The sequence below is a fragment of the Ambystoma mexicanum genome, chromosome 6q (assembly GCF_040938575.1).
Source record: "Ambystoma mexicanum isolate Mex_15411 chromosome 6q, UKY_AmexF1_1, whole genome shotgun sequence".
NCBI lineage: Eukaryota > Metazoa > Chordata > Amphibia > Caudata > Ambystomatidae > Ambystoma > Ambystoma mexicanum.
In genome coordinates, this window is record NC_090937.1 from 696,629,735 (window position 1) to 696,773,913 (window position 144,179).

Genomic DNA, 144,179 nt, shown 5'->3' on the forward strand with positions numbered 1-144,179 from the left:
TGAATCTCAGGAATTTTGATGGGGGAAAGCTTTCACTGATTGTTATGCTTGCAGGACTGCGCTGCAGCGGGCTCCCTGCCTGAGTGTAGCTTTATCTCTGCAGAAATTACTGTAACGCTTCCAACACATTCGCAAAAAAGAATGCAGGTGAAGCAAAATAACGTGCTTTTATTTTGCTTCACCTTTCAATCTTTTTTGCCGACTTTCAATGCGAACGCGCGTTTCTTTTTTCTTCTTTTTGCCCAGGTTAGGGTAAACTCCGCCCCATTGAACCACAGCCATCAGATTTGCAGTCTGGACAATTCACCACTGCACTACATAACCTGATGAAAAACAACTAAGGTGAAATGTCCAATTTTGGTACGGCAAAATTCAGGGAAAACCTTTGTATTGGTTCTTGGAGTTTACATTTTAAGGTGTTGATTTAATGGAAGGCGAATGCCTTTTGTCCTATGCAATTTGGGTGGTTGTGTAAAGGCAATTTAATGAAATATCCATATTTCAATTGGAACTGCAAATTTCTGACATTACATCACATCACATTACAACAGAGTTGACCTTTTTTAACATGTGGGCAGAGGCATGTGAAAATGGGTGGAATTTTGTGTTGACTGTGGGCGGGACATAACAGTCTCAGGAATTTTGATTTTCAAATGTAGGCAGGTATGGGCACGCGGCTGTGATAAAAATAGGATGGACACGGGGCTTAATTTCCAACTGGGTGAGCTCATTGCTGTTTTAACAGTGAAAGCCGTGTTGCGCATATAAGGGTGACGAAAGAGGTTGTATAATCCGACTTGCTGTTGGCAGCTGAATCTGCCGTGAAATTCCCTCGGCGTGCACCATACAGGACGACCATAAATCATTATGTTTGGGGGGCGGAGGGGAGCCGAGGATGGGAATAATACCAGCCAAGAAGACACACAAAGATCCACTGTTGCTGCAATCAAAATAGGAAAAACAAACCCATCGGCACCTAAATATACGTGGCTCTATGAGGCTCTAGGAAACACTTCTGGGATATGTAAACGCCTTGTAAATACACAATAACAAATAAACAAATAACCTGCCTGTACACCACATGGAGTGCTCCTTCCTCCGTGATTCTCTTCCTAAGCACGTAGACGTCCTAAGTGGAAACGTCAGGACGACTTAACAGAAATACGTAATTAACGTCATGACGCTGTAAAGACATTTCAAAAAGTGTCGGCAAATTTTTAAACAAACCCACTATGCAATCGGGTCTCATAGGGACTTTAAATATGTGATTGACAATGAAAGCAATATAATGCCTCCGTTTACGAAACGCCCACTTCCTGATTCCAGGCAGCATCAGGTGAGTGCACGCGATCCAGTTCTTGTAGTGAATTGTTTATGCATTTCTTTAAGCGTCCGTTAACTTAGACGTTCTCACCCCTTTTTGTCTTTTCGGCAAGAGGAGCCCTTTTGCAACCTCTGGGAATGCACGTTGAAGCTTTAATTCGTTCTAGTGTAGTTATCACATGTTGAAATTAAACATTGTAAGTACGTGACTTTCTAAACATCCGGTTTTGAAATTACACCGGGCGGCCTGTTGTTGTTGGTATTGTAGACGCAGTAGCTGCTGTGCAGCTACTACACAGACCGTGGTCTGGTGTAATTAACTATATATTTAATATCTGCACCGGCTAATGATTGTAGATGTGCTACTGTCTCCAGTTCCTGTGCCTGCTCTGAAAGTAATGATTCCCAAGGGCTAATGGCTGCAGGGCCGGTACTTTCCCTGAGTCTAATGACCCGATAATAGATGCAGGCACAGTGTCTATAACTGCAGGCAGAGTGTCTATGGCTGCAGACACAGAAGAAAAAAAAAACCCGAGGAATATCGGCAGGTACTACCATGTCTGACGCTGATGGGGGCGAATGAGTGCAGACACAGTACCTGCTCTGGAGCGAATGGCTTCCGAAACAGTACGTTGTACCTACTCATCAGCTACATAAATGAATGCACTGGGGCAAGTAATTACAGACACAGTACCTGATCTGGGATACCGATGACAGACACAGTACCTCCTAATCCGTTACATATGACAGAATACATGCCTGGGGCCTTATAACTACCGACACAATACCTGCTCTGCACAGTACGTACTCTGGTGGTAACGATTCCAGTCACAGTATCTGCTCTGGAGCTAATGGTATTTAACATAATACCTGCTCATGAACAAATCTGGGCTTAATGACTGCAGAAACAGTAAAAACCCATGCACCCTTTCCTTCTAGTGTCTCCTTTCCCATTCCCAATTCACCTCTTGACACCTCGAACCAATCTGAAATGAATTTACGGGGTAAAGAAGTGATCAGAGGGGATAAACCATAGTGCCACGATTTTCAAAACGTGTTTGGTGCAACTGACGGGATGCTCATTCATTACCCTTGCGCCAAAAAGGTGGTGAACCTTGCCCAAAGGACATTTAAATGTGTGCATCATAGTTATTCTTTTCCCACCAGATGCACAACTGCGCAAGGCAGATGGTGGAAAGGGGGTTTTGGGCATTTTCAAGTAAATCCTGATTTTCAAAAGAGGTGCACTTTTCAAAGCACGTGGGGGGGACATTTCCCTATTTCCCTGTGCCTATTTGGAACCGGTTCAGGGGGCTATAAAATGTATGGGTAGGTCACTTATTATCCTCTCATGCAATGAGTGAGTGGATGCTGTGTGTGAATAAGCAAGTGAATGTTGTCAAATAATGTGGGTGTGTTCGTGCTGTGGCAAGGGAGCTGATTTTGGCTGGTGAGGGCAGCACGGTAACAATGCACTTTATTTTATTGGTATTTTCAACAGTAAGAACACATGTAACCCCCCCCCCATCCCTTCTCGCCGCCACCTTCTCCCCTCTTCCCCCCCCCTTGATCCCAACATGTGTAACAAACAATGCACCCTGTCCTGACCCCCACTGATTCCATAAACTATGTAGATGGTTCTCGGTCCCAAGTTCCTGTGAGTGGCCAGCTCTCTTGCCTGCCGTTGTATGGGCACTTGCACCATTTGAGATCCCCCCACATAGTTTTCATCTCTCCTAGAAACTTCAGCCATATCTCCTCACAGCTTCCTGTGATGTGAAGGCGTCCCACCCAACCGGAGCGAGTACTCACACCAGCCCCCTCAATCTCATTTTCCTCAGGCACCATGCAGCCCGCGAGCCCAGCTGCAGGTGCAGGACAATGTCCCAGTCTGAATCGAATAGGTCACCCACTCCACTGCCACAAAGTTCCAGATTTCCTAACCCATTTGTGTTGGGGGCAGCTTTTTGTTTCCATTTGTGTGCCACCACAAGCGTTGCCGCCACTATCGGGATGATGTATGTTTTTCTTTGAGCTTTCAGGGGTATATTTTCCAGAACCCCGCCCATTCCCAGCATGGCCATCCTTGTGTTGTCTGGCATCTGACTCCCAAAAATACTATTCATTGCTGCACAGGTCATGTCCCAATAAGGCTGTATAACTGGGCATTCCAACAAGATAGGCTTCCACAATCCCAGTTCCCCACATCCCCTCCAGTAGAGCGCTGACGCAGTTGGCTAGAATGTATGTAGTTTTTCTGGGGTGAAATGTCATTGGACCATTATCGTAACCCACATCCCCTGAATCTGGATGGCCTGCGTGAACTTGGGGATATCTGCCCATAACGTTCCCCCTCCAGCGGCTGCCCCATTGGAATTTACCACTGCTCCATATAGTGCCATGCCTGGCATCTTGCCCTTCTGCTATACTCCCATATAACGCTCCTACCAAATGCCTGTTCCTGTGTCTATCGCTACGAATCGTTACAAGGGCATGAGATCCCTGGTGGTCGCTGACACCATTGGGTTTGTAATCCAGTGCCTCATTTAAGAGAAGTGATACCTCTCCCCCTCATCTAGCCCAAAGTCCTGCTTGTACTGTGTAAAGGATTTAATGTCCTGACCCGAGAACAGTTTGCAGCACCCTGCCACCTCCACCCATTGCAGGCACCCCTTTCCATACCCAGTGAGAACTGGGGATTCCTAAACATGGACGTCTGCAGGGAGGGAAAGGTGGTCAAGTTCACCCTCTGCACCAGCTCATACTGTCACACTTCGCCTCGAATCTCACCTGTTTATCCTTTGAAGTCTTGTTCGGAGGTTTTTCCTTCTTTCTGCTCACTCGGATTTGTATAAACATGGGCGAGTGTCCTCTGTCGCCAGTGTGCAGGTAGGTGTCTGTCTCGTAGAGATGCAGGCATTCCGAACTCCCGGGAGGATCAGGTAGGGGTAGGCAGACTCCCGGAAGGGTAAGGAAACCAGGAAGGATCTGGAACTCGTACCGTACAACAGGTAGAGTACGAGTGCACAATGGGTCCGGGCAAGGACCCCAAGGAGTTAGAAGGAAAGCATGGTTCACAAGCGGTAAGCGCGGGTGGACCAATATTTACCAGGAAGGATTAATAACCGCTAACAAGTGTGATAGCACGGAGAAGAGGAAAGTTAGACATACACTTGCCAGAACTTCGGAAAGGTAATGTTGGGATGCGCAGAGCCGCGGGGGCGCGTCTGTTTTCTAGGAAATAGCAAGTCGGTTGAAACACTAGACCGGTAACCTTGCAATGGCGTCAGCCATCTCGGGAATATGCTCGAAATGATGTTGCAGTGTCTGATGGACCACATAGTCCAGAAAGGGCGAGAATTGTGAGTCATGACAGCATGCCCCCTCTTAAACTGCAATCCACCTGGTTTACCTGGATGGATTAAATGGAACCTCCGTAACAAACGGGGCATTCATGTTGGACACAGGTTCCCAAGTACGTTCGCTGGGTGGATAACCTTTTCATTCTACTAAATATTGCAGTCAACCTCTTCTATATTTGGAATTGCTTATCCTGGAAACTTCAAATTCGATTTGATCATTGTTAAGTACAGGGGTAGGTCGTAGAGTTGTCCTGGTGGTTTGGGAGTAAGGCTTAAGTAAGGATGTGTGAAAAACGGAATAAATCTTCTTCCATGAATCTGGTAATTGTAGTCAAAAGGCTACAGGGTTAATGATCTCTTTTATCGCAAAGGTCCCATGGAAACGTGAGCCAACTTGTTGGGTCTTGGGTATCGAGGCAAAAGTCTAGAGGAAAGCCAGACTTTGTCGCTGATGGCATACATCGGACCAGGTCTCCTCCTGGTATCGGCATATTGTTTGACATCCATCCTGACCTTTCTAAATGTCCTTTCACATCTCTGTGTACTGTGGCCAAATGCTCTATCCAGGAATCAACCAATGGAACTGGTGTGGAGTGAGGCAGGAGTGTTGGCAGAACAGATGGATGGAATCTTAGATTACAAAAGAAAAGACTTGTCTTAATGGCAGAATGGTCAGAGTTGTTATGTGCAAATTCTGCCACTGGAATCAAAATGGTCCAATCATCCTGGACATTGGAGGCAAAGCATTGTAGGTATTGTTCTAGGGTCTGATTTACTCGTTCGGTTATCCCGTTGGTCTGAGGATGGTATCCTGAAGACCAGGCATGTTGAATACCCACCATCTTGCACAAGTACTTCCAGAACTGAGAAATATATTGAGGTCCGCGGTCAGAAATGATTTTGGAAGGGAGGCCTTGAAGTCTAAAGATGTGACTTAAGAAAATTCCTGCTATTTCTTGTACTGATGGTAGCTTATACAAGGGAATGAAATAGGCCATATGGGAGAACAGGTCGATGTAACCATGATGGTTGTGAAGCCCTTGGACGGAGGTAATTCCACAATGAAATCTGTGGCAATTATCTCCCAAGGTCGATCCGGTAATGCAGGTTGATGAAGAAGACCAGCTGGTCTTTTATTGTCACGCTTGTTCTGACGGCAGACAGCAGAGGTTTGGATGTAGGCTTTTATATCATCGGTCATTCTAGGCCACAAAAAGTTCCTCTGGATAAATCCAAGAGTAGCCGTAAATGCCCCAATCCCCGGAATGAAAGGTATCATGACAGAGGTTTGTAATCTTGGTTCTCAAATTTGGTGTAGGTATAACCAGACACTAGTCCTTGAAAAGGTAACCGTCCTTAGCAGTGAGAATCCATCTGTTCGTCGTAGTGTATTCCTTCCAAAGATCAGAGAGTGGAGTCTCAGTTCGGATGTTATCCAATAGAGAATTGGCCTGTGCAATAAACACAGACTCTGGAAACATTTTAGGAAGGGCACAGGTTTCATCAGGTACGTAATCAGGACGTCTGGATAATGCGTCAACCATTATGTTGGTTGTTTCCGGGTACATGGAGTATGCGAAACTGGTATTGGGCGAAAAAGAAGGCCCAGCGAGCCTGGCGACTGTTTCTACGCTCACGGGACTGAAGGACCCGTAAATTCCGATGATCAGTTCGAACCTGTACAGGAAATTTGGCACCAAAGAGCAGATGACGCCATTCAGTAAAGGCCTGCCGGATGACAAGCAATTCCTTATCTAGTACTGAATAATGAGTTTCGCTAGGATTCAAAGTACGAGATAAATATGCAATTGGATGTTCTTCCTTTTCCTCAGATTCTTGTTTTAGAACTGCCCCTATGGCGTAATTCGAGGTATCAGTTTCCACCAGGAAGTGTTTATTGATGTCAGGTTGAGCCAGGATTTGTCTTTCAGTAAATCTTCGTTTAATTTCTTGAAAGGCGGACTCTTGGTTTGTCGACCAGTTGAAGGGGAATGTCTTTCTTCAGCAAAGCCACTATAGGCTGTACTATGGCAGAAAATGTAGGGATGAATTTCCTATAGAAGTTTGCAGGTCCCAGGAAGGATTGTATTTGTTTTACTGATGTAGGAGCCGGCCATGAAAGGATAGAGTCAACTTTGGCATTCCTTAAGGACCTAAGACAAAACCCAAATAATGGACAATAGGGACATGGACAATACACTTCTCAGGCTTAGCCAGCAGTTTATTCTCTCACAAACGTAAGACCAGAGACACCTGTTCTTGATGTAGTATGGGATCATTGGAATAAATCAAAATGTCATCCAGATAAACAATAACAAAAAGGAATAACATGTCTGAGAATACTCATAAAGCGCTGGAAAACTGCTGGAGCATTGGCTAGACCGAATGGCATCACTAAATACTCGAAATGTCTGAAGGGTGTCCTGAAGGCAGTCTTCCACTTATCGCCTTCCTTTTATAAGGATCAAATGGTACGCGCCCCGTAGATCAAGTTTGGTAAAGATGACGGCTCCGCGTACCGCTTCCAGGATGAACGAAATGAGCGGCAATGGATACCGGTCCTTACGAGTGCACTGATTAAGACCCCGGTAGTCCAGGCAGGGTCGGAGTTCCTTTTTATCCTTCTTAGGTACAAACAATAAGGATGCTTCTGCAGGGGACTTAGAAGGACGAATGGTTCCATTGGCGAGATTGGTGTCCAAGTATTCACGTAGAGCTCTTTTCTCAGGTTCACAAAGTATAAACATTCTTCCAAATGCTATAACTGCAGAATCCTCAGTGTGTATAGCACAGTCTTCAGGACGATGGGGAGGTAGTGATTGAACAATAGCTGATGAGAATACATCTGAGAATTGTTGGTATTTCTCAGGCACCTGGTAATGTTAGCCACACTAATGGATGATTTCTTGGAAGCCTGGGTTTCTGTGGAAATTAATTGCATATTCTGTGAAAGACAATATTCTGAGCCTAGAAACAAGGAACCTGCTGCCCAGTTGATATATGGGTTGTGTTTGTGTAGCCAAGGCATGCCTAAAACCATCAGGAAATGGGCTGCTTTTATTATGTCAACGTAGTGTCTCCTGGTGGTTGTCTATTGACAGTAGTAATTCCATAGTTTGCTGAGTTATGGGTCCCAAAGATAATGGTTTCACAGTCGATTCCTTCGACTGCCTGTATGATGTCCCTGGATTCTCGGGGAATATGGTGTTTCATAGCCCACTCATGGTCCAGAAAAATACCCATTGCTCCACAATCTACCAGGGCCAGGACGGAGTGCTTCTCCTTATTGGTGGTTGACCGGTACACCTGAATTATCACCAAGCTATATGAATGTTGATTGTTTTCGCATGGAGAAGATTCGGAGCATGTACCTTTCTTCCGAAGCTGAGCTCTGTTCAAGATCGGGAGCTGGCATTTCCCGAACGCCGAGGTAGGGCTATTGGGCAATTTCTTACAAGGTGTTTGTCAGAAGCACAATACATACAAAGTCCAGTGTTGATAGGACAAGTTCTTTCCTGTGGAGAAATGGGTCCCCGTAAAGAACCAAGCTGCATAGGTTCAGGTTCTGGAGATCGAGGAGAGGCAGTTTCCTTAGGGCTAGGATAATCCAAGGGATCCTTTGATGGTAATGACCGTGTCTTTCTCTTTTCTACCTTTCTTTCCTGGATATGGAAGTCGATTTGTAAGGACAAATCTAACAAGGCCTGGAAGGAACTTGGTCGGGCCACTCTGGCCAGTTCATCCTTGATCTCGTCATTCAATCCTCGACGAAATAACGTGAAACAAGCTTCTGGAGTCCAATTTGCCTCTTTGGCCAATTGTTTAAAGCGGGTAACATAAGACAACGTATCTTGATTGCCTTGTTGGAATTCCAATAGTTTCTCTTGAGCGCTGTATACTTGTTCAAGACGGTCAAACATGGTTTTAAAGGCGTCCACAAATCCATCATAATTGTCCAGGAGCGGGTCTCCTAAATTCACTAAAGGAGTTGCCCAGGCCAAGGTATTTCCAGAAACGTGAGAGATTATGAATCCCACTGTAGCCCTTGGTGTAGAGAAATAGTATGGTGTGAAGGTAAAATGCACTAGACATGAATCAAGGAAGGAACGTAGTGCCTTAGTGGTTCCATCTTATTTGTCCACTATGCCCCCAACCATGGCACTTTCTTGGAAAGCTGAATCCCTGGATAGCACAAGCTGTTTCAATGCTGCATTTTTGGCTTTAAGGTTCTGTACTTCAGTTGTTAACTCTTGCATTCCTCTTATGGGATCCTGAACAGCGGCCTCCATATTTGCATCAATATCGAATCCTAGGCGTCTCAAACTGTCACACTTTGCCTCAAACTCACCTGTTTATCCTTTTGAAGTCTTGTTCTGAGGTTTTTCTTTCTTTCTGATGACTCAGGATTTGTACAAACACGGGCGAGTGTCCTCTGTCACCAGTGTGCAGGTAGGTGTCTGTCTCGTAGAGATGCAGGCGTTCAGAACTCCCGGGAGGAGGTAGGCGGAGTCCTGGAAAGGTAAGGAAACCAGGAAGGATCTGGAACTCGTAGAGTACGAGTGCATAATGGGTCCGGACACGGACCACAAGGAGGAGAAGGAAAGAATGGTTCACAAGCGGTAAGCGCGGGTGGAACCAACATTTACCAGGAAGGAATATGCTCGAAATGATGTTACGGTGTCTGATGGACCACGTAGTCCAGAAAGGCCGAGAATGGCGATACATACCATGAGTCCCCCATTAGGGCCCCTTTCCTGCTATGGTACATGCTTGCATGTCTATCCCCCTTAGGTCACCACAGCACCTCGTTCAGCGGCAAGCCCACCACTGCTTTGTCCAGTTTCACACCAGACCTTCCCGCAGTCGCCACTGAACCCATCCTGACTCACTCTGATTTGAGCCGCAAGGAAATGGAGGTTGAAGTTTGGCACTCGCAGCCCTCCCTTGCTTCTGGGAGACATTAGCATCTGTATAGCTACCTTGGTTCTCTTGCGGTTCTAATTAAATGACCCCCCCATGTTATTGAATGGTCCTAAGAAATATTGGGGAACCCTCACTGGCAGGGCCGTGAAATAGTACAGGATTTTTGGCAAAATCACAATTTATTATCCTCCCTGTCCAGGATATTGATAAGGGCACATATTCTGCCAGCAGCCAGTGCAGGTTTTCTGCTAAAGGCAGGTAGTTGGCATGGTAAAGAGCACCCAGAGAACCAATAATCTGGACCCCAAATATCTAATGCCGGTTTCTGCCCATCTATAGGGTACTATACCCCGCAATTCCTGAACCTTTTCTGAGGGCTGGTCACGTTTAATAACTCTGACTTGTGGGCATTTAATTTTAACCCTGCCACCTTTCCTAATAGAAGTTCCTGTAAAATCCCTGCAAAAGAGGTTTCTTGTTCTCTGCTCAACAGGAGCATGTAATCGGCAAATGCTGTGACTCTATACTCCTCGCCCCCCCAAAGCGAATCCCCCGAATATCAGGGCAGGCCCCAATGCTGGCCAAGAACGGCTCCAGGTGGATGGCACATAAGAGCGGGGAGAGCGGTCATCCCTGCTTAGTGCCTCGTGAGACCCTGATCCTCTGGGAAAATTGCCTGTTGATTGCCAGGCGCAAGGAGGGAGTTTGTTAGTTATCTCTACCATTGAAAGGAATTTGGAACCGAATCCCATAACCTCTGTGGTATGGAAGAGGAATGGCCATTTGACCGGGTCAAATGCCTTCTCAGCATCCAACGCTAGTATAAGTGCAGGGGTTCTAGATTCATGTACTTTTTCAATCCGATGACAGACCCGCCGAATGTTATCCGAGGACTGCCTATGCCTAATAAATCCCGACTGGTCAGGATCAATCAGTTTGGGGAGGAGCTTATTCAGGTGTGACGCCAGAACATTGTGTCTAGCCAATAAGGGCAATCGGCCGGTACAACCGCATAGTGACATCCTTACCCGGCTTTGGGAGCAGCACAACCTTGGATTCTTCCATTGTCGGCGTGATGCACCCTGCCCGCCCCCCCACACCCTTCAAAAAGAGTTGAAGAGCTGGACTAAGTGCAGTATTGTTGCCTCTCTAAAGGTTTTGTAGAAGCACGCTGGAAAGCTGCCCAGTCCCGCAGCCGTTCCTGATGGCAAGGCAGTTATAGCCGCACTTAATTCTTTGGGAGTAATGTCTCCCGCAAGTTCTTGCTGTTCTTGAGGAGTGATCTTAGGAGAGGGCACCGGGACAGTTATTCCCTTTGGGCTCCCTCCTCAGGGGAATCTGGTGTGTAGAAGACTTGATTCTATGAAGACTGAAATTATGTCAGGTAGAGCAGTGCTTTCTTGGCCCCACCCTTATTTTAAGGTTTGTCCTTGACACTTCTTTTTTCCTAATCAACCTCGCTAACAGGCAATCCGCCTTATTGGCTTCAACATAATATCTCTGTTGCAGGTAGAGATATTCCCTTTGCAGCATACTCCCAGCGTTATTTGCCATTTGAGCCATTATATGTTTAAGTTTAGCTTCCAATTCCTCCTGTAAAACCTAATTGTTTGTCCCTCTGGCACTTCATCACAATGAGCTCTCCCCTGTAAGTGACTTCAATCCAGCACTCCAACTAAGTCAATGCCTAGTATGGGATGCCCAATGGAAGCCCTTATTTATATATTTTTATGTCAAAGTTCTTTAAATCTGGATGATGAACCCTTATATAACACCCCTCTCTTTGGATCTCCCCGACCTAACTGAGGCAAGAAGTAGGTTTGTTTTGCAAATTAAAAGGTTTATTTGAAGAATTGAACAATGTATATCACACTTTTATAAATAGAATAATATCTGAATAGTACACTTCAAGAAACAGCTATTTTGACATGTGGTGACATGGAGCTAAATTGCAATTCGCTGCAATTTTTTCCGCGTGTGAAACACGATTACGTAAAAACTATAAGGAGCTTAGCTTTAAAATTACAGCTAAATTTCGGTTCCAGGACTTGCGGTTGCAAAGTTACAGAGGTGTTTATGAAGGTAGATTTTTCAGAAATAAAATCAAGATTTCAAAAATGACAGATGCGCTTTAAAGATTTACCAACAAGGATAGGCCTATACTAAGGAGCTATGAAGAAGCAAGACACTCAACGGGCAGCCACCAGAACAGCGACGCCGACGCTCTGATCTCTGTCCGTCAAATCACTTGTCACTCTTCAGAAAATATCAGCGCAAAGATGATTATTGCTACAATTATCAAGAATTATGTGGAGGATAGAAGAATTAAGGATAGACAACAGAGGTTCTGTAATGCAGTTCGGGGCAGATTGAAATGGATGGACTAGTATTACCTTAAACTAAGAGATTGGTTATGTACAGTTCTAGACTAGATACTCACTCCTATGGCTTTGGAATGGAGTGGGCCCTGTCGGTCAAGGGTTTAGCTGGGATTCTCTCTCGCCACCGGACAGGTCTCGGGCACTCTGGTCTGCGCGGCCTCTTGGACTGGATCTGATGGGTTCTGGATACAGCTCTGCTTTCTGGGTCTGGATCTTGGTTCTAGCACACGGTTCTTGGCTAGAATAGCAAAACAGCGCAGCCCAGCTGTTGAATGTGAGCCCCTTGGAGGTTTAGGGGTTAGAATCAGGTTGCAAAAGATTCTGAAGGCCTGCTGAAAAGGGTTCAGCTTTTGGGATTGGGCCTTTCTGCTTCAAGTTCTGGAGTCTGGAGTCTTCCTGCAGGATGCTTCGCCAAGAAATCGGCTGAGAAGTGGAAAGTGTGTGTTATCTGTCCTCAGCAGTCTCTATTTGTGTATTTCCCAAGTGGGTGGGGAGGCTGATTCTACAATGCCCAACCTTCTAAGGATCTGATGGGTTGGAGGATTCCCTGTCCCCTGATTGGAGAAAGGATCAGCGTGTCATCCTGTGTCATCTTTATGGCTTGTGGGAAAAACACTCCCCTTGGTCTCTGTACAGCATATCTTATTTTTTTATAAAACCCATATTTACAATATACACAACTTGTTAATACTACATAAATCATATGACAAATTAACTAAGGTACATTTCTGTTCAATTCTCGTCTTCCTAAGAGCTTGGGTTCAGAAATGACCACTTTTTGCGCTTTTGGTGGGTTTCTCAATATTATTTCCGCACCAATTTTTAGATATGCATGCACACCCCATCTGAGCACAATTCTGTAGTTTTTCAGGTTCCTGGCATAAACATAGTAGCTACAATATGAATAATTCCAGGGTTTGGTCTCAGAACATCGCACACATTTTTCATTTTAACAATCTCAAAGTTTCACATTTTTGTCCGTTTGTTACTATTTGTTATAAGCATTTTTCTAAAACCTATATTTAACCCAATGTTAAATCCACATTTCAGTCTGGTCCGCCTCCAGAGCTGTGCTGAACTCAGAGGTCACATGTCTCTCGTTCCTGGCAGCAGTTTGTTGTCAGTCACACCCAAATTAGCATTTTCTTTTCAGCCCAAGGATTCCTTTGTCTGCACTGAGAGCAACAGGCCAGGGTGCCACTCCCATTTCCTTTTGACACCAGCCTGTCACTCTCTTAGCCAAGGGCAGGGGGAAGTCCCGTTTGTCCAGGGAGGAAGGTGTGGAATTCGTTTGAAAACAGTGTGGGACATTTTTAACTCTTAACCCAATGTCTAAAAATGGTCTTTCCTTATAATATAACCCACATTTTTAACACATACATTAAACAGTTTCTTGCTTCAAGTCTTTTCAGAATATAGTTTTAAATTGTATCCACCTCTTAGCAAGTCTTTCTTTGGCATAGTTTGGGTTCCATGTTCAACTTTTTACCCAAAATGGTTTTAAAACGCCGGCTTCTGGTAGAGGTGAGTAACGGTATTACATCCATTTTGACAGATTTCTTCCAGCAAGCAATCCTCAAAAGTATACTGGGCCTTATATTTATGTAGATTCTTGAAGTGGAATGATGTTGACCATCCAACAAGGAGGTTGGATCTTTTAGGTGGTTTGTGAGCCATGATTCTTGCACATTTTACCAACAAATAAAAACAGATTTTTAAAGCAGCTCTGTGTTCCTTTTGGCAATCAGCATTGCTTTTTCAAGTGATCTCAGGTTACTTTGTGGGTAGCCCAATGGTGGGTTTTGGCAGTATTCTCCTGTGTTACCACTGACATAGGCAAAAGTAGATGGTGGCCTATTTTTCAGATTTTCACTGCGCACTTTCTGGTGATTTCTGGCGAGCAGCATGCTTTCCGGCGGCCATTATGATGTTTCTGCTGCCAGCAATGTACAGTGATGTTGCAGGGCTTGGATTAGTGGGTTAAGACATCCCACACCCCTTAATGTAGCCTTAAACGTGTCCCACACCACCTGGTTTTGTACACCCTTTGTTGCGTTAAGTGCAAAGTAATCCAAGATTTTATTCTTTGTTTTTGCATAGGACTCCACCCTTAAGGATGTGGCTAGGGAACTTCCACCGCCGTAGGCCTGGTTCATTCTGCCCCATATTTAAGGTAATCGCTACAGGCGCATGGTTTGGCGGGGCAATCACTCCTAGCTCTATCCCCACGACCCTACCCAACAGTGGCCATGAAATTCTGGAGTAATCTATCCTTGAGAAGGATCTATAAACGTGGGAATAAAATGTGTTGCCCCCCCCCAGTTCCCTCCAGCCATCTACCAACACCAATTGGACCATGTGTTCCTTCAAGCAGGTAGATTGTGACACCTGGTTGTGGAACACCCTTGCGCTCCTGCCTTCTCTTGGATCCCAGGCCAGATTAAAGTCGTCTACCAATATTATCTGCCATTTGGCAAAAGTCTCCAGTTTGGTCAGTGACGCCCGCAAGAGCCCATCTTGCCACGTATTGTGGGTGTAGATTGGTGCCACTGTATATGTCTCCCCCTCCCCCATTGGAAAGAGGCCGCCCGATACCTACCCTCTGTAGCTATCACCTGGAAGCCTGGGAAGTCCCGAATAGTGATTAACACCCCCCATCTTCCCAGGGGCATTGGATTGGAACAGAGGGCGGTACCCCTTGCTCTTTATGCCTGTCTCACCTGCGAATGTGCGTCTCTTGGAGGGCTACAACTCCCACGGCTTCCCGTGCCCCAAGAACTGTTCCACCTTCCGTCTCTTAACTGGGGAATTAAGCCCCCCCCCCAACGTTTAGGGCGGTCACCCAAAGCACTTCCGTGAGGCTGCTGTTGTGACACCCCCCCCCTCCCAGAATCCCGTTAACCCTCCCACCCCCCTCTGTGTGGGCTAAACCAGCCTCTAGCTTCTCCCGACCCATCATCTCTGGAATTGAGCCCTTGTAACAACCCAGAGTAAACCTGTGCGGTTCCCCCTAGACCCATGTAGATGAACCAAGACCTCCTGTAATACCACCCCCTCCCCCGGTACCTTTCCCCCTAACTATCCAGGTGGACTTCAACATTCCTTCCTGTAACCCCCTTCTTTTCCCTCAGTGTGGCGCTCCAGTGTCGATGGGCTTGTGGGCACCTTCCACTCCTGCCCCCTCGTCCGGGGGGGGTTAAACAAGGCCCCTTGGGCCACTGTTTATTTTAGCCCCTTGTCGAAAAACTACATCCACTCTCACATTTACCTCCTTGAGCGCTTCTCTCGCCGCTCTTTGTTCTTGCCTTGGTGACCGTTCGTCCTCGATCTTCAGTACCCTTGTACCTTCCTCGCAGGTGGTGCTGTTTCCCTTCCCAGGGAAAAGTACATTTATAGCATATGTCTGCTCGCATTAGGGCGCACACCACCGGGCCCATCATCCTACACTTCACCAGGGTGGCCTGGGCTAGCTCCTGGAATAGCTGATGTTCCGAGCCATTATAGCTGATTGATCTGGCCCTCCTGGCAGCCGCCAGCACCTTCTCCCTGTACTCGTGTAAGGCCACCACTACATCTCTGGGTCTGGCCCCTGGCTGTCCCCTCTTTGGCCCCACTCTGTGTATGCGGTCCAGCTCTATCCTTGACCAATCTTCCACCTCCAGCAGGTCTGCAAACACTTGCTGCACCATCGTGTGTAGATCCTTGTCTGCCACCGCCTCAGCAAGGCACTTTATTTTGAAGTTAGATCTTCTCAAGCGGTTTTCAAGGTCTTCGCTCTGGGTCTCGAGGTTCTGCATGACCCTGGCTAATTGCTCTACCAGCTTGTCAATCTTCCTTGTGTCCCCTGTAACTTCTTGTATGGCGCTCTCTGCTGCATCAGTCTGCTCCTCTAGTTCTGTTATGTCCCCCTTCACCTCTTGCAACGATTGGGACAGATCTGCTCGCAACATGCTCAACTGAGACTGAATGGTGTTCACTATCTTGTCCCTAAAAACCTGGAAGCATGGGCGAAGGACCACCTGGGTGACCGCTTATTTTTTTTGCAGTGCCTACCAGCGCCCCAAATCTTCTCCTGCCCTGGGCCCCTGATCTCCCCCAGCGGGTACCTCGCTGTCTCTGCGCCAGAGTTTCTGCAGATTGCCCTCCTGTGGTTTCTTCAGACTTTGGGGCAGCTTGCATGTCCTTCCTCTTGTTTGACATAGTGTGTAGGCAGGTGTGATTGGGGAGGGGGGCCTGCCCCCTCCTCTTCTCCCTGATATTGTTTCTCATCCTTCGGACCTCCTCTGGACATTTTTTCAGGGCTTAGGAACCTCGGACGCTTTGTGGATCTGCTCTTGACTGTGTGGGGGTGGGGGGCTGGGATTGAAACTTCCCTCTAACTATGCACAGGTGAGCCACTGTTTGTCCTCCTCCTTGGTTTTCAAATGACCCTCCTTCTGGCCTTGGTGCCAGGATCACTCTGCCGTGAGCCCGACCAAATAGCCTCTCCCTGATTCTTCCTTGCCGACCACAGATGTAGATGGACTCTTTTTAGCCCTCTAATCGGCCTGAGGATTGCTCCAGGGAGGCCATGGCCCCACCGGTCACTGTATCCTATGCGTGGTGCACCTCTTGTTTCCCTTGCTGTGCTTCTGGATGGGGGTGTGCTGGCTGAGGCACTATATGCAGCTCCAAAATGTACCTCAAATGGGCCTCCAGCTGCCTGGCTATACCACCACACGGCCTCTCCTGGTCTTCCCTGCAAAGTGCTGGCTTCAAAGCTTGGGCAGGGGCTCTCCCGCCGTGCTCCCCCACTCCTCACTGTCAACTCTTCTCAAAGCTGGTGGTCACTGCCTATTGATCATTGCCTGCACTGGCCTGCCTCTGCCTGCTTGCACGCTTTCCTTGGGCCAGGGCGCACGCTGATCTGTGATGGCTCTCCCCCAAGGTGGGGGGGCAAGAGGGAGTCGAGCCCCTCAAGGTCACGGTCTTCCTGCCTCTTGACTTTCGCTGTGCTGCCCCTCTTGGCCGCTCTGGGTGCTCTTCCCCGCAGCTCAGCTCTCAGCAGTGGGCTACGGGTATGGCCTCTCTGGATCCTTCTGATCTCTCAGATGAGACACTGCTTCTCCGGCGCGGGTCCGGCTCGGTCCTCCCTTGATCTTCTGATGGTGTTCGCCAGCAGTGTAGCCACCGCTCCACGATTCCAGTCCCGGTGGGCTTCCAATATCGGAGGCAGCTCCTTCCAGACTGGCTTTGGCGCCGTCTAACAGCAGATGCTTTCCGTCACTTCGCCTCTGAGCCATACTGGATGCTCTGCCGCCCTGGGTCTCCCTGAGTGGTTTTTCTTGCTTGGGGTCTACGAGCGTGTCTCTCAGCTTGGTCTGCACGGGGCGCAGTGCCCCTGCACCTCAGACAGCACAGAGACGAAGTACGCACATCCTCCTCTGCCGAAGTCCCCCAGCGAACTGGGCCATTGCACTCCACCACTGCAGCCGATATTGATAAATCCCCGCCTGGGTAAGGCTCTTTTAATCTATCTTTGTGTTTGGCCTCGTGGGGTGAGAGCTACACAATCACTCTGCTCTCCCCTTGGCGGCCATTTTGCAATCCCAATCACAATGCACTTTTTAATGGGTATCCATCATAGATGCCAGTACAAAATGCAGAGTTTTAAAAAATATATTTTTTTATATAGAAAGCATGATATGTGCTTTTATGTGGCTTCACTGGCATTTTGGGGCACCAAGTCTAGCCATTCCCTGCTGTGGCATTACTTTTTTCAAAACTGGGATTCTATGAAAAAGCAAGCATGATGAGTGTTGTGTCTAGAACTGGCATTTAGGGCAGCCAGTCAAGCCGTTTCTTACTGTGGCATGACATTTCTCACTGGGTATCCAGGGTAAAGCAAACATGATGAGCATTATTATGCATCTAGACTCGTCTGCATTGTGCAGCCTGTTTGGACATGTTTTCTTGTTGTGACAAGACATTCTTAAAGGCAAAGCAGGTTTTCCTATAGTATCATTACTGGCATTATGTTATGTTGATTTGTACCGCACCACTACCAAACGGGGCAGTCTCCAGGGGCTCGCATGGCTCTGCAAAAATGTGGGGTTGGGGCTTAGTGGGGAAAAGGGTGAGAGGATAGGTTCAGAACCAGGAGGAACTTTCGTCTGTGATTGTTTTGCATGTGGACCCTTGTGAGCGGCCTGGCGCATTGTAACCGTATGGGTAAGATTCCATGCCTTGGGTGTGTAGTAGTGTTTTGTGTTAGTGTTGTGTGGTTATGATGGGTTAATCGTGTGCACTGGTTAGATAGTGTGCATAAGGGATTCAGAGTCACAGGTGGTTGTAGCTGTAAGGTAGTGCAGCATCTTGGTGGTGTTGCATTTTAGATGGCATTGGGCTATGTGGGTAGTTCACTCTGGATGTCGGCATAGTAATGGTTCTCTGTATCTTTCAGTGTGGCTAGTCCAAGATCTGGTGTCGAGGTGTCAGTTTATGTAGGAGGAGCAGGAAGAGAAGAGGGTCAATAAAGTCGGTCAGTTTGTTGTGGTCTCTCTCTGGGGCGGCTCTTTGAATGCCGTTTGACGGTATCTAGCCAGTTCTTGTTTGCGGTTCTTTGATCCTTTGGTCTTACTTGCCTCCTCTGTAGTTTGTCTACGGTGGTTGTTGCTGGAGTCCCTTCTAGGTTGTCATTGTCTGCTTGATAGCCAGTTCTGAGCAGTTTCCTGAAGGTGATGTGGTCGTCTGTGGTTCTAATTACTTTGGGCATGTTGTTCTAGGTGTTGGCAATTAGACGTAAGAATGCTGATCCGCTGAATTTCCTTTTTTCGTTATGTTTGCCTCTATTGGTAGGTCGTTGTTGGATCTTCCCTCCCTGGGCGATACCGGTTAATCTTGTCTTGGATGAATTTCGCTCCTTGTCTTTGCAAGGCTTTGTGGGAGATTCAGAGTGCTTTGAATTGGATGCTCCTTTTTTTCTTTCTTTACTGGTAACCCGTGTAGGGATTTCAGTGCTGGAGTGATGTGGTCTCTTCTGTTTTAGTCTTAGTAGGATCCTGGCTGCTGTATTTTACACCCTTTGGGCTTTCATGGTGAGTGTTTCTGGCATTCCTAGGTAGAGGCTGTTTCCTTAGGTAATTCTTGTGAGTATCAGGGATATGATTGTGAGGGTTCTGTGGGAGAAGGAGAGGTAGTGAGTAATCCTCTCAATAGTTGTGGGAGGAAGAAGCATTTTTTGGGCGATTGCGTTAACTTGCGGTGCCTGTGATAGTCAGTTGTCCATGAGTATTTCTAGGTTGTTTACTACATTGGTAGTCTCTGGTTGCGTTCCCATGCCGATTGGCCAGTCCAGTTGTGGGTTCCCTCTGTTGAATGCTGCGGGAGAGAGCATTATTTCAGTTTTTGCCGGGTTCAATTTGAGGTTGTTTGTTGTCATCCAGTTGTATATGTCTGTGAGGCAGTTATTGAGGGTTGTTATTTTGTTCCTGTGTTCTGTTTGTTTTCACAATCGGTTGTCATCTGTGTAGTTGTAGGCAGTAAGACTGTCAGATCGAATGACTTTTATTAGTGGACACATGTAGAGGTTGGAAACCTTTGGGACTTTGCATGATATATTTTTGGTGTTTGAGGTGAACTGTGGTAGGTAGGTTCTTTTGGTTTGGTTTGTTAGGAATAAGGTAAGCCACTTTAGGGCGGATTCCTGCCACATTCCATCAGTCTTTTTATTCGTGTTGCATGGCTGATTCTGTCAAAAGACGCTGAAATGTCCAATAGAAGGAAGGCCGTTTGGGTGATGTCTGCATTTATTTTCAGGTCTTCCTATATCGATAGAAGTGCTGATTCTGTTCCTCTCATTGGTCTGAAGCCAACTTGTGATTGGTAGAGTATTCCCTTTGTTTCGACTTGTTTGATGGATTTTGGAGATGTGGTTTTGCAGGATCTTCGCTGTGTAGGGCAGGTTGGATATCGGTTTGTAGTTGCTTGGGTCTTCTGCGCTTTCAGACCTTTTTTTTAATCATTGGTTTCATGTATGCTAATTTGAAGGAGGATAGTACTATTCCTCTTTTGAGTTATAGATTTATTAGGTTCCAGAAGCATGTTGCTGGGTTTCTGTGGTTGAGGATTCCTTGGAAGACGTCTGGGGGGCAGGGGTCCTTTGGAGATCCTGCAAGGTTGGTGTCCTTGATCAGTGTGGCAAAAGTTTCCTCTGTGATTGGTTCTAGGCACATGAGTTTTGCTGTAATCTGTGTTTCGTCTGGTGTCTGTGGTCCAGTGGTAATATTTGCCCCGGCTAGGTTGATGGCAAGGCATAAATTGGATTTCAAAAATTAATTAGCAGAGTTTGCTAATTAAAATGTTCTTGACTAGCAAACAAACCCATTTGATTAGGGAGAAGTTTATTTCTCCAGCATGGGGTCTGGCATGGATTCACATGCTCATGAATATTCCCCGTCGTCAGGCCGGGAATCCTCGGTATAGAAAAAATCAGTATCAGTTTTGTTTCTGATCTGTCTTTCTTAGTAGTAACCAATCCCTGGTCTCTGGGTCATACTGCCCCAAGCCAATGACTGCCCTCTTCCTAAGCCCCGCCTCTGGCAGCCATCCACAGATTTTTACCGCACGTTCAAGTGTTGGGAGTCTGCGTGCTGTAGCTCTCGAGCTTTGCTAAGTATTGCACTTTTTCAGGAGATTTTTCTCATTTTTCGGTTAAAAAGAGCCTCAAGCTCCACCGTTTCTACATCCGATCAACGGGGACCCGTTTCGGAGTTTTCTACGCCTCTCAAGGGTGAAGATTTCGTTGAGTTACGCTTTTGGAGGATTCCAGAAGTTCCGAGGCCTACCCCGGACATGACCCAGGAGAATTGAAACTGGACGCCCGGGAAGCTGTCAGGACCTGCCCTGGATGCCAGCTTCAGAATGTGTTTAAGGAGGACGAGCATTCGTTATGCCTCCACTGTCTCCATGAGGACAAGACGCACATGGAGAAGGACTGTGCGTTTTGTGGGAACATGTCGGAGCGGACCATGAAGGATCGCCACCTCCGTCTCGCCAACTGGCTGGAAGGTAGGAGCCCGTCAGGCGAGAAGAAGTCCGAGCGGTCTTCTAAGTCCTGTGAGGGCGCCCCGGCGACGGGGGCCCAACAAAAGGCCAAGCACCGCGAGTCCACGGGCACCGGGAGCGCCAAACGGTCGGGCTCCTTGGCTGCCAGGCAGGGCGCATCCTCCCCGGCGCCATCTACCATGAGCCAACGCTCTGGCTCGGGTAAGAGGAAGTCCGAGAACCCGGCAAAGCTTCTGGAGAGGCCCTGGTCGATCTCGAAGATTCCAGCAGAGGGGGAGGGGGAGCGAGGCTCAGACCCTCCCCCCAAGGTGAAGGCCCCAGGCATACAGAAGGTGACAATGGCCTTAATTCACCCTGCTAAGACCTCGATTGAGGATGTCGCAGCGGCCCTGGCTCAGCCTGTGGAGGCTACGCTAGTGGAGGCGACCTCAGGATCCAGAGTCTCCCTGCTGCCGCGGAGGGAGTCCTCTTTCAGGCCCATCGAGAAGACCCCCACGAAGTCCCCGCTGGAAAAGGAGGGGGAGGGGCAGGTGGCCATCGTGGATACGGACACGACCTCTGAAGAAGAGCTCATCGAAGTCGCGGAGGAGGCCCAACCCATCGGGAGGGATCCCGACGAGACGACGAGAGCGACAGTGTCGCCGACAAGGTTCCTCAAGAGCCCTCGCGCCCGTCGTTTCCGGTGCCGCAGGACACTTCGGCTGCCATTTTGTCAGTAATTCAATCCTTATGCTCAGAGATAAGGACAAGGTTGCCCCTCCCACCGACGGAGGTACCTGAGCCAGGCCCGACGGGGGAACCGGAGCCGGGACCTTCGGAAAGTCCACCGCATAAGAAGAGGACGACGCATCCTCCGCCACCTCTGCGGGCCACTCTGCTTTCCCCCCGGTCAACTACCCACAGGGATGATAGAGGCACGGACAGGTACAGATGATGACGGAGGCGACGACGGGACGTGTCCCCCGTCGTCGCCTGCTCGGGCGTCCCCGCCCGACGAGATTGGATCCTTCCATGCCATGATTTCCAGGGCATACGAGTTCTTCCAGCTCTGCCCCGAACAGAAGAAAAAGGAAGGGTTCCTTTACCAACGGCGCAAGGCTAAAAGGAAGACGGTCCTTGCTGTATCACTTCTGGATGACATCTGGGATGAGGGGCTCTCACTCCTCAAGAACCCTGCCACAGCACCTGCAAAGAGGGACCGGTATGAGAAGAAGTACCGGGTCCCCGACGCTGCCCCCTTTTGCCTTCGGGCACAACCTACCAGGATTTGGTCGTCTCGGCAGCGGCAAAGAAGAAAGCTGTGGGGGGCATCGGCCTCGACATCAATTTCCCCGCCGGATGGCGAGGGCAGGAAGCTGGACACGATGGGACGACGGGTCATCTCATCCGCAGCGACGACTATCAAGGCGGCCAACGCCCTGGCTGTCGTAGCCCGCTACGAAAGGGAGTTGTGGTTCAAAATCGCCCCTCTATAGGACTTCCTTCCGGACGCCAAAAGGGCTGAGGCCCTTGAAATCTTACAGGAAGGTGAGATTGCTTCGGACCACGCCATCACGGTGGCAACGGACATCGCCGACACCGGTTTCCGTCAGTTGGGCAACAACATTTGCCTGAGACAACGAGGATGGCTCAAGGCGACGGATTTCCACCAGGACGTACAAACCAAAGTTTTGGACATGCCCTTTGACGGGAACAACCTGTTTGGAAAGGCGGTTGATGAGTCCCTTCAGGCTATCAAGACAGACATGGAGACAGCCCGGGCACTGGGAATGCTCCAACAACGACGGCCGTCCTTTCGGAGCGCCGGAGGCAGACAAGGTGCCTCCAAGGGATCCGGCAGTGGCTCCTCGACGTACCGCCAAGCGGCAAGATCTTCGTCTCAGGAGGCCTACAGAGGACGCGGCAAATCAGGTGGTGCCCGTCGTCGTCAACAAGGAGGCAAGGCGGCTTCCAAACAAGATTGAACCGACCACGGGGTCGGGCACCCGCCGAAGAACCCCGGTAGGAAGCCGGCTGACGAGGTTCGTCAGAGTGTGGGAGTCCATCTCCAGTGACCGTTGGGTGCTGGACGCCCTGGCCAAAGGGCACGCCCTCGAGTTCCAGAAGAAGTGCCCTCGCGTTCCACCCGTGGCCAGGAAGGAAAATCACGTCCCTCAACTACTGTTGGAAGTAAGGGCGATGCTCAAGAAAGGTGCCATCGAGCTCGTCCCGAAGAGGCTTTGGGTCTCCGGAGTTTACTCAAGGTACTTCCTCGTAAAGAAGAAGACAGGAGGATGGAGTCCCATCCTGGATCTGCGACGACTGAACAAGTACATCAAGGCTCGGATGTTCCGGATGGTCACCCTCCAGCACGTGCTGGGACAGCTAGAAGAGGGCGATTTCCTGTCGTCGTTGGACTTGGAGGATGCGTACTTCCACATCCCCATTCTAAAAAGACACCGAAAGTTCCTCAGGTTCGTGGTCCAAGGGCGGCACTACCAGTTCAAGGCTCTCCCGTTCGGATTGAAGTCGGCACCCAGGGTGTTCACCAAGTGCCTCTCACAGTTGGTGGCGCGGCTGCGCCTGCAGGGGATCCACGTCTACCCCTACCTGGACGACTGGCTCATCCGGGCAAAGACAAGGGAGCTCGCCGTGGAGCACACTGCGAAGACCGTCCAGCTACTCACAGACCTGTGGTTCTCCATCAACTTTCCAAAATCCCACCTGGTCCCGTCGCAAGTCGCCCTGTTTCTGAGAGCCAAGCTCGACACAGTGGCGCGGCTGGCCTCGCCGTCGGAGGAAAGGACCAGGACCATCCTGGGCAAGGTGCAGCGTGTGCTGGCCTCGGACATGGCCAGGGTAAGATCTATCAAGTCCCTCCTCGGGATGATGTCCTCCTGCATTTATCTGGTGCGCCTTTTGCAGGCTTCGGATGCGCCCCTTACAAGAGTTCCTCGATGCCCGCTGGGTCCAGTCGACGGGCAGCTTCGAGGACAGGATCTCACTCAACGAGACGTTCCGTCAGGCGATCCGGTGGTGGGGTACCCACTCCCATCTGTCGGCGGGCATGGACTTTCAGACCGCAGCTCACCAGGTGACAGTGACGACGGATGCCTCCCTGGAAGGTTGGGGAGCGCACTCCGGAGATCTTCACGCGAGAGGCCTTTGGCTCCCGGAGGAGAAGTCACTCCACATCAACATCTTGGAGCTCCGCGCAGTGTTCTGGGCCCTCAGGTCCTTTCTTCCGTCCCTCAAGGGCAAGGTGATGAGGATCTTCACCGACAACACCACCATGATGTTCTACATCCAGAAGCAGGGCGGAACCAGATCCCCTTCCCTATCCAAGGAAGCCCAGGATCTGTGGCATTGGCCGTCGCCCAAGGGATGTTTCTGGTGCCTTTTCATCTGGCAGGAATAAAAAACACCATTGCCGACTCACTCAGCAGAGAGCTGCGCTCGTGCCACGAGTGGGAACTACGCCAGGATCAAGTGGATCGACTCTTCCGTCGATGGGGCAAACACCAGATCGATCTCTTCGCGACGGTGACAAACTCCAGTGCCGGAGGTTCGCCAGCAGGTTCCCCCAGCCGAGGAGCATGGGCAATGCTTTCTTGTTCCCCTGGGACGGCCTATTTCTTTATGCGTTCCCTCCGTTGCCGTTGCTGCTCCGGCTCATCAACCAGCTCAAGAGGTCCCGGTGCAGGATGATCCTCGTCGCACCAGCGTGGCCGAGACAGATCTGGTTCCCGGACCTTCTGGACTTGTCAGCGTCCACACCAGTCAAGCTGCCGACGGACGCGGATCTTCTCCCCAGAGAAGGAGGCGCCATTCTTCATCACAACCCGGAGTCGCTGAACTTGCAGGCCTGGCTCCTGCAGCACTAGAGTTTGGAGGGTACGACATGCCAGCCGACTGCAGAGAGGTTCTTGCAGAGGCCAAGGCGTCCTCAACTCTCAGGTGCTACGGACATAAATGGAAGAGGTTCTCTGTCTGGTGCCGTGCACAGAAGATTAACCCTCTGCGGATTACGGCCCCTCAAGTACTGCCGTACCTACTGTCATTGGCCAAGGCTGGACTAGCTCACGCTTCCATCAAAATACATCTGGCCGCCATCTCGCGATACACCAGGACTACGGGACGGGCGTCCTTGTGGTCTCATCGGCTGGTGAAGGAATTCATGAAAGGATTGTTCCGATCATACCTGCCGGTGAAGGCCCCTGCCCCGGCGTGGGAGCTCAATGTGGTGCTGACCAGGCTCATGGGGGTCCCATTTGAACCCATGCATTCGGCACCGTTGAAGTTTCTGTTGTGGAAGACAGCTTTTCTCGTGTCCATCCCCTCCGCACGACGAGTGGGAGAGATCCAGGCCCTATCTTGCAAGCCACCATACTTGACTTTTTACGACACGAGGGTGGTGCTGAGGATGCACCCCTCCTTCATGCCCAAGGTGCTGTCGGACTTCCACCTCAAGGAACCCTTGGTGTTGCCAGTTTTCTTCCCGTCACCTTCGTCGCCGGCTGATCGGACTCTGCACTCGCTGGACGTAGCTAGAGCGCTGAAGTTCTACATGGACCGCACGAAGAGTTTTCGGAAGACATCACAGCTGTTTGTAAACTTTGGACCTGTGAATCAATGGAAGGCTCTCTCGAAGGCTTCCATTTCCAGATGGCTCTCCGGCTGCATCATGCACTGTCACCGGTTGGCAAACCGACCGCTGCCCGGCCGTCCGAGAGCCCACTCGACCAGAGCGATCGCTGCTACCACGGCGTTCTTTTCTGGTGTGCCGCTGCTCGACATTTGCAGGGCTGCGACGTGGAGGTAGACCCACACCTTCACGAGATTCTACTGCGTCGATCGGGACTCCAGGGAGGAGTCCAGGGTCGGCCAAGCAGTGCTGCACAACCTGTCCGCTTAAGGTGAGCCTGGTGAGGAGGTAAGAGATGCTTAATGTTGAGTTTTTTTGTATTGCTTAATGTTTAGCCTGTTGCCACCTCCCGTGGTTGTGCATGTGTATACTGCTATGTATTCTTATATTCCTGAGCATGTGAATCCATGCCAGACCCCATGCTGGAGAAGGAACAAGTTACTTACCTGTAACTGTTGTTCTCCAGCATGGGTCTGGCATGGATTCACATGCGAACCCTCCCGCCTACCCCTCTGCGGCTCTTCACTTGGTCATACTGCCACTTTACGTGCTACCAAATCTGAGGATGGCTGCCAGATGCGGGGCTTAGGGAGAGGGCAGTCATTGGCTGGGGGCAGTATGACCCAGAGACCAGTGATTGGTTACTACTAAGAAAGACAGATCAGAAACGAAACTGATACTGATTTATTCTATACCGAGGATTCCCGGCCTGACGACGGGGAATATTCATGAGCATGTGAATCCATGCCAGACCCATACTGGAGAACAACAGTTACAGGTAAGTAACTTGTTCCTTGTACACATGACAATGAGAGCAACAATTCAGCGGTTTTGCGTACAGCCGAAGACATAAGTGAGATGAGGCAGGCCCTGAAAATGCTTTAAAATTCACTAGACCTGCAAATCGAGTATCATAGTTTACCGACTCGACCTAAAAAAAAAATGCACTTTATCCATGGGAACGGATGACAACAAAGTTAAATGTGCTTTCTGTAAAATGGTGCATGTCACCACGGTTCCATGTGTTAAAATCGCAGCAAAAATGGCAGTGGACACAAAATATTGCGGCAAAAAGGCAGTGGTTTTGCCGCCGCAATCCATGTAAAGGACCCCCGCAACCACCAGACCCATTATACCATTTAAGGGAGCGGGGGACACGCTCTCCTTAAATGGTGTAATGGGGTACACCTTTAACGGGTCAAACCACAGCATTTTCCCCACGATTTTTTGTACAGGCAACCTTTTTGCCGCGATTTTATCACTGCATACCATCACCACAAACCCACTTTGTTTGACAAACTGAGGCCAGCCATGCACAGTGAAACATATTTGACATTTACTGCAAAGTACATGTTAAATAAAAGTTTCAAACATCTCCTGCAAATGGCACTTGCCCTTCATAACATCTACTCTACTATTTGAGTGGGCAAAGCGACTTTGCAAGCCCTGGAAGATTGCCTATAAAATGTTAAAGGTTAGCTGCATGACAGGACAAAGATGGAAAAAAGTTCTCTGAAAACAGGTGCTAGTATATAATGCAATCCTAATCATAGAGCAAAGCAAGCACTGGAGGCTAACTACAGTGTATGCTAGTGCAGTAGATATGTAGCTGTACAGACTGGATGGGACTATTGATCACTACTCTGCGTTAATATTTAGTGAGCTTATGTAAGAGAAAAGAAAGCAAGAGACTAAGCGGAGTGTATGGTGTGGCAGGGTGAGAACTGGGCAAACTAGGTGGAATACTGTAGTTTGCGGCCATCTCACTTTCAGGGTTGTGGGTATAGAGCAACAGGGTGAAAAGCTAGAATGTCAAGGAGTTCGGAATCAGCTCATGGGCACCTGTTGCACGATGTAACCAGCAGGTCACAGAATTAGGTTTGCCATCCAATGCATTTGGCTGTGTGGAAAGTACATTTTCAAAAGTGTTCACAGTATGATGCATCTTCCCCAATAAATGGAGATATAGTTGACACTATGAGATTTAGATGCACAAACCTAAACATTTTCTATTCCTTGAGCATCACAAATGCACCTGTTACCATCTGTCCTAATCGCCCCAATGTTCCTTCTCTTCGTCTCCTCCCTCAGTCTCCATACCAATATCTTATCTGCTCGGTCCCCCCACTCATGATTTATCTATCTCGGGAACAGCAGTTTATTTTCCGTGTACTGAGTCCGTTTAGCTTTCAACTGTGTCTTATACCCCCGGAGCTCAGCCGCTTTGGTGGGTGAAAGGAAAACCCCCCGGTTGTATCTCTTCATTCTCCTGCAAAGTCTTACCTCCTTCTCCTCCCTCTCTTTTTCCCAGAGCCTATTCTCATAAGAGTACGCTGTATGGTCGCCTTAAAGCCATCCCAAATCGATTGGATCCCGGCCTCCACTGTGTAATTAAAGAGTAAGTTCTCCTTTATTTCCCTAAGCGGATCCTGTTGCAGCACTTTATCTTTTAGCAGGACGTCATTGCATTTCCAAGTTGCCCGGTGGCCTTTCGACTCCCCTCGGTCAATCTGTATTGTTACCATATCGTGATCAGACCATGGGATCAGCTCTACTCAGGACTGCAGGATCTGGTGTTTGACACGTCCACCAGGATTAAATCAATACGGGAGAAGGAGTCATGGACCGCTGAATAATAAGTGAATGGCATATCACCCTCTGGGACCTGGTTGAGGGAGTCTCATATGCCCAAGGCCTCGTTTATCCCTTTAAACCGCTCAGTCACCTGGGTTAATCCTCCTAATTTGTTCCTCCCCGATCCTCTTACGGTCTCTCATTGGGTCCAATACCATATTAAAGTCCCCGCCCACCACCAATTGACCTTCCACGAATTGAATGAACTTATCTCTGACCTCCTCCCAGAATGCACATTGCTGCACGTTCAGGGCGTATACTGATCCTATCGTTAACTGAGCCCCCTGGAAATGAAACTTCGCAAACACATACCTCCCATTAGGGACGGCTAGTACTGCTTCTATCACAAAGCTCATCGGGGTTGAGATCGGTACGGCCACCCCTCGTCTCTTTTTCACATTGGACGCCACAATCACTTCCCCACACCTGCCGGGACCGTAGTCTGCACCCCTCCCCCCGCCACCCCCTTTCTTGCAATGGGTTTCCTGTAGGCATAACCAGTAGAGTTTTGACCTCTTGAACTCAGTTAGCACCATTGATCTTTTGGAAGGCAAGTTCATTCCCTGGACTTTTTAAAGAGCCCATCTTCATCTCACCCTGGCCAGACATCATCTTGTACCCAAAGGAACACTCTTGTTTACCCCTCCTCCGAGACTATTGCATGAGCGGGACACTTCTGAGTCCCTACTTCACGCCATTGAGCAAACACTTTAACCCCCTCGGCATCCAACCCCGCCCAGAGTCATTTCCCTTGATGAGATTGAATCACCAGTGGTTCTCCCACTCCCTGCTTGGACTGGCTCAATACAATCACACTAACTTGAGCCCCCATTAGTTCCCTCTCACATCCATCCACACAAATCACCCCAATACAATTGCACCCCCCATCGTCATAAGCATAACAACTCCACACTGTAGTCTCCGATATTGCTCCCTACTCGGGAGGGGCCCGCTATGGGTGATTCCCAGCTTCCTGAATTTTCTGGAACCTGGAACTTTGCATCTGTTTGGACCCTTAATGCACCATCACCTGTCTCCTTGGCCTTTTCCTTCATTATTCGGTTGTTGCCCATCACTTCCCAGAAGCTCCTACATAACCCTTCTTCTGTCTTCCACGGTTACAAGTATGTAATTGTACCCCTCAACTTCGAAAGAGATGAAGCAGGGGATCCCCATCGGTAGCGGTAGCGCACGCCCTTCTCACTGAGCTACTTCGTAAGAGGGGCGCTCATTCGCCTCTTCACTAGTATTAGTGCCGACCGATCTTGGTAGATTGCCACATTCACATTTCCCAGGGACACCAAGCTCAGCCCCCTTGCCTCTCAAGTATTTTTTTGTCTGTCCTGGTAGGTGTGGAAGCGCACAAGCACCGAACACTGGCCCCTCGCGGTGGCCCCAGCCCTATGGACCCTCTCAAGTTTGGGTTCGTCCATGTTCTCATCACCGAATAGTGTCTTCACCACCTTGTGAATGATTCTCCGAAGGTCTGCTTCCGTTTTGTCATCTTTCTCTGGGATTCCAAAGAAACGCAGGTTGTTTCTCCTCTCCTGATCCTTGAAGTCCTCCATCTTTAGGGCTACGTCGCCCTTCCTCCTCTCCAGCTCCGTCATCCTCACGTCCATCTGTGTTTCCAGTGTTTCGAGGAAGGTCTGGTTGTGCTCCACTGCCTGAAGCCTCTGGTCCATGCTGTCAACCCGAACATTAATTCTGTCCACTTTACTACCAATGTCCACCCTCATGCCACAAATTTCTTCCAGAAGGGAGGCGATATCTCTCTTGGTGGACATGGCGTCACTCCCCTCTTACGTCATGTTGGAGTTGGACATTGCACCTCCCTGACCTGGTTCACATTCAAATCATCCAAGTTTTGACTTCCAGTCCATGGATGGGGTGCAGCACGGTTGTAAGCCGTCTGAGCCTGTCTCTAACGCAGTTCCCCCTCCGCTTGCCTCCCTAATGCAGAGTCCCCAGCCCGGGGTGGGTCCATCTAAATGCCTTGGTGGGCCCTCGCCTCAACCAGGCTCATTTCGTGGTGCTGCGACCCCTCCCCCCCCCGGCAGGTTGGGGGAGGGCGAGTTATCGTCCGGATCCTCTCTTTATGGCGCTTTCTCCTTTCCGCTCCGTAGTCTGTGTGCCCCCAGTTGAGAAGTGTAGTTGGGGCGGGGGGGGTCCTCTGCACAGCAGGCACATCGCAGGATCTCCCCTGATGGCGGTGGGCTCTCAAGGTCTCTTTGCTCCTTGTCCTGGCTCTCCCCGGGCAAATTACCTCTCTTCCTGCCCTTGCTGCCAGGCCCCCTTCTTCACCTTCGGGTTTTCACAGCCCCCAGTTACAGGGGGAGTGCGGTACCGCCAGGACTCTGGCAAGTCGTTTGTTTCGGGTGTCTCCAATGGGTTCCTTCTCACTGGGTGTGGGGGTGCAGCCTCCTCTGCGGCCACTCGGTAAGGTTCACCTCATAGGCTCTGGAGTGTGCCCTCCACCCCCAGTGTAGTGCAGCTTCAGGAGGGAGGGTCCCCCTGTCCGTCTGGGGGGCACCTCCTCTCAACATGCATATGTGTCCTTGTGATTTACCTCTTATCCTCGGTGTCCTTCCGTCCCCCCCCACAGTCTTTCACTTTGCAGGTGCACTCTACTCCAATCAGTGTAGGCGCCCACTAGACAGCAGGTTTAAGAGCGCTGTGGATGTCTCCCTGCACAGGAACCCCTTTGTGAGGTCAGGGCTCCTCAAGCAAACACTTATCACATGGGGGTGGCTCTGCTGCTCCTTCCCTAGCAGCCTCTGTCTATTTTTGTGGGTCCCCCGCGATTAGGGCCTGCAGTCCACCATATGGAGGGGAGCACTGCTCACTGCGCGGCAAACAATGGCGGCTTCCCCACCCCCAGGCGACCCGCCTTCACGCTGGTCGCCCGGCTGTCAATGGGGGCGGGGGGTACACACTCCCTCCGCTGTGCTTGTGATGCTGGAACTGCATCGGAGGGACAGGGCCTCCGTATCCTTGTCCTTTATCGCCTTAGCATGTATGTTGTGACTTGTTTTATTTTTTTTTGATGCATAGGTCTAGTTAAGCTGTCCGTCCCGTCTCTTTGCTGTATTCCTGTTTTTGTTTTGGCACTCTGATGCCCGCAAGTATTTTGCACCTTATAGTTTGAGTTGTCTTTGTTATTTCATTTTGTCTTGTCTAGTGTCTTGTTCTCCATTTTGTTTCAATTTTGCGGTTGTTTTTTCAGTTCTTCTGTGAACCATTTTGGTGTTGCTTTGAATGTTTTAGCTGGTGCTAATTGGTCAAGGGCCTTGGTTATCCAATTGTTGAGTGTGTCTTCTGTTGTATCTATGTTTTGAATCAGTGGGATCTCTTTCGCTGGGGACGGTTTCATCTAGCAGGTGTAGGGCTTCTAGGTCCCAGTTCTTACCATTTCTTTTCTTGCTTGTGTGGAGTATTTCCTTCCCGGCCGGTAGATGTAGAATGGTATCCAGTAGTGGTCACTCCACCCCATTGGTGTAGGATGGCGCTGATGTGCATAGTTCTTCCCTGCAGAAAATTGCATCCAGGGTGTGTCCGGCGTCGTGGGTGGATCCATTTACTATTTGCTTGAACTGCATGGTTTCCAGGAGTGCACAGAGTGAGTTTGCTGTGTACACATTTGCTTTTTCGAACCATATGTTGAAATCTCCCAGTATGACTAGGTTGTCGTGGTGGGTGGATAGCATGGTGGCCTCGTCTGTTAGTTTTGTTGCAAAGTTGGGGTTGTAAGAACGTGTTCTGTAGATCAGAAGGAATACTATGTTGGATTGGTTGTTGAGTAGGAGGGATTCATAGTCTTCTGTGTTGGTTATGGTGATTCGAGATGCTCGGGTGTGTTTTTTGTGCATAATTGTGATTCTGCCTCCTCTTCAGTTTTCTCTGCGTGTTATTAATTTATAATTGTTGGGTATTGCTTTGTTCATGATGGCTTTATAGATGTCTGATGGCCTGGTTTCTGTAAGGAAGAGCACGTCTTTTTCCTCCTTCGCTTAGGTCATTGATTTCTGTTCAGTGTTTTGCCATGGATCTAACGTTGAGGAGGCTGCAGTGTAGTTGGCTTTATTTCCCTTTTGAGTTGTTGGTATTGTCTGCTCTGACCGGTCTGTTGTTGATTGGGTTTCTGTTCCAGGTGGATTTTTCCCGGTTGAGTTTTTTGGGTGGAGTGGTTGTTAGTTGGCCAGTCCCTTTGTCGAGTAGGCTGACGAGGTTTATGGCGGGGTTGGTTCATTCTGGGTGGTAAATAGGGTAGCTACCCTTCTGTTATTCCAGTCTTGGTGATATGGGGTGTATGGATTACAATTTGTCCCTTGTTCTGGTTGGGGTATTGTCCATGGTGGAGACCAGATTGGGATGGTTTATTAGTTGTCGCATTCAGTTTGGTGTCCTGGATGGGTCTGTATTTGTGACGCTTGTTGGCTGTCGGTTCGTTGTTGTTGTGCCGTTTTTGTTTACCACGTTGTTGTATGTGGACAGGTAGCGAGCAATGTAGTCTCTTTGCTCTGTTATTTGTATTTCTCCTTGGGCCATCTCAGATGTTTGTGGAGGTTTTTGGGATTGTGGGATCATGTCGGTCGGTGCCTTCCCGAGTGGTTTGGGGTTTCTTATTATTTCTGTGTCCTGGCTTCTTTGTCTTTCTTGTGGCGAGGCATCATGTGTGGGTTGTGCTCTTTTGAGTGGGCGGCGTCTTTCGATTGGTGTTTTTTCTGATCCTTTGGGCTTAGTCTTTGCTGTTTGTGGTTTGTGGTGCCTCAGCTAAGGAGTCGCATTGCTGTGGCTGACCCACTTCCGCAACTACCCGTTTCTTTGAACTCTATTCGACCCCCAGTTCCGATTCCTGGCCCAGCTGGGCGTTAGTTTCCTCGGCAGAGTTTTCCCTTTTATTGAGTATTACATTCTGGTTAGCAACCGCAATTATGTACCCTTCCAAAAAATGGATCTTCCCCACCAGTTCCCTCACAAACTATCTTAGGTCTTGAATCTCAAAATTAAGGGAATCCTACCCCCTGTCCATTGAATCTAGAAGCCTGGCTAGGATAGGGAAGGACATCTCATCTACCACTGTTGCTGAATTCCCCCCCACCCCCCACCCGTCAGGGATTTCCGACCACAGGCTTGATCTTTACAGGATTCTGTAATCTCTAACACAGGCGATCTAGCCGGGACCAGAGTAAGAGGGGGAACAATTATTTGTTCCAGATTTAAACCCTCTCCTCTTTCCTGTAAACCTGTGGCACCATCGTTTCCTTGGTGCGTTATCAGGGCCTCAGGAATATTACCCACACTTCTTAACATTACCCCCATTATGTTCCACTCACGCCAAACCCTATTTACTTCAATGGGGCACTTCTTTATTAGTACAGGGTTAACTAACTGGCTGAAATGTGGACACAGGCAGCCTAATTGGCTGAAATATAGACACAGGCAGCCTGCTACTTTAGACCATACACTTGATCCCACACAAAGGCAAAATAAAAGCTACTGTGTTGGAAGATTTCTATAAAAAAGATGCTCTGACCATAAAAACGTCTTTAAAACTTCTTACCCACCAAAATATTCAATTAATAAGGTGCAATGTGCAGATGTAAACAAGAATGGTACTATATGTTATGACAAAGTGTGCTGTGCAGAATCAAATTCCTAAACCTTACTGGACAGGCGCATCCACTGAAAGCTGTTTGAAGACAAAAGTGCTAGTGCAGATGTAAACCTATCAAAACTTGATAATTTAGTTAGAAAAGTGCACTGTGCAACATATATTCTTTAGGCCAACAACTGAACGAAAAAGAAAACGTCCTCTAAAGTAGGTTTGAACCACAAAGTGCAAAATGCATATATAATAGACCAAACTATAATGCTGTCTTACTTATAGCAAAGTGCAATGTGCAAAGTAATAACTACCACCCTATATTGTTGCAATGTATAGTGCTTTCTACAGACTAAATCATTTAAAAGACAATACTAAAATCTAAACATTAAAATGTTCACTCACAACCAAATAAAGACAGACTAATGAAAAACATCCCTTGCCAAATGTCAACATGTTGCCAATTCATCCAAAGTCGCTGCGACATAAAAGGTTAACAGCACTAAAGTGCATTCAGTTCAAAGAGTCATACTTTTTCAAGACTACCCAGCAAACTGGGAGCTCAAAGGCCGTATCCTGCAGTCGCAACCCCTTCAGCCCACCCCCACGCTACTGTCCAGTGAGCACACAGTAGATAAGTTCCAGTTCCGTTCCCCTAAAGTCTTTTCTTTTTATACTTCAGCAGCACGTGTTGAAGGGAGCTCCAAGACCGTAGCCCGCAGTCACTCCCACCACCACTAACGAACTCCGCAACTGGTAAAACGAAGGCAGCCTGAGAATTGTTTGTCACCCGACCACCACGCAAATCATAAAGGCCACAATGTTGCTCAAATGCCCGGTGTTTGGGGAAGCTCAATGGCAAGCCTGCAGACACTTCCCCCAACGGACAACAAAAGTCAGTAAATACAAATTCAGCCCTTCACTTACTCTATATGTTGCAGTTGTAGCCAATATACAATTTGGCGAAGTGTAAAGGGTTTGAGGACGAGTCAGCTCGAAGGCGAGCTGTGGGCACCGGACAGCAGACACACATACTGTCCGCGCCAGTGTTGTGAATGTATGTGGTACCTCCTCCTTTTTTCCTCTGGACTGATTCACAGTTGAAATAAAGGGCAGACTGGAAAATGTGTAGCAAAAGCACGCTGTAGAAAGTCAGAGCAGCGTTTTAGCAAGTGTTAGAGAATTGTGTTTTAAGGTTTTCTCAGCAGCACGATATGCGGACACCAGATAAACAACTGTCCGCACACTGCTGGTCTATATGACCCAAACTCGTTTGCAGGTGTACCCGGCTTGAGGAGCATCATGATGGTGGCCTCTTGGAGCGACTCTGAAAGGATGGAGCAGGCTAGTACCTCTTCCCATACCCGGAGTAGGTGAGGGCCCAGTATAGCCTCAAACGCAGCATAGAATTCGGCAGTCAGCATGTCTGGGCCCGGTGCCTTGCCCCTGGGGATGCCTTTGAGAATTTCCATAATCCCCTGGCTCATCACCCTGTTCCCTAGTAGTCGCAGACAGTCTGGACAGGGGTAGATCTTCCAGTAGCGAAGTGTAGCCTGCGCCCCCCCTTAGGCGGGGCAGCCTGGTAGAGAGATTCATAGAACCACCCGAACACCCCCAGTATATCCTGGTCCATATCTTTATTCTCGCCCAGCTCATCCAGTATGGCATCTATATGCCCTGGCCCTTGCGCCGCCCGCAACAACTTAGCTAGTATCTTCCCCGGGTGCTCTCCCTCCCCAATCACCTTGCTGCTGCATATTTTGCAAAGTATTTCATTTCCCCTCTGTGCTTGTGCCCGAAATTGTTCAAGCGTAGTGTGCATCACAGCCATGGTAACCGGATCGGGCACAGCAGCATACGCATTTTCCAACCCTTTGAGTTTGGATTCACAACTCTCCACATGCCAGCCCTGTGTTGTAGCCCCAGAAGTGTTTAATTTAGTTTATTTATTTGTAGAGTGCACCTAACCCTGAGGTATCTGGATGCTTGAGCTTAAAGACAGTTGTTCTAGGTATAATGTAAAGGGGTGGTTAGACAATTAGCTGCTGACACTTGTTACATATCGGTGAGCAGGAGGGCATACAAAGGGAAAAATATGTACAGAGAGCTAGAGGACAAAAATACAGTTACAGTTGTTACATAAATAGACGGAAAGCAGGCAAAAATTCAATGGGAGCAAGGACTTCAGAATTGGAGACAGATTGAGCTGTATTAGTTGTGCTGTTCATAGAGCCATGATTTTACTTTGGATCTAAAGGCCCAGAAAGAGGGTTCGTCCCTGATGGCCGTGGGTAGGGATTTCCATAGCTTAGCAGCTAAGACCGAAGACCGGGAAGCTGGAACCATCTGCGTTTTTCAGGTTGAACTTCAGGATGTTGAGGCAGTGAGAGTAAAGGGATCTGGTGCGTCTCGAGGATTGGTTCCTGGAGAACTTGTCAGCCAGATAGCCCAGCGCTGCCCTAGAAAGGCATTTGTGTGTGATTACTAGCGTGCGTGATTCTATCTCGCACTGGGAGCAGAGTGTATCCCGTTTTATGGCAGAGATGTGGTTGGACCCGAGGGATGTTTAAGGCTGATCTGAGAGCTTTATTCAGTAAGATTTGTAATTTTATTCAGATTTTGTTTGGAAGGGCCTATGAGCAGAATGTTGCAATAGTCCAACTTCGATAGGATCAAGGCTGTGGCGAGCGGGAGACAGCAATTAGTGGATAGGTAAGGTTTACATTAATTGATAAGTTAATTGGTGTAAGCTGTGGCCGAGGCTGTTGCATTGACTTGTATTTCGAGTGAGAGAGTGGAGTCCAGATAAACGCCAAGCATTTTGACCTCACTGGCGACTTTTAATAATGTTCCTATCAATGTTGAAAGCTTTGTACTGAATGTCTTGTTTGTTTAGGCGCACTTGGGAGCCTAAGATAAGTAGCTCTGTCTTATTGTCGTTTAGACAAAGGCTGTGTGAAGCCATCCATGCTTGAATGTGACAGTATATTTTGTTTACCATTTTGGGATCTTGGTCATAGGAGCCAGTGAGAGTGATGAGGACTTGGGTGTCATCTGCATAATTAGTGTAGGTGACACCAATGCTGTCAAGGTGGTCGAAGAGGAGCTTCGTAAATATATTGTAGAGAGTGGGCGACACACATGAGCCCTGGGGGACTCCACAGGTGATCGATACTCGGTCGGCAGATGCTAAGGGTGCAAAGACCTGGGTTGTGTTTTGAAAGGAAGGATTCAATCCAGCTCGGCGGCGTTCTGTGAAAATGAAGCAGCATAGGTCAGATGTTTAGTTAGGATCTGGTGATCCACGAGATCAAAAGCTGCTGATGGGTCCTGCAGTAGTAGAAGGGAGAGGTTTCCTTCGTCTTTGACCTCATCCATTTGGATTTTTAGATCTAGGAGGGCTGTTTCAGTGCTGTGCCTTGGTCTGAAACCAGATTGCGCAGGCCTAAGAGGTTGTTGTCCTCCACGTGTTTCTATATTTGGAGATAGGCTTCTCTATCTAGAATTATTAGGAGGAATGGGACTGTGGTGATGGGCCTGTAATTAGTTTGAGTGTTTGGATCTAAATTTGTTTTTTTAAGGAGAGGCATAACCCAAGCCTCTTTAATATTGTTAGGGACTGAGTAACTTTCAAAGTAGGAATTGATTAGGGAGGTAATGAACAACGGCAGTTCTTTGGCTCCTTCCTTGACAGGGGCTAGGCAGATGTCTCCCTGACATTTAGATGGTTTAAGGCCGGCGATAATGTTTTCAACTTCTTCAGTGGGGACTGGGGAGAAGTAGAATGGGTGACATGGAGATGTCTGTCGGACAGGGTTTTTACTTGAATTGGTGGTGAAGGATAGACTTTTCCTTTTTGGTTTGTAGCAAGGCTGTTTTGGCTGATAAAGCTTTTTGGATGTTAGCGCACCAGGTGGAGTCTTTAGTGCAGGCTTAAGTGGGTCGGGTTGGTGATTCCAGTTCCCTAGGAATAGTAAAGAGCTCTTTAGTTCCTGATTTAGCTTTTTGAATTCTAGCATTATGTCTCTCTTTTTGGTATTTAGGATAGCTGCTTTATAATTGGTTGCCAGCATGGTGAACTCCTTGTTGGGCACAGAGGGCGTTTTCCTTCAGTAGGCTGCAGTAGTTCTTTTGATATTGCGAAGAGTTTTCATGTTGGAGGTAAACCATTTATTTAGGTGTGCAATTGGTTTAGCCTTTCTGATTTTTTTTAAGTGTGATTGTAGTGGTCTACAAGACTAGATGGATCCTTATCGAAGTCTTTAGCTGGGTTGGTAATAGGCTGTATCGGTGGAATTAGATTGTCTAAGATCATGTTGCGACCAGGCACATGGTACCTTATTGAGGATTGTGGTGGTGCAGTTAAGGTCTGACAGCCAGTCGAGAGTTCTGCCTTTGTTATGAGAAGGGTCATGGATATGATGATTAAAGCCAAATTGTGAGATAAGTTCTCAATGGTAGTTGCATTAATGTGTTATGCGTGAAATAGGTACTGTGAAGGCATCATGAAGCAAGACACAGACAAACAGATTCAAAGTTCAAACAGAAATGTTTTATTAACTTAAATGTCAGGATGGTTGAAGGCCTAACTTGCCCTAGACTAAGGTGGGCTTCCTTACCTAAACAAACTAAGGAAAGTCTAAGTCAGAAAGTTCAACTTAAGTCTGTGTGCAAAGTATATACTTGCCAAGCTAGACAATGTGTAGGGATGACGACGATAAACAAAATACTGATCAACGCAAAGTTCTGAGCTTCTTCCAGCTCCCTTCCTTTCTAGCTTCACTTGCCCAAGTTCAAGAAAGTAAAAAAAAGTCTATTACCTTTCTCAAGTTCACAGTTTCATAAATCCTTGGGACTCCCTTCCCCAATTTCAAGGCAACACAGTTCCACACAAAAGGGTCTTGATGGTTCTGTCCTCAAGACAGTATTTCAGTTCACCAAATCTCAGGGTTCCCTTCCCCAAGATTCAAACAAATCAACTTATAATTGTTTTTGTCTTCAAGGTTCACCACAATCGGAGGGCAACTTTACACTCTTTCGGGAATGTGCCAATAGTTCACTTAAAGGGCTCCTTATTGCTTTGATTCACAATGTCTTTGGCTTTCACAGTTAAGGGTTCCCTGGTCTAGGCGCAGTTGTCAGACCACACGGTCAACCCATCACAGGCCGTGCAACCAGGTACCGTAGATTATTTTGCATTTACGCCTAGGCACAGGTTCACATTCACTTCTCCTTTAATACCTCCCCCTTAATAGTACATAGAACGTTTCCATAATAGATTTATATTTGTCCCCCCTCGGCTCTCCTCAAATTACCCAGCTCATCTTTCAAATCCAGCATAGAATTCATCCCCTTTTGCTTATGCAATTTTGCAGCCAGTAATGTATTTATTAAAGACACATTTTATTGGCATTTGAGCAAAACATAGCAAACAAAAGAAATGCAACACATTGGTGACACATTATGTAGTGAAAAGAAATCCACCAAGGGCAAAACTGGGTAAGGTGTGCCTGAAGCCCACACCCCCTTGTACAAAATGCAAATAATTCTCACATCACACTGCAGAATCCCATCAGCCAGTCTCCTCCCATTTGTGCCATATTTTCAGAAATGGCCAGAATGTTTTTGCCTTATTACCATTTTATGTTATAGGATTGCAGTCCGCTAAATGAGCCTCTAGTTGTGTACGCACTTTTGTTAATTCACGCAAAGATTTCAATGTCCCTTTTAACTACCTGTTTGTTTTCTACCACTGCTTGTTCATAGCCTTTTGCATAGCTTCTCCTGCCCTCAGAAATGCTGCCGTCTTACCTATAAATTCCCCTCCGAGCTACTGCCTTCCCGGCATCCCAAATAACTCGCCAATCCATATCCCCTACCTAATTTTCTCGGATGTACTTCCTAAGAACATCCTCCTTATCTGCTCTTAATTGCTGTATCTTCTAAAACCAACTCCTTTAATCGCCACTGCACCCCCTCTTTCCCCGGAGGCCTGTCAGCCTGAATTTGTAGCAAGACTGGTGCATGGTCCGACAATCGTATACCAGTTTCCACCAAAAGCACCATCCGTACCAATGTCGTTGCGACCATGATCCGGTGAATCCTGTAGAAGCCCCTATGAATTGCAGAGAAATGTGTATAGGCCCTCTTCTCCTGCCTAAAAAGAAAAAGAAAAGCCAAGTTTCAATTAAGCCCAATTCCTTGAGAAGTCTTGCCAATTTCTGTCTTTTATCTTTTGCCGTAGGACAAGGAGTTTTTTTTTAAATCCAAGCCTGAGTCCAGCACACAATTGAAGTCTGCTCCAAGTACCACCTGACTCTTGCAGGTTCAGCTTCCCCTGGAACACCTTTAATATAGTGATCTTGAAGATCATTAGGAGCATGGGATGAAACCCCAGTGAACACTTGCCCCTCAATAAGACCCCTGAAATTAAGAATCTCCTTTCTGGATGCCAAAAAATAAATTGTCGAGACCAATCCTTTACATATTCAGATCACTACACCTCTTTTCTTACAGCCACTAGTTGCAAAATACTGTTTGAGGAATGAGTTGCATTTCATTCTTCTTTCAACCACTGCCAACAGGTGTGTTTCCTGAACAAACTCAATCAAAGCCTTCAATTTCCTTTACCCGTCCAAATGGAACGCCTCTTTGAAGGGTAATTCAAACCCTGTACATTCAGGGTTATAATGCCTATGCCACCCATCACTGTTAATTGGTTTTTGTACCCTGAAATGTTGCTTCATCAAACCCCTTGTGAGCACATACACCATCCATGTCGCCATAAACCTCAAGTAACTGTATATGATGATATCTCAATAACAACTGTTATAGTGTCCCATTTATCTCTTTCCCAGTGGGATCGAACATTCATCCCCATAGTCTAGGGGTCAGCTTCCAGGACACCACCCATCCCCCACCCCTTGCAACTCAAACTAACCTCTAACTCTTACCCTTGCGTAGAACCATACCGCCGGACCTTTGTGAGGTCTGTTCCTCCCAGAACTGTGCAAAAACCAGAATCAAACCCTGACCCCCCCCTGTCCGCCACCCCCACGAAACCAGAGAGACCTTACTCCCCCACCCTTCCTAATCCACATCTCCCAATGCATGGACCCAATAACCGTCCCCAAACCCTTCAGGTGACATTTGGTAGACGGTCAGCCTTTCCTCTTCTTTTGGGATATGGACAACCTCACTTCATCCATCCCTCTCTAGCAATCCTTTAGCACGCTTCTCTCGATTTTCTTTCCGGGGACGACTCCAACTAAGGACCTCTATCGTACTTTTCCATTAAATCTGCTACCACCTCTTTGACAGTAGGATTTCCATTGATATTCAAACCTCAGCCTGCATGGAAAAGTCAATCCATCTTGCACATCCTTTTCTCCTAGCCAGTTTGTAACCATCTGCAGGTTCTTTCTTTTTTCTGCAACATCACTTGAGCTAAATCTTGAAACAGTAGAATGGCAGAGTCCCTGAATTGGATCGTCTTGCGTTTCCTTGACTCCACCATCATCTGCTCTTTAAGCTGAAACAGGTGAACCAGCAGGAAAGCATCCGGGAGTACATTTTTGCTCTGCTGATGGGTTGAGTATACACAGTACGTTCTGTCCAACACTATGGCCTCCTTCTCTGATAAGTTCAAGATGTGCCGAAACACATTCAGACAAATCCCCAACAGCTGTTTGCTTGGGAATACTTCTCAGCCTTCGAAACCCAGATCTCTGTGACCCAGGACTTCAGGCAGGACCTGGAGTGGTGGTGGTTCGACATGAATCTCAGAAAGGGAGTTGGGGTTGAAAACCCTATGAAGACCATCCTTGCAACAGATACCAACAGTCTGGGGTGGGAGGCCATTTTGGTGTCCTTGATGGTACAAGAGAAATGGAACCAGAAGGAATCTTCTCAGGTCTTCCCATTGGAGGGAGCTGTCTGCTTCTACAAAGCTCTGGAGAAATTCTCTGGTTTGATCAATGGCATGGCCGTTTGGTCAGGATGAAAAACATCTCGGCCATGGCATATCTGAACCGTCCGAGGGTTTCATGGTCGAGGTCCTTGAGCGCCTTGGCCGGAAAGATAGGGTCCTGGGCAGAGAATCGGCTTCTCTCTGGAAGCAGTCCATATCCGAGGTGTAGAGAATACGGTCGCAAACCACCTCATCAGTGGGTTCCCCTCCTCTCGGGAGTTGGTCCTATCGGACAGGTTTTACTCTGAGATCTGTTGCAGATTTGGGTCCCCAATACTGGATTTCTTTGCTTCCCCTTACTCAACCAAGGTCCATAACTTCTGCTCCAGGTTCCCTGCGGGGGAGATGCACTGAATATGGAATGGCCTTGGGCCTGCTGTATGCCTTTCCATCCATTCCTCTGATCCCCAGGGTGGTACGAAAGATCAGGCGGAGCAGGGCAACGGTCATCCTGGTAGCCCACCTTTGGCGAGGAGGGGATGTTTTCCTTCACTTCTGGATCTTGGTGTGTTCAAAATAAAAAAAAAATATAAATCCGAAAGCTTGGAAGATCCCGGGGTGGCCTTTCCCTTTATAAGCAAGCCAGGGGTCTGGCGGCTTCCTAGATTCAATGGTCTGTTTGGAAAGGAAAATATTAGGCTGACCGCGAAGGGGGTGGTTTTTTGATCAAGTGGTGAACACTATCCTTCATGCCAGGAGCCTGTCCACTTTGAAAGCGTATGAGATGCACTAGGGTGGGGGGAGAATTTTCTTAATTGGTATAGGGCACCCTTTAATGCTGGGCCCGCTTTTGTGTAAACATATTGTTGCAAAGCAGAAGAATATTGTTGCCCACCCCAGCCCCCTGATGCCACATGCCACATTTGCTTATAATTTCTATTAAAATCAGTCACTGGTACCCCTTTATTATTTAATTTTTTAAATTTGAAGAGCCTGGCGCACCTCCTGGATCTTATGATCAGTCATGCGGATTCCTCACAAAAACCGTGCCTAAAGTCTTCTCCCAGGTGGCCGCGACCTGATCTTAACCATGGGGGTGGTATTAGCTGGGAGGATCACCTGGGGAGGAGAAGGGCCCCAGGCGAATGGGATGGCTCTGTTGGCAGAGACGCTGCATATCTTCTTCAATAGGGGAGAGTTCTATTCTACCAGAATATTTCATGCCTTGCTGTAGGAGTAAGGCTTCTCTTCCTAAACCTACCCACTTTGTTGGTTGTGAAAACCGTTGTTATCAGCATGGGAAGAAAATATATGGAAAACGGAGCATTGAGACCCTCTCAATGAATATAATTCTCCGGTGAATCCAGCCAAAACATTAATTAATCTCTCCCAAATCCTTCCCTAAAAATAGTGAATTAATTAAAATGGTAGTCTGTACTCGCAAAACATTGGGGACTTCAAGTCCCACAGTGCCCGAAGTACAGGGACGAGAAGGAGAGACTCAGAGCCACTAAACTGCAATGTGCAGTTTAGTGGTTCTAATGACCCACACCTGAGCGTGACGTTTGAATAAATAGGGCCCCCTCAGGTGCTGGCCATTAGAGCTAGGAGGTGGAACAGCAGTAGGAGTTGTAAGCAGCAGTTGCAGCAACAGAAAATTGAAGATGCCAGAGCTGCCTCTTTTGTGGAAGCGGAGTTCTGTGGAAACTCTGAACTGCAGAGGCCGCGCAGCGTGAAGCGGTAGACTGAAAAGATGTCGAGAGTGACTACATTGTATGCCTGGTTCTGGCGAGCACCGAGTGCAGGAGGAGCAAGGCAGGCTCCTTTCCCAAGTGGCGCAGGCCGCAGCAATATGACTGAAGCGGTCATGAGTTTCTGAAGTCCACAAAAGAAGCAGTGGTTCGAGCAGACGTGTGTTGACAGGTGGGTTTGCCTTTGTTGGGAAACCCAGGAACGCTCCGTAGTGGAACGCTGACCATTAGTTTGGTATTCCAAATTGTTACTAATGTAAGGTTATATGGGCGATATACTCACTATAAAGGAAAGCAAGGTTACTGCCAAAACGAAAAGGGGGCAATATTGCAGCAAGATAAAATCCTGCATTGTCAAAGCAAAGAGTGGGCACTACTTTGGCGCACATATAGCCTGCATTGGCAATATAATAATAGAACGATATTGCAGAGGAATTGTTGCCTTTGTTCCCAGAGTGAGCAAGCGACCATAGTTAAGCCACCAACAAGCATTGCCTCAGCCAAAGAAAGGCAGGTGATGGAGAGACATTGTCAGCGGTTGTTTGATGTGTAAGTGAGAGATGAAGAATTGCAGGAGAGAAACCTTCTTTGTTAGAGGTATTAAGGAGGAACATAACCTGCATTGCCTGGGGCAAATAAACGAGTGAAATGAACAGCACCAATGTGTATTGTGTCTTCACAGAAAGAATTCTGTATCTTAAATGTTATATTGTGTTGTCCTGGCATGGGAGTACACCAGGATAGGGATTGTTGGTGGTAACCCTGGCAGGGGAGTGGACCAGGACGAAGACATTGAAGTAATGCATTGTGGTTGAAGGCTTTGAAGGGAAGAAAGTGGCAAGGCCACAATTGTGGTTGATGACTTAGGGTAATAACCATCCTGACAAAGGCATTGCTGTGAATAAAGGAGACCTTTTGAATTGCTTATGTTCCAATAAGTGTTATTGTGGTGTTGGTTATCAGTTTGACGATAAAGACTTTTCTTTTCATATCGTGGAAACGTGTCAAGTGCCTGAGTGAAAAACTTTGTGGAACAAGAAGAACTTATAACAAAAAAAATACTCAAAAGGGGAACTTTCTTGTTTGAAAATCCTGCTTTTGAGTCTGGGCAAGGGGATCTGACCCAGGCTACAAGGATACAAAGTTATCCGGCTCATGTTGAATATAACTGTTATTTCTGTTCAATCTGAATTGCAATATTGTACCTTTTTTATGAGTTTGTATGTGTAAGTGTGAGGGACAGATTCCTTTTATTACAGTCTTTTCATTTAGTCTTGTTTTGATAGGTAGGGAAATCCTCTTTTGGTTGGGGATAGTGAGGCGTTTGTTACACCCCTTTGAGTTAATAAAATGGCTACTTGTGAACAACCTTTACCAAGTTGCAGTCTCCTTTTGGGTCCCTCTATGGGAGCCAGCTCCACAGTTTGAAGACCACTGGTGTAGGGGACCTGATCTATCCCCTTTTCTTTGTGGTCTACCTTCTGTGCTCCAGTTCCTCCAGGAAGGATTTGACATAAACCAGTGGGCAGCCATTAAGGCTCTCAAAGGGAATTGAGGGGCCAAAATGGAAGAGGAATCTCTTGTGAAGAATTCCTAAAAAGTCTGTCCCCTCGTATAAGGAATTATCACCTTGGGGATCTACCTTTTTGTTAAGATATCTCCAGGTCCTCCCTTTGAGCCTATTGGTATTGCACCTCGCTCTCAAAACAGCATTTTTAAGCTATTAAAGGGTTTGAAATTGAGGGGAGCTGGGAACTATTTAGCTCCTGCTTGTAGCCTAAAGGTGCCTAGTTTGTTTGACACCAACAGTTACCAGGAGCTACCTTTTGGCTCGCCAGGTCAACTGATGCTGAAGAAACAACCCTAAGTGAATTTAACTCTGTGTGTTTGGGGCAATCTATAAATAAACATTAGGGCACATCTATGATATTTAAAACATAGAGAGTCATAGATATTGGACAAAATTATGGAATGCTATGTACTAGCTCCTTGTTCCCCAGTGGTAGCATCTGTCACTTTTTAATGCTGGATACCCAAGAGCTGTTTCTGCTTCTAGCACCTGCTTACCCAATCTTAATTTATATTCCTTCTATTACCTCAGCAGGTAGTTTAGGAGAGATTGAGCGTTTGTATTGTTATTAAGTTTTACACGTCTCAAGTACGAGGTATTACACTGCCAAGAATAAAAAGTTCCTGGAATGGAGGCGGGGGAATGTTGGATGACAGAATGGTGGAGGCGGTGGTTCACTGGGTGGTGTCCAGTCAAAGTTTCGAAGCAATATTTTCGAATGTCAACAGGTCCGACACAAACTCGGCCGCGTTTGACTTGGTGGACCATAAGATCTTATGTAACCATCTGGACTCAGCAGCACACTTCTCCCAGGAGGCCATAGTTTGGATACAATCTTTTTTGAGCAATAGGACCATGAGTCTTCTCACCATCAGCCGCCGCCAGACCCCATCCCTATCACTTGTGGGGTGCCCCAGGGGTCATGTCTCACCCACAATGTACAACTTATTCACCAAGCCCCTTTTCGATGATCTGGACTATCTTGGTATCACCTACACTAACTACGCAGAAGATACCCATATTCTCTTGCCACTTACTGGGGATTATGACAAGGATTTGGCCTCAGTAAATAGTTTACTTCATCATCCAGGCATGGATGGCTGCCCATGGTCTATGCCTGAATGATGACAAGACTGAGCTTATTATCCTGGGTACTACATCTAACCTCAATAAGCTTGGCCCTAAATACACCTCCTTTAATATTGACGGTAACTCTATTAAAGTCGCCAAAGAGGTAAATACCTTAGGTTTTTATCCCAACTCCACCCTCACTTTTGCCAAACAAGTGAACTCCATGGCCCCCGCCACTGCATATACATGCAAATTAATCGGAGCCGGCAAACCATTTTTATCCAAGAATAGCTGTATCATCTTGGCCAGAGCTCTAATCTCGTCCAAATTGGGCTATTGTAACTCCCTCTATATTGGTGTAAATAACTACATTGTCAGAAAAATACAGATGCTCCAGAATAATGCCCTTAAAGCTGCCTTGGGTATAGCAAGGAAAGGGCATATTTCAGAGGTAAGGAGACGGCATAACTGGCTATCTACCAGCGACAAAATCCATCTGAAAACTGCTTTGATCACTCACAAATGCCTGAATAATGCTGCGCCATGCTACCTCACTGAGCGATTCATTAGAAAAGTCTCTAGCAGGCCTACTAGAACGTCCAATATAAACTGACTCTACCAATATTCAAACTAACCAAAGTTGGTGGAAGTAGCTTCCCAGTTAAAGCATCAAAGCTGTGGAACTCCCTTCCCTGAGAGCTAACCAAACCTACCTGAAGTTAACACTGAATCTCATCAATTGGTTTAAAGATAATGACCATTAATGTATCTCCCTCCCATTACTACACCTGCACTGTAAATAGCTCCCAGATTACGGTCTTAAATTATGTTCTTGCTGTATATTGTTTTTCCTCAGTATTGTATGTACCCACCATTGCTTGTATATTTTATAACTATGTTCTTGCTGTATATTGCTTCTCCTCAGTATTGTATGTACTTGTATCTCTTTTATATATATCTTGCATTTGTACATGCTGATTTGTATTTCTGTATACTACTGTGTAACCTAAGCTTAAAGTTTTCTTGTATTTTCTGCGCCCTGATACCCTTGAGTCTGGCGCGCATTACAAATAATAAAACAAAAAAACAAGCAAGGGTCTGGATCAGGTAGTGGCTGCCGTCCCCATGCCACATGGGGGGAGGTCACCACCGGGATGGGAGTGATGACGCCATCAAATTTTTCACAATATCTTAGAAGCCTCTAGAATCTTGTTGCAAGATACAATTTCTGTGACCCACTGAAACAGCCTCGTGGATGCCGACTTATCTCACGCTCTCTACACAGTGTGTTGCTAGTGATAGTTTTGACAGTGAAGTTTCGAATGCCAAAAGTTCTGACAAAAGTGCTGTTAAAACATTTTTTTTTTTTTAAAACACTTATTTTACAATACGAATTAAAATAAGCCCTTTGATATAAATAAAATATATTTGAAACCTTTTTTTCGGAATTTTGTGTAGCAACTTTTGACATTCGAAACTATTGTTTTGAAACTTTGACTGGACACCACCCAGTGAACCACTGCCTCCACCAGTCATCCATCATTCCCCCGCCTCCATTCCATTCCCCCGACACAAGTCAAACTCGGACGAGAGGTCAAGGAGGAGAAGTAATGCTGATTTTCCTTTGTCCCTAATCTCATCAATTTGGGACTTAAGATCAATTAGCACAGTTTTGGTGCCATGTTGAGGCCTAAATCCTGATTGACAGACTCCTAGGAGCTGCTTATGCTCTAAATACTTTTGTATTTGGAGAAAGGGCACCTTGTCTAACATTTTGAGTAGAAAGGACACTGCTGTAATAGGCCTTTAGTAGTTGGTATGGTTGGATCTAATGTCTGTTTTTAAGGAGGGGTAGTACCCAAGACTCTTAAATTACTTGGGATGGTGCCTCAAGAGAATAAGGCATTAGCTGTGATATGAAAGGAGCTAGATCTCTCGCAGCATCCTTGATTATTTGGGTAGGGCAATTATCGCCTTGGCAGTTCAAAGGTTTGAGGGAAAGGATGACTTTTTCAACCTCATAGAAATTTTGGAAAAGTTGAAGCAGGGTGGAGATTTGTGGGAAGGCTCAGGGGTATTGTCTGGTGAGGTTGGTTAAAGTAGCTTTTATTTTTGTGCAATTTTGTCTTGCAGGGTGGTAACGTTTTGTTTGCTAGTGCTTGCTGAATGTTGGATCACCAGGTTTTATCCTTCACACAATTATCTTGTATTTGGATTGGGGTTTCTAGTTCTTTTAAAATTACAAATAATTCCTTTGTACTCTAGTTTGCTTGAAGATTCTATTGTTGTATGTTTCTTGTTTAGCCACAAGTATTTCTTTCTTGTATTGAGAAGATATGTTCATGAGTATAGATCTATTTTCAGCGGAAGGTAATAACCTCCACGAGACTTTGGATTTTCTTTTTTCATTTCTCAGAGTTTTCAAATGTGGGTTGAACCAGGAGCTGAGGTGGACTTTGGGCTTGCTTATTCTCATTTTTAGATGGGCCGTAGGATGTAGAGCTGCAGATTTTGTTGTATTCATCGACTAGCGTAATAGGATCAGTGCTATCAGGTAATGAGTTGAGGTGAGGGCAGGCAAGATTAGTGGTAGGAGTTTATCTAACGTAATATTCTATTTGTTCCTTGTTAGTGTGGGAGGAGCGGAAAGAGTATTTTTGGTGGTGGACATTTTGGTTGCTAGTGTGAATGATGGGAGGTGATGGTCTGTCCATAACTGAGGGATTATGGCAGTAATCGAGGCACACAGTTATAATCCGCCACCCAGTCGAGTGTTCTCCCCTTATCGTGGGTGTGTAGAGTCACCTTTTGGGTGAGTCCAAACTCTGAGAGGACATTGGCAATGACAGTTGCTTGTTGGTCTTTTGGGTCATTTAATCCCAAATTGATATCCCCTAACATACTTGTGAGGTGTTTTTTAGTTTGTCAGAGAGAATGGTGAAAATGAGCCGATGGGTCCTGGAGGTCTATATATGAGATGAATGGTAAGTGTTTGGGAATTATCAATGGGTAATTTGGCGGTAAGGACTTAATAGGACTTAATGTCTGGGGAGGGGGAGAGTCTCATGGATAGGTTAGATATAGCAATGAGAGCTATACCTCCTCCACGAGCCTCACATCTGCCTGCTCTAAGAATAGTGTAGTCGTCAGGAACTGCTGACATAAGGGCAGGACCTGCTGCTGTATGAAGCCAAGATTCGGTAATGGCAAGGAAGTCGTACCTTTCTGCCAGGATAAATTCGGATATCTGTGTGGCATGCGTGACTAAAGATATGGCATTTATTAATGCCCCCTTAAGGTCTAGGGCAGGGCTACCTGTCCTTGGGGATGATAAGTTACGGTTAATAGCTCCAGCATCATGTGATGCAGTACAGGGCTTGATCTGTTGACGTTTTATGTGGGTAGGGCTGTGAGTTGTGGGAGGAGGTAGGGTAATAGTAGGAGGCTTTTCGGTATTGGTAGTTTGGCTACTATATTGACTTTCTCTCAAGGTCAGTCTTAGTCATGGAACTAGCTGGCGGTTCAAATATTTTGGACAGTCTTGAGCGGAGCCTATTATTTCTGGAAGCTGTGTTGCATGGTCTATTAGAGTTGGGTGAGTCCAGAGAGTAATCTAGCTTACTTAATGGCTGTTGATGGGCCAGGTAGTAGGGTGAAGGTGGTATAGGTATATCACCCACGGTATCTGCCATGTTGATATTAATATTGCTGTCTAGTACTGGTTGGATAGATAGTCTCGTGAGATTGGGCAATGGACAAAGTGCTAGTAGGGTGCCTAGAGCAACTAGGTTAGACACGGCAGCATAGATAATGCCCCAAAGGTCAGTAAAGGCGCGGTATTTCCATGAGGCTGTATTAATATCAGTGTGTTGTGCGATGGAATGGCAACTATAGTGATAGTCTCATTTAATTTCCTAATCGTAGGGCAGGGTACTGTATCATGCAAATAATCTAGTTAGTATTCATTGTGTGTAATAGATTCAGGCAACAACTGCAGTAATGTGCTACATCAGATTGCAGACATATTCCAGTGCTACTAATACGGCAGTATGCTACATCAAATTGCAGATATGTTCAATTTGAGGATAGTAGGCAGGAAGTCCTTTGGTTCAAAAGGGCTAAATTGAGTTGACAGTGAATTATACATTCCGGTCACATCAAGAATGGTAGGCTGAGTCAGGTTGCAGGCATATTCAAAAATGCTAACCGTAAGGTAGGAGGTAAATTGGTAACCACTGTTGTGATGAGCTAGATCAAGTTGCAAGCATATTTGAAATGCTGATTAAAAACGGCAAGATGCACCAATTGGCAGTAAACGACTGGGTTGAAATTGCTGTACAAAACTTTTGGCCACACCACTAATGATGGGCTGTTTTAGTTGTTAACATTAAGGCTAGTTCGAGAAACTGTGTCCAGTGACCTGTTCTCGGAGCGACTGTTATAAAGCATCTAGTATAACAGCAATAGGCACAACATTAGTCAAAGCGCGGCGTAAGGCAGCGGGTTTCATCAAGATAGGGAAATCTGCTAGAGGTAAGCAATAGGAGTCAGTGTCATGCAGGTATGGTGTCTTAAGCATTACCTGCATGCCGGCTTTGTGTCAAGCAGCATACATCATTAATGTTCCGGCTCGACGAGGTGGGCACCGTCTCCTGGCTCCCTGTGGCGAACAGGGGCAAACAGGGCCTTTTCTTGGCCTTTGCCGCGGCTGGTGCTTCCGCCTTGCAGTGGATATTGTTGTGTTTAATGGTCTTGTGGTTGCCTAGCAACGGGCATAAACAGCCTTGTTGTGGTGCCGCGTCGCGCCTGACATTTTGTTTTCAGCGTTTGATGAAAAATGAACAAAGAATGTGGCCTCACGATCGCCAACCTGGGATCAAGAGATCAGAGCGCACAGGTGGATCAGGGCATGCAGGGTGGATGGGCCGTCAGCAGCAGCAGGTGCTCCTCATCGGTTGGGGGCAGAAGGTGCTTGCGAGCAGCCTCGAACACGTGCGGGGAGGCAGGTGGCTTCAAGTGAGGTAGGTGCTCCGGGGAAGGTGCGGTGGGGGCTCCTGCACTCCTCACCTCGGTGTTCTTCTGGATGGACAAATGGGGCAAACGGGGCCTTTTTTTTGGCCTTTGCCACGGCAACAATATGAGGGGAGGATCACATGGTGGGAAACAAGCTCCGGGAGAGTGTCATCGCATCATCACATGAGACATGGTATCTCCCTTGTTATTCAGAAAATACCCCATCCACGCCCTGTGCCTTCATGGCATAGTCCTGTTTCCCCTTGTCCAGCTAGTACTGAGCACCTATTTTAAAAAATCTGGTCAAACCATCAAAATCTAGTCTACCTTTTAAAACTCAAGAAAACCTCTTTTCAGACTCTACCTACAAATCCTCCAGAATTGAATTGCCCTAAAAACCATTTGAGACTTTGATCTGGACTCATAAGCAATAGACTTGCATTCACATAAACCCCAAAATGCTGAGACGAGGAAGATGAGTCAAGCAATGTGGTGCAATATAGGCCATGAGCACAATCAGTGCTTGTTGTGAACATTCACTTGCAGCTGGGAGATTTAAATGAAGACAAAAGCTTACTGTGGAGTGCGACTGGCAAGAGAAGGCTGTCTCTCGAGATTGATCGAGGGACTGTGGAGCCAACTTGCTCATGTGGGAGAAGGATAGCTGTCCAGAAGCACAAACACACTGCAGGGACGCCAGAAGCCAACTGGGCGTTTGCAGGTGTTAGAGAAGCCTCCACTGTGCCAAAACCAGAGACGCCATGAGAAGCCCAGCAGGGACCTCGAGAGAAGTCAAGAAGCTGAGGTGGCGAACAAGGAGAAGATGCTGAACAAACGCTGCAGGCTTACTGCGAGAAACCCAGCATCACGAAGAACCAGCAAGTCCTCCTAAGGGAAGCAGAAACACCAGGGCATATGGACAGTTGTACCAAATGCAAGCATTTGTTAATAAAGCACATGAATGCGATCAAGTTGATAAGAATCGCATTAAAGGGGAAAACGAAATCACAATAAAAGTGTGTAAATGTATAAGAAAAACAGATAAAAAAAGCCCCGACAGAATAATATACCAGGCAGATGGAAGAGTAGAAAACGTTAACTATAAAACTTGGAGGTGGGAGCAAATCCCTGGCAAAATAGTATATCTAGCAAATACAAATTGCAAGTGTTGGCTTGAATGGGAGTACACCAGGCAAATACCCATCACTAAAAGTATATCTGAATGAAAAGCCCTGGCAAGAGAGTATACCATGCAATTGAAAGTTTGTTCAAAAACCCTGGCAAGAGTGTGCCAGGTGGATACAAGCTATGAGCATGTGTATTTGGAAAATCCCTGCCACAAAGGTATACCAGGCATAGTCAAGATTGACAGTGTCTAAGAAAAAGACAAGCCAAGAAGTCCTGATAAAACTACATCAGGAAAAAGTGGTGAAAATACAAGAGAGGACAGGAAAAGCCCTGCAGGGGAGATGTCCTAGCAAAACAAAGATTGAAACCAAGTTTATTTTGTTCTAGTTGTGTTGTTGAACAAGAGAGATTCAAGCAACTGACAGTCCTAAAGACAAAAAAGGAAGAGGAGAATTCCAGGGAACAGGAACCATCATCTGGAACCAGGAGCTCTATACTTTTTGGAACATTTGTGTTCATTATGCATTTCATTTCTGAACATTTTATTCACCACTAAAGGCCAAAGACCTCCCTTTTCACCCTAGAGTTTTATTGGAATGGGCCAGAATAGTACTTTCGACACCGGACACTTTAATTTGGACATTCTGACCACTAACCAATCCTTAGTTTTAGGTAGGGAAACGCCTCTGCAGCAGGGTTCAGGGAGTCCTTTTCCCACCCTTTTTATTTTAATAAACGTCTTTGACCAAAAGTATGAATTCCTTGTGTCCGACTCTCATTCCTCACTTTTTACAATATCCAATCTGAAAATTGGTGTGTGATACAGTCCACATTGATATTTAATCTAGGACACATGGATTCTGAGCGCAAGATGGGCACGCAAACTGCTTAGAACCTCTTTACCCTTCACAAGCCAAAGCAATAAATGACAGTCCTACCTTGTCGGTATGATACTGCCTCATTCAATGTCGTTGCTTGTCTGGGTTCGATGAGATGTTGGCAGTGGGAGGAATTAGATTAATTGGGGGCTGGGGGTTTTCCTTGAGTTCAGTCATGAATGAAGATCACGGGTGAGTAAACGGGGCACTACTACATCTTAGACTCCACAAAGAGCTGTTGTGGAATAAAAAAGTTTAAAATAGCTAGTCTATTGTACGCTTTAGAAAACGTGCATTCGCAACCGCGACCAGTATTTAAGTGTTCGCATTAACATTTCAGGGTCCTCTGAGCGTTGAGCATTATTCACATTGTACCACGTTAAAATCTTGCATTTTCACAAGACATTAACAAGTCAGCAATTCCTACAGCTCACTCGCCCACATGCCTACATCTACCTCCTCACACCACGGACCTTGTGTAACTACCCCACTCTAGGGCTACCAGGCACCGCCACCTAGAGGCATTTAACGGACATCATGTTGCTTGAACCCATGGAACCATAGCTACACCATGCAACCCTCATCAGTTAGTTCTGCTGGCACTGTCCTACCCTTCTAGCTATCAACCAACTTGGACCAATTTATATGTAGCGATCATCTTGCCCTAGCTACATGCTAGTTCCACCTCCTCCTTTGGCCTAGAGGATTTATGAGCACACATCACAACCTCCTCACTCGCACAACCCCACCATTGGCACATGCACGCTCACTCGCCACCCAACCTCCCCATTCATCACATGCCACCATGTGCGCCGCCTTACCTTGAGCTGAGTCATTGACCCTGTAACCTTCAGTCAGGGAAATATGCTTACATTTTAATCATAATTTAATTTTTGTATTTCCTAAAGCACTATACAGTGCACAGCACTGCGCCAGGCAACACGCCCCATAATTACTTCATGTCTATGATATAATCCAACTCGGTAAGCTCTCCCCACAATACTTAACATTTGACCCACACATCTTTTTAGTCTTCGTACTTACTAATCTTTATATATGCTCTTTCCTTCCTCTCTCCTTGGTGCAACCTGTGTCCCCAAAACATATGGATCATTAATGAACGAAAATATTGCATGCACCTATTGCACTTACCTCTGAACCTGATGATGTAAAAATGTTGATATAATTTTAAACTGCCAAATACTCACTCATGTCACCTTATGCACATGTTAGAAATACCTAACACTTCACACCTCACACCCACTTGGGACTATGTTATGCCACACCTGCATGTGACTTAACATCCTACTAAAATGTTAACAATGAGTGTATGTTGGATGACCACCACAGCCTTGATAAATACCCTTGAGTGGTCGAAACATGTGTCGGCACTTCTCGTAACAATAAAGACCTTCTGGCACCTACTTCAGCTACTAGTCTTTCTCTTCATTGAACCATGATTTAATAAATCAAACGTAATTTATGCTATAGAGCACCTTGAGAGTGTAGCGCCAACCATATAGGAATCATACAATCCTGCAATTTCTCACATGGGGCATTGAGGACTGCCCCATTGGATTCCTACAACTGGTTGCTAACGCGCAACAACCTGAATTCAAGAGCTCAGCGCAGTAGCCATACTATCGGGGTGCTCTAGCCACCCTTTTTGTTCAATCTATATCACGGAATTGGCTCACCGCGGCTCGAACAACCATATATAGCAGCAATGGCGGAATACATACTGTCAAGGAATGAGGACATTAAATGTCTGTTTACCCCCAGAGGTTCCACGACACATGCCTTTCCACCACAATCTAACCAACCGAAGTCGTTAAAATACCTTTTTTATCAAGCTATGGAGACTCTGCACCAAGGAGATTAATACGTTTTGGGAGAGAATCACTCTCCAGACATACCTTGAACAAGAAAAGATCCAGAGAGGCCCGAGAATTATAATCTTCCCCGACTTCAGTAACCCAGATGATGCAGATCTCACCGGGAAATGGGAAGATAACTTAGTGACTGGCTCCAAAATCATGTTGGAACTCTTGATAGAGCACGCTGATAGGGAACACAAGAGGCTTGTCACAGCAATAGACCTCGTCAAGGATGAATTTGAAGCAAGCAAGGCCCCATGAAGCTCGAAGGAGAAAAACTACAGGACCTTGTATGACATTCTAAAGACACACCTGGATGAAGAGAAGATCAGAAAATGTAGGACATGTTCAAGGGATGAATGTGACTACCGGGGCGACAGTGTTCACCTTTCAGCCCAAATATGATGAGCACTACAGGACGTCTTCAAGAGAGAGTACCCCCAAACAGCTCTCCAATGAGCTCGGGCGTGGACAGCGAACCAGAAAATATCATCAGCAGCCAATCCAAAAAATGCCTCTCTGACCGTATGCCAAAGAGGAGTTTCCCTACCTATAAACAAAACTAAGGAGTCGGTCTGCGTCAGGATGTCAACTGAAAAGCCGCCCTTGTGTCTGAAACATCCTATCCTGACTCTCGCACTACAAACAAACAATACAGGAAGGAAATCTTCAACTTGATATTGGCAAAAAGTGTACACAACTGAAGAAAGAATAGTTTCAACAAAACAATGTTCTCAATGTGGAAGCCCTCGGGTCCAGAGGATGGACCCCTTTCCCTTGATTCTTTAAAAACTTGATCATTTTCATAAATGTACAACAATATTAGTAATGGGTAACATTTTTCAAGAATCCAACTTCAACATTATTATACAACAGATTTATAGATTGGTTAAATTATACATTCCTGTAAGATTCTGTATATCTAACCAAGTAAACTGTCAAAAATATCAATACCTTACTGTTGTCAACCCTCCGATCACAACCAGCTTGTTTTATGTATTAACTAAGATTTAGAAAATAAGTAGAAGAGAGGAAAAAAAAACACATAACACCACACATAACCCACACTCGACACACATATTCATACACATAAGACGTATACATCAAAATGTATGGGCATGCAATTACAAGTGTTTGATCTCAACTGTATGACCCATATAAATCATTAAAGGGCGACAAAAGATCCAAATATACATTTTCCTGATTTCTCCCATAATACCTACATTTCTCAAAATCCAATAACAATTGCATATCACTAACCCAATTCTCTACTTGCAGCTTTTTCCTAGTCTTCCAGTCTTCACATTTGCTTCACTGCCACCATTAAGGCTTTATCAATCCAACATCTATATCTCCTAGCTGTCACACATCTTCCCCCTATCAGACACGGGAATTGTGGAAAAGTGTGTTCTCGGAAAACCTATAGCAATACTGTATCCAACAGATCTCCCCAAAACCCCACTGATCTTAAACAACTCTACAACATATGGATCAGGGTCCACCTCTCCTTCCCACAACCCCAACATACCTCATTATCCAACATGTCAAAACTATGCATACGCACTGTCATCCAATACAGTCAACCCACGATTTTCTGATGAATAAGTCGCAAATTCAAATCAGATTTACTCCTATAACCCACCTGCATAACCTTCCTCCACTCTTCCTCCGAGATGGTGCATTGTAACTCATTCTCCAAGTATTTTTCCATTTGTCCCATGACTTAATAGGATCATCGAAAGGCATTACATTAAAATAGATACTGTGCGTGGCAATGACTTAAATATTGCACACCCTGAGGTTTCCTTTTCTAATGGGTCTGGCAACATTCTCAGTCTTTGTTGCAACAGTGTACTTATTTCTTTAAATTGATCCAACTCCCTCCTCTCTAAACCAAACTTCCTTTGCAGCTCTAAGAAAGAAACCACCTGTCCATCCCGTGCAACGTCCCCTATCCTCAGAATACTTTTTAGAGTCCAACTGCGCCAACATACATTTTTATTAGCCAGTGGAAGACCGGGGTTCCCCCAAAGTGATGCCTTGTAATGTAGATAAATGTTTTGGTCAGTATCAGTCAACCAAGCAATAAGGGTTGTGCGTGTAACGTCCATGGTCGGCAGTTTATTTAGTTTTATGGGAATCTTACCTATCGAGTAGATGTTATCTAATTCTAATGGATGAAATACCTCCCTTTCAATTGTTAGCCAAATTGTCTCATATTGGTCTGTTGTCATCATATAGTGGGCAACCTTCTTTAGGATAAAACCCCTGTGATATTTAATAAGGGCCGGGTAACCAAAACCACCCTCTCGTATACTACGTATCATAATATATCTAGGAACTTTTGCTTTCCTCTTCTCACCCCACAGAAACCTCTGAAATGTATTATCAATGTTTTTTAATAACATTTTAGTGAAAAGCAAGGGAAGCAATTTAACTAAATATAATACTTTTTGGTAGTAGTGTCATTTTAATGACTTTGACCATGTCCCAAATTCCTAGGGTTAGCCCTCCCATTTCTTAACATATTTCATTTTCTCCCCTATTAAGACTTCTACATGCAGCTCAACAGTTCTCTTCAAGTCCTCTAAAAGGTATATTCCTAAATTCTTAACTTGCGAATCCGACAGTTTACACTTCCGTTCTTCAAAATCGCCCCTTTTACACTTCTCAGAAAGTGGAAAAACCTCAGACCTTTCCCAGTTTACCTTATGCCTCGAAGGCTTGCTTATTCTTTCGAACGCTCTTTTCAAAGTATTACTCCCCTCCCCTGGATTCGATAATATAAACAACATATCATCAGCATAAGATAATACTCTAATTTCTGTGTCCCTAAATTTAAGAGCCCTAATTCCTTTCTTCCCTCTGTATGTATGCAATAAAGGGTTCTAAAGCTATGTTAAATAAACTGCAGTAGGGACCCACTTGCCTTGTGCCTCTTTCAAGTTCAAATGAGTCGGAGGCCTCATTGTTCACCCAAATCCTTGCCGTTTCCAAGGCAATCTGTCATACAGATGCCAGCGTGAATAGAACGGCCTGACTGCCGATCTACATGCGAAGCGTCTCTGTTGCAACCCCTTCAGCGCGGGCTTGCCAGCAGAACCAGGGGGAGCCACTGCAGCGGGCATGACACCAATCGTCGTCAAGGAACTCCTGCAGTGGGCGCAGCCGTAGCCTGCATAGTCGGATGAGGTAGATGACATCATGCCGAGCAGAGACTTGATGGTCCGCACCGTGGCGACCTTCAGTGCCAACAGCCGTTGCACCTTGCCCAAGATGGCCGGTATCGGGAGGGGCCGCCGGCACGATGGGCATTCTTGTCTGTATCTCTGAGTCTCGAGTATACAGTGCAGAGAGAATGCCCACCGAGAGGTCTGTAGGGGGCAGCTCAGGTGGAGGTGGCGGCGGAACAGGTAGCTGGGGCACTGGCTGCCAGCCCAGGCCCTTATCGATGTGCTGCTCTTCCTAGACGATATCCTCGCCGTCGTAGGGCTCCTCCTGGATGGTTTACAGGCAGATGAGCTCCTCCTCAGAGGAGATATCCGTACCCTGGAGGGCTACCGGGCCTCACCCCCACCCACTTCTCCTCCAGAGTGGAAGGTCTCAGGGAGATGACGGGCATCTTCTTTGGGGTCTTTTCTATGGGCCGGAACGCAGCCTCCCTTCTGGGAGGAAGGGATACCCTCGCCTTCGGGGTTGTGCCCTGCAGAGCCGTCTCGGCGGCCTTCGCAAGAGACGCCACCACCCCCTCAATGGAAGGCTGGGCTTTCATTGGTGTACCTGGGCCTTCATGTTCATGAACGGAGCCTTGTCCTGTGAGGCCTTCTTGTCATGCTTGGTCTTCTCCTTAGGGGGAGGGTCCGCGCCCCAATCCCCCTTGGCCTTCCCCGGCAGGTCAGTCTTGTGCTTCTCCTTGAGCCTGCCCGGATGGTCCGACTTCCTCTTGCCCGAAGATCCTGAGCGTTGACTGGTGACTGAAGCTGGAGACGTTGAATGCGCCCTGGCCGCCGAGGTCCCTGTTGCAACAGCGCCCCCGGTGGCAGTGGACTCGCAGTGCTTAGCCTTTTGTTGGACCCCCGTGGCAGGGGCACCCTCAAAGGTCTTATAAGCCTGCTCAGCCTTCTTGGAACTCGGAAAGGCATGCTGCTGGGACCCACCCAGAGCAGGGGCCTTGGACTGTAGCCACTCGTTCAGCCGCCTGTGCCGATCTTTCATCATGCGATGGGCCATTTCCTGGCAAAACTCGCAATCTCCCTCCTTGTGCGACAGGTACAGGCAGTAGAGACACTGGGAATGCTTGTCGTCCGAAAAGACATCCCGCAAGTCACAGTCAGAGCAAATCCTGAACAGGGGTGTTGAATCCTTCTCCTCCAACATGGTCCACGCGGCGTAGGCCTGAAGGATCTTCTGGAAGCCTCCATGAAGAAACTTGACGAAATTCGCCCTTGAGGGGCACTGAAGAATCCGAAAAACAGGTACATATGGTCCCTTTATGTATGAAATCATTAAATAACTCACATAAAAAATGGCCCAGTGTAGGACCAAAGGATCTATACAGTTCTGACTGCAAACCATCCAATCCTGGCGATCTGCCTACATTAAGTTGCTCAATAGCCTCTAGGATCTCTCCAAATGTGAATTCGGCATCTAATGCAACATCATCTTCAACTTTTAACTTGGGTAGGTCTAAGGTTTTCCAATTCTGATACTAATGTAAAGGTGTCCTCTGTATATATAGTTTCATAGTATGGAAGCACTGGCAAATGTCGTTCCTTTTAATAACTATACCACCTTGCACATTCTCGATACTTTGTACATAGGATTGTTCCATCAACCCCTTCAACCTATGAGCCAGCAATCTACCACTCTTGTCGCCATACTCCCAATATTTTTGTCTCATAGTAAAAAAAAAACTTTACCGCCATCATTAGTTTTATTCTTCAGATTTTCCTGTGTCCGGGACATATTCCGATGATCCTCTATACTTTTTGTTCATGCATACTTTCGTTGCAATGCGGCAAGCTTCCCTTATAGCCTGCTTATCTCTTGTAATCCAGCTTTCCTAGAGTAAGAGGTCCTATTGATTAATTCACCCCTTACTGTGGCTTTAAAGCTATGCCAAACCACTTGAGTATCTGCTGAACCCATATTTTCCTTAAAGAACATCTCTATATATTCTTTGAAGTGAGTTATTTCATGTTCATCTTTTAATATAACAGTTACCTGTTTTCAAGCGCCATCTAAGAAAATAAGAGCATGATCAGAAGTTTCACGTTCCCTGATATTTGTACTTAAAATTGTATCAATTAATCTAACTGAAATCAGAATCTAATCGATCCAGGAAAAGTAATCGTGCATTGGCGAAAAAATAGTATTCCCTCTTAGAGGGGTGCATGATCCTCCATGCATCTGCCAAGTCGAATCTATTCATAAAAAGGTTTAATTCTTTACTAATCCCATGGTTCGTAAATCTGCATGTCGCTGAGCGGTCAACAGTATGATCAAGGACACAATTGACGTCCACCAATTATAATTGTATAACCCTGCATATCACGTAGCAGCTCTGTAACAATCCCAAAGAATAACTTATTTGGAGGACATGGACAATATACACAACCTATAGTTATCATCGAAATGGGAAGTTTGAGAAATTAGCCCAAATCGGGTAGTTGTGCACAATTTAGAAATTATATAATCTAGTTTTCTTATATGTTAATCTCAGTTTGCTGCAGCAGTGGGACACGGAAGGGTAATTCCTCAAAACCCCTACCTAAGATAAAGACTGCAAAGAGTGGAGTGCCTCACTACCTGCGCTCCTGACTCGTAGTTGTATTTTGAAAAGAATATGCCAAAGTGTATAAATGAACACCACAAGGTACATATAAATTATTGGATAACCGACATCAAGATGGTTCTTAAAGTTCCATGAGTTTTAATCTACTGAAAAAACGTCACGCCAACATCCCTCTCTGGACCATCCTAAGGGCGATATAGATGGTATCAAATTGTACATGTTCTGATAGTTCTAATCATTGATATGGTCATCCATATATTATATTTGAGAACGTAGATTGACCATAAATTCGCTAGTGGACTTCCAAAAGTTAATTCATATCAGCGAGTCATATGCTTTCTGTACGCAGTCATTGCATGGTAATTTGGTGTGCTGTTAAGAGGTTTGCCTATGATCCTCTTGTAGTATTCTACGTGGTCATTAGCAGCTTTAATGCATTCGTATCAGTTAGTTCATGTCAGCTTCCCGGTCGTGTCCTCGTTGAATTACCATGCAATGACTGCTGTTATATGTAACTTGTGGTGTTGGCATATTCTTTTCAAAATCCAGCTACGAGTCAGGAGCGCAGGTAGTCAGGCACTCCACTCTTTGTAGTCTTTATCTATAGTTATCATCCTCCCACCATAAAATATGTCCACAAGAATTATTCTACCTTCCCCATCCATGCTTAACTTTTGAACTTTGAAGTTTAGTCCCTTCTTAAATAACATGCTAACTCCTCTCGATTTTGAAAGATGACAATTTGATAGCTCCCGGGGATATTTTACATTAGTTAGATATTTTCTGGTCTCATTCAATAAGTGGGTTTCTTGCAAGAATACCACATCTGCCTTTGTTCTCCATATCATGGCCATTACTTTTTTTGGGGCAATTCATACCCTTAGCATTCCATTTCACAAACGTCAAGTCATTAATTGCACTCAGAGTAGCCTACATATCCCGAGATTAATACAAACAAACCTCAATAGACCCATCTATATGTACTGTTCCTTTAATTCTCTCCTGTAGTTACTAGAAGGAATCTTTGTGCCTACCATAATCTCCCCGTTCTTTATAGAGCATGTATCCATTTCATTGCATATAACCAACGTAACAAAAACACATAGACCTCACAAAACGAAAGAGATTGATTTACTACCGATTTGACACGTCCGTCCAGTAAAGACTGAACCATATAAAAGCTTAATTCTGAGATATGAAAATCATATTCTGAACCTTAGACCCCCGACTATCGGTGCCCAAAGACATTTCAGCTACATGTTTTCTCCTACTGCACATATATACATTATAATCCATCCTTTTCAATTCATATTAAATAATAAAACCAATTAATTATACCATTTATCCACCTTTTCCTAACAACCCAGCTAATAGTGCAATCGGCTGAATTCATACGATCATCTATATTCGTTTGACTCTATATGATGCTTGCAAGTTGGAAAGATTAAATTGAACCTCCAACTTTTCCACTACATCTCCCGCATCCACCCATTTTCGCCTATTTCGCCTTACTCTCCACATTTACTATTTATAGTCCACTACCCCCACACCTCTATTATTTCCTTTCGTTTTGATGAGTTCCCCTTGTCATATCAATACTAAACCAGTTTACCTATAATGCCTGTATTGGCCAATAGTGATGCATGTATTTTAATCAAAGAGCTGCCTCTTCACAACCATAAAATGAGAACTAGGAGAGCCAGTACAGAACACGAGCAGGAATGTAATTGTAAACTGCAGTTCTTGAATAGTCCTTAATAGTCATTAAACAGTATAGTAATTCTGCATATCGTATTTTGTTTTGAAAACATTTCAGGCAATACAACTACCTCCTTAAGCTCATTTTCTAGAACCCCCTCACCTTCAGATAATCCAATATAATCAGTACTTCGAAGTTGCACACATAATGAAATGGGCAAGTGTTGCCTTTATATATACTACTCATCCTCTATGGTAGATCTAATAACCTAAGCTTAGTAAATTGTCTGATATTTCCTGTCAATAAAGTAAGTTATTCATCATGTCTCCATGCACAATCTGACGCCATTAGTAGCCAAAGAAATATCAAGAGTTTTTAGATTGGGCATTCCGTTCATTTAGATAAAGCTCAGCTGCATTAGACTGCATCATTCATTTGCCACTTCTGAGAAACTGGTCAGAATTCAGAGCATTGCTCAATCAGAACATTCCTTGAGGACATTCTCCCTTTTCTGCATTACTCCTGTGCAGGGGGTCTTTTTCCCATGAACATTCAGGTTTTTGCCTCCCCTTTCAATGTGCTTCCGCTTTCCTTGTCACATTACTTCCTCCATAGTCCCCTTGATCTCGTGTTCCGTTGACAGAAAAAAAAGCCTGCTGCCATTGTCAAACTGAGCAAGCTCTTTATGGTGAAGCATTGGCATGTGGTGCACAGTACACATTTGTATCCTCCGGTCGCGCTGCAATTTATCCCATTACGCTTTTCTTCTGCACACAGCTTATTTCGGTAGACGTGTCCTATTGAGTGGCTTCCTGCATTACATGCTCACGTTTCCTTCCCCTTTTAAGGTCCTTTTTTCAGAAATCCCTTGCTCGTGTCTACTTTAAACCAAAGCAATAAAACAGCCGTTTTCTGACGGTTTTTGTTTACCGTATTGCATAGCTATTGAAAAACTTACTTCCATTAAAACAGAATAAAACAACAGTTAGAAATTAAAAAATAAGTTATCCCCTACCATCTGTATCGTGCAAATGTAATCCAATACAATATTAAAAACTGATCATACATAAAACAGGTAGTAATTTTTTCTTTTTTCCTGCAGTTATATTCTTTTGGGTATTGATTCTTCCATTGGTTCCTGGTCCAAATCCGACAAATGCCTCAGCCCCCTTGTGTTCATTAAAGGAGTGAACTTGCCCATTAATCACTACTCTGAAGATTGCCGGGCAGATCATGTAGTATTTTAGGTGTTTGCTCCTTGCTTTCTCTTTAGCTATGTTAAATGCCTTTCTCTTTTCAAGGATATCTCTACTTAAGTCTCCAAAAATCATAATTTTGTGACTCCCCAAGAGAGATCACCCAACTCCCTTGCTCTTCTGAGGATCGGCTCCTTCACAGGAAGTCTCAGGAATTTTACAATAAAGTGTTACAATCTCTGTCCCGTAGCCGGCTTTGGACCCAAAGATCTATGCGCTCTTTCAATTTCAAATGGCATGTTAGGATCCAATTTAAGTAGTTTTATCAAGCTCTTCTCCAAAAAATCCATGGGACAGTTCCTCTCAGCATTTTCTGGAAATCCTACAGTTCGAATGTTGTTTCTCCTAGAGATGTTTTCCTGTTCAGAAACCTAGAGCTAATTTCTCATTTTGTATTTGTAATTCCCTATATGTTCAGCCATCCTCTGTCGATCTTCAGCCACTATGTTCAGATGACTTTCCACTGAATCAACTTTAGTGGATATCTCAGCATATTTTTCCTCTCAAGCAAACCGTTTTGTCTTGATGTCTGCAATGTTTGATGTCATTCTGGTTAGAAGCACCAGGATTTTATCTTCTCTTTTTTCTTCTTTAACAGCATCGGTGTCCCCTCCTTTTTGCCTCTTAGCACGTTGAGATATTTCAGTGCTAACATGATCAGCCATTCTAATAATATTTCAGGAGATGATCTCAGGACACAGGAGCTCAGCTTCAAGCTACTTAAGTAGAATGGCAATAGTCTCTTTTACTAACAGTTCCTTTGTATCTTGCCTTGATTCACAAGGTTCCTGTTTAGGCAACATATTCTGTAACATTCTTTCTTTAACACAATTTTCTCCGGGGGCGTGGCTAGCCAGCCATGGACTAGGACGTGCCTTGTGCTGAGCTCCTGACGATCCGACGTATATCTGAGAAATTACGCCTTATAAACTACTGCACGTGACTGAAAACTGAAGGGATAGGCATCGGAACACATACTCTACAAGATTCCTGCAAAGCAAGTCACTCGCACCTGCAAATTGAAAAGAAAATGAGTTTGCAAGGAGCGGCTGCGCTGAAACAATGTTACTAAAGATGGCGGACAACAAAGGAAATGTCGCCGCAGCCTGAACGAGGAACGAACTTTCCTGCCGCAAGCAGAGCGTGAGGACAACGGCGGCCAATGGCAATACTTTTCACATCTGATCGGCGCTCCCGGGCCCGAACAAATGTAGCGGCCAGAGACTGTAACAGTAATAATAAAGTAGCCCTGCGGGGCGGCACGGCTTTTGGCTGCACACAGAGGTGGCTGGACTCTGCTGCATTGATCGAGGCGTGGGGGAGTTGACAACTATGTATGGCACTGGACATTGAGGCGGCGCTCCCGGGCCAAACAGAAGGTGCTGCTCGTGGGTGGCCGCAGTGTTAACGAAGATAGTCGTGGGTGAGCGTGACTCCTGGCCGCCCACGAAAGCAGCCGAGCCTGAAGCCTGGAGGCTGCACGGTGCAACGAAGATTGAGCAGCGGTGGAGGGGGAAAGCGGGCACTGTGAGGAAGCTGCGCGAGCCACGCAGCCTTAAGCGCGGGGAACAACAGTGTTGGCATTTATATCCGATATGCCAAATGGGAACTTGATGCTAGTGCGGGCGGTGTGTGAATGTCCAAAATAGCAGCAGACAGCCCGGAATTCAAGCGCGGCTCCCATTCTGTTGCAATTTGAGGCGCAGAACGGGCAGAGGTGGAAGGAGCTCCTCTGCATGATGACAGTGGTCGTGGGGCGTTCAGGAGCGCGCTGACTCCGAAAGTAGTGCACTAGGGGCCTGGGAATTAACCCCTTCCACTTTTAGTACATGTGGAAAATGAAACGAAAACGGCTGGTCTGTAAAGTGACACTGACTGAGAAATGAGGACAGGCTGAACACAAGCGTAATGAGCATGCAAGACGTGCAGATGGCTGGTCGCCTGCAAATGAACACAGCATAAGTGAGTCCCTGAGGAGGTTGAGGCCTGCATAAAGGACGAAGACTCGGAGGCGAGACGCTACCAGATAGTGGGAATAAGCGGACTGCGAGGCACGCCGCTAAAAGACACTGCTCAAAGGAGAGACGTGGGAAGACGGAGCCCACTCAGAGATTGACTTTGTGCGCCGCCCAGCAGGGCAGCACATTGAGGTCACCCGAATACTGAGCTGAAGTGGGAAACAGTGAGACTGGAGAACTGAAATAAGACAAAGTGAGATTGTAGGATGTTGGTGAAGGGGCTGAAGGCTAGGGGCAAGCAGGCCACTATGGACACCTTTGCAAAGGCGCAAAGGGCCCCTTTAACTCTTGCACAAAAGCTGGGGGAGGCATCGGAAGATCTCCCCCCAGAAGGAGAAGACCAACAAGTCCTAGCGGCCATAACAGACTTGAGTGTTAAGTGGGGCACGGCGATGGCGGAACTGCGTACAGCTCTAGAAAATAAAATAGATGCTGCGGGAATCGAGGTTACCTTGCTGCGGCAGGACGTCAGGGCATTAGCAGAAACAACCAGCGGACTGGAAAGTGCAGTAAAGACCAATACGGATGTCCGTACGAACAAAAGAGGTCCATGTGCTCAAACAGCAGGTTGCCAACCTTGAAAACGGGGTGGAGGAAGCAGAAGGACGGGCGAGACAGAACAACATTCGGGTGGTCGGCCTGCCAGAAGGAGAAGAAGGCCAGGACCCCACAAATTACGTGGAGAACATGATCCTACTAGGAGCGGGAGCGGACAAACTCTCACAGGGGTTCACGGTAGAGCGGGCACATCGAGCCCGTATGAGGAAGCCACGACCTGGAGCTCCACCGTGACCGATAATCGCGAAAATCTTGAATTATAAGGACAGGGAAAAGATCCTGGAGTATTTTCGCAAGGGTGGAACGATAGAAAGAGCCTCCTCCAGGATTACGGCATACCCCGATTATACTATTTTGGTGCAAAGGCAGCGATATAGTTATGTTGCAGTTAAGAGGAGACTACGTGCGGCGGACATCTGGTACATGCTGTTGTACCCAGCAAAATTGAAATATTGCACAAGGGCAGAGCGTTGTTCTTTGACACCCCAGAGGATGCGGCGTCGTGGCTGGATCTACAGGACTGCCCGAAGCAGAACGAGGAACGAGATTCCCAGGAACACGATAAGTGAAGACACTGTCATGCATCCTGCGAAGGCGGGAGAGTGGGGAATTCTGGTATAGCGCTTTGAATTAGTGGATATATACAGCGCAGCCCTGAACTTTTTTTTTCCGATTTAGTTTTTATTGACAATAGCCAGAAATGAGGTCGGGCCGGATATCCGACCCGATCAGCAAAAGCATCAGAATAAATCACATTGTCAGTAACATTTTCAATTATTTTTATCTTAACACCTTTTCCCATTTCCCCCCCTCTAACCCCACCTCCCCTTACGATTAACAAGCCAAGTTTAGAGGTGTTACAAACTTATAAAATTCCGGGAAGAACACTTGCAAGCCATTCGGTTATTAAAATTAGCACTCGAGACAGTGGGGTCCATATGAGAGATAGGTGAGCGGAGGCTAGGCCGGGTCTAAGAGGGGTGTGTGGAGGCCTGCCAACTCTGCACAGTTGCACTGATCTGCATGTCCAACTATAGAGCAGTGATACAACAATTCTCCCTCATTCTTCAGCTGCAGGTGGGCATAGAGTGGGTCTAATGCGTACGACATAACCAATCAACCACCAAACATATACACAGCATGGTAATGAGAGACGGGCGACAGTGGCCTCAGTAGTTAACTCTGCAGGGTATGGTGGGGTGAGTGATACTAAGAGTCAACAGATCTGGACCACTCTGTTATGGGCCAGTACGATGTCCCGCCTATAAGCGCATGGAGACACAGTCATCGTGCAAAAGAACTGCAGCCCATTCTTGTACAAAACCCGTCATGGTATCATTTGCTATTGCTGTAAGCTTTTCGTACGAGAATATCACCCTGAGCTTGCGGAGCCATTCTTCCTTGGAGGGGGCCAGGCCGCTCTTCCATTTTTGAGCAAGCGCCAACCTTCCTGCTCGCAGCATGGCACCAATGACCTTGGGGTATACATTTGTTTCCGTCTCCGGCAAGGGGGTACCCAGCAAGACTTCTAACGGGTGCAAGGATGGACCGAACCCCTCAATATCTTTGATCCAGCTGAGTAGTTCCGACCAGTAAACTGTATAGCTGGACAACCCCACCACATGTGAAACCAGGTTCCCCTCTGGCGGCAGCCCCTGGGGCAGAAAGGGGACACGTCTCGGAACATATTAGACAGCAGGGACGGGGGGCGATGCCAAGAGTGGAGAATTTTGAAGCTGTGTTCCATGGCAGCCGTGTACAGAGAACCCGTGAAAATACCTTTAAAAACGGCCCTCCAGGTATGGTCATCCAATGGCATTCCCAGTCTTTCCTCCCATATGCGTTTGAAGGGCTGTCTGCCCTCTAGGTCGGATGTTATCCAAACACTATAAAACTTGGACAACGCACCCTTTCGTGATGTACTTTTGGCCAGGATGGATTCAAATGGGGTGAGGGGGCGACTCAGCTGTTCGGACCACCGGGGTTGGGACAATATCCCCTTCAATCGTAAGTATTCAAAAATCGTGGGGGGCCTATCTACCAGGGCCTCGAGCAGGTTACCATACTCTATGAAGCCCTCTTCTCGTGACAGCTGGGAGACTCTTTCCAAGCCCATGTCAGACCAGGCTTGCGTGTCGCGGAAACCCCTTGTGTCCAAGTCGATGGGGGGGGCCCCCAGAGTGAGGATAGCGGGGAAGGCCAGGTGGACAGGTGTTTGTTGGCTTTGCTAGGTTTCCATAGCGCCCACAGGGCTGCCAAGGTAGGATGCGTTTTTAGCTGGGGTGGGAGAACCTTAGGAGAGGCCCAAAAATAATCTCTAACCTTTTTCGGGTGGGCATGGATGGCCTCTACATACGTCCAGTATGTGCCCATGTCGTCTCGCATGTGCTCCAACATCACCCTGAGCTGGGCTGCCTTATAATAGAGTCGGAAGTCGGGGAGGCCAAAACCACCATGTGTCTTCGGGAGGGTTAGGGTGGAGGTTTTGATTCTAGGTCTCTTACCACTCCAAATAAAATGGAGGACACGGGATTGCAGTACCTCGAAGAAAGTCTCGGGCATCACAACAGGAAGCGCTGCGAAGAGGTAGAGAAGGCGAGGCAAGACATTCATCTTGACTGTGACCATGCGACCCAGCCAGGAAAGCGTGAGGGGAGCCCATCTTTTGAGGTCGCTGCTGATCTGGGCAAGGATCCCCGGGAAGTTGCACTGGTATAGCTGTGACAGGTCTCTGGGGATGGTAGTGCCCAGGTACCTAGTGGATTCTCTTTCAATTCTGACCCCTAGAATATCGGAATTGCTCCCGACGTCTCGATCGCTCTGGCCAATGGGCATGATGCTTGATTTGGAAGTGTTTATCCTCAACCCAGAGAAAGAGCCAAAGCTGTGTATGAGGTCGAACAGTCTGGGTAGGGATGTCTGAATATTGGTTAGGTAACCCAGGATGTCGTCTGCAAATAGGGAGAGTTTGAAGTCGCACTCTCCGCATCGTATACCCGTGATTTCTCCAGCATTGGATCTTTCATGGATTCACATGCTTAGAATATTCCCCGTCGTCAGACTGGGAACCCTCGGTACACATATATAGTCGTTTCCTATAGGAAAAAACTTCCGACACTTGTGTGTCCTATCCACATCTACGTCCTCTCTGGGGCCGTTCACGCATGCCCCGTAGGACGTAGCGGTATAAAAGCCCCGCCTCCGCGGGTCCCGTCAGATTTCAACCGTCTCCAAAGATAGTGGGATCTCCTCGCGTAGTCTCTACTGCTAGATTTTTCGAATTGTCGGACTCCTGTGAGTTTGGTTAATTTTATCGGAATGTCGGGAAAACCTCTATTTCGCCCGTGTGCCGCGTGCGGACTGAAGAAGGTTTACGAGGGGGACGGCCATTTAGACTGTATTTATTGCCTCCACCCTCACCACTCGGCAGACCAGTGTGAAATATGTAAAGGTTTTTCCCAGAAAACCCTGAAGGATCGAAATCGACGGCTGGTATCCTGGCTAAATGACGGTGCGGGAGCGTACCCTCAGTCAGAGGTGGGCTCTGTGCGCAGCGTGGCCTCTGCGAAAACATCAGGAGCCCCTCGACGCTCAACTTCGTCGGAACCTCCGACTAAGAAGCCACGACCTGTGGAAAAGGACGTTCCACGAAGTCACTCTTCTAAGGACTCTTCTAAAGACTCTGCAAGAAAGAAATCTTCGTCAACTTCGTCGAAGAAAGGAAAGGAGAGGCCTAAATCCTCCTCGGGCGATCAACACAGATCAGCCACGAGTAGAGATTCGGATAAACGCAGGGAGAGTGCTGTGAAGGCGGGACCGCCTAAACCACCTGCAGGCCCAACGTCGACGACGACGAACCAGTCGGTGTCCTCACTGCCTCTGACGCAGTCGATTTCACCCGTCATCAACCCAGCGACGACCTCGGCAACTATGTCCTCGTCGACGGAAGTTCTGGCCTGGAGACCAGAAGTATTTGATATGGGGTTGCCTGACACATTGCTACAGGAACAGGCAGCATCAATTGCCTCGAAAGAAGACGACGGCTTCAGAATTGTGAGCCCGGAGGACCTCGGTCTACGAGCCAGGTTTGCATCAGGAGCAACCTGCTCTCAGGTGTTTACCCAACCTCCAAGCTCTCAGGCGACCCTGTCCATGGAGGTACTGTCCTCCTTACACTCGCTGCTGAAATCGCTGGACGAAAGGCTTCCACCTGTACCGTCGACACCCCCCCGTCGACGAGCCCGGCCCTTCACACCGCCCGACCAGATCGATCGGGGTTCCAACTACTCCAGCAGTCCAGGAGGAAGGTGAGCTTTCGGACTCCCTATCTGACCACGGGTCAGCGTCAGACATATCCCTCTCACCATCTAGGGATCCATCCTGGGTGTCGGATGTGGAAATGGAAACACCAAAGAGTCCCACTCGCCCCTCACCACCGGACGATATAGGTTCCTTTCATTCTATGATGGAAAAAGCGTGCAAGGAGTTTGGCCTGGTCCAACAGGAGGAGAAAAAGGACTGTTTTCTTTTTGACCATATGGGCAAGAGTAGACGCTCAATATTCTCAATACCCATTTTAGACCACGTCTGGAAAGAAGGTGTTCAAACCATGCGTCACCCATTTTCTGAGCCGGCTGTCAAAGGCCGCATTGAAAAGAAATTTAAAGTACTAGACTCTACACCGAAGTGTCTTTCGGCTCAACCTACACCGGACTCGGTGGTGTCGTCAGCGGCGACGAGAAAAGCAAAGGCCCAACATAAATGCTCTACCCCTCCAGATAATGAGGCGAGGCGCCAAGACGTGTTTGGTAAGAAGGTTCTTTCTGTGGGGGCCTCAACGGTGAAAGCAGCTAACTCCCTGGCGATTGTGGCCAGATATGACAGGGAGATGTGGCACAGACTGGCACCTATCCTGGACCACCTCCCGGAAGAACATAGGAGAACAGCGATGTCCCTGGTTCGAGAAGGCGAAGAAGCATCGAATCATGCTATTAACATAGCGGTGGACCTGGCAGATTCGGGTTTTAAACAAATAAATAACGGAGTTGTTCTAAGACGCCAGGCTTGGCTTAAGTGCACCAACTTCAGACCCGAAGTACAGTATAAAGTTTTGGACATGCCCTTCGAAGGTGATCTTCTTTTCGGAGAAAAGGTGGACGAGGCCTTGAAGGGCATGAAAGAGGACTCGGATACAGCACGCTCGTTGGGTTCTCTCCAGAGTGGTAAGCCCTTTCGTTCTTTTCGTCCCTTTAGAGGAGCATCTGGAAATTCAAGATTCTCGGCAACCAGGGATAGATCTTTTGGTAAATCATCGTATCCTTCCCAAGGATATAGACGCGCCTCTCAGACCTCAAGCCGGCGCAGAAACTTCCAGTCTTCCAAGAGACGACCAACTTATTCGTCGTCGACGAGCAAACAGAAAGACCAGCAATGACGGGAAGCGTACCGTTCTGGGAGGAAGAGTGTCAAGCTGCGTCGAGGAATGGGAGACCATCACAACAGATCAGTGGGTTTTGGACACTGTGAGGTACGGACATTCCCTACTATTCAAATGCAAACCTCCAAAATGTCCACCAATACACCTATCCCAGCCACATCTAAACATCTTGCGGCAGGAAGTAACACTCATGTTACAGAAAGGCGCCATCGAATTAGTCCCTGCATCGCAGAGAGGCCTAGGGGTATACTCACGGTGTTTTGTGGTAAAGAGGCCAAACGGAAAATGGCGCCCTATTCTCGACCTGCGAGACCTCAACAAGACCCTACAGAGTCAAAAATTCAAAATGCTTACACTGCAGGAGGTGATCAGATCCGTCCAAAGGGACGATTTTTTGGCGTCACTAGATCTACAGGACGCGTACTTCCACATTCCGGTGTGTCAAAAACACAGTAGGTTTCTGAGGTTCATGGTAGGTCAGACACACTACCAATTTGCAGTGCTCCCATTTGGTCTAAAGTCCTCCCCAAGAACGTTTACAAAATGTTTGGCACCTGTGGCAGCCTGGCTGCGAAAGGGAGGGCATCATGTATACCCGTACCTCGACGACTGGCTTGTGAGGGGATCCTCCCCAGCGTCGACCAACGACAGCGTACAAGCCACCTTACAACTTCTGCAACGACTGGGGTTCGCAGTGAACTTCGAAAAGTCTTCTCTAAAGCCCTCAAGGAGCTTGAAGTTCTTGGGAGCTCAATTCGAAACCCACTCTGGAATAGTGAAACCGTCCCTAGACAGAATATTGAAGATCGAACAACTGACAAGTCAACTTCGCCTAAAGAGCACATTTCCCGTGTGGAAATATGTGGCAATCCTGGGTTCCATGGCTTCGTGCATCCACCTAGTAGCAAACTGCCGATTGTTCATGAGGCCTCTACAGGAGTTCCTGTCGGACAGATGGAAGCAGGCCACGGGCCGGTGGTCGGACAGGATAACCGTCGACGACGAGGGTGTCATCAGATCCCTCCAATGGTGGAAAATCTTTCACAACCTGGACAGAGGGGTTCCTCTACAAGAGCCGGAATTTCAGAACACCATCATCAGGGACGCCTCCCTGACGGGCTGGGGAGCACACATGAACGATCATCAAACCCAGGGCAGATGGTCCTCGACCGAATCGCACCTACACATCAACGTGCTGGAACTGAGGGCAGTGAGATGGGCCTTGAAATCATTCCTTCCACGTATCAAAGGATCAAAAGTAAGAGTGCTGACGGACAACACGACAGCCATGTTCTACTTGATAAAGCAAGGCGGCACCAGATCCAGGACCCTTTCGGCGGAGGCTCAAAAGATCTGGCACTGGGCGTTGAAACACAACATATCCTTAGTGGCTTACCATCTCCCGGGTGTGAAGAATGTGCAAGCGGATTCCCCGAGCAGGACAATGGCTCAAATACACGAGTGGGAGCTGGACACCGGTCAGCTACAAATAATCTTCGAAAGGTGGGGGACCCCCTCAATCGACCTCTTCGCAACGAAAGAAAACAGGAAATGCGAACAGTTCGCAAGCAGATGGCCTCAAAAAGGATCCCTGGGGAAGCGTTCTCGTTTCCTTGGACGGACAAATTCCTGTACGCTTTCCCTCCGTTCCCCCTTATACGGAGGACAATCCAGGGGATTCGCAGGTACAAATGCCTGGTCATTCTAGTGGCACCGTATTGGCCGAGACAACCATGGTTTTCTGACCTCCTACATCTGTCGTTGGAACAGCCTATAACTCTCCAGAAAGTGCCGAACCTACTGTCCAGGGACAAGGGAACAGTGTGGCACCACAATCCGGACAGCCTCAACTTAACAGCATGGCTCCTGACTTTTCAGAGTTTGGCAGCTTGAAAGTCTCGTCGGATTGCCGGAGAATTCTGCAGGCGGCTAGGGCCCCTTCGACTAACAAATCATACATATGCAAATGGCGAAGGTTCTGTACGTGGTGTCAAACACAGCACGAAATTCAGCCTTTAGAAGTAACCCCTGAACAAATTCTTCCGTATCTTCTTCACCTAGCTGAGAGTGGGCTGTCATCATCGTCCATCAAAGTGCACTTGGCGGCCATTTCAAGGTTTACGAGGAGGAGACAGTCTTCACCATTATTCAGTGACAGACTGGTGAAACATTTCATGAGGGGTCTCTTTAGAACTTTCCCCCCTACGAAACGGTTCCCACCTTCGTGGAGTTTAAATGTGGTGTTGGCTGCCTTAATGAAGCCTCCATTTGAGCCAATGTCCTCTTCATCCATGCAGTTCCTATCTTGGAAACTGGCTTTCTTAATTGCCATTACATCGGCTAGAAGAATGTTGGAATTACAGGCATTGGTCATTGATCCTCCATATATGAGATTCTTTAAGGACAAAGTAATTTTATCAACTAACCCTACTTTCATCCCGAAAGTACCGACAGTCTATCACAAGCACTCGACCCTGGTCCTTCCTAATTTCTTTGCGTCCCCGTCGTCGGCGGCGGAAAAAGCCCTGCATACTCTGGACGTCAAAAGGGCGTTAAAATTTTACCTGCAAAGGACGCAAGATATCAGAACTACCAGACAGTTGTTCATTGCCTACGGTCCGTCGACGAGGGGAAGGGCAATCTCAAAGTAAGGCCTGGCTCGTTGGGTCTCTTCGGCAATTACGTTTAGTCACTCCAAGGCTGGGAGACCCCTACAAGTACGCCCTAGAGCCCATTCCACGAGATCGACAGCCTCCTCCGCGGCTCTATGGGCAGGAATTCCTCTGACAGACATCTGCCAGGCGGCGGCATGGTCTGTCCCACAAACGTTTACACGCCATTACTGCCTGGAAAGGCAGCACGCGGATGAGGTACAGATGGGAAGGGCAGTTCTGCGCCATCTGTTTCAATGAGGTAAGCCAAAAACGGTTAAGCTTTTGTCTTTTGCCTCGTCTATTCTGGTTCTTTAGTGTGTCTGTTTTGAGCAATATATGTATATATATGTATGTATTATGAATATGTATATATCGGAAAATATGTTGCTTCCTACGTGCCTATATATATTAGGTTTTGGGGTGTTTTTTGTGGTGTATGTTACATTGCATTCTCACCTCCTTATTTTAGGATACTGCTATACAATCTATTCTAAGCATGTGAATCCATGAAAGATCCAATGTTGGAGAAGGGAGTAGTTTCTTACCTGTAACTCCATTTCTCCAGCGTTGGTATCTTTCATGGATTCACATGCGCCCACCAGCCTCCCCGAAATGCAATGTGCAAGATATGTGCATAAGCAGGTTCTCCTTTCTACTTTGGAGGGGCCGAAATCTGACGGGACCCGCGGAGGCGGGGCTTTTATACCGCTACGTCCTACGGGGCATGCGTGAACGGCCCCAGAGAGGACGTAGATGTGGATAGGACACACAAGTGTCGGAAGTTTTTTCCTATAGGAAACGACTATATATGTGTAGCGAGGGTTCCCAGTCTGACGACGGGGAATATTCTAAGCATGTGAATCCATGAAAGATACCAACGCTGGAGAAATGGAGTTACAGGTAAGAAACTACTCCCTTCCGGGTCGTTCCTGACCGCTATAGCTAGGGGTTCCATTGCCAGGGCGTACAATAGGGGTGACGGGGCATCCTTGCCGGGTGCCCCTAGTGAGGGAAAGGGGCTCCGAAGTGCCTCCGTTAACCAACACTCTCGCTGAGGGACCGTTATAGAGTGCCGCTACCCACCCACAAAAATTGTCCCCCAGGCCCATCTTTCGGAGAACCCTGCCCATGTAAGGCCACTCGACACGGTCAAAAGCCTTTTCTGAGTCGAGTGAGAGGAGGTACCCTTCCACTCCCTGCCTGGATGTCTCGTGCATAAGATCGAGGGTTTTTCTTATGTTATCGGACCCCTGGCGCCCCGGGATAAAGCCCACCTGATCCCCGTGCACTAGGGTAGGGAGGAACTTTGCCAGCCTATTCGCTAGGAGCTTGGCCAGTATTTTAACGTCCGTATTAAGGAGAGATATGGGGCGGTAGGATTGGCAATGCGCGGGATCCTTGCCCTCTTTAGGCAGAACTACAATCATAGCTGACATCATTGTGGATGGGAGAGTGCCTTGGTCTAGCGCGGCATTGAACATCTTGGCCATGAATGGGGCAAGTGCAGTCCTATAGGTCTTATAAAACTTGACTGTGAAGCCATCGTCTCCCGGGGTGGTGCCACTCTTTAAAGAGGATATAGTATCAACTATTTCCTCTGGGGAGATGGGGTGTTCTAGTGCCTCGGCTTTCTCAGGGAGAAGGCCCGGGATGGGGAGGGAGTCAAGGAATTTGTCGATGTCTTTCCCATTCCCCGAATATTCTGAACAATACAATTTTTCATAATATAACCTAAATTGCTCGGCGATCTTGGTGTCCCTCGCGGTAAGGTCCCCTTCCGGGGTGCGAATTGAATTGACCCTCCTGCTATTCCTAAGTTCCCGAAGTCTCCAGGCCAATATCCTGTCCGCCTTTTCCCCCTTTTCCATATATTTTTGTTTCAAAAAAGAAAGCTTCCTTTCCGTTTGTCCCACTTGAAGGTCAGCTAGCTTAGCCCGCAACCCCTGCAATTCCTCCCACTGCCCAGGGAACATCTGCGTTTTCAGCTTTCCCCCTGGTTGGATGGCCACTATCTTGTCTTTCAGCTGTTTCTCTTCGCGCTCCCTCTCCCTCTTTCTCCTGGACCCAATACCAATAAGTGTGCCTCTGATAGTTGCCTTAAATTCCTCCCATACTCCCATGGTACCGACCTCTCCATTATCATTCAGGTTGAAGTAGTCTTCTATGGCTACCAGGAGGGATTGGCGTATCTCCCTGTCTTGCAAGAGGAGGTCATTACACCTCCATCGGGATTCAGCTGCCGGGGTGGGGGGAGGCCGATCTTTATCTTTACCATATCGTGGTCTGTCCAGGGGACGGTCTGTACTCTTGAGCTTGTGACCTCTCCCTGCAATGAGGAGTCCACCAGAATGTAGTCTATGCGCGAAAAAACATCGTGTGGCTTAGAGTAGAAAGTATAATCGGGGTTCCGGCCCTGCACAGGGACATGTGTATCGCACAACCCCAATACCCCATTCACTTGCTGAAAGGCCTTTGCCAACTTCCTATGGAGACTGATGTTGGGGCAAGGATTTGCTGACTTCCTGTCCCGCTCGGGGCAAAGCACCATGTTAAAGTCCCCCCCACCAGTAGGGTGCCCTCGGAGAATGCCATTATTGTCCCTCTCATACCCTCCCAGAAGATGTCCTGTGCTTCATTTGGGGCGTATATGCAAACCAGTGTGAACAAGCGGCCCCGCACCCCCCCTTTCACCATGAGATACCGACCATCCGGGTCTGCCTTTGAGGCTTTAAACCTAAAGTGGGCCCCAGGGGACGCCAACAGGGCAACTCCCCGTTTCTTTGTTTGTGAAGAGGCCGTGAACAAATGGTCTATGGTTGTGGCCTTGAGCTTAGGCTCTTTACCTCGAACCCAATGGGTCTCTTGTACAAAGAGGAAATGTAGGCGTAACTTCGCAAACTCCCTTATGATCAGCGACCTTTTTGTGGGCGAGTTGAGCCCACGGACATTTAATGACCCCACTGTTAAGGATTGGAGTGGATCATCCATTAAAGAAGTTGTCAAGGCTCATAGCTCCACTCCCTGAATCGCAAGCGTTGTAGTTCCCACATTGCCTTTGCCGCCCACAGTTGGCTCGAGAAAGCCCCCGGGGCGCACGAGTAACCCAAAAACTTGGCGCGCTATAACAGTAACCCCAACACCCCAACCCCCCCTCGTCCCACCCCCCTCCCCCCTGATCGCCTGGTTGATTCGTGACATCGTCAGAACAGTCCAAACCAGGCCACCGATGTCTCCCCCCCCCCCCTCCGGGCTCATTAACTTCTCTTGAATCATAACTCGAGCCCCCCCCTATCCCCGGGATCAATGCAATTCACAAACTACTACATCCCCCTCCTTTCACCTAGTCAAGTGTCCCTTGCTTCGTGAGGCACCAGAGGCTCGTTGCAACCATTCGGGGGGGCCGGCGATGCTGGAGCCACTCTCCTGAACTTTCTTTGGCCTCGGACTCTGCGCCTTTCCTTCGGGGCTTTATTCCCTTTCGGACCTGTCGGGGATCGCACACAGTTCTGGTCCCCCGTTTCCATGCTTGGATTGTCTAATAGTTCACCCGACACTCTCTGGATGTCGTCCTCAGTGATCGGAGCGTACTTGTAACCCTCGAATTCAAAGGAGAGTGAAAAAGGATACCCCCACCTATACCTGACTCCCTTGGAGTGGAGCATCTTCGTCAGCGGAGAGCATAGGCGGCGTCTTGCGAGGGTGAAGGCCGACAAGTCTTGGTATATCGAGATCCGGGCTCCTTCCCACTCCACCGGCCCCGTCTTGCGAGCCAGTTCGAGGATCCTGTCTTTTTCTGAGAAGTAGTGAAAGTGGACTAACACCGATCTGGGGCCTCTGGAGGACGCCCCTGCTCTATGGGCCCTGTCGATGGTGAGTTTGTTGGTGTTAGCCCCCTCAAATAGCACTCCTATTACCGCGTTGACGGCTCTGACGATGTCTGCTTGCGTTTCACCGTCGTGTTCCGGGAAACCTAGAAAACGTAAGTTGCAGCGACGTTCCCTATTCTCCAAGTCATCCATTTTTAGGGCGCATTTCTCCTCTCTTCTCTCGAGCTCCGACAGGCGCATGTCGAATTGAGTTTCGAAGACGTCGGTTGAGGCTGTGTTGTTTTCCAGTGCCTGGACCCTATCGTCTATATTGTCCACTTTTTTGTCCAAGGTGTCTAATCGTAAGGTAATGTCCGCCCTGAAGCCCTTAATTTCTTCCAATAGGGCCGCCATACCCCTGGTGATTGTGTTTGCATCCGCCGGTTCCTGTTGCGTCTGGGCCGCCATTGCGGGGGGCGTGCGATGAAACTTCTGCAAGGATTCTCTCCAGTTCATAGGGCCTTACCCCAGCAGACCCGGGTTGTGGACAGTGGTGCCGGGGGTAGGGGCCAGTGTCAGCCTCGGGGCAAACAGCGGCGACTCTGCTCTGGGAGGGCCGGGCGCTCAACCAGCTTCCCTCTGTAGGTGAGGATTCCTCCTATGCCGGTCTACACCAGGAGATGAGGAAACTGTTCAGGCCAGGCCGGTATGCAGTGTAAGTTGTGGATGATAGCCTCCCGCGCCTCGCGCTTCCCGGGCCGCGCAACTGCCGCGCCAGGAGTTTAGCGGAGGCTCACCCGCCTCCACCCACGTTAGTCCTTTCGGTTGTTGCCCGTTCGGGTCTGTGTTATGCGTTCGGGTCTGTGGGGGGCCCACCTCCTGCGCCCCGATGGGGCTCACCGGGGTCCGCTTACTCCTGGCGCGGGCCTTGTCCCGGCCTCCCGTTTCACTGTGCGTCTATCCTCCTCTCCAACGGCCAGGCCTGCCTCGTCTGCCCCCAGGAGCGAACCGCGAGTCACCCCGTCCAGAAAGAACCAGGCGGAACCCTGAACTTTTATGACTCTCTGCGACTGGATTATAGTCTGATGATAAATGCAAATGAATAAGGAATAATGGGCAAAATTACTCTTAAAACAAATAGGAGGGACAGGATCGCACTTACTTACCCCCTAGATTTAGTAGAAAGACGGCCAATAGGGCGGCCTCACCCTGCTGAGCTGCGAGTACGGGCTTTACCAGAAAGGGCTAGATGCCGGGGTGCCCGAGATCCAGGGATGGAGCTGGGCAACAGTTGGGGAGAGTGAAGTTGGGGAAGGGCAGGGAGGGGGGTGGGAGAGGGGAGTGGGTGTTGTGGGGGGTGTTTGTAGTTAAGGGGAGTTTGAAGCGGGTAACAAGCCTATATAGATTAAGATGGAAGTGGGATCTGGACTGCACTGGCGTGACGGGGAGGGGGATTCGAATCGGTCATGGGAGACCTTAAAATAATTACTTAGAATGTCAGGGGGCTTAATAGTTATCTGAAAAGGAACAAGGTACCTGCGCAGACAAAAAATAGATATTGCTCTGTTGCAGGAGACACACCTGACACGGGAAAAGATGGAGACGGTGGTGAAGAAATGGAAAGGGGTTGTGGTGGGCTCAACGTATTCCGCTTATGCTAGGGGAGTACTCATCTGGGTGGCACCGCATGTCCCGTTTCAACTGCAGCAGGTGGTGACGGAAATGGATGGGAGGATGGTCATACTGAGAGGATTAGTGGAGAATAAAGAGATGAGCATTGTGAATACATACGCCCCCAACCAAAATACGGTGGCATATTTCAGAACCTTGTGTCACAACCTCAGCATGTGCATGGGCGGGGCGGTGATCTGGGGAGGGGGTTTCAATTGTGTATTAGATCCCAGAGTAGATAGATCGGAATGGGAAGATGGATAGACCTGCTCCGGCGGCCAAAGCGCTGCTGGCCCTACTGGATGACTTTGGTCTGGCGGATGTGTGGCGAACAAAACACACCCAAGATAGGCAATACTCGCTCTACTCTGCCCCGCAACAACTACATACCAGGTTGGATTATGTATTTGCCACGTCGGACGTGGTGATGAGTGTACTCAAGCAGAACACAAAGCAAGGGTTCTTTCGGACCACTCTCCCCTGGCTATCGAGTGGCAATATTGCCCCCCCGAGGGCTAGGATTCCGACATGGCGCCTTCGGGCAGAGGCACTTAAGGATCCCGCCTTCAAGGAAGATTTAAGGGAAGAGATTATTAACTATTTCGAAATAAATACGGGTAGTGTTGACTCTGCGAGCACATTATGGGAAGCCTTTAAGGTGGTGATGAGAGGGGTAGCCATAGCAAAATCAAAAGGCCTACAAGGTGGGATTTTGGTTGATATACATGAAACAGAAAGGGAACTGGAAGGGGCATTGAAAGAGTGAGGTGCAGATTTGGAACCGATATTGAAACTGCAGCATAAATGTGCGGAGCAATGGGAAAGATTATGTAACCTCAACTATAAAAAATATATAGAGAGACAGCATGCGGGAGGGGATAAAACGGGAAGGCTTTTGGCATGGTTATTGTTACGCTCACCTGGCTCCCACAGGGGCGTCGATCGGACCCGGACAGCTGTGACCTCCTCCAACGTTAAGCGTAGTGCAGAGATGACAGACTGGACTGGACCGCCTAATCTCGTCTGCTTGACCCGTAGAAATATTCTCCTGAAAGTGGAGAGAGGGATTCAGCCACCTGTGGATTTTAGTAATGGCACCCCACTGTTCTCCCCACTAATCGCCACCTATATTCACTTTCTGTAAGCTCACCTTATGTCTGTAAATGATGAGCTCTCCATCCTGCATGGAATGCAGGGCCGCGTAGATACCAGTTACTTCACTGGTTTGAGGGCGTTGGAAGAGGTCCGGATGAATATTGACTCTGAGGTTCCAGGCGAGAACCCATAAGTATAAAGTTCAAAGAGTTCAATATGTCCGATGTTCACTTTTGTGCATTCCTTTCTTGTGTTGCAGCTGGGTCCAAGGGAAGATTGTCTTGTGGCAGCTGATGGTGTTGAGGTAAGTCTGTATTACCCAACACTGTCCGGCAAAAGATGCGTGTTTAAATTGCTGGTTTCTCTCTCCTTACAGGTGCGGCGCAAGAAGTTGCGGTTTGTTACAGAATAGTGCCTCTGGCTGTTAATCAGGTAAGTCTATGGTGGAGAGGTTGTATTTGTTGGCTCTCTCGGCTCACCTTATGTTTCTTTTGTCCCCTAGATGGTGGAATTCGGCGGAGAAAATGATGGAGGCTGCGCCGGATCGAAAAATGCTGCGAGGACTGGTGAGTATGGCGCGACGCATGTAGAATAATGTCCTTTTCAAGTTCGAAGACGTGATGGATCCGGAATTCAGGTAAGGATTGAAATAATATCTGTTTTCTAACCTTTCCTTCTTCTTTCTTCTATTGCTAGGAGCTCTGGATTCGAGACGGGCGTGGCTGAAGACTGGATGCTGACTGCAGGCACGGAGAGCGTTACGGTACTGGATGCAGAATAACACGAAGCATGTGCTGCTGTTCGGGCGTGGTTTAAATAGCCTCCAGTAGTTCCAGGTAAGAAGTCCCTAGAACCACACCCGAGTAAAAAATAGTCCCATCCAGGCCTCACGTTGGCTTGGATTCATTTGCAGCATGGTCTGCATGAGGTAAGTAAAGTCTATGAGCCTGGCGCCTATGGCGCCAGGACTGAACCCAGACAGCCCCCAGCCGGGGCTGCTGGGGTTTTATTAAATACCTGGATGCCAGGAGTTTGTAGAATACTTTAAGTTGCTATATGAGGATGAGGGGAGTAGTAGGCCGGGGGAGATACAGAAACATTGGAAGAGATAGGACTGCCTAAGATAAGTGTGGAAGAAAGAGAGGAGTTGGATTCACCGATTACCTTGGAAGAGTTGGAGGAAGTGGTGAGGCAGCTGCCTACCTGTAAGACTCCAAGGTCAGATGGGTTCCCAAGTGAATTTTATAAAGTATTTAAGGAGGAAGTGCTCCCCCCAATGCTAGACATGTTAAATGAGGCGTTTGAGGTCGGACGCACAGTTGCGGCTCTTATAGACCTCTGTCAATGTTGAACCAGGACAGCAAGATATTGACGGCTGTCCTGGCGAATAGAATGCGCAGAGTTATTAGCAAACTAATACACCCTGACCAGACAGGCTATGTCCCGAATAGGAACATAATTCACAATGATAGACGACTTCATCGGGTGGTTGAGTGGGGGAGTAAGAGTGAGGGCGAAATGGTAATTGTGTCCTTGGATGCGGTTAAAGCTTTTGATTCAGTCAAGTGGCCATGGCTGCTTGCTGCCTTAGCAGGTTATGGAATGGGGTCTGGATACATAAGGTGGGCAAAGATGCTATATAGTGAGCCGTTAGCTAGGGTTAGAACGGGATCGGTGATATCTGAAAGATGGCAACTAAGCAGAGGCACCAGACAGGGGTGCCCATGGTCCCCAATGCTCTATATACTAGCTGTGGAGCCCCTAGCAATATACCTTAGGAGTAGGCCTAAGGAAAAGTAAACCGATTGTACCTTAGCTCCGACTTGTATGTTACATCCAAGGTTCGACTCTTAAAGGCAACAGAAGGTCTTCACTTTAGAAGAGAAAGCCATAGCTATGCCAAAAATGCAAAAGGAAGATGGAATACGAGAGGCATCTCTGAGCAAGTGTTATGGCTCGAGCAGAATAAGCTCAGTTCAGCTGAAGCTTATTAGTTGTTATCCAGCGACTGACTTCATCAGTACATTATACTACGTTGTGCCGGGACTCAGATATATATGTCACACACACAGCAGTGGGGATCCCAGGGGGACTGCGTAGAATACTGGGATAGTATCTGAGGTGTAGTTCGCTATCTTGCCACCTTGATGTCAGTGGATAGCCCTCCGACAATCTAAACCGAATGTCCAGGACCACTCTATCAAATGCTGATGACAAGTTCAACATAATCAGTAAAATAAGGTCCCCACTGTTGGCATTTTTCAAAATAACATCCGTCACTGCCACCAATGCAATCCCTGCGCCATGACGCAGGCAGAATCCAGACTGAAAAGTATTGTTTTGAATGGGTTTCCCATGCTCTCAACACCTTGGTGTCCGTACCTGCCTCTTCCCTTTCCTACCCGTCCTCTGCCATTCCTCTTATTCCTGAACTATGCACAAAGAGGCTGTCAAAATGGCAGAAGTGTATGTTAAGGAAGTTAACAAACTCTGCTCTCAGAAATGAGCGTAGTTATGTACATTGGATATTCTGTGTGTTGCAAAATTAAATAAGCAATCGTATTACAGAACCCAGACGTGTACCCCTTGCTCACTGTGCACAGAGGCGCACAGCTCAATCTCACTGATGATGCCCCAAAGGAGACTTGCCTCTCCCCCCACATCATTAGAATGTTCTATGAGTATTGTGACTATAATATTGGTTGAATGTTTACTTTTATGAGGGTAAATCCCTCAAATATGTGGTATCCATATTTAGAAATGTGATTCTCACAGCCTCACACCAGGAAGATGACAATACTGATCGTAATATAAATCAGTGGGGTAACAAATGTCATTAAGCTTGACTGTAGCAGGTAGTACTGCTGGTCCTGCTCCTTCGATGCTTTTGATGAAAGCACCTTGGGAGCCGACCAGAAAGGAACAAACACTGTGTTCACGTGGATACAGTCTCCAGCTACCAGAATACCCTTAATAATGTTGCATGAAAGAAGCAGCAGTACCCTTGTTAGTCAATTGTTGCTTCATCCAACTGACCCTCACAAAGGTTATACCACCATTAGGAGCGCGCCAAGCGAAGGAGTACATTTTGTGCATATCCTGTAGCTGAAAGAACAGTGCCTCCTGCAGCTGTGATTTCTTCCCATAGTTTTGAAAATTATGTTTTTAGATTGTTTTCGTATAGCAGAGAGCTGTTTTTAGTTTTAGTTCTCCCATCTGGATCATCCAAAAATATCACCTGGCCATGCATGGCAGCACTTGATGCTGATTCGGCCTTGCCAACTAATGAGCAAGGCAAGCGCAAACTCCTTTCTGACACGATCTTCCAGCATTGAAAGAAACCTGCTCCCACAAGGGGACCTTTTGACCAGTTGTAATTCATGTATTGCTATTTTACCTATAGCTTTTTAGAGCCACTTCATGAAATGACTGACCCCTCCGATTAACATCAACCTTAGTGAGTAGCCTTCATGGTGCAATGTCATTATCGTCCAAAATACAACCCAACGGATGGCTTCCTCTTCCACAAAATAATTTGACAATTCCATGTGAGTTACTTTTAGTCACATTATTCGAAAAATGTTTACTTGGTTTTGGTCGTCCAATGTAAGGACATGGGAGAGAAGAAAAGTTTATATTATTGTATTTAGGGAGCAAAAACTAAAGTTCTCCAGCATGGGGTCTGACATGGATTCACATGCTCAGGAATATTCCCCGTCGTCATACCGGGAATCCTATGAAAAAGAAAAAGCAGTCTCACGTTCACTTACAGTCTTTCTCCTAAAAACCAATCACTCTGGGTCATTCTGCCCCCAGCCCATGACTGCCCTCTCCCTAAGCCCCTCCTCTGGCAGCCATCTTCAGATTTTTACTGCACGTTCAAGTGTTGGGAGTCCTTGTGTTTTGCTCTGCAGAACTTTTCTGCGTTTTCAATTTTTTTCCGTTAACATTTCCAGGTTTAGTCAAATAGAGACTGTGTGCTCTTTCGTTCTTGTGGAGGACGTGGGGAACGGCAGCGGAAATGCTGAGGAGGTAATCGTCGAGGGGGACGACGATGACATCGGAGCCGCCCCAGACTATGATGTAGGTGCTGGGACCAGCAAACCTACTCCCCAGTCAGTGGACATCCTGTCCACTCTCCATACTCTGGTGTCGGAGATACAGGAGAGGATGCAGACGGCGCCTCCGGCCCCAGTGGCTCCAGGCCCACCTCTGGTGAAGAAGAGGAAGTGGCACCCTACGCTGCCCCATTAACCACCTCACATGCCCCCCCTTCCTCCCCACAACCCCTTAGGATACAGGGACAAATACAGAGACAACGGATATGGACGTCAGCGGCGTGTCCACTTCACCAAGAGCGTCTACACCGGATGAAGTGGGATTACTTCACTCCTTGGTTGCTCATGCGTCCGAGATCTTCCAGCTGACGCCAGAAGAGTCCAAAAAGGAAGGGTTCCTGTACCAGTGCTGAGAGGCTAAAAGGAAGACCATTCTGGCAGTGCCTCTCCTAGACAACTTTTGGGATGAGGGCCTGGCGCTGATGAACAATCCCACCTCATCCCATGCAAAAAAAGAGACTGGCTGGAGAAATACCAAGTCCCGGAGTCCGGAGTCCGCACCCAAATACCTGCGATCGCAGCCCTCCCCTGACTCAGTCGTCTCAGCAGCTGCAAGGCGGCTGCAAGGAAGAAGTGCTCAAATCCATCGTCGCCAGCCTCCGTTCCCCCAGACAGCGAGGGGAAGAAGTTGGACACAATGGGTTGAAAGGTGATATACTCAGCAGCAACGACTGTCAAGGCAGCAAATGCTGTTGCTATCATGGCCAGGTACGACGGGGAGCTGTGGTACAAGATGGCCCCATTGCTGGATGACAAGCGGGTCAAGGCGCTGGAGATCCACCAGGAGGGCTAAGTGGCATCGGACCATGCCATCACTGTGGCCCTGGACATCGTGGACACAGGGTTCCGCCAGATTATGAATGGTGTCTGCCTCTGTCGTCGTGGCTGGTTGAAGGCCACCAACTTTCGGCAGTAAGTTCAGACTGTTGTCCTGGACATGCCGTTCAACGGGGACAATCTCTTTGGGAAGTCTGTCGATGACTGGTTGCAAGTCATCAAGACCAACACACAGACGGCTCAGGCCCTAGGCATGCTGCAGCAACACTGCCCTTCCTTTTCGTGCCTGAGGAGGTAAATCCGGAAGATTGCCAAAGGGTTTTGGCGGCGGATCGTCCTCTTATTGTCAACCTTTGCATTCCATGACCCAGGAGGCCTACAGGGGTCGTTCCAAGTCTTTCGCAGGTGGCTGCTGTCGTCATTGCTCCCAAGGCGACACGCAGGCCCTGAAGCAGGACTGAACTATCCAGGATGTCGGGGGAGGGGAGGCACCACCCATGCACCACGGTGGAAGGCCGGCTGGCGGGCTTCATCAGCGAGTGGAAGATCTCCACTGACTGATGGGTGCTGGACGCTCAGCCCATGGACTCACTCTAGAATTCCAGCAGAAGAGTCTGCAGATGCCACCAGTGGCCCGACAGGAGCAGCACACCCCTCAGCTCCTGCAGGAGGTACGGTCCATGCTAAGAAAAGGTGCGATGGAGCGTGTCCAAAGTGACTCTGGGGCGCCAGAGTTTACTCCAGATATTTCTTAGAAAAAAAAAAGAAAAAAAAAGACCGGAGGGCTGGAGGCCAATTCTCAAGTTCCTAAAGTCCCAAAAAATCAGGATGGTTCCGTTGCAACACATGCTCGGCCAACTGGAGGAAGGGGACTTCCGGACGTCGCTGGATCTGGAGGGTGCGTACTTCCACGTCCCCATTCACGAGAAGTATCGTCAGTTCTGCGCTTCGTCGTACAAGGAAAGCATTACCAATTCAAGGTACTTCCCTTCGATCTGAAGTCGGCGTCCAGGGTGTTTACGAAGTGCCTGGCACCAGTGGCGGCCCATCTACATCTGCAAGGGATACATGTCTACCGGTACCTCGATGACTGGCTCATCCGGGCCAAGTCAAGGGAAATCGCTGTCGACCCCATGGACAAACCGTCCGGCTGCTGACTGATCTGGGATTCTCCCTGAATTATCTGAAGTCCTGCTTGATTCCATCGCAGGATTCTCTGTTCCTGGGGGCCAGGCTCAACACGGTCTCCTGCCTGGTGGCCCCCTCAGAAGAAAGGATCGCAGCCATTTTGGGCAAGGCACAATGGCCGTTGGCACTGAAGATCGCCACAGTGCAAGCCATTGCTCGGCATGATGTCGTCATGTATCTACCGGATCAGGCTCTGCACGTTACGGATGTGACCCCTCCAGGAATTCCTGGATTTCAGTGGATCCAGGTGTCCGGAAGCTTTATGGATAGGATTGTTCTCAACAAGGAATTCCGTCGAGCGATAAGGTGGTGGGGCGTGCGCGCCAACATCGTCTGGGGTACAGACTTCCAGATCCCACTGTACCAGGAGATGGTCACCACAGGCGCTTACTTGGAGGGCTAGGGAGCCCACACCAGATGTCTCCACGCCAGAGGCCTGAGACTGCCAGAGGAGAGGGATCTCCACATCAATGCTTTTGGAGCTGCAGCCAGTGTTCTGGGCCCGTTCCTTCCGTCCCTCAAGGGCAAAGTGGTGAGGCACTCATGGACAATACGACAGCAATGTTCTACATCAGGAAGCAGGGGGCCGTCACCAAATCCCCAGCACTCTCCAGAAAGGCGCAGGACTTGTGGCACTGGGCCGTCACCCAGGGGCTGTTTCTCATAACCTTTGAACTGGCGGGAGTCAACAACACCGTCGCCAACTCTCTACGCAGGGAGCTGCGCTCTTGCCACAAGTGTTAGCTTCGGCCGGATCAAGTGGATAACCTCTTCCTCAGGTGGGGCAGACCCCAAATTGATCTGTATGCGGCTGCGATGAACGACGAGTGCCAGAGGTTTGCCAGCAGGTTCCCCTAGCCGAGGAGCATGGGGGGGATGCGTTCTCCTTCCTGTGGGAAGGCCTGTTCCTGTACGGGTTCCCGCCGTTGCCTCTACTACTACTACTACGAGTCATCAGTCAACTCAAACAGTGCCGGTGCAGGATGATCCTCGTTGCCTCGGTATGGCCGAGGGAAATTTGGTACCCGGACATTCTCAGCCTGTCGACGTCGCCTCCAGTCAAGCTGCCAGTGGTCGCGGATCTGCTTGAGTAGGAGGTGCAGTCCTGCACCGCGACCCAGGATCGCTGAACCTGAAGCCCTTGCTCTTGCAGCCTTAGAGTTTGGTGGGTACGAGCTACCGGTGGACTGCAGGGAGGTCCTTGCCAGGGCCAGAGCATCAACTCAGTGCTACGGGCACAAGTGGAAGCGGTTCTCGACTTGGTATAGGTCGCAGAAGATCCAACCCTCTGAGGGCCACGACCCCTCGGATCCTTCTGTATTTGTTGTCGTTGGCTAAGGCGGGGCTGGTGCACGCCTCCATCAAAGTGCATCTGGTGGCCATCTCTCGCTACACCAGGTCTCTGGGACGGTTTTCTCTTTGGTCACACTGTCTAGTCAATGAGTACCTCAAAGGACTGTTTTGATCGTTCCCGCTGGTGAAGGAGTTTGCCCCGGCATGGGAACTCAATGTGGTGCTGACAAAGCTCATGTTGGGGGGGCCAATTCGAGCCTCTGCATCAAGCTCCTCTCAAGTTCCTTTTGTGAATGACCGCTTTTCTCGTGGCTATCACCTCTGACAGGAGGGTGAGATCCAGGCCCTGTCCTTCAAGCGGCCTTATCTGACTTTCCTTGAGACGAGCGTGGTGCTGCGGACGCCCCTCTCCTTCATGCCAAAGGTCCGGTCTGAATTCCATCTCAACGAACCTTTGGTGTTGCCTGTATTTTTTCCGACGACTTCATCGTTGGCTCTAAGGACCTTGCGCTTGCTGGATGTGGCTCGAGTGCTGCAGTTCTATGTGGCTTGCACAAAGAGTTTTTCCGGGAAACCTCACAACTTTACGTGAACTTTGGTCCTGTGAACCATGGGAAAGCTTTGTCCAAGGCTTCCATGCATCTCCAGGTGGCTCTATGGCTGTATCACTCACTGCCACCGGTTGGCAAACCAACTGCTGTCCGGCTGTCTGAGAGCCCATTCCACCAGAGCGATCGCTGCGACGACGGCGTTCCTGTCTGCTGTGTCCCTGCTGGACATCGGCAGGACTGCTACGTGGAGGTCTACGCACACCTTCACAACATTGTACTGCATCAACGGGGATTCCAAAGAGGAGTCCAGGGTTGGCCAAGCAGTGCTGTGCAACCTGTTTTCTTGAAGGTGAGCCTGGTCTGGAGGTAAGAGTAATTGCTTCTGTTGAGCCTTGCCACCTCCTGTGGTTGTGTATGCATGTACTACTATGTATTCTGTATTCATGAGCATGTGACTCTAGAGATTGGCTCAACGCCCTCTCTGGGCCCCTGCTGCTTTTGGATCAAGGAAGGCATGCTGGAGACCAAACGGGAGTCATCAAGAGACTCAGGCTGAATTCCAAAGACATTCCTTTAATTCTTCTCAGGACACAGCAGACAGCATACAGCAAAAAACTCAGCAACTCGCACCTAACGTCATTTTATACATTTTCATAGGTGATGTGAAAAGATGCTGCCTTCAGCCTTCTTAGGGTTACTTGTAAGGTTTCTTACATCTTCTTGGGTACAATTACAAGCTGTTGCATAGTTCACAAATAAGTTACTGTCACGCTCACCTGATTCCCACGGAGGCGCAGGTCTGGCTTCGAGTGCTGATACTTCTTCAATGGTGAAGCGCAGGACTCTGAAGATGGACGGGAAGGGCCCCTCTACTCTGGCTTTCCTGGCTCGTAGGAATATTCCCCTGTGCGTGAAAAGGGAGTATTACCTACTGACGGAATAATGCTCAAGCCTCCCACTCCCTTTCAACCCTCCACGATACCCTTCCACGATTCCCCGTGAAGTCTCACCTTAGGGTCTGAAAGGATGAGTTCTCCATCCTGCTTCTGATGCAGGGGCGCGTTGAAACCCAGTTACTTCACTGGATTGAGGTTTGATGGGAGTTCAAAATAAGCTTGACTATTCAGGTGAGGCGCTGTAAGAGTTCTGTTGCAAGTTCAAAAGTTCAAGCTTAATAATAATGTTCATTGTCTTATTGCAGCAAGCGCTAATGCTTATGTCTTTTTCCCCTTAGGGGCCGGGGTCCTGAATGCCAGGAAGCGGCAGGACCCGAAATGAAATGGGAATGACCCAAAAGGTAAGTCTTAGAAGGAAACTGAGCCTTTCCTATTCCCTTCCTTCTCTCACCTTGTTTTCTTGTCTTTTTCTCTCTAGGCTCAGGGGAGCGGGTGCGGATCCGGATGATCGCTGCTGAAGATGGAGGCGCCCAGGAAAGGTGAGTGAAATGCAGCGCTGCAGTGATCGAAGCGAAATGCTTTTAAAATGTCTTCCCTTTCAGGATCGTCGGTGTGATGTCTCCGTGATGCAGCATTAGCAGGTAAGATCTTCTTTCTCTCCAATTCTCTCTTATCTCCCCTTGCAGGCGACCCAGGATGCTGACAGGCGTGGCTGAAGTCCAGATGCAGGAGCTGACACGTTGAGCGTCCAGCTGCGAGGAGCAGAACAACGCGAAGCGTGAGTTGCTGATCGGGTGTGGTTTAAATAGCTTTGGGAGAAGTTGCAGATATGTATCCTTCCACCGATCAGGTATGTATCCTTCCCTGACCACACCCAGGTGGAAAGTAGTCCCACAGGTAAAGTAGTTCCATTCAGGCCTCAAGAGGGCCTGGATGTAGCAGCATGGTCTGCATCCAGGTAAGTGCAGATTAAAACACTTGAACACATGTTTAGCTTTATGAGCCTGGCGCCTAAGGCGCCAGGACAGGGATCTAACATGAGCCTGGCGCCTAAGGCGCCAGGACTGTGTCCAAAGGGCCCCAGCTTGGGCCCGCTGGCTCTTCCCTGGGGGGAATGATGCCTGCCTCTGGGGTTGCTGGGTCGGACCTGGCTCCTTGGAGGTAGGCATCATGACAGTTACACATAGGACAATAACACCGGTTCCATCACCCAGGCAGGGAGGCTTCTTAACTGCCTGGCTTAGAACTTTCACCCATGCATTCTCACATTCAGGCATAAACACGCCACACAACATCACCACGTTCCATCTTGCATAGGCAAGCCATACACAACACAATGTAATTTAATATTAATGCAAAACATTCTGATTCGCTTTGGCAACTTGGACAACTCCTTCTTTAGTCCTGGGTTGGTTACCTCATCGGTCACTCATCAAGTATCCATGTCATAACAAAAACAAAAAATTCTAGCTATAACTGCCGGTGAACTTTCCATGAGCTACTATGAGGGCATTATATCATTATTTCAGCATGATTTTGCAAAAATCAACCATTTTTTGTGTTTTCTGCATCCATCTTGGAGTTTGCCTGAATTTGTCTTAACCAAAATGGCAGATCAAATTATAAAATGTCTGACCAATTTGTTTTTGATCATATTCTATTCAATTTCAAGCTTAGCATTTTGGATAACTATGATAAATGTATGCCCTTCACTGCATAAGGCATTCTGACCCTAAAAATGTATGTCGCCCTACAATGTGCTTGTTTGGCCTTATACACACTAATTCTGATTTTCGCAGTACTAGAGTTATCGATCAACCCGACAAGTTATCTGCATTCAGTTTGAGAGGAGTTTGGTCTACCGCCTATGCATTCAGTTTGAGGTGGGGGGGGTGTGGGGTCTGTACAACTCCATGCCAGACCCCATGCTGGAGAAGGAACAAGTAACTTACCTGTAACTGTTCTCCGGCATGGCTCTGGCATGTATTCACATGCAAACCCTCCCTCCTGCCCCTCTGCGGTTCTTCTTGGTCATACTGCCACTTAAAGTGCTACCAGATGGCTGCCAGATGAGGGTCTTGGGGAGAGGGCAGTCATTGGTTGGGGGCAGTATGACCCAGCGATCAGTGATTGGTTTTTGGAGAAAGACATTTTTCAAGTGAAAGTTAGTTTTTTCTTTTACTGAGGATTCCCTGCCTGACGGGGAATATTCCTGAGCATATCAATCCATGCCAGACCCATGCTGGAGAACAACAGTTAAAGGTAAGTAACTTGTTCCTTGCAGCCATCCATAAGTCGCTCACCACCTCAATTATATACATACACATCATTTCTTATTCGCCAAGAGTCCAATATCACTAGCCAATGCCTAGTGCAAATTTTGCACCCTGATTCTATTTATTAATTTTACAATCACTAATTTTGACTGCATTGCTGTAAAAAGATTCTACAAAGCTTCCATACTTCAACAGGCGCAATGCTGAAAACTAGTGCATGTGATATGTAATTATAATACATTACAATTTTTGAGAGCTCCATTGATATACATTGGACATTTATTAAATTGTTTTTATTAATCATTGGAGAAACCAGATGTATCATGCAATTTTAAAGCGCCACCTTACGATCCCACAGGATTGTGAACTTAATCCCTTGGCATTATGAAACATATATTTTCCACAATAGACTTGCCATGGCATCTTCAGAATTATTGTTTAGGGAACAGTATGCATCTGTATCGTTTGTGTGTGTGAACTTCTGCTTTCAATTTGCATATGTGACTTTAAATTATTTTATTTTGTGTGCGTGATACTTTTATTTCTATGAAGGGAGGAGGGAAAGTGGTCTCAAGATGGCTGCCACCTGGACCTCACACCTTTGCCTTGTAAACTACCTGCCTTCATCATCCTATGTGATTGGCCCTTGAATCCTGCAAGTGGACAAATGGATGCAAGCCAGCAGTCGAAGCCGGCCCCCTCCAAAGGCACACTCACAAGGCTGCTTCCTGTCTGGCCCTGTCAGGCCAAGGAAGGCATGGACATGCTGCCTAACCTATTTCTAGTACACCATGATATTACATTATCATCTGCCACTAGTACCAAGGAGGTATGGTCACACAAACCGATCACCATGCAAGCAACCCCTATTACCACACAGGCCCAGCGCATTGCGCAATTGATTCTGAGAACTGCCAGGCCTTCACCCCTACATCGTACCCCTACTGTAGATATGGTGGTACAACAGGGCGCTGCAGATTGCTTAATTCATTCCGCATGGCAGATATGGCCTTTCCCTGTTACGTCATTTGCCCCCATCCAGCACAACATCAGGTCCATGTAAAAATATATTTTCCATACTTAAAACAAATACCAGCTGTGGATTCAAGATACCTATTCCCAGACGAATTACCTCGCCAGCTCCTAAACTACAGCAAAGAAATCGGCAGCTTTCCAAAAAAAAAAAAATGACCCATTCAGTTCAGCCACTGCAAAAATATGCCCCAAAAAAATGTCATAGTGGAAAGAGTCTACAACAACTGTGTCTGAGTCAATCCGCGCCACCTACCTGGCAGCAACTCCCCTTCACAGCCGAAATCTTCATCGGAGAACAACGCCGCTGCAGGCACATACATGACCCCACTACCTCCTAGCATGCTGCCGCCATCTACTAACGCTCCACAGAACTCGTGGACGTCCAAGCACAGATTCCAACATGGCGAACTCCATCCACAACGCACAGCGTCACTGCTGGTGAAGCCTACGCCTCTTTGCCTGGAAACATCCTTTAACCATTTCCTGACTGCTATGATTGTATACAATAGCCCAAAGGACCGTACCTCGGATATAACGCAAGTTACACTTACAGAATCATCTACTCACCCAAGCCCTGCTGATTATGACAAAGCCACTATGCATATTTCCGAACTATTATTCAACCAGAACAACGGCATAATAACAAACCCTACAGTCATGCGCACACCCCTGCCTATGCATTCCGACACTTCATCCCATGAACAGATTATGCCTATACCTGACGTTCAAGCATCTAGCCCCATACTCATTGCACCTAGCCCTGAATTAATAATGCCTACCCCTGAATTGTTTGCACCTAGTCTTGAATTAACCATGCCTAGCCCTGAATTAACCATGCCTAGCCCTGAATTAATCAGGCCTAGCCCTGCATTGATTGCTCCTAGCCCTGCATTAATCGTGCCTAGCCCTGACTCGATTATGCCCAGACCTGATTTTGAAAGATCCCAGCCCCAAATTGATTGTGCCTAGCCCAAAATTGATTCTGCAACCCAAACCCAGCAGATGGGACCAACAACCTACTGCGGTACCCAAGCCTAAGTTGATAGCTGACCACACTAACATCATTTGAACGCTCAGCACTCCCACTGCACCTAATGACACACAGAGCCACACCACCCTCTCCCCATCACACAACACCCCAGAAGACACCCAGACTTGGTCACCAAAACTACCATCAAGAGCGGTCTCATCAATGCTAGATCACTCCTAGTACTTGCCTTGGACATATCTGACCTAATAACTACCAACCATCTTGACCTCCTAGCAGTCACAGAAAGCTGGCTGCACCCAGCAGCAGGCCCTGCACTCTCATTAGCCATACCAGGTGGATTCACAATCTACAGAAAAGATAGAACCATCACTAAAGGAGGCAGAGTTTCCCTGATCGCTAAATCTAACCTTTCCATCAGACAATCACATGACCAAGCTTTCCCCTCTGCAGAACTACTCTCAAACTACCCTACCCTAATACCGCAACCACCACCATGCACATCATTTACAGACCCCCGGGACCACTACAAACTTTTGACGAGGATATAACTCTACTACTTTCAAAAAATACAAAACCAACACCTCAAATCATCATCGTAGGTGACTTTAATCTTGGCCTCTGACAGCCTAGATCCTAATGCCACGACCATTCAAAACACAATTGCCGCTCTTGGACATACTCAACGTATTGAACAACCTACCCATGACAAAGGCCGCACTTTAGACCGGCTTGCTGATCTAAATGTATCAACTAGCATTATAGCTAGCTCCCCTTGCCCCTGGTAAGACCACAACATCATCACATTCACTATCCCCAGACAAACCCATCACAAAACGGCTCCACACTTAACCCCAGCAACCCTTGCAAGAAACACACGCAACATCAAACGCCCTAACCTGTTCCTCTGTTAGGCCTCATCACTGAAGGTACCTATTCCCATGCTAACCCAGCAGCCATGGTAGATCTCTACAACACCACCATCCTCCAAGCCATTGACAAAATTGCCCCACTCAAACACCGCAAACCAAAACAGACAGCTCACCTGAACTCTTGGTTCACACCTGAACTCAAGAATCTTAGATCGAATAAACGTGCCGCTGAATCAACCTGGAAAGCCTCACCATCTAAAACAGGGATCTTTTCATCTCTTCTGCCAAAAAATACAAACAAGCAATACTGTTAGCTAAAAACGCTACATACAATGAGTGCATAGCAAATGCCAAATCTAGCAGTAAGCAATTATTCACTATCCTTGGGGAACTTGAGTCTCCCACCAACCTACCTGACACCTGTCGGAAAGACGAAACCTGGTGTGCCACCATACAGCATGCATTCCTGGACAAAATAGCTATGCTCCAAAACCAAAAAGAAAAATTAACACAGCCAGCCATCAACACTGACCCACCAATCACGAGAGAGCCTCTATTCCCTCCTTTCGATTTCAGGCCAGTCTCTGCCACTGATGTCATCAAAATCATCTCCAGTTTAAAACCATCAAGGTGTCAAGGCGATATATGCCCTGTCCCCATCATCAAAGACTGTGTAACAGAACTCGCCCCATTCATCACCTCATCAATAACTCCTTCCCACAAGGTACAGTCCCCAAGAATCTGAAAGAAGCATGGGTCCTCCTGCTTCTAAAAAAAAAAAAAACACCTTCCCTTGACCCCAGCATCCCTACTAATTACTGTCTCATCACAACGGTCCGCTTCCTCCTGAAAATCCTTCACCGTGTTGCCTACCTTCAGATTCAGGAACACCTGAAAAATAACAATCTCCTGGGCCTACGCCAAATGGGCTTCCGATCGAGACACGGGACAGAAACGGCAGTCCTTGACTTAAAAAATAAAATGGACACTATAATTCACAACGGAAATGTAGCCATACTACTTTTTCTAGACCTCTCTGCAGCATTTGATTTAGTAAATCATAAAATTCTATGGCACCACCTGGACAGGGCTGCAAACATCTCACCCAATGCCATTGCCTGGATAAAATCATCCCTCTCCAAGTGTACTATGAGAGTTTTTTTTCCAACCTAGCTAATGCCACCGCGTTCCCTGCGGGGTGCCTCAAGGATCTTGCATGTCACCACCGCTTTACAACCTATTCACCAAGGTGCTATTGGATCGCCTTGTTGAACGTGGAGTATCTTACACAAACTATGTGGACAATACGCAAATTCTTATACACCTAACTGGAGACTACAACACCGACTCCACCCTCCTCAACGACATCTACCAGGTGATCCAATCTTGGATGGCCCAACACAAACTTTGTTTAAATGACGACAAAACAGAGCTACTCCTTGTCGGTACCCAAACACACCTCAAAAACTTGACCCCAAATACAATCACTTCATAATAGATGGAAATACCATTACCGTCTCTAAAGAAGTCAAAACGTTGGCATGTACTTGGATTTCTCCTTAACCTTCTCCAGACAAGTTAACTCCATAATCTCATAAGCTGGCTACCAGTTCAGGACCAGATCAAATTCAAAACAATGGCAATCACCCACAAATGCCTCACTAACATAGCTCCTAAATATCTTACCAACCTGCTAACTCCAACCCAAATCACCAAGACCACACGCTCTGCTACAGCCTTCCTTCTCTCTGTTCTGAAATTCAAAACAACAAAGGCGGGGGGCACAGCTACCCAGTTGTGGCAGCCAAAGGTTGGAACACCCTACCTCTAGACATTAGATCTGACCCTTCCCACACTGCATTCCGCAGAAAACTTAAAGCCTGGTTCCTCACTTCCAATGTGTAGCCTCTGTGCCCCAATGCTTACAGTTTCTTCCTTATACAAAACGCTTCTGCGAATACATCTGCTCTACGTCATTTGTAAATTACCTATGTGCATAAGGTTGCACATGTAAATAATACTGATTATGTACTAATGGGATTACTTTATATGTAAATATCTTATGTCTGTAAATATTCTTATGATTTATGCCAAACCACGGTTTTCTATTGTTGCCTGTGGTAACCCTGTAATGTTTATTACCTGCTTTCCCGCGCCCAGATACCTACGGGTTTGTACTTGGGTATATTTCCAGAAATTTTGTATACATTTTAAAAGTAGAATAAGCCATTTTAGCCATGCCATAGTACAACCCAGAAGTCAACACTGGAAGTTCACCTCCACTTAAGAGCTGCATGAGCAAAGCGTGGTGGGTATTCAGATTAGAACAAGTGCAAGCCTTTAGCTCCAGAAAATTATCTTTTGTTTTACAGGGCTGTGCAATTTAATGATTAGCTTCTTCAATCCAAGACCGGTCTCAAGGCTGCATGTAACTGCATACTGGTTTCGCCCTTATTGGTGATCATCAATGCAGCATAGTCTGAGAGCCTTATGGTTGGAGCATTGGGGCCTGTGATAGCTTACTGAGTTAAGTTGGTATTCATTGTATTCATCCTGCAGCCCATCATAGGTTTGAATTCCAGTAAGGCTTAGCCTTTCATTCTTGCAATAACTTTAACATCTGTTAGTTTCAGGAAGCTTCAAAATGTGCACTCGCCACTAGCTTTTCGCTAGTGATAATTGGCTCTTGGCCAGTAAGAAATGATGTGGTCTGTACGTTTGCAGAACTGAGGGGTACAAGTCACTTTTTATGCCTGCTGTTAACTTGCAACTGTTGATTACATTGGAACAAACTGGAGATAGCTTGCAAGTGCTCTAGAGGAAACGAGAATAAATCCTTCTTGTTTTACCTAACTCGGTTAGATACAGATCTCTTATGTTATGCTGATTTAGAAAGTAGTTTGGTTTTTTTTCAAATTAACTTTATTAACCATTAACAACATGTTGCTGCCATTAAAGAGAACCACGCAGAACTCCTGGTATGTTGATTTAAAACTAAAGATAGGATGGCAGGAGATGTGATCTACTTGGTAAATTGAAGTTTGTGCAAAAGGCACCTGGTGTCCACTCTACCACATTGTGCTATTCTTGGCAAATCATGTTTCCTCCTTGGGTCTTCTTTTCTTTAACAGCCCAAATAGCGATAATCGTCAAGAGATTCACATAGATTTGCCAACCAGCAAGATTCATTAATCTCTGCATTGCACCATTGTAACTCCAAAAACGACCCCCTCACGTGCTCCACCTCTTTTAAATTCCTGACCCTTTTGACTTTCTTGACTACAGGGCCCTTAGTTCGTTTGTATTTAATCTTTTTATTGGTTAAAGATAAAACAACATAAAACAACCTACAGGTAGGTGCAATATTCCACAATGATATCAAGCATAGTGCACGCAACTTTACAAAACTTAACAAAATCACATGTCGTGTATGCTTTATTCACTATACAGACTTTTTCATTTCTGCGAGTTGAAGTGCAAGCCCTGTCCAACTCCCCCATACCCTCCATTAACAAAAACTACAATCCCCCCCTTGACAACCCCCACCCCAATTTGTGCATACCATATCTTCCAGAGATCAAAACATGAGATATATGCAAGATTACACATACTTGGGTGCGGGTCTACATTTCCCCCAGTGATTGGTGCCAGTTCAGTATTCTTTCCCTATTTTCCGAGCCGTCCCCTCAAATTAACATCCGCACCCATAGGAGTGCACCAACTCCATGACAGCTGCGCAGGCTGCAGCACCCTCGAACAACGTAAGCGCATGAACCCCCCACCCTCAGACCCACTCCCCAGCGGAGCAGTGATCTGTGTTCATTACTGCACAACATCCATCATTTTGCCAAATCTGGCCGCGTGGGTCTGGATTTCCTAATATTAGCCTGTTCCAAATCACATATCCAGGTCAAAGCCATTTCTGATTACGGCAAGCTCTCCGAGTCCTTTGTTTTAAATCTGCCACTGCTGGGGGCATAGATGTTTTAAGGCTACACTATACATTTGACCTGTAAGATCAATCCTCTCATCAATCCAGCTGTTTCTATCATATAACTACCATACCTTGCATTCTTTACCTGCTATAAAATGTCAGTACTTTGTTGATCGAGGTAGCACTAGGCATCTAATTATAGCACTTGGGTTTCCAAGGCTGTATCGTGAATCCAATGATGACTCCATGGCGTATGAGGCTTAACCGGGCATATAGTTGCACTACTAGGGTATATAATGCTGTGCTATTTTTGCACTGCCAGGGCACACAATGCTTCATTTTGCATATTCTGACTGCGTCTGGCACTCTAGGCTATTACTGCAAGACATGAGGTCAATGGCCGTGCAAGTGTGCATTGGGATTTATTTATTTTTTTAAGAAGGCAGTTCGACTTGCCTTTTGGCTTTGTTGGGTGTGCTCCTGGCATCTACTGGCTGCACTCATGACCTATTGATGCAGCCCCATCCACACGTATATGGCTGCAAAATAAAGTAGACTATTGTCTGCGTTAGTACTGTTTCTCTCATACATTTTACTGTTATTGTAGATTTTTCGTTTTGTGCATTTGTGATGTCACTAGGGCATGATGTCGTATGCCACAATTTCCTGTGAGGTGATCCGGGTCAACTTGTGTGGTGATCCTTCCTGTGATGTCCTCAGGTTTGTGATGTTTCTTTTGCTACCGCTGGCATTTTGGTTAATTGACGTCCCTGAACTAATAGTCTTTTTTTTTTTTTTAAACAAATATTTTATTGGATTTTTCAGAGTATAAAACAATGAGACCAGCAATAATAAACCGACCAATAAGGCACGTCATGAACTCATTAGACAGTAATAAACCGATCAGTAAAGCTCATCCGAAATTCATTAAACATTCAATTCATTAAACAGTAATCAACCCACCCCTGCCTTATTTAATAAACCCAGTTCATAATCCAACTTAACATCATAACAACATCATATAAGGGAGCATTAAGAAAATACTTCTCCGATATCAATGAATTTTAGCTTCGATTTTCGCCTTGTAGAGGTTTCCTTTTTTCCCCCCCTCCTCCCTCCCTTCGCCCTCACTCCCTTCGTCAATATTTTTATTGAAGTATTAATAAACATTGAATTCATCAGAAAACCTTGTAAGTGACAACATTGTTCATCTTAACTCTATACCTCCACAATTTAGTTCGGTATTGTCCACAATTCATTAGCTGTGGTGAGTTAAATAGCTTTCATGAGTGATCAAGTTCATCGTTTGTCACTATAAGTGATTCAACAATTGATCTCTTTATCAAACATCAACATTTCATTTAACATTCTGTAATTTCATCAGGTGTTTATGCATCTTAAGCATCCTCTGGGAGAAAAATAGAGTAGCTTAAGCTCCTGTAGCTCATTAGACTGAGTGGGGATAAAATGGATAAAGAGAAAGGAAGAGAAAAGAAGAGAAGAGCGAGAAAGAAAAGAGAGAAAAGAAAGAAGAAAAATAAAAATAAAAGGGGCAATTCATATACCGATAATCAAGACCAGTGGTGTATCTTAGTGCGAGTCAATTATTGCAGCCACATATCGACCTTAGAAATTACAGTTTTGGTATTGTTTCAGGTAGTAACTTAACTTTAACTGCAACCGTTCAACAACCCCTCCCCTAACTCCCTCCCGGCTCCCCATTGGCATGGATCAGTTCTTCTGCCATCGGTTAGGATTGTTATGTTCTGAGTGGGGGAACTCCGCGTAACATTGTGGCTCCTGTGCTTGGTTTGTCCGTGTTCAATTGTGAATTGCTCTTAGCAGGTTTGGCCTGAAGAAGTATGCCTCTCTGTCTCTGACGTGATTAAAGAAGGGGTCCCAGATAGCTTGAAATTTCAGGCACTTGCCGTCCCTCAGGGCCCCCACCTTCTCCATGACCATTACGTTCCAGGTCTTTACCCACCAACATGCTGTTATTGGGCCTTCGGAGTTTTTCCATGCTTTTGCCAGGGTCATCTTTGCTGCCATTAACAGATGGGTGATCAGCGTTGCGTTGTTTCCTGTTGCCGCGTATGTGTCTTCCACCGTTGTGCCCAGGAGTATAGCTTTAGGTGCTGCTGGCAGCTGCTTCCCTGTGATATCCTTTGTGGCCCAGGATTTCCTTCCAGTATATTGCTGCCTTCGGGCAGGACCACCACATATGATATAAATCTCTGTTGCCTCTGCAGTATCTTGAGCATGTGGGAGGATACGTGGGGTTCATTTTATGCAGTCTGTGGGGAGTCAAATACCACTTAAAGCAAATCTTATGTCAGGTTTCTCTGACAGCTGTGCATGTGGAGACTTTTCGTGCCCTTGTCCATATTTGGGACCATTCCTCCTCAGTATTGGGTTCGCCTATGTCTTTCGCCCAATTGTCCATGTTGTTATTGTTATTGTTATTTTGCACTTATATAGCGCCTTATATACCATTGGTATGGTCTGAAGGCGCTGGTAGGTTGAACGCCCTTGGGAACCGAAGTTCAAGTCAGTAGAGAGAGTGGGGAGGGTCAAACGGCGCGTGTGCGCACCGGGTATGTGTGCAGCTGGTGCGTTATTCGTGAAATAGCTGCTTCTTAGCGGTAGGTGTGGTGGTTGATGTCAGGGGTATGTGTTAGTTCTGGCAGGATTTATCCAGACCGACTGTGGCTGCGTTAGGCCTGAGGAGAACGCCTGGCTGGGGGGTGTGTAACCAGCGGTGTTTACTTAGAGTGATGGGGAGTGAGCGAGAAGTGTTGGTATGAGAACAGTTATACCGAATGGTGTCATAGTATCTCTGTGTTCTATTTGAGTGGTGATGTAGAGGAGAGAGTAAGCGTGGGGTGTGATATGGTGGGTTTACATGCTCTTCCAAACGTTCCCTGCATTCCAGACCATACTGGAACCAGCTACACTTCTAAATACACATAGGCTGTTTGATACGCTTCTAAATGCAACTTTTCTCAGAGAGGCTATAGGGCACAACTTCTAGATGTCACTTTCTCAGAGAGGCTATTGGGCACAACTTCTAAATGCAACTTTCTCAGAGGCTATTGGGCACAACTTCTAAATGCAACTTTCTCAGAGGCTATTGGGCACAACTTCTAAATACACAGGCTATTGGGTACACTTCTAGATGCAACGTTTCTCAGAGAGGCTATTGGGCACAACTTCTAAATACGCATACGTTATTGGGTACACTTTTTAATGCAATTTTTCTCAGAGAGGCTATTGGGTACACTTCTAAATGCAACTTTTCTCAGTGGTAGGTGAGAGGCTATTGGGCACAACTTCTAAATACATAGAGGCTATTGGGCGCAACTTCTATATACACATAGGCTATTGGGTAAACTTCTAAAAGCAACATTTCTCAGAGAGGCTATTGGGCACAACTTCTAAATGCAACTTTTCTCAGAGAGGCCATTGGGCACAACTTCTAAATGCAACTTTCTCAGAGAGGCTATTGGGCACAACTTCTAAATACACATAGGCAATTGGGTACACTTCTCAATGCAGCTTTTCTTAGAGTCACATTTCTATCTAGATGCTGCGCAAGCTAGGTTCATAATTCTAATTGTGGTGCATGCTAGGAATCACATATGCTAACAATCACATTTCTGAAATGCCATCTAGGTGCGGTTTTGCTGACAATTACATTTCTGTCTAGATTTGGCGCAGACTAAACTTGAGATTCATCTAAGTGTGGCATATGCTAACAATCATTATTTCTACCTAGATGCGATGCGGGCTAAGGTTGAGAGTACCATCTAAGTGCAGTGTTAGATTTGGTGCAGGCTAATCTTTGTGGTTCTCTCGGGGTGTGGTACTGGTTAACATTATACTGCAGGCCATTGAAAGGTAAATTAGAGTGGCAGGAGCTTTCTGGAGTAGAGTAATTGCTCTACTCCCCACCCATGCCAGCACTTACAGTTTTGTTGGTGTCTGGTGGCTTCATTGGCTTCCCCTGCTGACACCTGCAGACACTCTCTGGAGCCGCCCTAGTGGGAGCTGCCCTTAGCCGCAGGGGCTGCCGGGCAGAGGGCTGCCCTGGGAGGGCTGGTTATGAGATGAGGGGCAGCCAATCACTGTCCGTGGGCGGGATGGGAGGCGGGTTGGAGGGGGAGAGACCAGGAAGTAGTGGCTGGGGCTCGTAGGGAATGCAGACACTTTTTCAAGTGTTTTTGGCCCAAAAATGGGCGCCGCGCATCGCTGCTCCACTCACCTGCCTCCATAATGGGAAATGGAGCTGGTGGGAGCATGCGAGCGTTGGGCCCCGATGCTGCACGCTAGGCAGCCAATCACTGCCCGTGGGCGGGATGGGAGGCGGGTTGGAGGGGGAGAGACCAGGAAGTAGTGGCTGGGGCTCGTAGGGAATGCAGACACTTTTTCAAGTGTTTTTGGCCCAAAAATGGGCGCCGCGCATCGCTGCTCCACTCACCTGCCTCCATAATGGGAAATGGAGCTGGTGGGAGCATGCGAGCGTTGGGCCCCGATGCTGCACGCTAGGCAGCCAATCACTGCCCGTGGGCGGGATGGGAGGCGGGTTGGAGGGGGAGAGACCAGGAAATGGTGGCTGGGGCTCGTAGGGAATGCAGACACTTTTTCAAGTGTTTTTGGCCCAAAATGGGCGCCGCGCATCGCTGCTCCACTCACCTGCCTCCATAATGGGAAATGGAGCTGGTGGGAGCATGCGAGCGTTGGGCCCCGATGGTCAAGTAGCAGGGGTTGCTACTGGCTGGACGGTATTTTCGCGACAAGGATCTGCCCACCGCCGGGAGACTCTCCGGAGCAGTCCAAGCCGCCACCACCCTTCTCTGTAAAGCCATATGGAACGGCAGTACCGGGTCAGTTGGGGGACCAACATCAAGGATGTCCGTTAGATCATCCTGCACAAACTCCCCTGGGGGAGCAGACCATCCCAAGTACTCAGAAACCCTAGCCATAAGGCGCCGGTACGAGGAATCGGCATGAGAGCCAGGCTCAGGCCTACAAAACTCCACCTCCGGAGAGGTGTCCAGTCCACTGGCATCATGCAGTGACTGCCTCAAATCGTCAAACTGACTATGGCCCGAGACAATTTCATCTGGAACCTGACTAGGAACCGGGCCATCAGAATCCTCATCCGCCTCTGAAATATATTCCAGATAGCGAAAAGAAGGCACCCGAGAGTGCTTGCTCTGAACCAGAGCCTTCTTAGGGGGTTCCCCGTGCCACGAGGTACCTCCGACACGAAAGGCATCGATGGCGTCGAGCGAATCGGCGCCGGCGTCGAGAGAACAGGCATTGGCATCGAGGAAATCGACGTCAGATGCAGCGCCGCCAGCATCGGCGGCGACACAGCCCTCGAAGCCGGAGCCCCGAGCGTGTCCTTCGACGACCTGAGCGTCGAACACTTCCTCGGAGCCTCGAGAAAGCCTGTCGACGCCCTCGACGCCTCAGACGTCGATGTCTTCCTCGAAGACCACAGGTGCACACGGTCTCGAACGCGTCGAGGACCGGGACCTGGAACGGGTACGTCGAGAACGAGTATCCTTGTCCGAACGGGACCTCTCCCGTGACTCGTGCCGACCACTCTTGCGAGCGGTGTCTCTCGACCTCTCACGACCAACCCCACTCGGGGGCGCGGACGGCTTAGTACCCTGCGACTCAAGAATCCCAGCATTTTCTTCCCGAAGGAACCCCATTCCTCCGGCGTCGCACGGCTGGAGGGGTAAGCGACGTGACGGGCAGAGTCCTCTGAAGAGGACCTGGAAGACGGCCGGTGTCGGCGCTTCTGACGATGCCTCGAAGAGGCTGAGGAGTGGCGAGACCGACTCCTAGAAGGAGACCCACGAGACTTCAGACGATGACGCAGAGAGTCACCCCTGGAATCATCAGTCGAAAGCCCCGCAGATCTCGACTTCCAGGGCTTGGACACCTGACCTACCGACAACTACTTCTTACGTTCGCGTAAGGCTTTGGACGTGAGCGACTGGCAGTCGATAGTCATCTGTGTCGTGGGCCTCCCCGAGGCACCAGAGGCAGGCGTCGTGCGAGTCTGTCACCGACATCTTGCACCCACACTCCCCGAACTTCTTGAAGCCCGGACGCGGGGTCGAAGACGAAGTAGAAGACATCTTCATACGAAGGATTTTCACAAAAACGAACAGGTTCGAAGAACCGAGAAGAACAGAACTCCAAAGAGTCGAGGCGTTAACCGAGATTCACGAAGCAACACATTCGCGGAAAAAACAGAACTGAGGCTACGGGCGTCCTACTTATCACATCGGATGACGTCGGACGAGGTCCTCGACGATGGCGCATCAACGTCATCGACGCAGGAAAAAGTTTCCGAAGCAGCACAGCTGTGGTGATTACATGTCATAGATATGGAATACGTCGGAGGACCCAATCCCCTCGAAAGCAACCTTCTCAAGGGAGTGAATGCGTCCCCAAAGCTCCCCTGCTGGGGAAACCTACTGGCAAGCCTCTGGCAGTTGGTGTTTGTCGCCATCACAAACAAGTCGATCTGGGGATTGCCCCATTTTCAGAACAGTTTCTACACTAGGTCCTGCCAAAGCTGCCACTCGTGGCACGAGCAAAGTTCCCTGCTCAGAGTGTCAGCGACTGTTCTCGGCTCCTGCCAAATGAAACAGGATGAAGAACATCTGAGAGACAGCCCAATGCCATAAGTCCTGTGCGTCTTTGGAGAACGCAGGGAACCTGGTGCCCCCCCCACCCTTTTCTGATGTAAAACATTCTGGTGGTATTGTCTGTATGGGAAGGTGTCACTGATTTGAGCTTTGTCCAGCAGTTTAAATAGTTTGGAGACAGCTCCCGTTTTGTCCCCTTCGTGCAGCGTTGGCTCCAGACCCACCGGTTCCCTTGTGGCTGCTTTCTTGATTTCCCTATGTGTTATCCAGTGCCGGATCTGGATGTAGGTATATCTGTGTTTCTTCTACTCCAAATTTCTGTTTGCACTCCACGAAGAGTAGAGGGTTTCCCTCCCTGAAGAAGTCCTTCAAATACAGTGATTGCTCCTGTCCCCAGTTCTTCCAGAACCTGGGCTGTTTGCCCGATGTGAAGCTTTGATTATGCGCCATTGGGGTGTAGGGGCCCAACTCTGGGGTAACGTTCCGTCTTTTCAATGCCCGGTCCCAACCTTTCAGCGAGATCTTGGTTGCTTCTAATAGGCGCCCCTCCGCCTCCCTGTCGCCCTTCTGCAGTCTGTGCAAGGCTCCCAGTGGTATCGTGGTCACACCCTGTTCAATTCCCACCTATCCCTTTGATATGTCCTCTCTCTTCCAGGCCAACATTGGTGCTATTTGTGCAGCCAGGGCGTATCTTTCCACATCCGGGATCCCCAGGCCTCCCAGGTGTGGTGGTCTTGTTAGAATATTTCGTTGTATTCTTGCTTTCCCCTTGTGCCATATGAAGGAAGTCGGGTCACCCTGTAGTGCTTTGCATATTTTGGGGGGGAACCTCTATTGGAAGCGAGCTTACTGTGTATAATAGGTGCGGTAACAGGGTCATTTTGAGTGCCGCAATACGTGCGAACCAGGATAGCTCCTGAGTGTCCCACCTGTGTAGGTCCTCCCTCAATTGTTTTAACAATGGGGGTATATTCGCCCCATAGAGGTGTTTATGGTTCTTTGTTAATTGGATCCCCAGGTATTCTATTGACTTTTACCCATGTTAGTGGATATCTGGATCCCAGGTCTTTGGCCACCTCCTCCCTCTTTGTAATGTTCAGAGCCTTAGATTTGGTGAAGTTTATGCTGAAGCCTGATATCGTGGCAAATTCTTGTAGGGTATCTAGTGCTCTTGGGAGTGTATTCTTAGGGTCCCCGAGGAACAGCATTATATCGTCCGCATACAGTGCTATTTTATGTATGCCCCCCCACCCCATTTAACTCCTGTATGTCAGGGTCTTGTCTTATTACTTCAGCTATGGGTTCCATCGCCATGGCGAAGATTAAGGGCGAGAGTGGACAGCCCTGTCTAGTCCCTCTGTTCATTTTAATTTTGGCCGTGGGGCTCCCATTAACCATGAAAGTCGTGCTTGGAAGGCGAAAATTTGCCAATACCATTTTGCTGAAGCTCGGGTCACATCCAAACTTCAGCAGCACCAGCTCCAGGTATTTCCAATCTAGGCTGTCCAATGCTCTCCTGGCGTCTAGAGCAGCTATGGAGAACCTTTGCTCTGTCCTACTTCCCAGGTCCAGTATATCTACTGCCCACCTAATGTTGTCAGGTGTGTGTCTCCCTTTTATGAACCCCGCTTGATCAGTGAATTGTTTTGGGCAGGACCTCAGCGAGTCTGGTTGCGAGAACCTTAGGATAGAGCTTAGCATCGGTGTTGAGTATGGAGATCGGCTGGTAACTGGCGCAATCTGTGGGGTCTTTTCCGGGTTTAAGTATTAGGATAGTGGTGGAATCTTCCATATCGGGCGTGACTGTTCTGCTCTCTTATGTGGGTAAACAAGAGTGTTAGGGGGCCCAGCAATTGGCCGCGGAATGTGTTGTAGTACCCACTCAGCAATCCATCTGGACCCGGGGCTTTGTTGCGGGGCAATGCAGAAATGGCGACGCTAATTTCTTGTGGTGTTATGGGGGCCTGCAAGGCTTCATTATCCTTCTGTGTGATCTGGGGGAGAGAGAGATCCTTGAGATATACTCTTTGTGCCTGATGGTCTAGGTGCTCTCTTTCTAACAGCCCTTGGTGGAATTTTTTCCATTATCTCGAGTTTACCCCTCTCCAAGCTGCACAGCTCCCCTTTTGGGTGCTTTAATTGTACTATGTGATTGCGGGAGTTTTGTTTGCGGAGTTTAGCCGCCAGGAACCTATTTGCTTTGCTCCCCTGGACATAGTATGTCTGTTTGGTGTTAATTAGTGCTTGCGCTGTGCGTTCCGCTACGTGTGCCTCTAGTTGGGCTCTTGCCCTCCTGACCACTCTTAAGTGTTTTTTGGGATTGCCTAGCTTTGTGTTGAGTTTCTGCTGCCTTTAGTACTGCTTCCAGGTTCTTTTTGATGAGTTCCCTTTCCCTCATGTATGGTGACGTTCCCGAGATAAATTCGCCCCGGATCACGGCCTCCTCGGCCTCCCAAACTACTCCCCAGTTTGTCTCCCCGTTATTCTCCTGGAAATAGTTCTGGATTGTCTCTTCCATGTGCGCCCTAAGGGCCAGGTCCTTCAAGATCATTTTGTTAAGTCTCCATGGCCTACGGTTCTTATAGATGGTCTGGGACATCTCCATTGTATCAGGACTGGGGCATGGTCCGACACATATTGGGGATCTATTTCCACTTTGCTAATGTACGGGATCAGGGTTGAGGACACCAGCAGCATGTCGATTCTTGAATACCCCCTATGGACCGCTGAGTAATGGGTGAACTCTCTCTGTTGGCCATGGAAGAACCTCCATGTTTCTATAACTCCCAGGTCCCTAAAGAGTTTGGCCCAGTGCATGCCTGTTTCTTGCATCTGCTGCTGTGGGTGGAAGGGTTTTGTCCAACGTGGGGTCCATGACACAGTTAAAGTCAGAACCTATTATTAGCTGACCCTCACACCAGCCCCCCAGAGTTTTCAGCACTTCCCTCAGGAATAAGTCTTGTCGCTCATTCGGGGCATAAATTGCAATTGGTGTGTATAATTGATCTTGTATCATCCCTTTTAGGATTAAGTATCTCCCTCCCGGGTCCTTATACATCGCCCGTTTTTTAAAGATCAGATTGGCCCCGATTTAGTATGGCAACCCCTTTGGTCTTCCTTCCCCCCAGAGGTGAAGTATTGGCGGGGGAACACCCTATGTTTCAGTCTTCCCTCATCTTCTGGGAGGAGGTGCGTTTCCTGCAAGAAAGCTATTGAAACCTGCATACCTATGAGTCTCGCCAGGATAGAACAGCATTTGACTGGCAAATTGAGGCCTTGCACATTGAGCGAGACTATATTCATTTCAGCCATCTGTAATATCCCTGTGATCCTTTGCCTTCCGATTTGTCCCCCCCCCCTCGATCACCCCTTTCCCTTGGTCTATACTGATCCATGCTGTTCCTCAGACTTGAATAACTTTGCAGCTTTCCATCCCTTCCTCCCCGGATCCCACCTCCCACCCTCCTAGTACCCTTCAGAACAAAGTTCCACGAAACTTTCTCTGCGCCCTTTTCGGGGCGTTGGGTATCACCTCTCCTCCCTCTTGTGCTTCGCCAGGACCTGCCTGTGTCCTGCATTGATTCCAAAATGGTTTACCCCCTCGCTCCGTCCGAGGGTAGTGTTGTTCCCTGAAATATTTATTGTAGTCGTTACTCAATTGTCCCGGAGGCATGCTCCGCTTAACCCAATTCTACAGAGCTTTATCATCCCAAGTGACCGTGTTTATTTTGGTAGCTGGCTTCTCCCTTTCCCTTCTGCGCTTCGCTTTTTTGCAGGGATCGAAGTCCATTCCCATTGTCTGTGATTCCCGCTTCTGAGGCTGCGGGCAGGGATTGAGTCTGGGAGCTGTTCCTCTTCTTCCAGACGTAGGAGCGTAACTACTTCCTCGCAAGTGGTGATTTGGTGTTTGCCCTCCCAGGGAAATTGCAGGCCAAAGGGATATGTCCACCTGTAGGTGACTCCCCTGGACCTTAGCGCCTTTGTGACCGGGGCCATTAGTCTTCTTTTATGTAGGGTCGAAAGGGCCAAGTCTTGGTACAGCTGGACTTGGGCCAGATTGATGGTGACTGGTTGTGAGTTCCTTGCTGCGTGGAGAATTTCCTCCTTCATCGTGTTGGAGGTCATAGCCAGTAGGACATCCCTGGGTGGTTCCATGTAATAATGTGACCACAAAAATCTCGCCATGTAAACATATCGCCGAAAAATGGCCGTTTTTTGTGGCGACATTATTGCATGGAACATGCGGGGGACACCCCTGCAACCCCCAAACGTATTTTTTTTTCTTTTAAAAAAAAAAAAGATATATTTTTATTTTGCCCGTCCCCATCTATATGGTCACCCAAATAATATCGCCACAACATTTTCCCGGCGATGATATTTACGGCGACCATATATATGGCGATATTATTACCTGATACCCCCTGGGCCTGGCCCCCGGCTCTTTCTTGGGGGGAACCTACTCTGTGCACTCTGTCAACCTGTATGTCCTCCGGTAGGACTTGTTAGGAGGATACTGAAGCACAACTGCATTGTCTCGTTCAGATCTTTGTCGCCGATTGATTCAGGCAGGCCCTTAACTTGTATATTAGATGTCCGGGATCTGTTCTCCAGATCCTCTGCTTGGAGTTCTAAATTGTGCATAGCCCTTGAAATCTGTTCCAATAGCACGCTGGATTGTTTTGAATCTTCGGCGATTTCTGAGAGTCCTGCTTCTGCTGTGTCCACTCTCTCACCTAAGTCTGTAATGTCTTTTTTTTAACTTCCTGTATTGAGGAGCGGAATTCCTCCCTTATTGACTTTAGGTGACCCTGGAGGGCTTCCATCAACCGGGTCTCCATTCCCTGGAGGCATTCTTTGAGGTCCTCTTTGTTCAGTGCCATTTTCGTGGGAGTATCCGCAAGCTGCTGAGGGCCGCACTCCCCTGTTGTCTCACTGTGGGTCCTTTGGTCCGATATTGCCTCCAGCAATGTTCCAGCTCTGTGTTTCGAGTTCTGCACGGGATGCCTTGGGACCCGTGAGCACCTGTCGCCTTGCTGTTGGGGCTGTTTTGTTGAAACCAGTGCGCCTTGGTCGTTCGCTTTCCCCCTCTCGTATCCGTGTTGCTGGTGGCTCCCTGCGTGAGGCTGCCCGGCTGCTCTAAGGGCTCTTTTAATTGTATTCAGAGTTTGCTCACTTCAGTCCTGCACCACCTCCTCCGGGTGTTGGTCTAGTGCAGATTGTGTTCGGCTCTTGTTGGACGCCGACCTGTACTCCCCCATCTATCGCCGGGGCTATGTTATCTCCTGGGGGGGTTCTGTACTGACCCCCTGCATGGTCCCCCCCGGAGGCCCTCCAGGAGGGCGCCTGGCCACCACCACAACTATGAGGTCCTTGAGGCATTGGGTGGGTTCCTCCCCGGATGCTCCGTGCTTTTCACTTCCGTTTTGTCCTGGGGGGGCTCTGACCCCAGGGGGGTGGCTGGTGACCCCGCCCAGTTGCCCGGGGATGCGGCCCACCCCAGGAGGCCAGTCATCTCCCACTGATTGAGACTATGTGGGCCCGCTGTGTGAGGTGTACTGGGCCGCCTGGATCTTGCTATGCAGGCCTGGTGTATCCGCACGTGGTTTGTAGCGCCCCTGTGGCAGAGCGCTGAACTCGGACACCCGCCACCGCCGGGAGGGTGGCGGAGCCCCTGGCCGGGCGAAGCCACGGCCGCCACCAAAATCGCCCCCTCGGGACTGTCCGTGTCGAGGGACCCTGGCTGGGCCCAGCCTATGCAGGGTGGTGGGGTCACTAAGCCCTCCAAAATACAATTTTTCTCCCCCCCTCCTCCTTACTTCCCAGCCGGACCATGGGTTCGGCCGCTAAGCTCTTTCCTCACTGCTCCGGGGGGCCGTGCGCGCAGCGGCGCGAATCTGCCGCCCCAGCCCCCACGCTTCAATCGGTGTCACCGGTGTCCTGTGGTAACGCCACCTGCGGGCAGGGGGGTGAGGGGGCTGCGGGGCCCGGGCCCATGGCGGCGAGCAGCAGAAGCCGCCCACGTCCACCCGTCCAGGGGCCGGCCACCAGCTGGACGATGTCTGCCTCCCCGGAGGATTCCCCCAACCGCCGCGCCACACTCCAGGCCGGTGGGGGGGGGGGAAGGGGGAGAGGAAGAGTTGAGGCCCGCAGCTGCATCAGGGCAGGCAGCCGCAAGGAAATTTAGCCCAAGGGGCTGCTGATGCAGTCGCCGGGGGGGGGGGATCCCGCTGCCCGCCACGTCCCTGGGATTGTGCCTCTCACCTGCAATGGCCGGGGGAACGGCTTTTGGCGGTCTTTTGGCTCGGGTGGCTAATCCGTGTGGGTCGCTCGGTGTGGCTCGGCTACCGCTGTGCTCTGGTCCCCGCGGCGAGCTTCTCCCGAGTCCAGCTGCAAGTGCGTCGTTTCCTTCCGCTTCTGTGGCTAGGGACTCGCTTGGGGGGCTTCACAGGGCTGCTATTGTCACTGTTAAATCTCCCGCTCGGACGGAGCTAGGATGAGTGCGTCTTTCTTAGACGGCGGCCATCGTGGAGTCCCGAACTAATAGTCTTTTACTAGACTTACGTTTCTCTCTGAGTTTGGCTAAGACATAGATCTAAACCAGTGTAATAATTATTCAAGTGCACTAGACCCAATACGCACTGCACAACTATGTACATGTTGTAATGTAGATTTATTCGGAAGGTGATGCCATTGGGTGCATTAATTGTAGGGCTACATTCGTTACACCACTACTTGGTTAATATATTGCAGGGTTCAAAGGTTCACATAAGTGATTCACTATGCATAATGCACTTGCTTTGTTTGGAAATATTAGTTGTCCATTTTTCAACCAGCACGCCATTTCTAACTTGCCAAGTCGAATAGTCGCGTGCAAAATTAGTAGCCTGAATTTTAATCTATTCTATTTTTATTGTATACATTAGTATGTGTGCGTCTGCTAATGGATGTACATTTTTTTGAGATTGATAGTTTGGAAAATGTCACCTTTTATTCAAATGCATTCTTTCATGGATTTCTTTGACATGAGGTCAGCCTGCCCTTCACAAGTTTGAATGCCGGCTGGGGTGACTGTCCTCAATCTTTCTGGGGCTGTAGTGCCATTTAAATTGGCTATTAACACATGTTATTACAGAACTTAAAAGCACAAGGAACACAGTATAAAGCTCTAAAATACCCATCTTGATTTCGTATATACCCTTATTTATATAGAAATATAATTAATAAAGCATTTGTGGTAACTATCTACAAAAAGTTAAAACCTTCCAACATTTTTTTTTTTTGTGTTTGGTTAATGCAAACCTTTACAATCATAAAAAGAGTACAAAAATAAGCAAAGTAACGACCACATTTCAACATTTGTACAATTTTTAGAAAGAACATACAGCTTATAAAAACTCACATTTCTATACAGCAGAATATTATTCCCGATTCTGATTTTTCTGTAATTCGATCAATTTCAGATTAAAAGAGAGGCTAGTACTACTCGTGCAACGATTCCAGAGTGATTCCATATCATTTCCAGTTTGGTTCTGAGCATTAAGATCAAAGATTTTGTTCCGAAGTGATGAAAAAAAGGACAGTAGATGACCATATGTTTGAGTGTTTCATCTATTTCGTCATCCTCGCAAAGACGAGATGAAATTGAGCAGTTTATTGGTGATACTCTGTTCCAATTTTTAGTTTTAGACAGAGTATGAAATTGGTTTAGACGGAAGCGAATCAAAAGATTTCTACCAATTGCAGAAGGAAATTGAATTAAATAAAATGGGCGATCACCCCATTTCCTTCGAAATGTATTATATTCCGAGTAAGACGGATAAGTACCCATTTTGTCTGTTAAAATGCACCAAAATAAAAGCTTGTATTTTTTTTTTTAGCAGGAAGCTGTATAGTCATACTGCTTGGCGTTTCATTGATAGCATTTAGAATTGTTAAGTTTGTTGGTAGTAGCTTTCAAAGATTGAATACTCGTATTGTCTATCAGTTTATGTAGCTCAGAATATAAGGTGTTTGTCGGGGGATCTACCATCTTAATGTAATTCTTTATATTGCGCCAATTTCTTTTTACGGAAAGAGGTAATAGATTCAATTCATGACAGATGAATACATTCGGGATGGAGTAAGCAAGTCCCAAAGCAGATTTCCACATTTTTCTCTGAAGTATATCAAGAAAGGGATCAATTTCATGCAAACATATGTCCAATGGATATAACAAGCAGGGGTCAACTTTAAGTAAATAAAAATGGATAAGAGGTAACAAAGAAAATAAACAATATTAATGAAAAATGATTTTCATCTGCGATGCTAATGTTTTTGCCTTATTGTTAAGAAATGTTTGCCACATACTTGGGGAATAGGAGTCAGCCAACGGATAACCTAAGTAAAGAATGGATGAGGAATAAAGAAGTGCAATACCATGTAGAAACCATGAGAATGTATTCACTTTGCATCGCCCATCATAGAAGGTAAGAACAGAAGATTTGGATGGGTTGACTGTGAGGTTGCGTTTTTGAGCAAAATCTGCAAATAGGTCTAGTTTTTTCTGAAGGCCAAACAGGGTGCGATCAAATATTAGCAGATCGTCTGCAAAGCCAATCCAATTGAGCCTGATTGACCCTAGTTTAGCTGGAAATACAATTTGCTCTTCCCAAAGTGAATCCTATGTAAATACAGGTTAAAAAGGACTGCCGCCATATTGCAGCCTTGTTTAACCCCCGTTTCAGTAATGATAGAATTTGTTAATGCACCATTTCGATTTAGTTCAATTCGATATGACGTGTTAAGGTGCAGCATGGCAATCAAGGCGACCAAAGAATGAATTCCTATCGCAATCATTTTGGCCCATAGAATTTCTCAGATAACACTGTCGAATGCAGCCGTCAAGTCCAAGCTAGCCATATACACGGGCCCCAAATGTGCATTGGTGATTTGAGCCTGAAGATGTGCTAAGATGGTTGCATTCAATGGGCAACCACTTTGCTTTCTAAATCCCACCTGGAAAATTGAGAGTAAATTATTTTGTGCAATATAAGTTTGAAGCTCGTGCAAAAGTAGGAGAGAAAATATCTTCGATGAAGCATCAGTAAGAGCGATGGGACGATAATTGCAGGCTAACTCAGGAGGGCCCTTTTTGTAGATGGGAATAATGTGTGCTGAATGCCATGAAGATGGAATTAACCCCGTTTGTAAAATCAGATCAAATCGGATCTTCAAAATATGTGCCCAGAAAAGAGGATCGGATTTATATACACACAGGGGAAGCCCATCCGGGCCAGGCGCCTTAGAATTATTGAGCTTATCGATTGCATCTAAAATGTTGTTAATCGTCCATCTGGAATTTGTATAGCAAATAAATGTTGGGTGGTGATTTTTAATAGAAAGGAAACGATCGGGCAATTTAAATTTTATGAAGTTGGTCCACTCGTCAGCAGAAATTACACATTGAAAATTAACTTGTGGGCCTGATTTTATAGAGCGCAATAGCGACCAAGAATGCCTAGTGTTATGTTTTAGTAAGTGATGCATCATATTTTGATTGTCAGCGATATGCATAGAGATTTTAAGGAATTTCATTGTTTTTGAAGTTTTGCTTGATTCGATTTAGCATTATTGATCTAGATAAACAATAAGGCATAGATCTTGTCATCTCCCTGATTAGTCGGTTCTTCTCTCTCTTTGCTTTAGCAACAGATGTATTGTATTTATGAACATGACTTACATTTGGTTGGATAATAGGCGGTTTTATCAAAGCAATTTCTAATAGATGAAATTGGATACGCTTCATATTATTTACCTCAACTTCACATAGGGAGAGGGAAGAGCCACTAAGATCAGTAATGACAAAAGGGTCTGCCGCGATCATTTGCAACAACTTACGGCAGACCTTCGGATTCCATCGAACTGATATTAGATGACGATCTGAATCAATTAAAAGTAGGCTCGGAACAGCTTCAAATCTGATAAAAGGTAGATTAATGGATAAACACATTAACATATGATCGCCAAGGCCAGGGTCTGAAATAATAACCGGCTTAATGGAGGAATACAAGCATGAAGAGACAAAAAAGAAATCAATCAAAGATTTCGATTTTCCTCTGTGCCAAGAGTAATTATATGGGTTTAGTGTTACAGGTGCTGGTTGAATGTCCCATTCCAAAAAGAATTCGAGCCAGAGTTGCCCGTTATGTGCAGAAGAAATAGAATGGCTAGGAATCAAATTCTTTTTGCATTGTAATACATCATAGCATAATGCATTAAAGTCACCCCCCACAATTATGCGGAGAGATGGATTACGTACAAAAGCTGCTATCAGAAGTGAGTTCAACTCATCAATGATGGTATCAAGAGTAGAGGACAATTTGTTCCAATAGATACAGATTAACAACAGACCAGTATTAGGCGAATTCCCCGGGGTTAACTCAACAGCCAGTAATCCTTGCGTACTGCATATGTATTTGGCGACGCCTTTGGTATCGGTATTAATTAAAATAGCAATCCCTCCAGAGGGTCGCCCCAACGAACCATGCAAAGCCACATGTGAGAAAACATGGAAACCCTCGATTGTGAATGGTAGTCGACACATGGTTTCCTGTAGAAAAACGACTTCCGGCTGAGGACGATTCCAAGTCCGGAAGTTATTAAGGCCGCAGGAGTTCCAGGACAGGACTAGTAAATTCCCAGAGCTAAGAATGTCCTAACAACCCATTGTATGGCCTCGAGGCAGCTGCAGTGGTACCTATTGATTGAATACCCTTAAGAGCAGATATAATTGCTAACAATTGCGTAAGGGTATTAGTATCAAGGTCCAGAGCTCCTCCTTGGTTTTTCAGTGCAGAAGGGCTTTGAACTACTGGGACCTGGGTATTAACGAAACTTTCTGCGTCATCAATGGAGGAAAATAGTGTCGGTACTAAGCCTATGGAAAGTAAATCCACCTTTTGTTCCCAGATCAACTTCAAAATCAATGGGGAATTGTATCTGCAGATCATTTTGTTGTTATTCGTTAATGCAGGTTTAACCCAATCAATGTCATCGGATCTTAACATTCTTAAGGCGGGAATCGCTTGCAGGGTTGAGATAAAATATGAGCGATTCAGCCTAGCTTTGCCATGGAGTTCAATGTCACTTTCCCAACCCATCACGACAGCTGATTTTAATTCATCGGCTATGTTATTCGTAGATCTAAATTCGGTACTGACTCGTAGCGGAGAGCAATGTGCAGTTGTAATAGTCAGAGTTGGGTTGGCATTTGATATAACCTGATTCACCTCCAAAGGCACTGTTTTGGGCACTTTTTTTCTGAAATTGCAACATTATTGCACAAATTTGTAGTAGGAATAGGAGCAGCCACTTTTGTTATTTGTGCTTGTGGAATTGGCTGGTTTTTCGTGGGCGCATCATTGCAAAGACCACAAATAACTCTGTCGGTTTTTTTTGTGGCTAACAGTGGAAAAACGTTTGATAGCATCGCTTGTTTAGCAGCCAAGTGTCCCTCATTGAGTGTGGATAATGCAATTATGGATTCAGTTTCCACACACGAGTTACTATTTGCAACTGTAGTTTTTTTTTTTTTTGGGGAGGCTGGTTACACATTGATATGTTACCTCTTGAACGATCATCTTTTGAGCATAATTCTATTGAATTAGCGATAGATGGAAGTGGAACAGAAAGGTTAAGCACTGCTTTAGATTCTGCATTTAGTTGATTCAAATCAATGGTACCCTCCCCGCCGGACAGATTACAAATCTCTTTTATGTTAGAGTTGTGATGATCCGGTTTGGGAGCACTCTGGTTCTTAGATTTTTTTTCCGCTTTTTGTTTCAATTTTTTATCAGCCCCTTTCCGCTTTTCGACCCTTAATTGTGCTCTTTTTTGTTTTCTCGTAAGCACAATAGGTGGAGCTTCACAAGGAAGGGTTGCAGCGATCGATTTGTCGCATGCCGGGTTCAAATTAGAAGCATTATCTGAGGTTTCAAGCAGATTAATGAGGGCAGTAGGGCTGTCGGGGGTAGATAACATTGGGCGTTCCATTGAGGTAAGCTGCCGATCATGGTTTGGCATAGTCACAAGCTTTATTGTTGACTGAATTTCTTTAAATGCAGACAATAATTTCTCAATATTTGCGGCATTGGATGCTACTAGTTCTATTTTGCTATTCGGGGAATCGGAAGAAGAAAGCAGTGCTGGCGGAGTATCAGAGACAATTTCTGCAAAGGTTTTCGTCTGAGTACCTTTGTCACTGACATTGAGAAGAATAGTAGGTTTTGAACTGAGGACAGAAATTGCATTGCACGCAAATAGCAGGCCTTCAATCTTGTTAATTTATTAGGATATTTCAGTGTTTTGCAAATGAAGAAACCTAACTTCTTCGTGCGTGCGTTCGTGTCCTTTATCAAGTAGATTCAGAATTCGTGTGATAATAGGAAATGCCTCTGGATTAAATGGAAAATCCTTTTGGGGGTCTGAATTCTGAGTATGAGTGGAGTCATGAGCATGACCTACATCCCCTATTGGATGTAAATGAAAATCCTCATGTAAGAAAGTAGCATGGGGTATTTCCGATTGTGGTTTTGTTACCATAGGGGGCTTTGTCAGTTGTTCAGGACAGAACAAATTCAAGGGATCAGATACAGAAGAAATACCTCTATTTGCAACCCTCCCTTGTGATACAGAAACTTGAGAGGGAGCAGACAGAGGATAGAATGGGTCCTGAGTGGGAAAGTGTAACGGGCCCCCCTTAAAGCTTCTTTGCGGGATTGGTGAGGGAGGTTCATGTGATAATCTGATTCGCCTACCCAAATCAGTTTCAATCATAGAGGGTATAGAGGAAAAATCAGTCAGGTGATGGTGAAAACTCTCAATCCCCATTTTCTTTTTAATAGCAGCACGCACAATACTATCCTCCAAATTTGCACTATCGTCCATCCTGCCATTTGGAGAGCTGGAATTAATAGCATTGAGATCAGAGGTCACACCCGCCGGGGCTATTGTGGATACCGCACTCAATTTTACTGAGTTCACTGTCAGAGCGGGTAACAGAGCAAGCTCCTGTTTTTTGTTTTGGATTACAGGCTCTCTTTGCTTCAGCTCAGAGTTCGTATCCTGATCGCCAGATTGGTTGCCCAAATCAGGTTGGGTGACTCCTAGTGTATTTAATTCAACAGTGTGCTTTGAGATAGGAAGTGAAGCGCTAGAGTCGCCAGACACCATATTGTCAAGCATCTCCTTACAAATCTTCTGTGGGGTTAGGTTCTCAGGAAGTTTAAACTCCATAACGTCACGAGGAGTCAACTCAGTATCAGGCTTAATTTTAGACAAGATATCTATAGCCTCCATGACAGGGGAATCGATCACAATACCCCTCTTAACGTTGGATAGCAAAGAGCGATTTCTTTTTGAACGTTTTGCTGGAGCAGGAGAATGTAATTTGCCTCCACTGCATAGTCCACTAGACATTACCTTAATGGGAATAATCGTGTGGACTCAAAGGTGCATGATGTTATATATAAAAGAAGAAAATGCAATTTAGACCTACCCACAGACCGCAGCACCGCTAACAGCAAACAGTACTTTTTCTGTACTTCTGCGGTGCGCGGTCAACTGGGTTGAAATGGGCAGTGGAGAGCACGTCAACCAGGAGGGGAGGAGCTCCAGAAAGAGGAAGTGCCCTGGAAGCAGAGAAAGAAATGCTTAAGAATGCCGTATGGTGAGAAAAAATATAATAAAAATTAAATTAAAATTCCCCACCCGCACAATGCAAATCAGATTATATGACAAGATAGTGCCAGAGCAAGTGGGCACACCATACAGGTTTGGGCACACAGGATATAAGTTCTGAGAAAGGACACCAACGCTACGTGTGAGATTGAAAATGGAGGGCAGGGAGGGCAAAGAGTAACAGTCACCTCAATGAGGGGGAAGACGGGCAAAAGTCTGTGCAGCAAGCAAAGACATCCTCCACAAGTGCGGACGAAGGAAAGGCACAGCTCACACTTCCAATTCCAGGAAGCGTTGTAGCAGCGCGGCGCGGTCAAGATAACCAGCAAACAGTACTTTTTCGGTACTTCTGCTGTGCATTTAGCATTTAGTTCTAATGAAGCTTCTCGCAAGAAAACAATCGCTGCATACCAACAAAAAATAAAATGTGACTTTAAAACCACAGATGATGGAACTTTCTCACCCTGCATTCGATATTTTTTGCATTGGTTTGATTGTGTTTTTCCAGCTTTTTATATTTTAATTGAGTGGCACAAGTTACTTTATGCCTGCAAAGCAGCTCGAAACTGAAATGTTCTACTCCTGTTAGATGAATCCTCATCAACATTATGGTGGGGTTAAAACATGCATAAAAATAACCTCCATTTGTTTCTTCAAACTTTTCCTTACCCGACAGTGGCTAGCAGGTTGAGCATAATAGACCTCTAGGATGCATGTTCGGCCTGTGAGCCCATCAAAGTACATCCTAGCAATACATTTCTAATGCATTATTACATCAAATCACGGAACGAGGAAAAACAAAACCATGAAAGAAGCAGCACCCTCCTTGAGTGCCACCATGAAGATCTTTATCAAAAATTCAAATCCACCATCCCCATGCCCCTTTTAACTTTTAAATCGCCTCTGGCACAAGGGAGTAAGGTTCGCCCCACAAAGAGGTCTATCAGTATTGGAATCACCAGGAAGGGCCGCAAGGTCAAAGTTGAGGGGAATAGCTGACTATAATACCACTTCTTTGGGTCCGCCCATGGCAATTGCAATTTTCCAGAACATCCCTTGCCATGTGATCATCCCTACAGACCAGTTTGACAGTCAGACTTGGCTGGCGGTTCCTTGGTCGGTCTGGTGCACTCCAACATAGAGACCTTAGACACAAAAACACAGTCCCCTACAGAGCGCAACCAGTGAAGTCATTTGTCCGAAAGGGAGTCCCTGGGTTCTCTACTATCAAAAGGTAATTTTGGGACACCATGGAAGAACATTGTAGAGCTTCTAAGGCCTTCGTGTGCATAGTGTAGAGACCTCCCAGGACAGGGGTTTGATGCATTACTTACCTTCCCCACTGGGCGCTTGTTTCCCGGGACGCTCGGGGCAAGGTTTGTGCACTTAATGGGCTCTCTCGGTAACTTTGGTATTGGGGGGGGGGGGGTTGGTCCACTTCTTGTTGTCTCTTCGTAATTTGGAGAATCCGGGCTTCAGAGGTAAGGGGATGGGGGAGACAAGGACACAGGGGATATGTCCCTCTGTCAAAGCTGGACTCAGAACCCCAGGCCCAGACCCTGGTCGGCTTTCTCCTCCCCTCCCCGCACCTCCCTCCCCATTGGCCCCTGTCAGCCCCTTAATCAAAACAAATAATAGTTTTTTAATGTCAGCCAATTCAGAAAGCACTTGTTGACAGGAGCAGCCGGACATAGTGATGGGTGCTGTAGGAAATGAGACTGGCGGGCATTGATTTCCTTGGGTCGGGGGCTTGGATACCCAGAGTGTGTTTTAAATTTAGGAAGGAGCTAGCCCCCGAGAGTGCTGCTGACATGGACTCGCTCCAAGTACTCCAAGGAGGACTCAACTGCTTTCCCTCACCGATCCATCCCAGCCCAAATCCATTGGATCCACTGCCAGGGGGACGTAGAGAGACGGAACACAACCTCTGGTAAGTTTGGCTGTACCCAAAATAATCCTCTCACAGCTGTTGCCCAGGGTGTCAAGAAGATCTGCTGTAGCCACGCGATCAAGACCCCCTCCAGGGGTTAGCAGGTTAACACCGGGCACATGTTCATCTAAGAATAAGCTGGGCTGGGTGGAAGCGGGCAGGGGTTTCAAAACAGTTCCTAGGGTAACCCAGGTGGTCGTGGGAGAAGCACCCTTGAAGGCTATTGGTGCTGAGGACCTCGAGTGCTGGCTCTCCATGTGCCCCCTCCCAGGTCAAAAATGATGTCTGCAGTCAGTTGGGTGAGTGCTCCGTCCACGTTGGTGCCCCCAAAGCGGACTTTACTTCCCTGGCATTTCCCCAGCGCTTTGCTTGACAACCCATCCCCCTTTTTTTTGACCCGCTATAAGTTTGCAATTCGCCTTTAAGTCCGAGGGGCCTTGCAGGTTCCAGAAAAGGCCAGATTACTGAGAAAGAGGGTGTGTGGAGAGGACGTGGTCCTCCTCTTCTCGGCTCCAGCCATATCTACAGCAGTATCCCGGGGCAAGATTCATCTCATACAGTGGAATCAAATGAAGCCACGGAGCTCAACTCCCAGATGTTTGTCTCACCTCACGACAGGCACTCTGTAGTCTGCTGCACTTTCCTGTTGGCTCTCCACTGGTGAGTTGCAAACACCAGTGCCCTTTCCTCCCACGCCCTTTCCACCCACGCCCTCGCAGTATTTGCCCTGTTGGAGAAAGAGGCAGAGCTTAGGCGTCACCAGTAGGGCCAGCAGAAAAAATAGACTCCAGGGCTCCCCAGGTGGGAGCAAACACACGCACCCTTTCCAGCCTCAGGCTTACAAAAGATTTGAGGATATGTATTCACAGGGATCAAATTAAGATTGGATTAGCATGAGCTAAAAGCAGCTCCTGGGTATTCAGCATTAATCCGTGACCAGGAACGAGGAGCTAGTATGTAGCGTTCTGCATATCTAACTTCCATATAAGATGAAAACAAATCATTTTGTCCATTATTTATTACCCCTATGCTTTAAATCATAAAGGTGTGTCTTTGTTTATTGAATGTCCCAAACATGCAGAGTTAAATTCACATAGATGTGTTTGTTCACCATCAGTTGGCCTGTGGCTCCAGAAGTAGCTCCTGGTAGCTGTTGGTGTTGAGCTAACCTGGCTCTACTGGGCTACAACTAAATGGCTCTCCTCAATTTCGAGAAAAGGAAGAGAAAGAGGGAGGAGAGGCGGCTGCAGGTAGTGGAAAGAGGGAAAGAGGAGAGGAGGGGATGGACAGGATGTCATGGGTTTTAGAGATGCAATGAGAGGCGAAGGGCCGTGCAGAGGGCCTGGGAGGGGACCGGAGAGTTAGAGACTGCAGCAGGATTGGACAGCGCCTTGCAGATTCTCAAGAGTTTGGCCGAGTTGTTAGATGCCGCAGAGATGCAGGCTTGGATGAGGGCTCTCTTCTTATTGTGGACAGAGAGCCGGTATTGCCGTTGGAGCAGGCGGCAGGCCAGTTTGTCAGAGGATGCACAAGAATCCTGCCATTTTCTCTCAGCCACCCTACATTTGCGTTTAAGGGTAACTAGGTCAGAGTCGTGCTAAGAGTTGCACTTGGCTTTGGACTTCAAGCAGATCTTCATGCCAGGAACAAGAACATTGAGAGTATCAGAAATAGCAGAGTGGAGCTTGGAAAGGGTAGTGTCAGGATGTGTCGTGGCCACTAACCCAGGGCCATTACTCTCATCCTCCAAAGGGTCCAAATGGACCTTGTCCTAGCACCTTTGGCGCCAGGCTCATAAGAAAGTGTACTCTGCACACTTTGAGTCCAAAGCATGGGCAACCAGGCTGGGCGTGGCCATTAGAAGGCATTGGAAGGCACGTGTAGAAGTCTATGGGAGTCGTGAGGTGGGGCCACAAGGCGGAGCTAAATGGTAGTGGCTGGAGCCAGGCTATTTAAGCCAGCCCCACCCGCATGTAGAGGCTTTGCGTTAGTCTGCTCTATGCAGCATAACGCTTACCGCCGTGCTCGGTGCGCTTTCCATCAGGGCCTGGACATCACCTTCATTGCGAGCATCTTACCTGAATCCAGCCATACCATCGCTCACAGCACAGCGTGCATCTTACCTGAATCCAGCCATACCATCGCTCACAGCTCAGTTTGCATCTTACCTCAATCCAGCCATATCATCGCTCAGAGCGCAGTGTGCATCTTACCTGTTTCTGCAAATCCATCGCCTGCGTTTCGTCTCATCCTCGCCTGTCCGAGCGCACTTATGTGGGTGTCTTCTTCTCATCCAGCATCTTCATGGATCTTCCATCTACCAGCCGCTGACAGGTTCTCGGTTCGCTGCTCTCCATCATTTGACGTAAGGCTATCCCTAAGGCTATCCCTGCAAGAGAAAAGCAACGCACAAGGTTGGAAACTGCATAAACATTTAACGCTTGGCTGTGCGATACCTAAGCCTTGCGTATTACCTAGAAACCCAACTTATCCTCCAGTGGGGCTGCTCCATTTCCCTTATGGCACTGTGCAGGCTTGTTTCCAACACTGCAACACAGCGGGGGCCATCTTCACATCTATAGGGAAAAGGAAAGACATTTTGAGAATTACAGGCAAGATCCATTGGAAAAGACACTGCAAAATCTTACAGACAGTAATCATTGTTACAAACAATTGCCTCCAAAAGGGGATTGGTCGCAGCCGGTCTGGGCCATCACGTATACGGACCAGTGAAGCAACTAGGTCTATCTACAGCGCCCCTGCTGAAGAGAAGCAGGACGGAGAGCTCATCTTTACAAAACAGGTGAGAGCTTATGGGAAAAACGCATGCTCCTCTCATTCTGGCAAGAGGGGTTTGAGGAGGATCGCTATTCAACCGCAGCATTTTCACTGCCTCTTACCTTCTCCCAAGGGCATTGCCAGCGACCAGAGCAGTCCACACTACAGCCGCTGAGGGTAGACCCGGATCCAGGGGAGCCAACTCCAGGGAGGACCCCAACCGTGCCCCAACGTCCCCGCAGAGATCAGGTGAGCGTAACAGGATGAGAGTCAGCCAAAGGTGGAGGAGGGGAGGGGGGCGGAGAAAGTGGCAGCAAACGCCTAAACTGTCACACGCTTCATGGGCCGGATGACCGAGAAGGTAGGTGGCAATTCTGGAGTAGGCTTGGCCTGTGGGTTAGAGGGGGAGAGATGGGAGGAAAGGAGAAAGTGATCGCTCCAGGAGAGAGGAGTGGTGAGGGTGTTAGAGAGGGAACATCGAGTGTGCCTTGCAGAGTGAGTTGGGCCAGAGGAGGGGGGAGAGGGGGAGAGGGGGAGAGGGGGAGAAGGGGATATAAAAACAAAAATAGGAAGCATCCAGGTGGATATTGAGGTCTCCGAGGAGAAGTTGAGTGGTCGAGGCTAAGAGAGGATAGGTAGTCGGACCAGGTGGTTGATAGATAGCAGCAATGGTGAGAAATTGGCTGGGGGAGAGCGAGAAAGCCTACAGACAAGGCATTCAAAGGAGTAGGAGGACTGCATAGGAATCAGACGCAGGATTCCACTCCGGGAAGATCATGGCTACACCCCCATCTGGGCGCGGAGAGGATATCGTAGCCATCAGGGAGGAGGATGTCAAAGTTTGTGATAGAGCTGGCTGTGTACCATGTCTCAGTGAGACCGAGGACGTCAAGGTCTAGTTCTTCGAGGAGGTCGCAGATGTCAGAGGGGTGTTTGACAGCTGAGCGAGAGTGGCATTATGGAGAAGGTTGCTAGCCTTGAAAGCCTTCCAAGGGGGTGTACAAATCAGAGTTACATCCTTCAGAGGTGTAGAATGAGCCCGAGGGGGGCAGAGGAGCAAGGTAGACAAAAAGGAGGGGGGAGAGGTGGGAGGGAAGGAAGCCAGAGAGGAGAGAGAGAGAGAGAGAGAGGGCACACCTGGAGAAGGAAAGAAGTTGATGAGGCGCAGGAAACCTCTGCCAAAGAGGAGAAGGTTGGTGTGGCATAATGATGTCTGCCTTCTGTTCTGGAAGCCTGCAGCAGCCTCCTGCTTTTGCTTTTTACAAGGGCAGTGTCACTTTTATACACTGTGCATGCAATGCAATGCTATGCTTAGTTTGTTTTCTTGACTTCAAAGTTTAGGAAATGTTCTATTTCCTTACTATGATTTCCATGAGGTTGAGTGGCCAAAAATAACCAGTAAGGTCAAATGAATGTTACTTGAACGGTTTAGAAATGAAATGTTTTCCCCTTATTTAAGAAAATTACCTGTATAGCATAGTGTGTCCTTTACTTTAACAATGAAGAGTGGCGCTTGATCATGAAATCGCCTAAGGCTGTTAGCCCTGTGATCAGGCAACCTCTCTGTGTTTATCCGGTAATCAAAATGTTTATATCAGTATTGTGGAGCTTATCGACATCTCGCATATGTTGTATCATCATTGACCTTTTATCAGTTGATAAGAATGTTGGTCACAAGAATGTACCCCTGTCCTACTTAATAGGCTTTTTATCAGGGCGTATCTCTTATAATCCAGCTGTCAGGTCTAGGATTGACTACTGCGGAGTTAGTAGTATGAGAATTAGTGACTTGGAAAACTGCATTTCTTGGCAGCTGTGGAGTATCGTAAGCCCCTTCTAAACCTAGAGGAAATTAGAAAGCTCAACGGTCCAGTTGAGAGGTTCCATAAAGGACACTTTAAACTAGAAGAAGCCGTTGGGCCATTGGTTTAGGGTGATGAGGGAAGCCAGAGTAGGATAGCTTGCTGCGAACTTTGATGCCCAGCACTTCTATTTGGGTTGCTGAAGAAAAGAATATTTCTTTGAATCCTTATCGAACTGGTTTAAGCTCGATGAAAACTATATTCTTCAAAAACCTCTGTTCAAACTCCTTCTGATAGCGCGTGTCCTGCACGGACCATTCCTTTATTTTGGGAAACCAGGGAGCTGATCCAAGGATGTGGAACCCAAGTTGAAGAAAGCTTGCAGAGGTACCCCTTCTACAGTGAACTGGGCTCCATAACGATGATAAATTGTTACAGGGACTTTCAGTATGAATTTGAAGTATTTATATAGTGCTTGTATCGCAAACTAAATTGAATCACAGCACAGATGTTAGGTCTAGGAACATTGCTCAGCAATTTATCAGCTAGTTATCAATGGTTATATCAGTTGTGATTCTCTAAAGGTGAGTTTTTAATTTCTTACGGAAAGCGGACATGGACTTGGTGTGTCTCCAAATCAAGAGGGAGACTATTCCAAAACTTAAGCCCGAAAACAGAAAATGTACAGTCTCCTCTAGTCACACATTTGGTTGGAGGAACCGTTACTAAATGCTTATCACATGATCTCAATGAGCGGGTTGGTTGGTAACGCTCCATCTTGTTCACCAGATAGCTTGCTGCTAATTTGTTCAGGCATTTAAATATTAAACATCCTGTTTTAAATTTAATCCGATCATCCACCATCACCAAGTGGAGGGATCAGCGTAAATTTGATATCAGGGTTGACTTTCTTACTCCAAATACTAGGCAAACGGCCACATTTTGTGCCTTTTGCAGACAGGGGGTTTGTTTTGCTGGTACCCCATCAGTAGGCTATTGCAGTATTCCAATTTAGAGTATATCAAATCTCCCACTACTACAGTGTGATCTTTTTTGTGGGACGTAGGGAACGGCCTGGCGGAGCAGCCTAAGAATGTAGAAAGCGGCCCAGACTTTAGTTGTCACTTGACCATCACATCCCAGATTGCTCTGCAATATGCTTCCAAGGTTCTTGATCTTGGATGCATATTTCAATTCCGATCCCAAGAACGTCAGTGCCGGCAGGCCCCTTGTTTCTTCAGTTAATTATTTTGGACCAAATAAGATTACCTCTGTCTTGTTTGGGTTCAGTTGGAGCCAGTTAGTGGACATCCAGGCTTCAACTTCGTTCTGACAGTTATTCACCTGTGAGAACGATTCTACAATGTTATTTAATCTGATGAACACCTGCGTGTCATCTGCATATAATTGGAACCTGATGTTATGCCTTCTCAATATATCCATCGGAGGGCGTGCATTAAGATTAAAAAGCAGTAGTGACAGGGATGATCCCTGCGGGACTCCGCAGCACTGCTGGCGGGGGCCCGAAAGGAAAATCCACAATTTCACTCTGTTGTTGACCTGACAAAAAAAAGAGTTGAACCACTTCAGGGCATTTCCTGACACCTTTCCTACTGTCCCGAGTCGTTCAGTCAGAATTTTATGATCCCAGTGTCAAAGGCCACGGATAAATCGGACATTACCAGGAGACATCATTCTCCTTGGTGCCCTGCCTGAAGTAATTTGTCCCAGACTGATACCAGGGCAGTCTCTGTAACATTTATCGGACGGAGCCTGGACTGTAAAGGGTCCAGGATATCTTCACTCTCCACACATTTCTGGAATTGTAATGTAACAATCTTTTCCAGGTGTTTTCCTGGCCATGGAATGTCTGCCGCTGGGCGGTAATTTTGAAGGTTATCCGGGTCTAAATTTGTTTTTTTTTCATTAATGGTGTGATGATAGACATTTTGAGTTTGTCTGGGACTAGTCCCTGTTTCAAAGACCTATTTACAAATTGAGTCAGAAGTGGTGTGTCTGGTGCTAGCCGCTTAGCCACACTTGCTGCAAGTGGAAAAAGCAGGTCATTTGTCGGTTTTAGAGCCGCTAGCAGGGGGTGTATAACTTCCTCTGTAACTGGCTGAAAAGAAAACATTATACCATTGACCTCTCCCTTAGGACCAACATCTGAATCCTTGCATATCCCCATTCCTTCTACTTCTCTTCTCTGTACAAGGTTTTCCTGTATTGTCTTACTTATCCAGGAAACAATCGTTAAATGCCTCCGACAGTTCTACTGACGGCTCCTTCCCACAATATGTGCTCTTTTCAGCAATAACATTTGAAATGACCCGCAAGAGTTCTTGTGTCTGATTAACGGCTGCCTCTATCCTACCATGAAGAGTCTGCTTTGGCCTGAAAGATTGCTATTGTATATCTAGTTAGTGTGTCTTTAGCTTTATTAAAGCTTTCCAAAGTTCCATCTTTCCTCCATTTACGTTTAAGTACCCTGCATGCTCTTTTCAGTTCAAGTACTCTAGGGGTATACCATGGTTTGGAGACCTCTGTTGGTGCTGTCTCAGTAGCACCACTTGTACAGATCTGCGCATGACCTTTGATCCCTGTTAAGCTAACTGGACCCTGTTGTGTATTTTCAGCCCCCAATAGTGACACCCACGGGTTTCAGGGCTTCATAGGTAGCAACTGCCTGCTGAGGTATGCTATTCTGATATGGAAGTGAGGGTGGAGGGAAAGGGGCGAACCTTGGATGAAAAAAGGTGGCAAAATGTTCTGGTCTGTAAGTGCCTTCACTTTTCATAAAGGAAGCCAAGTCCCTCTATACGCACACTCCTGAGTAAATACAATCCGCTAGGGAAATTGGCAAGGATAACCGGGTTTACTCCTACAAAATACAAGTACCAGCAAAGAACTGGTCTTACATCATCAAACATGGGATTATAAACATGAAAAGCATAATCGACATACAGGACATTTTGGTGCTCCTGATTGAGGGACCCTAGACATGAGCTTGCTCCATAGGGAATGTCGAACAGTAATCGGCTGGTTCTTCTCAGTCGATCTGGCTCCACGTGGGTCAACTGGGCTAATCCTCAACAGTGAAGGTCAGGGCATGCATAAAACACATTGTTTCCTAGGTAAACTAAACAACTATGACAGACTATTCATTCACTATGGCAGGCACCTGGGAGGCACAGGAAAGCGGTGCCAGGTAAAGGAGAGGACAAAATACAGTCATGCTGACCTGTACATGCAGGGCTCCATTGATACCGGAGTCCCCGCACCCAATGTCTCCCCTCTCAATGTCTTTGATTTACCCTTCCCGGTATCTGGAGATGTGTGTTACTGCTAGGGAGAAATACCGTCATGTGGGCTTTAGATCTGGGGGTCGGGTTCTTATCAGGGAAAAGAGGGCGTGAGGGTCAGGTTGGTGGTTTGCGAACATTGGTCCGGCTGAGTGGGGGGTTACAGGCTTGACTGCAGTTTAGTGGAGATGAATGGTCACAGCGCGGGCCCGGTACTGTCTCATGCTCTTTGTTGAGCACATTCCTAGAGGCGATACTAAATTTCTGATGTTTGTTAATCTGCTTAGAATCACATGCTGTGCATAGGTCCGACATCCAGTGGTCACTGCGGAGTATTGCATTTTGTTTTTCGTAGTCGAAAAGGGGACGTCGACAAGGCGTGTCTGAAACACTATCCCTATAGTGACGTGCGTTGTACCCACAATCCCTCACGCGTCGAGGTCCCTCAGATTGTTTTTTTCCGCCCAGCTACTGGTCGCCTTTACGCGGAGCTCCTCGAGAGACATTGCAGATTTCATCTCCTCGACCTTTGGTCGTTTTCTTATAATATATAACACATAGATCCCTCCCTCGACGCAGTTGTGAAGCTGTTCTCCGCCGAGCAAGATCTTCGACGGAGGAGACGAGCGGAGGAGATCCTTCGGCGTTGCCGAACACGTGGCCTGGCCTCGCAGGCCAAATACAGTAGGGAGAGTGGGGTCGTGGGACATCTCTTGTTTCCTTTCTGAGAATGCCTTTCCCTTTCCCCTTCCTTTCCCTTGGGGTCGTTATCACGATTTACTGCCTCAGCTATGGAGAGGACACCCTTTAGGTTTTGCCCGCGTTGCAAGGGCAGGTTCACTTGGAAGGACAAGCATTCACGGTGTAACCGCTGCTTGCCCCTCGATCACAAGGAGGAGGGTTGCACGGCTTGTCGGCTTCTTAAGCCAAAGACTCTAAAAGACCGTAGGGTCAAGAGGTGGGCGCCTACGCTATGTCGAAGGCCGATTCCTCACCCGCCGCCGCTACCACCGACAGTGACGAGAAACGTGATAACACGACCTCCGCTACGGAAGTCGTAGACCCCCCTAAAGAGCGCTCGCGCTCTTCGTCGTCTGTCCCTGGTCCCGACGGGCTCGGCTCACGCCCTGCTTATGGGGATGAACACCCCGGCGACACTGACGCACACGATACCACCCATAAGCACACAACCCACGGCTCTTCTTCGTCGAAGACGAAGAAAGCATCAGCGCCCAAGGAGACGCAGGTTCCACCGGCGGCCTCCTCGGACCGTTCAGGTTCGAAGCCCCTCTCGCAACCGCAGCCGCGACCAGCGACTGGGCTTTCGGCAAATAAGGGCGCCGCCCCCAAACCATCGGCCGGCGCGCACCAGCAGAGAGCGCACGCCGCCGTAGAACGATCGACACCCGTAACGTCGAAACCACAGCCCTCCTCTGACAAACTAGTCACAGAGAGCTTGGCGAGGATCGTTGTAGGCGACGCCCAGAAGCGTACGCCGAAAGACACGTCGAGCGCTACACAAAGGTCGAAAGACAAGCTGAAAAGGGCCGAAGAAGGACAGGGACTACCCCCTTCAGTCGGGGGGACCCCCAGCACACCGGAAGGCTTTTCTGATGGCGACGGGAAACTTTCCTCGACGTTATGGGAGAGGTCGAGCCGTTTTCAGGCGGAAGACACTCATTTTCCCCCGCTAAACCGCTCAGGGGTACCCCATGAGACCATGGAAAGGCTCCATCTCTGCATGGAGAGGATGGAGAGGTTCATGAATACCCAGAACCCTCCCACTCCCAAGAGAACAAGAGAAGGGCCTCAGGAGGACCCCAGGGCTAAATATCCGAGACTATTCAACCCCTCCCAGCAGGACACAGCCTCAGATTTCCATAATGTGTATGACCTCACTGGTGAGGAGCAATACTTGGAGGAGGAGGATGAATTTGTGGACGATGAAGAGGGACAGAAGCAGGAGGAATGTCCGGAAGAGAGCCCAGACATGGTAGGAGAAGGCTTCGGAGAAAATACAGAAGAAGGGCCTTCACATCCCTGGCAATCCCCATCAGTATATTCGGACACTGATGTCCTGAACCTAAATCCTCCTGACAATTCACCTGTTAGGAACATGTCTCCCATAGACGATCAACCCACATTCAATGCCCTGTTGCACAGGGCAGAAGCACATTTCGAACTGGACACTGGGGAGATCTCTCCTGAAATAGACTTTGTGGAAAGAGTAATTAAGGAGAAACCCCCGGTCAGCCAGACCATTCCCCTCCTCACTTCAGTGAAGAGAAGAATCATCCCTTCGCTATCCACGCCCGCACTAATCAGAGGAGTTAATCCAAGAATTGAAAAACATTTCACTCCTTCACCCTCAGACCCGCTGTACATCAGGGGACATTCTATTCCTGACTCCCTTGTAGTAACTAATACAAGGAAGAGGGCAGGGGTGCCGCTGTCCACCAGCGAGGCACCACCTGACAAGGAGGGCAAGAGATTATGTGCCCTTGGAAAGAGAGTCACATCCTCGGCTTCCTTTTCTGCAAGAATTGCGAACAACAATTCCTTGCTAGCTAGCTACGCGGACGCGCAGTGGGCCAAACTGCGCAAAGACGCCGAAGAAGCGCCGGAACCGCTACGGACACGCCTGCTATCAACTATTGGCGAGGGAACCCAGGTCAACCAGAGCATTGTGAACAACTCTCTGGATGCTGCAGAGACAGCGGGACGTTCCCTGGTTCAGGAAATACTCCTAAAACGCCATGTATGGCTGCGTAACTCAGGGTTCAAACCGGAGACACAGGCGTCTTTAATAAGTAAACCTATTGAAGACTCGAACCTCTTCGGGAAAGCGGTGGATGAGGCTCTGGAGATGGCTAAAAAAGAGTTCGATTCTATCAAAACTCTTGACCAGATCTCTAAGCCCACTACCAGACGCGGCTATGGCAACAAACGCTTTTTTCGTGGCCAACGCCAACAACAGAATCAGCAGCAACAGTACCCTGCCACCAATTATCAGACCAATAGTGGGCAGTACAGCCAAAGAGGCCAGCGCCGTGGCAAAGGGAGAGGTCGGGGGTCCACCCCCAGAGGCTCCCAAGCCCCCAACAACACCAAGTGACGCGAAGATTCGCGTCCCCTCCCATGCAACACCGGTCGGGGGCCGGCTAACATCCTTTCTTTCAGCATGGGAGGGAATAACGTCAGACCGTTGGGTACTTTCCACCGTAGCCCACGGATACTGCATCGAATTCAACGGTTCCCCAACATACAGACCCCCGAGGGGACGACGCATGACACCAGAACACCTTGCCATCCTTCTCCAAGAAGTAGACCAACTGCTGGAAAAAGGAGCCATAGAAGTCGTGCCTCTATCTCAGGTAACGGAAGGTATTTATTCAGTGTACTGCCTTGTACCCAAAAAGGATCTAACCATGCGCCCTGTATTAGATCTGCGCCCAGCGAACAAGTTTGTCCATCCCCAGAAGTTTCGTATGGTAACCTTACAGGAAGTGATCAACCTGCTATCACAAGGAGATTACATGACAACACTAGACATGAAAGATGCATACTTTCATATTTTAATGTTGCCAGCGCACAGAAAATACCTCAGGTTCATGATAGAGGGCAAACACTACCAGTTCAGAGTGCTACCCTTCGGCATAGCATCTGCACCAAGGGTATTCACGAAGGTACTGGCATTGGCAGCGGCCCACCTGCGCAGGTTGTCCATCCCAGTTTACCCTTACCTCGACGACTGGCACATAACAGGGGATTCTTACGAAACATGCTTCTCCAATACCCAAAAGACTGTAGACCTTTTGTTCCAGCTGGACTTCTCCATCAACGAAAAGAAGTCCAGCCTAGACCCCAGCCAGATCAAACAATTCCTAGGGGCTCTAATTCAAACAAAGGATGGCCTCATCTTCCCCTCCAACGAGAGGGTCCAAAACATGCTGTTTCAGATCCCTCAATATGTGGCCGGTCGAGGGGTGACGGTACGCAAAGCAATGCGCTTGCTAGGAATGATGGCGTTGTGTATTTATTTGGTACAACACGCGCGCCTGCGCATGTGCCCAATGCAAGAGTGGCTCAACAGCCAGTGGTGTCAGGCCAGCGGACAATGGGACGATCTAGTGGTGGTCTCGCAGGCCTTGGTTCTCTCGCTACGGTGGTGGACAAAGGAAAACCTGGTAAGAGGGAAACCCTTTGCCACACCCGCGGCGGAAGCCACTCTAACCACAGACGCATCCCTCACAGGATGGGGGGCTCACCTATCCCATCAGACTGCTCACGGAGTGTGGACTCCGAACGTAGCATCCAAACACATAAATCTACTGGAGCTACTAGCTGTGTTCAAGGCGCTAAAAGCCTTCCAGGAACACCTACAAGGCAAAACAGTGATGGTCCTTACAGACAGCACCATAGCCATGTACTACATCAACAAGCAGGGGGGCACCCACTCTCCAGGACTGTCCAAACTCGCCCAAAATATATGGAAGTGGGCTCTCAAACAAAACATGTTCCTAATGTCACAACATGTACCAGGGGAACTCAATCTGCTGGCAGACAAACTCAGCAGAGATTTCCCCCTGCCCGAAGAGTACGAATGGCGACTGCACGAAGACATCGTCTTCGACGTCTTCACGCAATGGGGATTTCTAGAAATAGACCTGTTCGCAACCCTGGAGAACTCACAATGCCAAAGTTACTCCTCCAGGTACCCCCAGAACCAATCCAAGGGGAACGGTCTGTCGATTCAATGGTCAGGGAAATTTGTTTACGCTTTTCCCCCGACTCCCCTTCTCAACAAGGTGGTGCGTGCACAAGATGCACCAGGAACAAGTGACCATGATACTGGTGGCCCCAATGTGGGCCCGACAGCCATGGTTCGCTCACTTAATAGAGATGTCTCTATCTCCCCCAGTGAAACTCCCCTGCCCGTACAACATGCTGTCACAAGACAAGGGCAGGACTCTGCATCCATGCCCCCAGAACATGAACTTAGCAGCCTGGCTCCTGAGATCATAGAATTTGGACATCTACAGCTCCCGCAGAGATGCATGGACATCCTCAGGGAAGCCAGAAAACCTACTTCTAGCAAGTGGAAGAGATTTGTCATCTGGTGCAGAGGAAAGAGCATCAACCCGATTGACTGCTCTCCCACACATATTGTTCTATAGCTGACCCATTTATTGGATTCAGGTCTAGTGTTCAATTCCATTAAAGTCCACCTAGCGGCACTTTCTGCATACACCACTTCCCAACTCAGTGTCGTGGTGGAAGATCCCTGTTATAAAGGCCTTCATGGAGGGAGTAAAGCGAATACACCCCCCGATAGCTGACCCAGCTCCCGGATGGGACCTTAACGTGGTACTTACCAGACTCATGGGCTCACCATTTGAACCCATGCACAAAGCATCTCTTAAAGACCTCACTCTTAAGACTGCTTTTCTAATAGCTATCACCTCCATCAGGAGAGTAAGTGAACTACAGGCTCTTTCTGTTCTAGACCCCTTCTTTACAGTTCAGAGATAAGGTGGTTCTACGCACGCACCCAAGGTTTGCACCGAAATTCATCTCGAAATTCCACGTAAACCAGTCTATAGAACTACCAACGTTCTTTCAAAATCCTTCCAACTTGGGAGAAAAAAGTCTGCACACACTAGATGTGCGCAGAGCGGTCATGTTTTACATGGAAAGAACCAGACCACTGAGGAAGACTAATCAGTTCTTCGTCTCGGTGGCAGCAGGAAGAGAAGGGGATGCAGTTTCAAAGTCCACTAATTCTAGATGGATTGTTCAATGCATCACTCTCTGCTATATTCTTGCTAAGAGAGAACTGCCCTTTAAGCCAAGAGCACACTCTACTCGAGGCACGGGGGCGTCCATAGCATACATTGCAAATGTTCCCCTTGAGTCCATCTGCAAAGCGGCTACCTGGAGTTCTGTGCACACATTTACAAAACACTACTGTCTAGATGCACACTCGAGATCTGACTCCCAGGTGGGACAGGCAGTATTAAGACATCTTTTCTCTACTGTTCCTTCTCATAACCCACCGCCAACTCCGGGTACTGCTCGCTAGTCTATGCACAGCATGTGATTCTAAGCAGATTAACAAACATCAGAAGACAATGCATTACTTACTGTAAAAGCATTTCTGATGGTTGTATCTGCTTAGATTCACATGCGCCCACCCTTCCTCCCCGCTCAGATGGAAGGAACATAGACTTCCTTTTATATCTCTCTTTTCTGTACTCACTCACGTCTAGAAGGCTCCCTCAGGGCAGAAAAATACAAACAGAGGGATCTCGACGCGTGAGGGATTGTCGGTACAACGCACGTCACTATAGGGATAGTGTTTCAGACACGCCTTGTCGACGTCCCCTTTTCGACTACGAAAAACAAAATGCAATACTCCGCAGTGACCACTGGATGTCGGACCTATGCACAGCATGTGAATCTAGGCAGATACAACCATCAGAAATGCTTTTACGGTAAGTAATGCATTGTCATTCGCAACACTGAAGGGACGAGAGGGAAATGGATTTCAGTGGGAACAAGGCTCAAGCGGAGCCAGCATACTGGATGGGAATTGGGCTCTGTGAACTGGGAACGTGAGAAGCATGGGTCTGCGGCCTTTCTCGTTTAGGGCCTATTACAAAATGGCGTCACCGAGTGTGGGCATTTCTGGTGTTAAGCATCCACTTCTGTGCGCTACGAGATCTCTATACGGTACCAGCTGATGAAGACTGTTATCTGTTTTCTTACTGCTTCCATTACAGAACAATAGAGAAACGTTGCTTGCTTTCCTAGACAAGAGCTTTAAACGCTATAGATGTGTGGTCCCTGGAACAACTTTTGTCCCATCTCCCATGGAGATCTTTTACACTTTTTCTATTCCTTTTTGCAACTGCGTTTGTCACATGCTTTTTTACATATGTTGCACATTTTTTTTTACACCTACATTCTCATAGCTGTTATGTATGCTAGTTGTATTCAGTTTATTTCCCCTCCCCCACCTCGGCTTCTGTTGGAAGCTTCAGCTTTGACAATGCTACCCAACCGGGAAACTACGAACACCTCATAGCCTTTGATAACCATTTCCATCCTCGATACCCATTGTCATCCTCGCAATGACATCTTCTATATTTTCCCCACACTAATTTTCAAAGCCTAAACGCACCATATTATGATTTGTGGCTCTTGAAATGACTGAACTTATCGTAACAGTTATTTGAACCAAATAGTTATACAGCCTGTTGTAACAAGTTTGAATCAGGCCGACTGTTCATTCTTCTGGGGGATGATGAATTGAGTATCATTAGATTTTGTAGAAGCACTAGTAAGTGCAGTATTTTTGAAGCTGAAGGAATCGGGAATTAAGTGCTGTATAAAGTATTTAAGTCTGACATTTAAAGCATGTATGTCTTGTCCACTTGTCTGGAAATAGTTGCTAAAGCAGAGGCCTCAAGGCATGAATCCGGTTGGACTTTTAACAAATTGAGCACTTGCCGCTGACATGACACCAGCCTGAACTCTGCAGGTTTGAATCCTGCGGCAAGACCGAGTCAGCTCTGCAATCATTCAGTCATTAATTAAATCGAGTACCATTAAATAGGGTAATAAAACAATTGCTGGGAATCCTCAGTAAAAGAAAAAAGTTTCACTTAAAAACTTGTTCTCCTCTAAACCAATTGCTGTCCTCTGGATTGTACGTCCCCCTTCCAATGACAGTCCTCTTCCCCAAGCCCCTACTCTGGCAGCCATCTACCGCTTCCTTCAGTGTTGGAGTCCTCAAGTTTGCTCTCCAGGTTATTTGTAAATTTTTTCGACAGAAAAAGTACAATTTTTGTTTCAAAGAAGCCAGTGTGCTCTTTTCTTCATCTGCCGACAGTGGGGGCCAGTTGTCTGGGAAGTTCCACGCCCCTCAAGGGGCGAAGAGCCATCAAAGATTCTGCAAGGCCATCTTGGGCCTACTTCGCGCCCTCCGACCATGACGAAGGAGGGGGGGGAAGGTCCCTCTTCAGACCCTGCAACAAATGCGGGCTACGGAATGAGTTTGTGGAGGACATGCACCTGCCTGCACCCCGGATCACAAGTAAGTAAGAGTGTCGGATATGCCTCGGTTTCTCCAAGAAAATGATGGACAGGCATAGTAGACTGTTGGCATGGCTTACCAAAAACAAGGCCTCTTACCTGTGCTCCGAGCAGGGTCATGCCTCATCCCGGACCGGCCCGTTCGAGGAGCGGTCTTCAAAGTCCTTTGAGGGTGCCTCCTCCGTTGGGGCCCAAGGTGACGCCAAGAGCCGCAAGTCCGAGTCTACCAGGTTCGCTGCGCAAGTGGGTCCCAAGGTGGATGGGGCGCGATCAGCATCACCTTCCACCTCCATTGGCAGCATACCTTCAAGCTCCTCTTCAAAGAGGAAGTCATCTCCCCGGCTAAACTATGGGAAAAATCCAAGATGCCGCAGACGGAGGAGAAGAAAGCCATGCAGCCCAAGCAGGCTCAACCGGCACAGGCAAAGACCTTGATGCAGACTCTGACTACTACTACCACGGCAGCTACAGGCGAAGATCCTATGAGGGTAGCTCCCACAGCTCAGTATCCCTGCCCCCAAGACACAACACTGTTGCAGTGACTTTGGAAAAGTCTGCAGGCATGCCAAAATGGGTGATCCCGGCCGAGGACCCCATTCAAGACCATGGGGGCCGTCGACCAAACGATGGATATCTCGTCCACGGACGACGAAGATCAGTAGTCCTTGCATATGGTCCACAAGGATGTTGAAGAGGTCAACGAAGGCAACAACGGCGCAGGGCCTAGTTTTCCTGTTCTGCTTTCTCAGCCGAGGGTCATTTCCTTGGATATTCTGTCGACTCTACACACCTTGGTGTCGGAGATCCAGATGAGAATGCCTTTGGCCCCAGTACCTGTGGTCCCCCAAGTCACCGATCCGCCTCCAGCGTAGAAGAGGAAGCGTCATCTGACACCCCCATATCAATCTCCTCCACCATGTCTGGCACCGTCTCCCTCAGCAGACCCAGACATGGGAATAGATACGGCAACAACGACGGATGATGACTACGACCTTGCCGCGGCGGATGGTGAATCACCACATTTGGATGCTCCACATAGGGTGGCCCCACCGAATGAGGTGAGATCGTTCCACTTCATGATCACCAGGGCCTCTGAACTATTCCAGCTGGTGCCCGAGAAAACCAAGAAGGAGGGCTTCTTCTATCAAAGGCGGGAGGCTGAGAGGAAGACTATCATGGTGTTGCCTTTTCTGGACGGTGTTTGGGAAGAGGGCCTGGCCCTCATGAAGAACTCTTGCACAGCTCCAGCCAAGCGGACTAGGCTGGATAAGAAATATAGGTTTATAGTAAGATAAGGAGTCAGATGGTAGCTGTCTACACTTCTACTTCATCACCCAAAGGAAAAACTTTATGCAGTACTGCTAGATCACCCGGTACACAGTAGGTCCTGAACAAATGGACTGTGTACAACAAATAAACTGAACCTTTACATAAAATGTATTTATTTTTCAATTAAAGCATTAAAACAAATAACAACCCTAACATAACACTGTGGAATCTAAACCATAGAACAATATTTAAAACAGGACAAATAAATTAATAGACTAGACACAAACGATAACACATAACATCCAACTTTCTCAATGTGTCAATAAAATCTTGACTCCGACATGTTTCTGTTCGTCAAACCCAAAGTAGGGGGAACATTCTTCAGGGGATTGTGTTACAACACTCATACATTTCTTCAACACCGTGTAGGAAGGGTCGTTTTCTAGTACCAACAATGACACAAACCGGTGCCTATAAATCAGAGAAAACTAAATTCAAATTTCTGACTGCTAAAAGGGATGAGGAGAAGTGAAACAGAGTAGACGGATGCTGCTGAAAACATAACTGTTCACAACATCCATTGAGTAAGCCCATGAATCGGCTAGCCTCAGGAGGTTCCAAAAAAAGGGAAACGCAAGAAATGACCTTCAATGGTAAATCTCAGGAGGGTGTCTTCTTAATAGAAATATGCCTTGGGTCCCACCACTGGGACGTTCAAAAATTTCAGGGGCGTCACTGTGCGCCGAAAGTACTGTAAGGTCCTGTCATAACACATAACAACAAACAGAGCCACATTGCTCTGTATCAAAATACCACACATCAAAAATCCAAAAAGATAACTCGATGATATATCAATCTTAACCAAATTACCTTCAAAGGATAAACCGGCACCACAACATGGTGGCACCACACAGATGGATTCCAAATGACATACACATCCAATCCTTATCTGTAAACAAAGTACAGAACAAATGGAGGTCAGGTGCAACATTCAATGTTCAGAATTATTCAAAACAAAGCATGAAAAAACATCCATAGGAATACACCAAATGTGCGCAGATGATAGGGACCCATGCAGCTGTTAACCGTTATACCAGGGCTGGAACTGGTGGATATGCTACATATGTGGTAGGGCTGAAATGGAGAAAACACAACACATGCACAGGTGACTGCCACCACAAATGTGCTATTTGCCACCGCAAATGTGCCATTATCCACGATTAAACCCGACGAGTGTAGGACCATGAGAAACCTCGGCACCATACATACATGTTAAAGTTGCACAATTCACCCGCTTACCTTAATCGAAAGATCAAAAGGACCTCAGAGCTGAAAACCCAGAAAAGCTACAGCAAACACAGTCTGTGGTCTCGCAGGAAGCACCTGGACCTCATAGACCTATAATCACAGCCGGAAGACGTGACGCAAGATCATGGACACTAATAACGGACGACGATCTCAAAAACTGAACAGCAGCCCAGTAAATGATGACGCCCGGTAGTGCCATGTTGTAATGGAGCCATAACTAAACACTCGTGAAAACAGAGCATGGTACCTCGAGGAGGGGGTAGCCCCCTACAAGGTACAGAAGCCAAATCTGGGTGCAAGGTGTTGAGGAATCAATGCCCCATATTGTGCAACAGATCAACAACAAGTTACTACATCTGTCAAATTCATCAAATGTCTTGGAGTCTGCACGATCATAGCGTCACATTAATGTACCTTACATAGAGCAGTAGATTACCACCACATCTAAAACAACCATCAGCAACACTGTTCTATTGAACAACACTGATAACAGAAAAATGCATAAATGTCACAGCACTGCTACCCTGGGCATAAAATATGCAATATGTGAACTGATAATAATTGGCATACAATTACTGGACAACTGGACCGAGCCTCGAATGACCCCAATCCTATTCTCACTCATATGGCAAATAATAACATGGTGGTATAATTAACCTCAGACCCATAAATGTCACATCAAACATTGCTACAAATCAGCCGGGTGCAGTATGACATCAACATTCATATTTAACTCCCCACATGCCAATCAATGCTCTCATTAAGCCCCGACACATGACTCTGTAATTTGAAAATAATTTTCTGTTCACAATTCAGTAGTTTACGATCAGTATCTGCCTTGTTGTGTCCCCAAACCTTTTTCAATATAAGCCATGTAAACTCATTATGTCCATGTCTCAATTCAACAAAATGTTTTACCATCGGTGCCGTGATCACGCAATACTTCGACCTTCTGTGCTCCCAGTCATTCTTACACTGCGGAATCCATAGTGTTCATACATACCTAAAGTCCCAAAAGTTCAGGATGGCCACGTTGCAACACGTGCTCGGTCTACTGGAAAAAGGAGACTTCTTGACGTCGTCGGACCTGGAGGATGCCTAGTTCCACGTCCCCATTCACAAGAAACATCGGAAGTTTCTATGTTTTGTGGTGCAGGGCCAGCACTACAAGCTCCAGGCCCTACCTTTCGGCTTGAAGTCGGCCCCCAGAGTGTTCACGAAATGCCTGGCAACAATGGCGGCCCATCTGTGTCTACAGGGCATACACATATACCTGGACGACTGACACGCCCGCTGGCGGGAGCTGGCTGACGGACACACAGAGACGACCGTACTTCTATTGACGGATCTGGGATTCTCTGTAAACGATCCGAAGTCCTGCTTAACGCCATCAAGTCGTTACGGGGCATGATGTTCTGCATCTACCTCATTCGTCTCTGCAGGTTGCAGATGCGACTCCTACAGGAATTCCTGGGTGCCTGCTGAATACAGGTGTCCAGAAACTTCATGGACCAGATCCTCTCAACGGAGAGTTTCAATGGGCGATAGGATGGTGGGTCGTCAGCTCCAACATCGCCCAAGGCACAGGATTAAAAAAAAAAAAAATACCAGGAGACTGTCACCACGGACGCGTCCCTTTACGGTTGGGGGAGCGCACACCGGACGTCTGCACGCCAGAAGCATATGGCTGCCAGAGGAGAAGGATCTGCATATCAACATCCTGGAGCTACGTGCAGTGTTCTGGGCCCTCCAGTTGTTCCTACCATCTCTGAAAGGCAACGTGGTGAGGATCTTCACGAACACCACCACCACCAGGTTCTACATCAGGAATCGGGGGGGGGGGGGGCACTCGTTCCCCGGCGCTCTCCAAGGAAGCACAGGACTTGTGGGACAGGGGATGTTCCTTGTCCCTCTCCACCTGGCAGGAGATAAGAAAACCCTTGCAGACTCCCTCAGCATGGAACTGCGCTCCTGCCACCAGTGGGAGGTTTGTCAGGATCAGGTAAACCACCTGTTCATCAAATGGGGCAGACACCAGATTGATATGTTTGCGACAGCGGCAAACTCCAAATGCCAGTAGTTTGCCAGCAGATTCCACCAGCCGAGGAGCCTTGGACGCATTCTCCTTCCTGTGGGAATGGCTGTTTCTGTGCCCGTTTCCTCAGTTTACTCTGTTTCCTCTCCTGCTACGAGTCATCAACACATTTGGACTGTGTCAATGCACGATGATGCTCACCGCCCTGGTGTGGCCGAGGCAGATTTAGTATCTGGACCTTCTCGGCCTGTCAGCGTGGCCTCCAGTCAAGTTGCCGGTGGTTCCAGATTTTCTCACCAGAGAGAGGGGCACAATCCTTCATCACGACTCTGGATCGCTGAACCTGAGGGCTTGGCTCTTGCAGCCTTAAGAGTTTGGAGGTTGAGTTGCCAGCGGATTGCAGGGAGGTCCTCGCAACGGTGTTGTCGACCTTAAAGTGCTACGGCCATAAGTGGAAGTGTTTTGCTACGTGGTGCCGGTTGCAGAAGATTACCCTTTCTGAGGGTCACGGCCCCACATCTCCTTCCATACTTGCTATCCTTAGCAAAGGCTGGGCTGGCGCACGCCTCTATCAAGCTGCATCTGGTGGCTATCTCCTGTTGCACCTAGGTCCACAGGAAGATCTTTGCTTTGGTCCCACTGACTCGTCATGGAGTTCCTCAAAGGACTTTTCTGATCTTTCACGCCGGTGAAGTCTCCTGCCCCGGCGTGGGAACTTAACTTGGTTCTGACGAGGCTCATGGGGGCTCCCTTCGTGCCTATGCAACAGGCCCCACACAAGTGTCTCTTGTGGAAGACTGCTTTCCTTGTGGCCATCACCTCCGCCAGATGTGTAGTGAGATCCAGACCCCATCCTGCAAGCAACCGTACCTGACTTTCCACAAATTGAGGGTGGTGCTGTGTTCGCAAACCTCTTTCATGCAGAAGGTTCAGTCGGAATTCTACCTCAATGAGCCTTTGGTGTTACCTGTTTTTTTTCCCCCGAAACCTTAGTTGCCGGCGGAAAGGGCTTTGCACACGCACAAAGAGTTTTCAGAACTTTGGTCCTATGAACCATGGGAAGGCCTTGTCCAAGGCTTCCATTTCAAGGTGGCTCTACGGCTGCATCATCAACTGTAATCGGTTGGCGAACTGACAGTTGCCCAGCCGTCCGAGAGCCTACTCCACCAGAGCATTTGCTGGGACGACGGTGTTACTGTCTGGTGTGCCCCTTCTGGACATCTGCAGGGCTGCTGTGTGCAGGTCCACGTACACCTTCCCGAAGTTCTACTGTGTCAACAGGGATTCCAGGGAGGAGTCCAGAGTTGGGCTAGCAGTGCTACACAACCTGTTCATTTGAGGGGAGTTTGTTCCAGAGGTAAGGGTTATTGCTTCTGTTGAGCTTTGCCACCTCCTGTGGTTGTGTAATGTTGTACTCATGTGTATTCATTATTTATGAGCATGTGAATCCGTGCCAGACCCCATGCTGAAGAAGGTTTAAGTTACTTACCTGTATCTATTGTTCTCCGGCATGGGTCTGGCATGGATTCACATGTGAACCCTCCCTCCGGCCCCTCTGCTGCTCTTCTTGGTCACACTCCCACTTTACGTGCTTACCAAATCTGAAGATGGCTGCCGGAGGAGGGGCTTGGATGGAGACAGAATGATCCAGAAGACAGTGATTGGTTTAGAGGAGAAATTGTTTTTAAGTGAAACTGTTTTTCTTTTAATGAGGAATCCCAACTTGATGGGTAATATTCATGAGCATGTGAATACATTCCAGACCCAAGGTGGAGAACAATAGTTACAGGTAAGTAACTTAAACCTTCCTTTTGGAATTTAAAAATATCCTCTCTTGTTCTGTGCCCAATACCTTACTTATGCTTTAACTACAGAGGGAAAGTATTGTTTTATGTGTTCAAATAATTTTGATACTTGAAGCCAAATCCTTATTTGCTTTCTACCCAATTTCTTGACGCGTGACTGCTGTTACTAACTTTTGCATATGGAGAACAAGGAAAAGAAGCACAAATGCTAAAAGCACAGATGGAAATAAACCTATAGGGTGTGAGAAGGAAATCAAAGAACGCAAACCAAGAACGACCAAGTAAGAAAACTGAACAAAGTAATACCAGAGGAATCCACTTCAGAAGACACAACCAGCTCATTAGCAATAACATCGGAAAGTGACGAAGCACAAATTCCTGCACGTCTTAATTTCTTAGACGAGATGAGATTGCTGCATCCTAGAAGGCAGAAAACGGCAGACTCTTCCAAACGAG